Genomic DNA, 144,179 nt, shown 5'->3' with positions numbered 1-144,179 from the left:
CAAAATGAACTTTAATACAAAAGCTGTTAAGAGAGACAAAGAGGGGCACTATATAATGATTAAGGGATCAATTCAACAGGAAGATGTAACTATTATAAATATATATGCACCTAATTACAGAGCACTGGGCTATTTAAAAGATATGTTAAGGGACTTAAAGGGAGACTTAGACGCCAATACAATAGTATTGGGAGATTTCAATACTCTGCTTTCATCAATGGACAGATCAACCAGAAAGAAAATCAACAAGGAAGCAGCAGATTTATTTGACACTATAGCCCAAATGGATCTAACAGATATCTATAGAACTTTTCATCCTATACTTAAAGAATATGCATTCTTCTTACCAGTGCACGGAATTTTCTCTAGGATTGACCACATACTAGGCCATAAAGCAAGTCTCAGCAAATTCAAAAGAATCGAAATCATACCATGCATCTTCTCAGACCACAGTGGAATGAAGCTGGAAATTATCAACTCAGGAATTCCTAGAGCATATGCAAACATATGGAGACTAAACATATGAATGAACAGTGGGACATAGAAGAAATCAAAAAGTGAAATCAAAAACTTTCTGGAAGCAAATGAAGATAATAGCACAACATATCAAAACTTATGGGATACAGCAAAAGCAGTGTTAAGAGGAAAGTTTACAGCAATAGGTGCCTACATCAAGAAATTGGAAAGGTACCAAATAAATGAGCTTTCAATGCATCTCAAGGATCTAGAAAAACTACAGCAAACCAAAACTCAAAGCTAGTAGGAGAAGAAAAATAATTAAAATCAGAGAAGAAATCAACAGGATTGAATCCAAAAATAATTACAAAAAATCAGCCAAATGAAGAGCTGGTTTTTTGAAAAAATAAACAAAATTAACATACCATTGGACCAACTAACTAAAAAAAGAAGAGAGAAGACCCAAATCAACAAAATTAGAGATGAAAAGGGGAATGTAACAACAGACACCACAGAAATAAAAAGAGTCATCAGAAATTACTACAAAGAGTTGTATGCCAGCAAACTGGGAAATTTATCAGAAATGGATAGATTCCTAGACACATACAACCTACCTAAATGGAACCATGAAGACATATAAAACCTAAACAGACCCATAACCGAGTCAGAAATTGAATCATTAATAATAATAAAGGCCCTCCTGACAAAGAAAAGCCCAGGACCAGATGGATTCACTGCTGAATTCTACCAGACATTTAAGGAAGAACTAACTCTAATTCTTCTCAAACTATTCAGAAGAATCAAAAAAGAGGGAATCCTCCTAAATTCTTTCTATGAAGCCAGCATCACCTTAATTCCTAAACCTGAAAAAGATGCAGCACAGAAAGAGAATTACAGACCAATATCCCTGATGAACATAGATGCAAAAATCCTCAATAAAATTCTGGCCAATAGAATGCAACAACACTTCAGAAAGATCATCCACCCAGACCAAGTGGGATTTATCCCTGGTATGCAGGGATGGTTCAACGTTCGCAAATCAATCAATGTGATCTACCACATAAACAAACTTGCAGAATAAAAACCATATGATTATCTCAATATACACAGAGAAAGCATTTGATAAAATATAACACCCTTTCATGATGAAAACTCTAAATAAATTGGGTTTAGAAGGAACATTCCTCAATATAATCAAAGCAATTTATAAAAAACCCACAGCCAGCATCCTATTGAATGGAGAAAAGTTGGAAGCATTTCCACTGAGATCTGGTATCAGACAGGGATGCCCACTCTCACCATTGCTATTCAATATAGTACTGGAAGTTTTAGCCAGAGAGATTAGGCAAGAAAAAGAAATTAAAGGGATACAAATTGGGAAGGAAGAAGTCAAACTATCTCTCTTTGCAGATGATATGATTCTTTAGTTAGGGGATCCAAAGAACTCTACTAAGAGACTATTGCAACTCATAGAAGAGTTTGGCAAAGTAGCAGGATATAAAATCAATGCACAAAAATCAACAGCCTTTGTATTTATAGGTAATGCCATGGCTAGGAAAGAACTTCTAAGATCAATCCCATTCATGATAGCTACAAAAACAATCAAATACCTTGGAATAAACTTAACCAAGGATGTCAAAAATCTCTACAATGAGAATTACAAAACCTTAAAGAAAGAAATAGAAGAGGATACCAAAAAATGGAAAAATCTTCCATGTTCATGGATTGGAAGAATCAATATCATCAAAATGTCCATTCTCCCAAAAGCAATTTTTAGATTCAATGTGATACCAATCAAAATACCAAAGACATTCTTCTCAGACCTGGAAAAAATGAATCTGAAATTCAAATGGAGGCACAAGAGTCCTCAAATAGCTAAAGCAATCTTGTACAACAAAAACATAGCCAGAGGCATCACAATACCAGATTTCAAGACTTACTACAGGGCAGTTACAATCAAAACAGCATGGTACTGGTATAGAAACTGATGGATAGACCAATGGAACAGAATAGAAACACCAGAAATCAATCCAAACATCTACAGCCAACTTATATTTGATCAAGGATCTAAAATCAATTCCTGGAGCAAGGACAGTCTATTGAACAAATGGTGCTGGGAAAATTCGATTTCCACGTGCAGAAGCATGAAGCAAGACCCCTACCTTACACACCTTCACAAAAATCCACTCAACATGAATTAAAGATCTAAATATATGGCCTGACATCATCAAATTATTAGAGAACATTGGAGACACCCTGCAAATATAGGCACAGGCAAAGATTTCTTGGAAAAGGCCTCAGAGGCACAGGCAGTCAAAGCCAGAATTAACAATTGGGATTACATCAAATTGAGAAGTTTCTGTATTGCAAAAGAAACAGTCAGGAAGGTGAAGAGGCAACCGACAGAATAGGAGAAAATATTTGTAAATTATGCAATTGGTAAAGGTTTAATAACCAGAATCTACAAAGAGATCAAGAAACTCCACAACATCAAAACACACAACCCACTTAAGAGATGGACCAAGTACCTCAATAGACATTTTTCAAAAGAGGAAATCCAGATGGCAAATAGACACATGAAAAAATATTCAGGATCACTAGCCATCAGGGAAATGCAAATCAAAACCACAATGAGGTTCACCTCACCCTGGTTAGAATGGCTCACATATAGAAATCAACTAACAACAGATGCTAGTGAGGATGTGGGGGAAAAGGCACACCAATCCACTTTTGGTGGGAATGCAAATTGGTAAAGCCACTATGGAAGTCAGTCTGGAGATTCTTCAGAAACCTGAATATAACCCTACCATACAACCCAGCCATCCCACTCCTTGGAATTTACCCAAAGGAAATTAAATTGACAAATAAAAGAGCTGTCTGCACCTCAATGTTTATTGCAGCTCAATTCACAATAGCTAAGACATGGAATCAACCTAAATGCCCATTAACAGAAGACTGGATAAAGAAATTATGGGATATGTACTCTATAAAATACTATAGAGCAGTAAAAAAAATGAAATCTGGTCATGTGCAACAAAATGGAGGAATCTGGAAAACATCATGCTGAGTGAAATAAGCCAGTCCCAAAGGGACAAATATCATATGTTCTCCCTGATCTGTGAAAACTACCTGAGCATCTAAAAGGAAACCTGTTGAAGTACCTTTCTCTGAAGGGAGGAGAGAACTTCCACTTTGACTATGACCCTGTCGTAATAAGATCGAAGTCGGCGAACTCAAAAGGCTTCCATAGCCTTGGCAACTCATGACTAGAGCCTAGGGAGATTACTGACGCCATAAACAAGAGTGTCAAATTGTTAAGTCAACAACAGGAGTCACTGTGTACTTACTTCTCATGTGGGATCTGTCCTTAATGTGTTGTCCAATGTGACGTAATGCTATAACTAGTACTGAAACAGTATTTTACACATTGTGTTTCTGTGTGGGTACAAACTGATGAAATCTTTACTTAATATGTACTAAATACATCTTCTGTATATAAAGATAATTGAAAATGAATCTTGATGTGAATGGAATGGGAGAGGGAGTGGGAGATGGGAGGGGTGTGAGTGGGAGGGCAATTATGGGGGGGAGCCATTGTAATCCATAAACTGTACTTTGAAAATTTATATTTACTAAATAAAAGTTAAAAAAGGAAACCTGTTGAAGTGAAATGGACACTATGAGAAACAGTGACTTGATCAGCTCTTGTCCTGACTGTCGAGAAACAGCTTACTATTTTATTCCTTTTAGTATTTTTTTGTTCTACTTAATACCATGGGTTGAACTCTTTAACTAACACACAATTATTCTTAGGCACTTAAGCTTAACTGAAAATTGATCCCTGGTAAATAGAAGAGTGGGAATAAAAGAGGGAGGATATGTACAGTTTGGCACATGCTCACTCAGACTTATCCCTAATGGTAGAGCCATGGGATTCCAAATCAATCCCATTAAGGTGGCGTGTACCAATGCCATCTTACTAGTTGAAGTGATTGGTTTAAGCTCATAATCAATTATAAAGATAGGATTAAGTGTCAAAGGGATCACATAAACAAGACTAGTGTCTGCTAATAATAACTGATAGAATTAAAAACGAGAGAACGATCCAACATGTGAAGTGGGATACACAGCAGACTCATAGAATGGCAGATACCCTCAACAGCACTCTGGCCTCAGAATCAGCCCTTAGGCATTTGGATCTGGCTAAAAAGCCCATGAGAGTTTCTTAGGCATGGAAAGCCAAGACACTGTCGCAAAAAATGACCTAAATGGAAGATCTCTGTGAGTGAGATCCCAGCAGAAAGAATGGGCCATCAAAAAGGAGGTACCTTTCTCTGAAGCGAGGAGAATACTTCCACTTTGACTATGGCCTTGTCTAAATAAGGTCAGAGTTTGTGAACTCAAGAGGCTTCCATAAGCCTTGGCAGCTCATGTAAAGGGCCTTGGGTGATTACTGACGTCATAAATAGGAGTGTTGTTAAATCAACAATGGGAGTTACTGTGCACTTATTCCCTATGTAGAATCTCTGTCCTTAATGTGTTGTACTATGTGAATTAATGGTAAAACTAATCTTAAAACAATACTTTATACTTTGTGTATCTGTGTGGGTGTAATCTGTTGAAATCTTTACTTAGTAAATACTAAGTTGATCTTCTGTATATAAAGATAAGTAAAAATGAACCTTAATGAAGAATGGGATGAGAGAGGGAGTAGGAGGTGGGATGGCTGCAGGTGGGAGGGAGGTTATGGGCGGAAAAACTGTTACAATCCCAAAGTTGTACTTTCAAAATTTATATTCATTAAATAAAAGTTTAAAAAGATTAAGTTTATTTGGGTACAAAATGTTTTAAAAGCTGTGCATAGTTCTTTCATAACACACATTTTCTATGAACATTTTGAAGACCCCTTGTAACTTTCTGGAATGAATAAAAGCACAGTAAATGCATAGTGTCAGAAAGAATATTTTTCTCTTGCCTCAGCAGTTTTGTCCAGGGCTAAATGGAGTGGACTGAGTTGCTAGATGATGACTGTCTGGCACTGAGGAAATCCAAGTAGTCTTATTACAGGTAGGGATCAAAGAGTGGGCTTTCATTGTGGCTTGCTGTGGGGAGGGGTGTAAGAGGGCTCCACACTGGGGGTAGCATAAAGGAGAAAGCAGGACAAGTTGAATGATTGTCAGTGGTTCCTATAAACATGTCACCGCCAACCCCACTGAGTGTCTTCAGTGGTTCTGCTGATGACCACAGGAAGTCACACTTGGCTAAGCGTTCACTATGTCCAACTCTGGGCATGCAAATCCTCACGCTAACCTTTTGAGACACGTTTTGTAGACACGTAAGTTGAACTTCAGAAAATTTAAATACCTTTCCCTAATACCCCATAATATTTGGACCCAAGGCTGGCTGACCACAAAATTCAATGCTTCCACTTACCTCCAGGTGATGATTTCTCTCCTACTACAGCTATTCCCAGAGAATGTGTAGGTTCTGGTGGACTACGCTTTGGGTCCCCAATATGTTTGCCTATCTTCCTTGGATTTCATTAGGAAACTCTTTGTCTGTGACTCTTGAGGGCCATGATGAGGTGGTCAATTCTGATGCTTACCTAGAGTTTGAAAGTAACTGTATAATACAGGAGAGGAAAAAAGGAAAAATGCTCTCTCTCTCCTCTCTCTCGATGTAGATTGTAGATTGTAGGTTTGCTGGTAGCAAGCTTGCCTTCCACAAGGCTGGAACTCGCCCACATCAAGAAAAGGTCATGCCAGAAATGAAGAGCTACAGAGATAAGCAGAATCAGAGAAGGAGAGAGACCAAGGGAAAGTGAGACTGTGACATTGTTTGAGTCACTGAATCCTGATGTGGCTGAATTCCCTTGGAAGTCTCACTTCTAGGTGTTGGATAGTCCTTGTTTCTGCTTACATTGAGTTTCTGTTTCTTGCAATTGAGAAACTCAGGCTAGGTCGAATCTGAGATGTATGTGAGAAGCCCTCATGGTGCTTCAAGACACAACAACTTCTCTCACAGGAGCAAGGCAAGCATCCACAAAAATGGGGGCAAGCACAGCCACATTCTGGTTTGAGGCGGATGATTGACATTGCAAGCCCCCTCCCCAGCATCTTTGCCTGGAAGAGGGATGTTCCAAGCACAGCCTAGTCCATGTTGGTCCAGGCTGGGGTCTTTGGGGGATGCATAGAGCTTTTCCTTTTCATATCTGACACATCCTAATGTAGAGCTGAGGTCTCTTTCTCCCGTACCCGAGAACCGCACTTGGTACACAGGTGACTTACACACAACATTAGGCAGTAACAGTGTCTCCTCTACTGCAAATCAGATTCTGCTTGTGGGGGTGATTTGCTGGGCTGGCTTGACCACTGGTTGAATGAAGGAGGGCAGCTTATTGGAGTGGCCTTCTGGACAGCTGTAAGAATTGTGTCTTTTCTTCTAATTGGAACTATGTCCTAGCATTACTAGACCATGGAGTCTTTCCTTCTTTCTTTGTTCCCTTCTCTCCCTCCCTCCCTTGCTTTCTTTCCCTTTCTCTTTCTCCCCCTTCCTCCATCTCCTTCCCTCAGTTTTCCTCCCCCACCCCAGCTTTCTTTCATTGCTGCCTAAGACACAGAGTATATTTTATCCAGGTGGATGCTCAGCCCCCTGAGAAAGCTGTCACTTGCAACGTCTGCAACTCCACATCAGGGTGCCTAGGTTCAAGTTCTGGCTCTGCCATCTAGGCCAGCTTCCTGCTAATGCACACCCTGGGAGGCAGTACATGATGGCTCAAGGTGGCTGGTTCCCTGCCACTGATCTCCTGGCTTTAGCCTGGCCCAGCCCTGGCGATTGTAGGCATTTGGGGAGTAACCAGCACACGGAAGATATCTCTCTGTCTCTCTCTTTCTCTCTCTCCACCTCTCTACCTCTCTCTGTCACTCTGCCTTTAACATAAATAAATATTTTTAGAAAGTTTAAAAATTCTGCTGATAATATGCACTTGTTTCTCCTGGGCAGGAAGCCCTGATTTGTTTGTCCCCTTACAGCCATTCCCATGTGTGAATTCACATGTGAAAAGGTGGCTTTGTTTACTCCCAGTTATACCCAGACAGGAAGCTGATATATATATATTTTTCCACTCCCTTGGCTTATAACAGCTGAGTTGACTAAAAGATGCCTGCCTTTAAAATGGGGTGGGGGCAATGCATTTCAGATGGGGAGATAAAGCCACCAAAAAACTTCTGTAGGGGAAAAAGAAGAACCATGAGGTACCCACTGGGGAAGTTTGAAAGGAAACCGTTGTAATCTGAAAACTCAGAAGATTTGGAAGCTCAAGATAAGCAGAGCTGCCCGGGGCCACGTGGGGGCTTTTCCAAAGGTGTTTTAAAGGAAGAAACAGCAGAATTTAGTGAGGGCCCCTACAAGGGCACTGTTCTGTGCTGGTGACCTCCATGGGAGGCCTTACTCATGAATACTTTTACACCTTCCAATGTTCTAAGTGTCTTTATTGTAGTTTTCAAACAGATCACCAACTGTGTTTCTAAAGTATTTTGAGTTGAGACTAATAAAGTGGTTTTGCATCTAAGTTGTCAAATATAGGTAAAGCCCTGAATCTTGAAACTAGCCCGATAGAGAAGTTAGAACAGATTTCAACACAAGACAATAAAATATACACCATCTTCAGTCTAAGGCTGCGTTGCCCTCATCAAGGTTCTTTCCTTCATGTAACCGTCTTACAGTGCAGGGTGTGTGAAGAGGACAGGGCACAGGTCAGAGAGGACTTGCCGGAGAGCGTTGCTCCTGAACAGTCCAGGGGCAGGTGGAGATGGCAGGTAAAATGAGGGGCGCTTGGAGAGGGAAGAAGCACAAGGCCATGGGAAGCATTTGGAGCCCCACCAGCAGTTTAGTTTTCTTGGGTGCTGGTTCGAATCCCGGTTGCTCCACTTCTGATCCAGCTCCCTGCTTATGGCCTGAGAAAGCAGTAGAATATGACCCAAATACTTGGGCACCAGCACCCATGTGGGATACCCAGAAAAAGCTCTTGGCTTCAGATCAGCTTAGCTCCGGCCATTGTGACCATTTGGGGAGTGAACCAGCAGATGGAAGACCTCTCTCTTTGTCTGTCTCTCCTTCTTTATGTCTGTAACTCTAACTCTCAAACAAATAAATTAAAAGTCTAAAAAAAGAAAAAAAAAAGAAAGGTGGGCCTGGGGTTGGGAAGGGGTCAAGGAACGGGACAGGGAGGGGACCCATGGGAGCCTGGAACAGAGTAGGACACAGATGAAGGAAACTCCAGATTTTTGATATGTATTACATTTTGATGAACATTTGGTGAATATATATACATTTTATCAATATATTATCATGAAAGGTTTTCAAAAGCTCATGAAAATGTGTAGTGAAAAAATACATAAGGATTTAAAAAATTTTTGTACCAAAATCAATTTATTATATTTATTATTCCATTTCCTGTGAAATTTTTGAAGTACTTTTTATACATATTGAATTATATATTTAATACATTTTCTGACTATAAATAGTTTGGGTCGGCGCTGTGGCACGGTGGGTTAATGCCCTGGCCTGTGGTGCCAGTATCCCATATGGGCACTGGTTCAAGTCCCGGCTGCTCCTCTTCCAATCCAGCTCTCTGCTATGGCCTGGGAAAGCAGTAGAAGATGGCCCAAGTCCTTGGGCCCCTGCACCCATGTGGGAGACCCGGAAGAAGTTCCTGGCTCCTGTCTTCAGATTGGTACAGCTCCGGGCACTGCAGCCATTTGGGGAGTGAACCATCAGATGGGAGACCTCTCTCTCTCTCTCTCTCTCTCTGCCTCTCCTTCTCTCTCTGTATAACTCTGACTTTCAAATAAAATAATAAATCTTTAAAAAAATAGTTGACAAACATTTTGAATAAGCACAAAATAACAACACTTTGCTATCGATGTAAACAATATTTTATGCTCTATAATGTGCTTTAACATCTGGCAATCTAAACCACTGCTTATAATATTTTTTAAACACTTTTCTGATTCATTTTATTCATTAGTTTCTTATGTTTCAACAAATTTCCATTGATATTTTAATTTAAAAGTTTTCTGAATTTATGTTAATTTATAATATTTTACCTGTTTAAAAACATGTAATAACTTTTTTTAAGTTTTTATTTATATGAAAGGCAGAGTTAGAGAGAAAGAGAAACAGAGGGAGAAGTCCTCCATGGCTGATTCACTCCCCACATGACCACAATGACCAAGGCTGGGCCAGGCCGAAGCCTGGAACCAGGAGTTTCATCCAGGTCTCCTACATGGTTGCGGGGACCCAAGCCCTTGGGCCATCTTCTGCTGCCTTCCCAGTCACATTAGCAGGGAGCTAGATTGGAAGAGGAGTAGCCAAGCCATGAACCAGTGCCCATATGGGATGCTGGAGCCTTAGGCGGTGGCTTTACCTGATATACCTCAATGCTGGCTCCTAACATATTTTTAAATGTCTCAATACAATTTGATATTTTTTTTCTCCATATGGATCCTGGCCTAGGCTTCTTAAAGGAATTATTTTGCTGTTGTTATTGGGATTTCTATTTCCTGATTTTCCCTAGCACAATCAGGCATCACTTAATGAGAGGATGAGTGTGTGTGTCATGTGATTCCACAAGGTGCACTTTACATATGTGCACTTACATATGTGTACATATGTGTAGTTGGTAGAAGTTAATCGCTCTGCCTGTCTCTTGATGTCATCAAGAGACAGGGTAATCACGAGATACATGAGACTGCTGCCAGCAGAATATAGCATTGTTTATTCTTTTTTTTTTTTAGCCTTTCATTTGAAAGGCAGAGAGAGAGAGACAGAGAGAGAGACAGAGATCTTCCATCTGATGTTTCACTCTCCAAATGCCTGTCTCCAAAAGCTAACGTTAGGTCAGGCATAAATAGGAAGCCCTCCACAGTGGCTGGCAGGAACCCAGGGATGTGAGCCAGCACCTGCTGCCTCCCAGGGTGCGCATTAGCGGGAAGCTGAATCAGAAGTTGAGTAGCTGGGACTTGAACCAGGGACTCCACTAGGGGACAAAGGAGCCCCAAGCAGAGTCTTCCCTGCTGCGCCAAATACACACCCCTCTACATATGGTTTTATAGTCAGCCCCCTTTTTTTTTGAAGTAGGAATACATTCTAAAACAATGACAAAAAGTATAATATGATTAATACATACAGCAGTAACCTAGGCATTTGTCATTGAGGATTATGTGCTGTGTAGTTTTGTGTGCTCTAATGATGTGCAGTAGGAGTGTTGACACCAGCATCATCACACCATGATGGCACAATGGCTATGATGTTACCAAGTGAGAGGGTTTTTTTGGCTCCATTCTAATCTTATAGAACCACTGTCATATACCTGTTGTTGACCAAAATGTCACAATGTGGTACATGACTATATTTAATTCCTGGCTGATATGATACTGCTGACTTTTGTATTTTTATTTTACAATTAGCCAACTGGTATGTCTTATTTTTTTTCATATATTCAATTATTTTTTCTACATAGATCATCAAAACTGAAAATAAAAATAAATTTGTTTTTCTTTACTAGCTATTGTGATTTCTTCTTTTTGGTGTTTGTTAGAATTTCTATGAATTTCTTTAATAGATGTGAGAGTTGAGTTGAGTAGTCTCTGAGTTTCTACTCTTAGTTATGATGTTGGCTATTATCCATACAATTTTATTTTAAATTTAAATTGTTTAAAATTAAACTAACCTTTAGAGCTGGTTTACTAAAAGTTTTTATCAGAATAAACATTGAACTTTGTCAAGAGTCATCTATGATAATAATTACATACTTTTTGATGTGATAAAATATGGCAATGTAGTTTTGAAAACACATTAAAACATCTTTGTATTCTTGTGCTAATATTTGTAAATATATCTCATTTGTCTAATTTTACTTAGGATTTTATATTTACAAAGGAAACTCTTCTTTTTTTCCCTAGTTTTGTCCTGTAGAAATTATACTGGTCTTATAAGATGAATTATGAAGTTTTCTATCTTTTAATAGCTGAAACTCTTTCTTATAGATTTGAAGATTTTGCCCATGAACTGGTCTCAGTCAAGTACCATTTTGGGGGTGATTCTTAAATTACATTTGTTGTGTTTAATCACAGTTATTGATTCATTGCTTTCTTTTAAAAATTTCTTTCTTTAATCTAGGGGCTGGTGTTGTGGCAGCAGGTAAAGCCATAGTCTGCAACACTAACACCCACTATGGGCTCTGATTCTTGTCCTGGCTTCTCCAATTCTGATTTAGCTCCCTGCTAATGGCCTGGGTAAGCAGTGGAAATGATCCAAGTGTTAGGGCCCCGCAGAGCAGACCCTGATGAATCTCCTAGCTCCTGTCTTCAGCCTGGCCCAGCCCCAACTGTTGCAGCCATTTGGGGAGTGAACCAGCAGGTGGAAGATCTCTCTCTCTTTTTTTTTTTTTTTTTTTTTTGGCAGGCAGAGTGGACAGTGAGAGAGAGAGACAGAGAGAAAGGTCTTCCTTTGCCATTGGTTCACCCCTGAATAGCTGCTGCGGCCGGCGCACCGCGCTGATCCGATGGCAGGAGCCAGGTACTTCTCCTGGTCTCCCATGGGGTGCAGGGCCCAAGCACTTGGGCCATCCTCCACTGCACTCCCTGGCCATAGCAGAGAGCTGGCCTGGAAGAGGGGCAACTGGGACAGAATCTGGCGCCCCGACTGGGACTAGAACCCAGTGTGCCGGCGCCGCAAGGCGGAGGATTAGCCTAGTGAGCCGCGGCGCCGGCAGATCTCTCTCTTTAATTCTGACTTTTGAAAAAAATTAACAAATCTTCAAAAACAATAACATTAATCTAGTTTGGTAATTCATAATCATCCAGAATTGTGCATACACCATGATTTTTAAATTAATTACTGCAGACAGACTTAATGTTCCAAATGTACACACCATTATTTCCTGTTCACCTCTGTCTTTGTCTACTTTCACTTTCGCCTTTGCCTCCTGGGACTTAACTGGCTGGAGATGTCTGTTTCACCTTCCATTCTCTTGGCCACTTGGATTTCTTAATGCGGACATCTTCTAAACCAGTAATTTTTTTTTATCTTTAAGTCCTTTTGACTGATCTTTTTAAAATTTTTTTTGTAATTGTTTTCCTTCATCCCAATGATCAAGGTAAGTACTTAATAACTTCCTTCAAATAGTACTTTGGTTTTTAAAGAATTAGTAGAATTTTGCCCATTCCAAAATGAGTTAGAAGACGGTGCCTTGGGTTTCAAAAGCCAGTTCATCCTGGCTCTTCAGATCCTTTCTAATGTGAACCCATTGTGCCTTATCTTGCTCAAAATCCCACTGTGCATCTTTAGTTCTGTTGCTTGTCATGCAGTAGGAAGCGTATTGATGATCTGTGTTCAGATCCCAACTTGGTGACATAGTAACTGGTGGCCTTTAAAATACTGCTTCACCTTTGTTTCTTGATCTGTAAGATGTAGGAATGTCCTCTTGAAGATAAAAATAAGAGCCTGGGGCACGGTGGACTCTGCAGCTGCAGCTGTTCTGGCTGATCCCAGCCAACCTGGACCCCTTCTGGTGCTGCAGACAATACAGGATGCTCCCTCTCTGGTCTATTTCTTTGTTCATGCTGATGCATCATCTTTAACGCTTTTCTCACCCACCTGCGCACTCTCTCTTCCAGACCAGCCCCCTGTTCCAGAACAGTGGTTCTCAACTGGGGTTTCTAGGGTACACAGGGACCTCCGGCAAGGTCTGGAGGGCTTTTTCTTTATCATAGCTGGGGAGGAAGTGCCACTGGCCTCTGGAGGTTGGGATGGTGTTGAACATCCTCCGATGTCCACACTGAGGAAACTCCAGGTCCCGATGCCAATGGCATCCACAGTGAGGAAAGGAAGCAGTCTCAAAACCAGTAAGGGAGTTCCACCAGATGATACTGATGTGCCCTGGTTCAGGTTGAGCGTAACTGTCCCAGACCACTCACCTCCTGAATACAGGTGCTCTGGCTCCTCCACACAACTGGTCACGCTTTTCCTTGGGCCTGATGGTTGCACAGGCAGATCATTTGTCTTTGGTTGTCTCCTACGCAAACCCTGTCTGCCTGGGAGCCCTCTCTTGAGAAGATTATGGGACTTGAGAAGCTTATAAAGTGCTGGCCTCATCATATTTCCCTCTCTGTGTTCTAAGCTAGTGGGTGCAAGGCCAGTCTGCACAGCTCACAACAGTGCAGGTAGAGCCCATCTACAGAGTCAACCATCCATGGATGATACTGAAGAATTAACTCTTCATTGCAATGTTGCAAGTGGTTGGGTGGATTTAGTGACAGATGATCAAAACTCTCAAAACCACAAGTAGCATATCTCCTGAGAATAGAAAACAGTAAAGTGAAAATCTTTGCTTTCTGAGAAGAAAAAGGTGTGAAAATCACTTTTTCTTGTAAAGTGGTAACTGGAAGGCAGCACTTTTTTAAACTGCTAATTCAGCTGCTCTCTAAATGATATTTCATCTTAGACATGACTCTTCAGCATCTCCACCTCCTCCCCACCACACACACTCACACTCACACACATAATTGTTCAAGCACAAGCCAGTAGCAATGACACATCACACAAGTTTACACTTTTTCTTCCAACTGCAATGAGTGCAGCCTAAAATAAATACAAAACCCAATAGTGTTTTACTGTTGTTCACTGAAAACTCTTAGAGCCATGGAGTCAGAGCATTCTGTTGCTACTGGAAAATATTTTTTTAATTTTTTTATTTGACAGGTAGAGTTATAGGCAGTGTGAGAGAGAAACAGAGAGAAAGGTCTTCCTTCCATTGGTTCACTCCCCAAATGGCCACCACGGCCGGCGTTGCTCTGATTCGAAGCCAGGAGCCAGGTGCTTCCACCTGGTTTCCCATGCGGGGGCAGGTCCCAAGCACTTGGGCCATCCTCCACTGCCCTCCTGGGCCACAGCGGAGAGCTGGACTGGAAGAGGAGCAACTGGGACTAGAACCCCATAGGGGATTTGGGTGCCGCAGACGGAGGATTAACCAAGTGAGCCACAGTGCTGGCCCCTATAAAATATGTTAATTTACAATTGTACATTTTTCCCAATAATGAAACAGATTCTTGTACCATCAGGGTTGACTTTGTTTTGGAATAAGAAGGTTGGTACAGTGATTCTGAGGGCCAGTTTATTAATAGGTATCAAAAAAAAAAAAAAAAACCTTAAGTAAGAGCCTAGCCTTTGATTGATGAGTTCTATTTGTTGACATTTATTCTTTGGTGACAATTACAGTTAGCCCTCCCATCTATGAATTCAACCAATCATAGGTCAAAATAGTCAGGAAAAATATCACATCTGCTGAACTCATATGGACTTCTTTACTTGTCATCATTCCCTAACAATACAGCAAAATAATTATTTTATATAGCACTTTCATTGTATTACTTATTTAGGAACTATAAGTAATCTAGAGGTGATTTAAAGCACAGAAGTGGATGTGTCTGGGTTACATGCAAATACTTCGCCATTTTATATAAAGAACTGGAGCATCTGCAGATTTTAATATCCACAGGAGACCCTGGAACCAACCTCCCGTGGATACTGGATGCTAAAGGATAATTGTAATGTTGTCCAAAATACTTGGTTTCAATGATGTTGACTCCAGGATTCTATAAACTAGAGGAAAAAAAATGAAAATTGGGTACTGTTTCAACAAATTTTGGTGTAACCGTCTAATGCAATAATATGTGAAAACAAAATAATGATGCCATAGAAAAACAGTTTATACCATATTAAAATGCTTATTGTATATCAAGTGAAAAGTAGGTAATGAAATACTTTAATTTTTGATGAAAATCATGCATACAAGCATTTGTTGGGTTATAAAGCAAAATGATGACTCTGGTTATCTGCAAGTAGTAGAATTTGGAGTAATTTTAATTTCTTTTTGCTTATCTATATTCTTCTATGGCCATTGTGTATTACTGCATTTAATTGGGGTTATTTTAAAATTCTCTAACCTGGCTCCTTCCAGATATACATATTAACTCCTTAGACTCATCTCTTGGCTGTAACCCTTTGTTTACCAACTGCTTAGAGTGCTTAGCTACAAATATGGGTTTACCAGAAGTACTGAGTTCAAATCAACAAAAATGAGTGGGCTCCACTCTGTATCCTGCCCTCAGGTTAGTCTAAGTAAATGGAGAAGGCAGATTAAAATGGAGGAGATACAATTAAAACCAAAATAACCTGTGCTCAATAAACACGGAACCAGGATGTGGTGTTTAAGGGGAACTTCTGAGCTGAGGAGGGATGCACAGACCTGCCGAGCAAAGAACACTGAGAGGTGAGAGGGTTTTTCCCTGATGGAAAATGGGAGTTGTCTGCTGCAGAGACAATGGGGACATGAGCATTGAGTTATGAATGTATGTGGTATGTGTAAGGGAAAATAAATTGTAGTTGAGTGCCAAGTGTTGGGAATGATATGAATGTGTCAAAGAAGAAGCCTTAGCCCTGGGAAGTCTCACCCCTCCCTGTACCTTTCTGTGAAGTAGGGCAGACTCAGACTCTCCAAGGCCGTGGAACTGAGAGTGTTTGGAGGATGGGTTAGATTTGAACTTCCGCTTGCTCCATTGTCTTGGACACCTCTGTCCAACTGTTACCATGAAAGTACTGGGAGCCAAGGATCTAAGAGCTCAAGAAGGTAAACAACTTGTCCAAAGTCCCATTGCTCATTTGGAGCAGGGGTGTGCGAACAGAGTAAAAACTCCCTAGCAGTGATTTGGACCACATTCTATGGACTGAGTGATCCATCGCTAGTTTTTAAAGAGGGAACTCAATTCAGTGCACGGAGGCAAGCATAGTCAGTACCTAGAAAAGTACTGTTGTCATCCTGGTGAGAGATGATAGAGCCCTAGCTGGCGCTGAGTAATGAAAGGAGTGGATGGTACAACGGGTATGTGTAGGTCACCTGAGTGAATTTGCAAGTGGGGTGATGTGTGGAGGGGTCAGAAAAACAATTTTGATGTGGATTTCAAAGCCAACAGTGATGCTGGTTGAAGCTGGAGAATCCAAGAAAGCAAAGGCAGAGCTTTAGGAAACGTTTACATTTATGAGGAATCAGTGTAGCGCAGAGAAGCCCACAGAGGGAAATGAGAGTGACGGGAGGGAAACCAAGAATGGACCCGAGTGTTATGGAGGCCACTAGTGGTGTATTGAAGAGGAAGTGGTCACAGTCTCAAACAGTGCTGATGGAGAATTAATGAAAATAGAGAGGATTGCTTTAGCAAGTCCGTCAAAGGCGTTTGGTTAACTTCAGTGAGCAGTTCAGTAGTCCCATAGGACTTGGAACTTAAGGGTCCAAGGTGTAGGTTTGTGGTGGGGTGGTGAAGACTGGAGAAGAGCTCTTTTGTAAGAACATAGGAGAGGAGCCGGCGCTGTGGGCTAGTGGGTTAAACCTCTGCCTCTAGTGCTGGTTTGAGTCCAGCTGCTTCACTTCTGATCCAGCTCCATGCTACTGGCCTGGGAATGCACTGGAAGGTGGCCCACGTGTTTGGGCCCCTGCAACCATGTGGGAGACTTGAAGAAGCACCTGGATCCACCCAGTTCTGGCTGTTGCAGCCATTTGGGGAGTGAACCAGCAGATGGAAGCTCTTTCTCTTTTGTCTCTCCATCTCTCTGTCTGTAACTACTTCTCAAATAAATAAATAAATCTTTACAAGGAAAATATGGGTGAAGATCCTTGAAAATGTTGGATTGGGAAAAAAGAGCTAGTGATGGCACATTAGATAATCAGTTTCTCACGGCCAAGGGGTTGATGATGAGTTTTCTGATTGGAGCCAAGCAGAATATCTGAATATCAGAAAGGATGGGAAAGGACAGGAATTGAATTTTGGATAAGTGGGAGGGTGAGTCAGGAGTATGTAGGTCCTCCAACTGCGGTTGAAAGAGTCGAATTTGTTAGTTCATGAGAAGAGAGCCTGTTTATCTTGTTTTTCATTCCATTGCCATCGCATGACAGAGCTAGAACAGAGTGCCGGGCCAAAAGAGTATTTGCTCAATGAACACACTCTGTAATCATGCTGATGGGTAAAGCTAGCATTTATTTATGAGTCACTAGAGAAAACAGAGTTAGGGACAGGGAAAACACAGGGCCAAACAGGAACCTCACCCTGAGTCCTTCACCCAATGTCAGGCCCCTTTGTGATCATGCTGGTTAACTTCTCATTGTCTCTGAAGTGAGAGAAACAGACATACCTCATCCTGGGACCATAAACATTTTCCATAGCCTTAGTAACAACATCTTGAGACTCCTGTTTTGACCTCTCCCTCTACCTCTTAAGGACATTATCCATCTACTGGTCCAGCTGACAATGATCCCTGGTTCTAGAAGCTTGAGTGTTATCACCAGTCTTCCTGCTAATGTCAAGGAGACCAGCAGAATGCCTGAGGGGCTAGCAACTAAAGCACACATAAAGGACTGTTGTAAAACACGTTCCTATTCCACATACACACCGGATTTGTAAATTCCCTGTGTGCTGCCCTGGATGGAAAAAAAAAAAATCTTGCTGAAGCTTGCGACTGCATTGTCTGTCCATTCAAGTCTGGGGTCCTGTTTGCTAGTTGTGTAGATAAACTCTTTATTCTCCTATGGAGTTTTTTCTCCATCCGATGCTGTCAGGATTCCCTCAGTTTATGTGTATCAATGACTCTTAGGGACCATTTTTCCTTTTCATCAGTTTTTTATTCTCAAACCTATTTATTTAGCTTGCTGCAGGCCATCATATGACAGATGATGCCTGTACTCTGGAGGTGTGGGCTGGTGCATGACTAGAACTGGTCAACTCGGGCAGGGCTGGGTCCCGGACAGAAGACTTCCTATTAGTGCAGCACAAGTGTGAAGCCATCGGGAACCCCTATCCTGGGATTGGACTTCATGAGTGGCTGCAGACCCTTCCTCTTTGCTAATAAGATTTCCCCCTTTTAGCTTTTCCTTTGTCTTTCATTTCTATCCTATCATTCTATGCCAATCTGTTCTCTTTGCCTCCATCACTTCTCCTTACTGCATACTTCCTCCATTTATTTTCTGATCTTTGAAGCATGAGGATCTCTTCCCTCTCTGGGAATCTATGTCTTACTGTCTTTGGCTTCTGGATACAACTTGTGTTCCGGGGACTTGTGACATCATGAATCAGGCTCATGCTCCCCATGAACTCATTTTACATGAAAATTTGCAAATTGCGTTTCCAGTAAGGAGCGTTCTCACTGTTTCTCATGTTCCCGGTGCTGGGTCACACATTTCCAAGACCCCTTCTGGGGTGTGATCTTCCTAGTGGAGTGTCCTGGGAGGCTCCTCCCCTCTAAGACTTGTCGGGTTCTTTCAGTCGCTTTTCCAGCTGTGTCTGAATCACATTTCCATCCCCAGCCCTCTCCACCTTTGGAAGTCCTCGAAAGGCAGTCGGCTTCCTTGGCTCATCTTGGAGCCTGCATTTTTGAATGTGCCTTAGAGTAAAAAAATTGGAGAAATTTTTATAATTGTTTTTACTGAAAATCAAAAACTTCACTATTAATGATGGCACCAACAAGTGCCATTGTGAAACATGGAGAAATATAGCAGACTTTCCTTCTAGGGGTGGGAGCTTACTTTTCAGGCTGTGGCACCTCCTCTGGGGGCTTTGCTCCTCTCTGAGTGCTCCGAAGCAGCAGGCTGAAGGCAGACGGTTCACACATGCTGAGTTTCTGAGCAAGGTTGCAGAAGGTGGGAATGCCCCAGGAAACCCCTGCTGTGCAGGACACTGTAATGCTGTGCTCATGGAAACTCATACTTTGAAATGTCTTCCATTGCCCGTCCTCAGGGAGAGCTTACAACCCACATCCCTGTCTGCATGATACACAAAGGTAGACTTCAGCAACCCCCAGCCTCCAAAGCTGCAATTGGGAGAAGCCAGTGTGAGAGCTCAGTTCTTCCCTGGAGAGACGCGAGCAGCCCTGTCTATGTCAGCTGGCGAGGGCTGCTGAAACGAAAGACCACAGAGGGGTAGCTTTGCCCGCAGAAATTTATTTGCTTATGGTTCTGGAGACTGAAGTCCAAGATACAGGTGTGGGCAGAGTTGATTTGGTCTTGTAGATGGTCACCTTCTCACTGCATCCTCCCAGATTCTTTCCTCTATGTGTTCATATCCCCAGCATCCCTCTCTGTTAGAGGGACAGCTGTTCAAGGGCCAGCCATATGGCAGTAGGGCCCCCTTTTCCTGTGGGATACAACTCAAGACTCCAGTGGTTGTGTAAAACCATGGTTTGTACAACATCCTGTATACAGTACATTTTCTTTCCTGTACACCCACACCTAAGTTAACGGTTAGGAGAAGTTTCAGTGTGGGGAGATGAAAACCTTCAGGAGATGGGTGGTGGGGATGGTTGCATATCAGTGGGAGTGTTCTTAGTACTGTTGTCCACTTAAAAGTGGCTAAAGTGGTTAAAATGGTGCATTTTATGTTGCATGTATGTGTGTTACCATAAGAATAAAAAAAGAGAGTGTAGGCTGTGATGTCAGATCTGAGTTTAAGACTCTTGTCCTCCCCTACAACACACACACACAGCCTTATTTCAATGTACAAGTTGAGCACCCCTAATCCAAAAATCCTACACACTACAAAGTGTGAAATGTTTTAAGTGTCAAACTGAGGCCACAAATGGAAAATTCCACTCCTGCCCCCATGAGCTGAGTGGCAGTCAAAGTGTGGGCACACTGGAAATAATGTATAAAATTACCTCAAGTTGGAGCCCGCGCTGTGTGCGGTGGGTTAAAAGTCCTGGCCTGCAGCATCAGCGTCCCATATGAGCGCTGGTTCAAGTTCCAGCTACTGCACTTCCAATCCAGCTTCCTGCTATTGCACCAGGGAAAGCATCAGAGGATGACCCAAGTCCTTGGGCCCCTGGACCCACATGGGAGACTTAGAGGAAGCTCCTGGATCTTGGCTCCTGGCTTCAGATCAGCTCAGCTCTGGCTGTTGCAGCCAAAAGGGAGTGAACTAGCAGATGGAAGACCCCTCTCTTTCTCTGTCTCTAACTCTGCCTTTCAAATAAATAAAAGAAATTTTAATAAATGAATTTTTAAAAAATCAGCTGAAGTTATGTATATAAAACATAAATAAATTTTGTGTTGATAGATTCCCATCTCTGAAATAACTCATTGTGGATGTGAAAATAATCTCAAATCTGAAAACATTCAAAAATCCAAAATACTTCTGATCACCCCAAGACATTCAGAAAAGGGATATTCAGCTTGTTTCATTCTACAGGTTTTTTTTATTTTTTATTATTTTATATTTATTTGAGAGGTGTTGCAGGGGAGTGGAGGAGAGACAAAGAGAGCTCCCCAGATGGCTGCAACAGCTGGGGCTGGACCGCAGCTGCAGCCTGGAGTTGGGAATGCAACTCAAGATTCTCATGGGGGAGAGACCCAGGTGGGTTGAGTCATCACTGCTGCACATACTCTCATCATGAAACCATCTGCCATCCTATGACACAGCTTGAAGGCCCTGACCGGAAACTCAAGCTGGTGCCAAGCTCTTGAACCTCCAGAACTGTGAGCTACGCAAACCCCTTTTTTATGTCACCCAGTTTCAGGTAGTTTCATATAACAACACAAAACAGACCAAGAGGAGTTGTTTCTATGGCATAAACAATTCAATGACATAAAAATCTGCATTTGTGGTGCAGTTACTATGAGGGGTTTTTACGAAGATTTCCTCATGTATCATTGCGATAATTAAGTGAAGTTGTATAGTAGATCTCTGCTGTGGAGACAAGGAAACTGAAGTTCAGAGATGCTATCTAATTTACCCAGGGCTGATGCTTCTGGTAAGCAATGGGGTGGTTCCTGCACAGGTGGTCTGGCCTCTTAACCACTGTGCTCATCTGCGTTCAGGCTCCTGCTGAGGCTGACAAAAGCTGTGAACCCCTGAAGACTTTTGCTGCTAGATTCTGCAAGAAGTCTTTGGAGGTGACTCATGAAATAGGTCAGGGAGCTGACTGTACAGGACATGTGATGTAATAGAATTAGCATAGGTGATGGGCAGATTAAAAAAGAGAGAGAGAAAAGGGAAGAAAGAGAGTTCTCTGAAGAGCTTGCAGGAGAAGTCATGATCTGCATACGTCAAACAGCCACTTGGGTCCCTGAAACAACAGAAAATATCACTGTGTGTGCTTTGGGACTGCATCTAGTGTCTTGGTACCAAGGAGTCCTCTGAAGTTAAGAGCAATCCCAGATTATAAGAGGACATTTTAGAGGTAAGAGGGCTTTAATTCCTTTCTGGCATTCATTAATGGAGTGTAAATCACTCTCAGGTGAGATCAACCCCTCAACCCTTCCCCAGTAGGGATGGAAAAAAAGCCTTCCTTTTATTAAAAAAAAAATCATGGTCTTTATCTGCCTCATGTTAAATCAAATAGTCCCCGTGGGGTTGGAGGCTCTTGTTTTATTTTTGGAGTGCATGCATCATGGAATTTCTCTACTTAAAGGAACCAACAGTATAACCCAAGGAGTTTCAGGCTATGTGTGTTGTGTTTTTGATGAAAGTATTAGGCTAACACTTACTGCCTTCCTGGAATTACCTGTGGGTGCATCTTTCAGAGACAGCGGCCATCTGTGGGGTGTGCTCCGCTGGCTCCTTGGGATTCATCTTTTCATCCTGAGATCTTCACCAGAAGATTCCTACCCACAAATGTCTGGGCAGATCCCCCCAGAGCACCTGCCAGGAGATTTTGGTGGTCTCTGCTACCACTTCATAATATTTACAAGATTCTACTCTAGCCCTCTAGATCTGTCAAAATTGTCATAAACCGCCTCTTACATATTTCAGGGAGGATTCTCCAGACATACTGACCTCAGTATTGTATCTTTCCCATCTTGAGTTTAGGAGAGTACCACCTGTGGTTCTGGGCTCTGAGATCCCTCCAGGATGTTGATCATCCCATTCTACCCTTTAAACACACACAAATCTACACATACATTATTGTTAACTGACACATAAAATTGTACATATTTATGGGATAGCATATGATGCTTTGAGACATGTATCCATTGTTCAGTGTCCATTCGGGGTTAACCTAGCTATCTCCTCAAATGATTATCATTTCTTTAAGGTGAAAATATTCAATGTTTTCTTCTAATTTTTTCTTCTGAAAAATATACAGTATATTATCACTATCTATAGTCACACTGATATGGGCTAGGCAGGGAATTAGTGAGGGAAAAGGGAGCTGAGAAGTTTCCAACAGTCTTATGCCTTAGCCCTGCACAGTGAAAAAAATTCTATCCCCTTCCATGACAATTCAGTACACCCACTTTCCCACAATGCACCTGAACCTACTCTATCATGGAGGAAACTCCATGATCAACATGACTATTCTGAGCTCCACGTGGAGACGCCATAAAACCTTACCAGCAATCATTATGTGCACTGAACCATGCCAAACTCTGCTCCATCTGTATATTCAATTAGTGTTCCATGCCCTACATGATAAAGGGCATGGCCAAACCTGGGTGCTGGTGACTCTCCTCAGGGGGCTGCCCACAGTCACGTCTGAGTGTCTAGTATCTCTTTAATCTCTTGAAATGAATCCTTTATTACTTTATCCATGCCTCTGCCTTGAGTTCATCTCTCATGTTAAGAGAGTTCTGCCTTGAGTTCATCTCTCATGTTCTTATCTCAAGATAAGAACCTTGGGATAAATACACCTGGGGGACCCTCTTCCCACAACACTACTGTGTAATAGAACACCAGAACTCTTACTCCTATCTAATTATAATTCATTACCTGCTGAATACATTTCTCCATCCTTTCCTCCACCCCCTCCCCTACTCTGGTAACCACCATTATACTCTTAACTTTGATGAGAGCACCATTTTTACTTTATACACCTGAGTGAGGTCATGCAGTACTTTCTTTCTAAGCCTGGTTTATTTCACTTACCATCCACAGATCTACTTGAATTCCTGTTGTTGCAAGTACAAGATTCCATTCTTCTTTAGGGCTGAATAGTATTTCATTGTACACACACACATATATGTATATAGTGTATATATATTTATATATCACATTTTCTTATGTTCTTGGCCCATTTATTAGCTGAGGGACACTAGTTTGTTTTCTTAGCTGGGCAATTGTGAATAGTGCTTCAGTGAACATGGGAGTGAAGATGTCTCCTTGACAGACTGATTTCTTCTCTCTTGGGTGTATACCCTGTGGTGAGAGAGTTGAATTGCATAGCTCCATTTCAGCTTTTGGAGAATTTTCCTCAGTGGCTGTACTGCATATTATCTTCCATATTGCATTTTCCTCCTCTTCATTGTCTTTAGGAATAGTTGGGGCAATGCATCTTCATATCCCTTTTGTAAAGGTCTATGCTGTCTTCTGTGACCACCACCTTCTGTTCTAATATTGTCCCTCTCTTTCTCTAAATATGCATGTCTCCTTCATTTAAAAAGTAAAGTCCTAGCACTGCATCTGTTCTGATCCCAGAACTGACAATTCCTTTTCTCTGATTTGTTTTCTAGGAATACCATGTCTTTTTTTAATAATGATTTATTCATTTATTTGAAAGGCAGAGTTACAGAGAAGCAGAGGCAGAGAGAGAGAGAGAGAGAGAGAGAGAGAGAGAGAGATCTTCCACCTACTGGTTCACTCCCTAAATGGCTACAATGGCAGGAACTAGGTTGATCTAAAGCCAGAAGCCAGGAGCCAGGAGCTTCTTCCAGGTCTCCCACAGAGGTACAGGGGCCTGAGGGCTTGGGCCATCTTCTACTGCTTTCCCAGGCCATAGCAGAGAGCTGGATCAGAAGTGGAGCAGCCGGGGCTTGAACTGGCCCCCCTATGGGATGCTGGCACTGAAGGCGGCACCTTTACCCACTACGCCACAGTGCCGGCCCCATTATATCTTCTTTAGTGCCCAAGTAAACAGCATTCTTAGGAACAGTGCAAATTCTTGGACTCTTGTTTGGGTTTCTTTGATGAATTTTCTTGTTGTGCTTGTTTTTTTTTTTTTTAATCACCCTAAAAGATAGCTGACCTACCACATGATAGAGCCTTCCTTCCCCCTTATTTTTTGTGTGATAAAAATCAGCCACCATTGCTGGGTGAACCCACAGGTTGGGTTGTTATGCAATTAGTGATCCAGAGTTACCATAAAGCTTCGAAGCAGAGAAGGTGCCAATCTGCTCAAGGACTGTGTTCAGAAAACCTTAGCCCACCAGGTAAGCACTGCAATAATACAGTCTTCAGTGCAGCATAAGGAGCAACTGAACGTGGACAGCCCCACCTTTGATGGCCCCAGAGGAAATCTCATATACAGGAGCTCTGCAGGTTTTGCAATTATTTCTTGATGAGAAATAGAACGAAGGGCAGAAAAATAGATGATGGGGGCGGAGGTTCAGCCTAAAGTCTCACACATTAGAAGTGGCTTCCAGCTTTTGCTTCCTATGCCCCAAAAAGAGCAGTGGGCTACAGATTTGAAGGCACTTAAAGACTCCCTCCACACCATTCTCTTGTTCATGAATCCTGCAGACTCCCAGCTGAAGTTTAGAAGCAAGGTCTCTATGGGATGGATTCCCAATCATCTACTCACCCAGAGCCCAGAGCACACCCCGCTGAGAGTCTACGAGCCTGGGAGCTGCTGTTGTCACTGGCCTGGCAGTTTCCCCCAGCTAACACAGTAGGTGTTGGACAGTTGGGAGTGGTATCCCACAGCCCTCCATCTGGCTAGCTGGTCAGGTGATAGGATAACACTATAGACTTGGAGTATTTTAGAAAAATAGGGTGCACAAAGGACAGAACTGGATGAGATGAACTGTAGGAGACCTCTGGTGAAAGGAGTGAGCTGATGTTGACGGAAGCCAGGGCTCTTCTGGCTGAGAATCAGAATGAAAAAGTGGAGAGAAAGTCATGTAGACCTGTGACCTTTAATTCAAGGTGGGTGGCCTGGGAACTGTAATTTCTCCTTGAGATTTTGATGATGGAGGGCAATTTAATTAGGGGACATTTTTGTTATTGTAGCTGAAACTGGATTATCCCCTTATTGTTGTTTTTTCTAATTTAAAATTTTATTTGTTTATTTGAAAGGTACAGTGTAGGAGAAAGAGAAGAAGAGCAGAGTGAGATCTTCCACTTGCTTATTCACTGCCCAAATGCCTGCAACATGGTTCCACCAGGCTGAAGCCGGAAGCCAGGAGCCAGGGAAGCAGAGGTGCGACTCAGTCCCAGGGACTCTGCTACGGCATGTGGGCACCCAAAGTAGAGGCTTAACCTACTGCACCACAGCATTGCCCCCCTGGGAGATCCTATTTTCTTTAGTCACTTGGGTTTGCTGTTCAATTTCTGCTGCTTATTTGAATACTGTAGTTGTATATAATTTGAGATTAGAAGGAGATGAGCTCTTTGGTTGCAGAAATGCATTTAATATCCTGCTTTGATCCACTGCAGAATGATTTGAGAGCTCAAGCTGGGTCTCTGTCCCCTGGCCCAGAGCAGTGGGAAGGACCTCAAAGCATGGGCCAGGGCTCCCCTAGTCTTTTCTCCCAATGATGTAGGCATGGAGAGAAGACCTGGCTGTTAAGCTCCATGGGTGAAGCCAACCAGAAGCAGGAAAATGCTATACAGCATCTTCTTCCCTCTTCCTTGTGTGTCTCTGGGGGGGCCTTCTGTTATTGATGAGACTGTGTGAGGTCCACCATTCAAGCATCCTCTTGTTTTTTTATGTGAACATTGAATCAGGCCAAAATGAGGAGTTGGGAACTCAAATCAGGTCCCCCAGGTAGATGGCAGGAACCCAACTACTTGAGCCATGCCCTGCAGCTTTCCAGGGTGCACAGTAGCGGGAAGCTGGAATCAGGAGTTGGAGGCAGGAATGGCACCCAGGCACACCCATATGGGCCATGGAGGTCTCAAGCAGTGTCTTAACCTCTGCGTCAAGTGCCCCTTCTTCTCCACACCTCCCTGTCTCAACAGCACCTTACTGAGGGGGTTATGACCCTGGAATTCTGCCACAATAGGGCACACCCCTTCTCTCCCTCCTGTCCCACCCTCTTTTCCCCCAAGTCTCTCCAGGTTTTAATGTAACAGAGATAGGGCAACCTTGTGCCTATAATCAGAAAGGTAAATTGAGGTAAATGAAGGCTTGTGTTCAAGGAGCGAGCCAGGGCGCTCTGCTTCTGTCTCCAATCCAGCTTAACAGTAAACGCTGATTTTGTGTTTGATCCACAGCAGGTGTCCTGAGTGCATTCAATGGCCAGTACCCACAGAAAATTAGCACCCTGGCACTCGCGTGGAGATGGAACATGATGCTGCATTGGGCCAGAATGGTGACATCAGGGAAGGACTCTGAAGCTAGTCTGAGGAGACCAGGGTGAAGGGCAAACTCAAGTTCAGGCTTCACATGGTTTCAAGCACAAGGAATCTGATCGGAACAGGAAGCTTCAACATTTCTGAGCTGCTGCTGGAACTTCTTCACATGTACATCTGGTTGAGTGAGTGGTGGATATCTGAGAAATAAGACCCACCCCTGGAGAAAGGGGAAGACAGCCTGAGGTGTGGTCAGCACCCCACAGCCTCACGAGGGGGTTGAGCGGGGACCCCTGGAGGGGTGAAGCTGCGGTTTGGCAGGGCTCTGCTGGGGACTTAACTTGATGCTCACTTGCCTACCCGTGGAGCTGGTTGCATCTACAAGCTTACTATGCATGGAGACAGGAGGAATTTCTAGCTCTGCCTTTGTTAGAGAAGAGGGGGCTCTTCAAAAAACAAAGCCCTCACCGTCTCAGTTCCTCTTTGGTGCTGATCCTGTGCGTGACAGACCTCTGAGTGTTAGCAGAGGCTGAGCTGGGCCAGATACATCGATTTCACCTTCAAGCTGTTCTCATTGGCTGAAACAGGGCAGAATGACTGGGCATTTTTATTTCTTCTTTGCATTTTCCATCCCTTATCTTAAATTTACAGGGCCAGAAGTGCTTCAGATTTCATTTTTTTTTCTTTTTGGACTTTGGAATATTTACATGGACTTAAGTCTTAAATCCATAATCCAAAAACTCCAAATCGCAGGGCAGACATTTGGTGTAGCAGTTACACTGCCACTTGGGGATGCCCACATCCTATATTGGAGTGCCTGGGTTTGAGTCCTGGCTCTGCCTTTTGTTTCAGATTACTGCTAATGCCCACCCTGAGAGAAGCAGGTGACAGTCCAAGAAGTTGAGTCCCTGCTGGCCACGTGGGAGATATGAATGAAATTCCCTGCTCTCAATTTCAGATTGGCCCAGTGTAGGCCTTTGCAGGCATCTGGATAGTTAATCGGCCGATGGGAGATCTCTGTCTGTTGCTCTCTTTCTCTGTCTTTCAAATACATTAAAAAAATAAACAAATTTTAAAAAGGATTGAAAGAGCAGAAGTTAAGCCATATCACTTTCCAATAAATGTTAGTGAATTACACACTTCAAAACAGTCTACCAGAATGTGCATGCAGGCCTTTTCCTTGGGTTCAAACTACAGGCCTATTGATGTTCAACCTGATCCTATCACCAAGAATTGCATTGACCCAGTATTTGACTGACAGTTCTACCCTGTACCCTGCAGCCCTTGTGACTCTAGCACCAGATCTGGATGAACATTTGGAATGTTTCTTAACATGGCGCTCCAGGGCGCCATTGCCAAAGACCTGGAGTTGGAGACAAGTTGGAATCTATTAGTAATCCCTTATTTTCCTTAGAATTCCCCTTTCTGTATTAATCAACTGACCGCATTGTGGCATGGTCACATATTAAGAGACAGCTTTGATAAGCCTGGTGAGTGGTTCTGAGGGTCATACCTGGGTGACCCTGGCTCTGGGTCATTCCCATGACTCTAGAGCCCACTGGGGATCCAGGAGAATGCAGGAGGCTGGCCTGGGTGTGTGTGCTCAGGAGAGACAGGAAGAAAGGGTAAGTGCAGGAAGTAGGAAAGTGGCAACAAGTGGAAGATGACATCAGACTTTGAGCTTTAGAGAACAGAAACAGAGAAGAACAACAGCAAGGCAAGTGAATAGGAATGGTTTAATTTAACTTTGGCTTCAGTAAGAAACTCATCTGTATCCAGCCTTCAAAACATTCAGAAATAAAAGGCTGGGGAGAGGAAGGAGCACCTGTGATGCTGCTGTGCACCTGGGAGCCACCTCAAGTGCACTGTGCAGTCTCAAGGTGCGTGAGACTGTGGGAAGGAGAGGAGTGTGCTGACTGAGTCATTTGGATACCCACAGGTAAGTGGTGGCCGTAGGAAGCCAGGCAACAAAACCAAACAGGTGAGTTTTCTGAAGAGTATGTGGATACTAAGAAACATAAAATGTAGAAGTGGAGTTACTTCTTTGATTTGTCAAGGGAGATTAGGGAGGCAGAGTGACTCAAAGTGACCACAGCAGCAACATCAGAAGAGAGAGGTTGAATTTGGTGAAGTCCAGGCCATTGGTGACCACAGAATGGGCTCTTTCCACCTCCTACTCAGATAAGCTTCCTCCATTTTCCCAATTTCCATTATACACCTGTGAACTGTACAGAAACAACCTCAGGGTAGGTGGGAATCACCTCCTTGTCTCAGAATCCCAGATCTCCTCTCCTCTAGCCTTTCTCAGCATGTCATACCATGCATGCGCCTTTCTGGAACCTTTCTCTTTTTTTTGGTTTTGCACGTGGAAGCCACCCCATGACTTTCTGTTCCCTGACTACATTTCCAGGTACCTGTAGCCTCCTTTCCCTTGCCTTGACAGTTACATGTTAAAATTCTCCAAAGCTTTATTCTCATCTTCCTGTTCTTCCCACTTTGTATTCTCTCTCTGTCCCACCTGCATCTGCATTACCACTTAAGTACTAATAATTTCTATTTTTATGTCTCTACCTCCAAACTCAAAATTTTTTGAGTACATAGATTCAGCTACCCACTTGACTTGTTGTGTGAATGTCTCAAAGCATCTTCCTATTCTACACTTCAAAAGCCAAATTTAAGTTATCCTCCTCATTCAACCCATCAAGCAAATAAGGGTCCTCTCCTTCTGATCTGTAGCTCCGCACCATCCATTCAGAGGCAGAGAACCTGGAAGTAACCCTTAGTACTTCTGCTTTCCCCCGTATCTGTTTTATCAGAAAACCCTGCTAATTTCACCTCTTACATATCTTTCCTTTACCTCTACCACAGATTTGATAACCCTTATCTAAAATCCTTGGGACTAAAAGTGATACTGGAATTTAAAAAAAAAAAAATTTGGAGTATTTGCACATATGTAATAGGAAATTGTGGGGATGGGACCCCAGTCTAAATATGAAATTCACTTATCTTTCATATTCACCTAGACATATGACCTGAATATAATTTTGTACAATATTTTTAATAATTTTGTTCGTGAATGACTGAAGTAAAAAACAAATAACCATGCATTGTAAGATTTCAACATATACTAGGTTATTTCAAGTATTTTATAGAAAAATGAAATTAAAAGATAAGTTTATTTTGGTGCAAAAAGATTGAAATCCATTTATAGTTTTCTCACTACATGCATTTTCCCATGAACTTTTTGAGGAGTACTTGGAAGAGAGAACTTCCACTTTGGCTATGATCTTGTCTAAATAAGATTGGAGCTGGTGAACTCAAAAGGCTTTCATAGCCTTGGCAACTCATGACAAGAGCCTAGGGTGATTACTGATGCCATAAACAAGAGTGTCAATTTGTTAAGCCAACAACAGGAATCACTGTGCACTTGCTCCCCATGTAGGATCTCTGTCCTTAATGTGTTGTACAATGTGAATTAATGCTATAGCTAGTACTCTAACAGTACTTTACACTTTGTGTTTCTGTGTGGGTGCAAACTGTTGAAATCTTTACTTAATATACACTAAATTGATCTTCTGCATATAAAGATAATTGAAAATAAATCTTGATGTGAATGGAATGGGAGAGGGAGCGGGAGATGGGAGGGTTGCGGGTGGGAGGGAAGTTATGAGGGGGGGGGAAGCCACTATAATCCAAAAGCTGTACTTTGGAAATTTATATTTATAAATAAAAGTTAAAATAAAGAAATAACATGTATGATAGTAACAACACAAATGGAAGAGGGGTATAAATTATATTGTGCTAGTCTTTGTTCATCTTATTTATATGTACAATAATATTTGAAGGTAAAAAATGCATATTGTAAACCCTAGAAACCTGTGCAACAATAAAAATAAAAGGTTTAAATAATAAGAAAATAGAGAAGAAAATAATTAAATAAAAATTTTCCCAAAAGAAGTCATGAAATGATGAATAGAAAACAACGGGGCTGGTATAGTGGAATAGTGGGTAAAACCTCTACCAGAAATGCCAGAATTGGTGCCAGTTCACATCCAAGCTACTCTACTTCCTATCCAGCTTCCTGCTAATGGCCTGAGGAAAGTGGTGGAAGATGACCCAAGTGCTTGGGCCCCAGCCATCCAGGTGGGTGGCCTGGATGAAGCTTTTGGCACCTGTCTTTGGCTTGGTTCAGCCCTGGCAAGTACATCCATATGGGGAGTGAACCAGCAGATGGAAGATCTCTCTCTCTTTCTCTGTCTCTCCCTCTCTCTGGGTCTTTCCCTCTTGCTCTGTAACTCTGACCTTCAAATAAATATGTAAATATTTTTTAAATTAAACAACATCAATAAAAAGAAATAGGAGACAAACGGGGAAAAAAGCAAAATGGTAGACAAAAGCCAATAATATAGTTACATTAAAAATAAATGGACTAAAATATTCAGTTAAAGACAGAAATTATGATACTAGATAATTTGAGAAAATTGCAACTATATTCTGTTTATGAGACAAGCATTCAATAAAAAAAGGTTGAAAAAAATAGAATGGAAAAAATACACCACGTGTACAATGCAAATTCTATTTATTACCCTGGAGTTGTTATATGAATACATTTTTTAAAGCCTTGTTTATCTATTTGAAAGGCAGAGAGTTACAGAGTGGCAGAGGCAGAGAGAGAGAGAGATAAAGAGAGAGAGGTGCATTCCTTCTGCTGGTTCACTCCCCAAATATTCACAACAACTGGAGCTGGGCCAAGCTGAAGTCAATGAAAATGCTCTATATCATAATGGAGGCATCAGTTACACATACATCTGTGAATTTTGCAGTATGTAACTGTAACTAAAAACAAATTATGCTGTATGTAAAAAACATTTAAATTTGAAAGTTTCACCCAATGGAAGAGTACATGAAGAAATTACTATTGGTTTCTTAGGGACAAATTTGTGTAAAGTTTTCCATATTTCAGAATGTTCCAGAATGATGTATGAGTGGTTTCTCAAAAAATGCAGATGGGGTATTTGTGTGTAAGAATCCAACAGGCAACACTTGAGGGAAGTCCATAAAATGTGATTTTAAATGGACCAAAGAGGAAAAATCTTAGTAGGTGATTGATCCTCTAAGTGGCAGCTGTAATTGACTCCCATGTCTAGTGCTATACTCTGTAACGTGTGAGCAAATGCTTCAGTTCTATTTTCTAGCTGTTAGGTGGAGGAAAGAGAAATGTTTCTGAGATCCAGTAAACAATGTGAAAGCATAATTCTCAAACTGTGAAACTTCTAATTCTAATATAATAGCACATGTCAAAGTTTAATGAGGGGCCAGTGCAGTGGTGTAGTGGGTAAAGTTTGCTGCCTGCAGTGCTGGCATCCCATAGGGGTACTGGTTTGAGTCCCAGCTGCTCCACTTCTGATCAGCTCTCTGCTATGGCCTGGGAAGGCAGTGGAAGATGGCCCAAGTCCTTGGGCCCCTGCAGCCATGTGGGAGACCTGGAGGAAGCTCCTGGCTTTGGATCATCACAGCTACAGCCTTTGCGGCCACTTGGGGAGTGAACCAGCAGATGGAAGACCTCTCTCTGGCTCTACCTCTCCTTCTCTCTCTGTGTAACTCTGAATTTCAAATAAATAAATAAATCTTTAAAAAAAAGTTTAATGAAGGAAGTAATAGAGTGCCAGGACTGGTTCCATAAGAATATGAGAAACTGAGATTTATCTGGGATGGTGAAATAGTGCTTACATTGATAAGTTAGATACAAAATTTGCTTACTATCCTACAATGTAATAATGGTTAAGCCACTTCTGTACCACATAGGAATAAAACTTTATCTTATTTATCATTTTTCAGTACGATAACCTCTAACTTTACAGAATTCTAAAATAACCAGGCCTGCATCAATTATGAGTTAAAATTACATTTTTTGAGAGAAAATGTTGATCTTCAGATTGGTTAAGGAATGTTTTTGGAATTCATTTTTTGCCTTATTTTCAATATTTCCCAAGCATGGGTATACTTTATGCCTATTCAACATGGGAAATAATCTTACTCAAATTGACGATCCATAACTCACATTTGTCTGTGATGTTCCGTAGAATGAATTTGTTGGGGAAACTGAGTGCATTCCCTAGAGGGTGTACAGGAAGGGTGGGACCACTGACAGCACCTGCCAATGAGGATTAAGAGAAGCAGGCATACGAGGAAGATATGCATTGTTAAAATCAACAGGACTTGGCACTTGGTTGAATGTGAGGGTAAGGAAGAGGATTCCAGTGTGTTGAGTTAGGGAGTTGGGTTATATTAATGAAAGTAGAAACCTACATTTAGGGGCAGGGAGATGGAGTAGAATCAGAGTGGAGACATCAGTGAGGTACAAGGAGAGCCAGGAAAAGTTAGTAACATGACTTAGAGAGCCTTTGTCTAATGATTCAAAGCATGGGCTGTGCAGTCATAAAGATTGGGACTTGAAATCTCAGCTTAGCTGTGTTACATAATCTCTCCAAACTTCACTGTCCTCTCTTTAAAAGTGGGAAGCAATAGCTTTCATCCAGAATCATCAAGAATATTAAACTAAGATAGGACATGTCAATGTCCTAACATCACCTGCTACAGCAATAATGTAGATGTTACAGTGGCTGCAACTAGTATCTGAGTCCTGAGGACTGTAGCTGCTGTTACCAGGATCTGAGTAGCATGTACTGTTGCTATGGTGACAGCATCCTAAGTAAAACAGCACTGCTATGGTGACCGCATCTTGGAAATCTAAACATGGACAGGGTGGGCCAGAGGTAGAGATGGCAAAGACAGGTGAAGGAGGGGAGAGACTGACAAGAGCCCACTGCAGTTGTCACAATGTTCACTGAGAAGAATTTTCAGAGAGTGGCAGATGGGATAATCAGATTTCAGGGTCAAGAAAAATGGCAACAGTGAATAGGGAAGAGAACCAGGATCCAACTGGTTAGGGAAGGGGGTGGGCAGGTGGACGAACGTTTTTCATGGCTGCATTTCTGAAAGCAGCAGAGACTGCAGACTGAGAGAGGCTTGTAGACCGAGGAGAAGAGTGGCATGAGGGAAAACCTGAAGATGGTACAGCAGAGGGGCAGTGAAAGGGGAAATAAGATTCTGAGAAGATGACAGAAGGATGGATTTGGAGAAATTTACTTTTAATAGAAGACAGGAAGGAGAAAATGGAATAAGACACAGAGCTTCTGGGCTGAGGGAACATGCAGTGAAATGCGTATTTCTTTGATGGCACAGTAAAGTGGCGGCACTCTTGTCTGCAGAGACTGGTGGTGTGCATGCTGGCTCAGGGTACAAGCATGGAGGCATTGCACAGGGGACATTGTGGCAGGGAGGCCATTAGAGGTGAGTGGACAGACGGAGCAGCAGGCACAGTGGCTTGTCAGCAAGGAGAGGAGGTGAGTGACTTGTGGGAACAGGGACAGACTGAGGAAGGGATGGTCAGGATAAGCAGCAGCTGCAGGAAGAGTGCCACAAAGACAGGAGGGATAGAGTTGGGTCAGCAAGCCCAGCGGTTCGGTCCCTAACTCAGCAGAGAGGAGGCTGCTCACACTCCAGGTGGGAACCAGTAGCACAAGCGGCTACCTCACACCAAATCCTGCCTCCAATTCCACTTCTGAGGCTGCACACAGAACGGCTCCTTGAGGTCCGAGGAGGGCACAGGGCATGTTGGTCCCGGAGCCAGAAAAGACTGAGACTCCCTTCTGGGTTAGCTCCACTCAGGGTCAAGTTGCAGGGCAGCTAACACTGGCCAGAAAGAGATCTGTTGTGCCTGTAGCATCCCAGAACCTCCAAGCCCAGGGGGGAAGCACCACTCCTCCTTGAAGGTACCTTCCCATTATTCAACCTGGGTAGAGGACTGCCCATTGTTAAAGAGAGGAAGTCGATGTAGCCTCCGAGCTGTCTTCAAAACAGCGATGCAGTGCCAAGGTCACGAGTTTCCATTTGTATCTTGCAGGACTGCTTCCATCCTAGCAATGTGAGTATGCAACAAGCCTGAGAGCCTGCTAGGATGGAGAAGTGAGCCAGGAGTCTCCTTTTCACAGATGGACCCGGGGAGGGAGCTTTGGTTAATGTGGTCAGGGACTCACAGTGTGAAGAAATCCTGCTCTAGGAGCCCATTCTAGCTGATTCGTCGCTCACTTAAATATTAGGCAAGGAAATGAATGTGTCTGTATAGTAATTCATACTAGATCAGGAGTGACTAATAAGAAAAAATCGTGTTTAGCCTCTACTTTCCAGCTCCATTTTAGCAAGGACATATACTTCACCCAAAGTCATGATGGTGGCTGTGGGGCATCTTCCCATGTCCTTGCAAATTACGTTGCATGGTAGAGGCATGTGAAGGGGTGAGCATTTGGGACAGTGGGTTAAACATCCCATATTGGAGTACCTTGTTAAGGTCCTGGCTACTGTACTTTCTTACAATCAAACTTCCTGCGAATGTGCACCTAGGGAGGTGGCAAATGAGGGCTCAAGTATTTGAATTCCTTTCGCCTATTTGGGAAACTTGAATGGAGTATCAAGTTCCCGGCTTTGGACTTGCCTAACCTTGGCTGTTGTGGGGATTTGGGGAATTAACCAGCAGATGGAAGATGGATCTCCCTCTCTCTCTCCCTCTCTCTCTCTCTTTCTCTCTCTCTCACTCTCTCTCTCTCTCTGGAGCTCTGCCTTTCCAAAATAAATAAATAAAATAAATAAACATTATAAAAAAGGGCTTGTGAAGAACATGATGTGTTTTGTAAGAGAGGAATGAACAAATGTTCTCTTGAACATGAGGAGTTTCTATTTGTAAAAGCTTCTCTATTCTACCCATGCGTCACAATATTTTTGTTGGTTTAGGGCGCTTTAGGTCAATGAGATCGGATTACTTAACTCCCAAGGGTTAAAGTGCTCTTCCTACAGAATCTCACTCAGCCCATCCACAGGCCATTCGCAAATGGAGCTTCACAAAGCCCACTTTGCAGCCAAGACCCCAGGATCCGCCCTCACCAAGTCCTGGGGAACTCTGACTGGCACCTTCAGAACACAGGTGGGATCACACCCAGGCCCTGTCTGCAGAGCAATAGCCACGAGGAGCTCTGGTTCTCAGAGGAGACTGTGAGTCTATCGGGTTTACACAGGCTAAGTGATGGAGTCAGTACCCAAACTCAAGTTATCTCATTTCCCAGTTCTTCCTCCTGCCTCTGACTTCAGAGCTCACCTTGCAAAGCCACTGCAGACCCCAACTCCAGTAGCATGGCCTGAGGACAGCAGCTTGGTCCAGGCGCCAAGCACCAGGCATCAGGCACCAGCACTTCCTGCTCTGTGGGAGACAGCATTCCCCGAGCTTGTACATTGGTAGCAGATGTCTGGTTTCAAGGTGAGAAAGGATTTCTTTTTCCATTGGGAAAAATATTATTGTAACAGCAGTTTTTCCCATCTAGGAAAAGAGAGCGACACTTGAAGATGCAAAGCCAAACAGTGCCCTTGGCGAGTGGGCCGATGGATAGAAGGGATGTAGAGACAGGTCAAGAGGGAAGAGAGGCAACTGCTCAGAAAAAGGAGTGTGCGCAGAAGGGGTCAAAGGGGAAGGAAGAGAGGCTGGCAGGAAGAACGATTTCTTTCTGGATAAGAGAGTTAGGGCGGGGTACTGTAATCCTCAGATGGCGGGTGTCAAGTTTCTGATCTCAAGGACTCTGCAGAACTTAACCAGGGGGAAGTAGTGACATGGGGAGGGTAACATATTGCACCTTCCCAACTGTGATATGCACAGAGAGAGGCACTTCCTCACAAAGAGGTTTCAAACCCCTGTTTGTGAGGACCCAGAGAGAATCCATTATCTAGGCAGAGTAGAACATCAAGACCCTCTACTGAGAGTGCTGGTGGATGGGCTTCAAAAAGTACCTTTAAGGGCAGTTTTATGAGCAGAAAAGACTACTTAGGGATTTATTTTAGCTTTAAAATTAATATCAAATTTGTCACAGTTAGCAATTAAAAGATCACGGGGCCGGTGCTGTGGCATAGCGGGTAAAGACACCGACTGCAGTGCCAGCATCCCCTATGGGCACCAGTTTGAGTCCTGGATGCTCCACTTCTGATCCAGCTCTCTGCTATGGCCCGGGAAAGCAGTGGAATATGGCCAAGTCCTTGCACCCGTGTGGGAGACACGGAAGAAGCTCCTGGCTCCTGGCTTCAGATTGGTGCAGCTCCGGCCATTGTGGCCAATTGGGGAGTGAACCATCAGATGGAAGACCTCTCTCTCTCTCTCTCTCTCTCTCTCTCTCTCTCTGCCTCTCCTCTCTCTGTGTAACTCTAACTTTCAAATAAATGAATCTTAAAAAAAAAAGAAATTAAAGATCCCCTTCATTGTGGGTTGAAGGTAAAATCATATTATACCATTCAAATAAGCCAGTACAATTTAACAAACAGGTAAGCCCATTTACAAGTTGAGCAAACTAAATACATCCACATATTTTAAACTGCATTTGTAAGCCAATATATTTGATTTCTCTTCTTAAGTATTTTGACTGAAATCTTCCCAGGTAATGAATTAATTCTTAGAAATTAAGTTCTCTTAGGAATCCCAAATGCTACATATAAACTTAAATGCTGTATATTAACTCCATTTAAAACTGGAAGCCTAAATCAATGACTCAATTATAACTTTTCATAAAGAATTGAAGGACTGTTAGAAGTCAATGTTTTAGGCCCTCCAAGTACATAGTTTCAAAGATACAGATGCCTTAGGAAACACACAATATACATGTTAATTGTCTAAAGACTATTAATGGATATGAAAAGTGACCCAGTTTCTTACGGGAATCATTGATTTGCCTTGGTATTTGGTCACAGCTCCAAGGTGGCTCTCCCGGAAGATTGTATAAAAACATGCAAAATAAATGGAAGTACTTCTCATTTCAGCATATGTCCAGACTTTTTTAACAAATGTGTTTGAGGGCTGCAGCATCATCTGAGTTACAGAAGCCACGACCACTGTATAAAGAAACTGAGTTCATCATAGTCACGTATCTGCTGGATTCCTGTCTTCCAAGTGTCCCACAGTGATCACCAGGCTGGAACCCAGAGCACAAGGTGTTCCAAGCCAAAGAACCACTCATGCTTTTATAGTGAGGGTTCAGTGAGATAATCTGTCAAGATGTCTCACAGAGGTTCTGTTAAGTAACAGTTGTTTTTGAAAAAACTTAGCTGAAAAAGGGGAATGAGAAGTAATGGAGAAAGAGAAGAAAAAATGAAAAGATCAAAAACAGTTTCAATTCCCTGTATGATCATTTCCTTAATCTCTGTCCTTCCCTTTACTCTTGCAAGGCTTATAAACATTCCCTAGGCAAACCCTACTTCGTAGTGCTAGTCTTGTTGACATCTCTTAGTCCTGGGATGCACAGGATACCTTATGCATTGGTTAAGGTTGGACTAAAAATACAGCATCTCAGACAAGACCCGAGTTTATTCCTCCTTCACGTAATAGTGTGTGGGGTGGCAGGTACACAAGGATGGTGGTTGGATCTGCTTCACGACGGCACACAGGACCCCTGGTGCCTGTAGCTTGCTGCTCTGTCCTTCCCTGGGGTGTAGTGCTCATCCGCGTGGTGGTAGTGGGTTCACCACTGATTCATATGGTGGCTCACCTGGAGAAAAACACATATGGCAACCGAGATGCCAAACTTATGCTGCCGATACTGATGCTTGTATTAGATAGATTAGCCGAGAACCTTGGCATTTCTTTTGCAGGCCATATAATGCCTCTTTCTATAGAACTATGTAGTTTAAAATTGCACTGTGCCATAGTAAAAGCGTTAGGATAAAGGCTCAGCTTGCAGAAACAGAAATTCTCCTAAGCTTAGGCCAAGTGTGCTGCTCATACACCCTGACTGCAGAAGACACCAGGAAGCAATCCTTAATGATCCTCTCCATATAAATTTTGACCGCTATCCTTTCTCTTCCAATTTTTCTTATTTCTCTGATAGAGAGTGTACATATAAGTACTAGGTTAACCAGTATAATCTACATTCCTAGATGATTAGTGCACAGGAGCTGTGCATGAGGTCTCTGAGGTTGGAAAGGAAATGAGTAGTTATTAAGGAGCTGTTACTGTCACTATGCTAGCTTCTTTCATCTTATAATTAATACCACCCAACAACTTGACAATACGCAATTTTTCAAAAACAAATAACATCTGTGACTTATATAGAACACAGGTGATTTTTCTAAAGATTAACCAGTGGAAAGTCTTTTGGGTACAACAGAGATCCTAAGCCAGAAAAAAGTCTAAAGACAAATTGGCTCCTCTGGCTTAGCAACGGCTGTCCCTGACTTTGTCACAAATCAGCAGCGTGGGTTTGGCTTATCCTGCCCCGTGATCAGGACTCAGTGTCAGCATTGATAAAGGGAGGGAGTTGGATGTAGATAGCCTTTAAATTATCTTTTGTTCAGAGTTTCTGCTGCTCAGGCCTCTCAGTGCTGACTTCTGAAAATTTGGGGTAAATACTGACTGATACAATGCATTTTACCAAGAAGACTATCTTTAGCTGAGTTTCTAGAAGGACCAGGAAGCCTTTTTGAACCAGTGCACAATCTCCTGTTGCATTTCCCCAGCTGACTTTTGAGCATCAAGAGTCGAGGTAGCTGTTCTGAGAAGCTCCGAATCTCTTAGCTGTGTCCTGACTCGACCCTGCAACCAACTATTCATCCTGGAAAAACAGCTCATTTTTTTTTTTTCAGAAGCCATACATTAGGATTTTTACCAACCTGGTACATTTTCATTTTTCTTATGTAATCTGTTGGCTTTATCAATTTTTAAAAGATTTTTAACAAAATTTTGGTATGGTCCCTTAATGTATTAAAGATAATAAAGACTGACCGGCAATGTATCCTTTCTTTGTTTCCAGTTTCCATATGACTTTTAATCTGTTGAAGTATTTCTTACCTATTTTTTTCAGTACTTATTTATGTATTTGAAAGGCAGAACTATGGGGGCAGGGGAAGGGAGAGACATGAAGAGAGATCTTTCATCCACTGGTTCACTCCTCAGATGGCCTCAACATTCAGGGTGGGGCAGATTGAAGCCAGGAGCTCTGAACTCCTTCTTTTTGAGAGGGGCCCAAGTACACGCCATCTTCCCCTGCTCTCCCAAGTGCATTAGCAGGGATCTGAATCATAAGTGGAGCCATCAGGACTTGAACTGACACTCATATGGAATGCCAGCACTGCAGGTGGAGGCTTAACCCCCTGTGCCAAAATTTTGGCCCCAAATTGTTCTTTATTTAGGTTATACAATTTCATGTATTTCATATATACAGATTTACGAGTGTAGTGATGCTCCTGCCCAACCTCACTCCTGCCCACACTCCAACCCTTCCCCCTCCTCCCTCTCCATTCCCACTCTTAATTTTTACAAAGATCTATTTTCAGTTTACTTAATGATTCTATAGTTAACCCTGCACTAAGAGTTCAACAAATAGTATGTAGAAAAAAATCTCTTTTCCTCAACAGAAGAGACAAGGACTGTAAACAATCATCGAATCTCAAATTGTCCATTTCACTCCAATATATTACAATTTAGGTATTCTCTTAGTTACCTTGGATCAGGGAAAACATACGATATCTATAATTTTGGGACTGGCTTATTTCACTAAATATAATAGTTTCCAGTTGCATCCATCTTGTTGCAAAAGACAAGATTTCATTTTTTTCTTACAGCTGAGTGGTCCTACATAGTGTATATATACCACTCAATTGTTCTTTTGATTTAGACTGAAAGTGAGAAATAGATTTTTCATTCTTCCCAAATCTCAGATATCTAGTAGATATCTAGCAATCTACTATTGCTAAAGTTTTGATGGCATTGAAAGTTAAAAAAATTCCATATGACTAGAGATACATATTTCTTTGTGCTCTTGCATGTGTTGCCATGGTTATTAGTGTAAATAGCTGTCTGTTTCCATGATGATATATATTGTCTGTTATTCCATCTTATTCTAATACCTAACATATGATGTGAGATACAGAACCAGCATGGTAAACGTCTCTCAAATAAATAAATAAAAGCTGTGTGAGAAAGAAGTGTGCTGTTTGCAGGCTCCCTGGATCACCTTAGCACTGACTGAGTGATGAGCACATTTGTTCTTCCCTGCCCTTGGAGAAAGTAGCCTTGGGCAACTTGGTGTAGAGATAGCTGACAGTTGGGAATAAATTATAAATGATTATAATTGATTACAGTAGGTTGCTAGGGGAAGAATTCCCCACAACGAGAGACTGCAGACCTCACAAGCTCTCACGGAGCTAAATATCATGTCATTGCTGTGTTATTGATGTTTGTCCTTGACAGAGGTTGTGTGCTGGGTGACTGGTCGCTAGGGTGGTGGTATTGGGAGATGGTAGGGACCTTTAAGACGTGGGCCTTGCTGCAGAGCATTGAGGGATTAAAGCGGTTCTCACGGAATCCCTTGGTCGTGCTCCCAGGAGTGCTGTTACCTGGGCCCACTCTGTCTGTGACCACCCAGTGTGTCTCTGGCTTCCTGTTTCAGAATCCCATCTTCCCTCCCACACACGCCTCCACCATGGGGCCCTTACAAGAGCCTGGGCCGTGATGCTTGGACATTCAGCCTCCAAGACTATGAGTTAAATAAACCTCTTTTCTCTGTAAAGTTAACTTGCTCGGGCATTTCAGTACAGCGATGAAAAACTAATACAACCATAAATCCCTTTTCTTGCAACTTTAAAATAAAAGGATTCGGGGCCAGTGCCGCAGCTCAATAGGCTAATCCTCCGCCTTGCACCGCTGGCACACTGGGTTCTTGTCCTGGTTGGGGCGCAGGATTCTGTTCCAGTTGCCCCTCTTCCAGGCCAGCTCTCTGCTGTGGCCCGGGAGTGCAGTGGAGGATGGCCCAGGTGCTTGGGCCCTGCACCCCATGGGAGACCAGGAAAAGCACCTGGCTCCTGGCTCCTGCCATCGGATCAGCGCGGTGCGCCGGCCACAGCGCGCCGGCCGCGGCGGCCATTGGAGGGTGAACCAACGGCAAAGGAAGACCTTTCTCTCTGTCTCTCTCTCTCTCTCTCACTGTCCACTCTGCCTGTCAAAAAAAAAAAAAAAAAAAAAAGGAAAGAGGGAACACCGTGCAATAAACAGAGATATCTGAGGCTCATCTTTTGCCTCCCGGCATTTGTCTTGAACCACTTTTTAAGTCTGTGCTATCCTTGCAGGGCTGTATCTGACTTTTGAGCAGCCTAGACTTTTGAGTTTTTATGCTCTAGGTTCTTTCTTTGCAGGAATAGATATTTTTTCCCCACACTGGGGACTGGTGTGTTTATCATCACTATAATGTAGACCTAATACAGAAATATAAACCAATATAAAAGAAATATTGAACAATAAAAGAAAGAAACATGTTATATATGTTCACAAGTAGTACCTTCATTGTAGAAAATTCAGAAGAACCAAAAGAAAGAAAAAAGATTATTTGCAATCCTACTCAGGCAGAAAACTATTGATGCAAATTACTAATGGGGTTATTGTTTCTGGAACATTTTTCCTATGTCTCTGCGCATTGTGTATATGCATGTGAGTGTGTACATGTGCATTTGCAGGTGTGAATATTTGCCCTCATACATTCAGATCATAACACACACTTTAAATCTGCTGTTTCTTGTAGATTTATTAAGGAATAGTTGAAATATGAAACATTATAAATTATACATTGTACATTCTGGTAAGTGTTGACATAGTACATGTCTGTGAGTCTATAATCACAACCAGCATATATCCATAACCACCAAGAATTTCCAAATGCCTTTTTCAATGCCCTCCTCACTTCTTTTTTTTTCCCCAAAGAAACCGTTCATTTAACGAGTGCAAATATCATAAGTACAACTTTAGGAATATAGTGATTCTTCTCATCATACTTGCCCTCCCACCCCCACTCCCACTCACCTCCTCCTCCCTCTCCCATTCACCGTCCATTCTCCATTATGAAAAAAAAAAAAAAAACTGTTCCTTGACAGTCAAGACAAGGCCTCCTCACTTCTTCCAGCTGCTCCACAAGCTTCCACTGGTCTGCTTTGTGTCCCTGCAAATTAGTTTGCATTCTGCAGAACTCCATATAAATGGAATCATAAAGCATGTACTCTTTTCTGTCTGGCTTTTGTCACTTGACATGATTATTTTGAAATGTATCTGTGATTATGTGTGTCAAGAAATCATTTTTTATTGTTCATAATATTATTCTCTTTTTAGTATCTATAGAAACCTAGTGGTGTCAACTCCCTTATTCCTGCTGTTGGTAATTTGTGTCTTCTTTCTTGTTTTCCTTAGTCAATGTGGCTATTTATCTACTTGACTGATCATCTCAACAACCTGCTTTGGGTGTCAGTGAGTTTTTTTTTTATTGTTTTTCTGTGTTCTGTTTAACTGTTATCTGCATTGATTCATGTCATTTCCTTTCTTCTACTGCCACATTGTCTTTGCTTTTCTTTTCCTAGAATCTAAGGTGATAGCCAAAGAGCATTGATTTGTAACTTTTATTCTTTTTTAATACAGGAATTTAATGTTATTAATTTCTCTGTTTATAACGTCTCCCAAATTTTGATTTGTTGTGTTTTTGTTTTGATTCAATTCAACGCTTCCTTACTTTCCTTTTGATTTCTTCTACTTATTTAGAGATGTGCTCCTTAGTTTCCAAATATTTCTAAAGTTTCTAGATATCTTTCTGTTATTTATATTATAAGCTTAATCCCATTATTGTCTGATAACATCTTTTATTCACTGAGTCCATCTAAACTTACATCAACAACTTTGTTTTAGAGACTGGAATGTGGTCTACCACAGCAATGACCTTTGCAAGCTTGAGAATATTCTGGTACTGTTGTGTGAATTCTGAAAGTGTCAATTAGGTTGACAATGGTTTTCAAGTCTTCTGTATCCTCCATGATTTTCCATTATTCTTCCAGTTACTGAAAGAGGGATACTGACATCTTTGACAGTAATTTCAACTTTCTCTATTTCTACTTGTAATTTTATCAGTTTTCCCTTGTTGTTATCTTGAAACTCCCTTAGTAGAAGCATAAATATCTCCAGTGTTATAGTCTGTAGATCAATTGACCTTTTATTATATGGAAAGACTCTATTCTTGACAATATTTTTTGTTCTAAAATCTTTATCTAATATTAATATAAGCACTCTGTGCTTTGGTTAATTATATGGAATACCTTTTTGCTTCATTTTCTTTTAACTATTTGCATCTTTGTAAGGCTGTATTCTTGTTGACAGTATGTTGTTGGGCTTTGCTTCATAAATTCAATCTGAAAATACCTTTTAGTTGAAGTGTTCAGAGTCCATTTACAATTAACATGATTGTTGATATGGTAGGGATTAAACCATTAATCATTTGTTTCTATTTGACTCATCCTTTCTTTTTCCCCTCATTTCTCTTTTTGTGTCTTCTTTTCAATTCATCATATTTTTTACTATATATTTGATCTCCACTGTAAGCTCATTCATAGTAATTCTTTGTTGTGCTATTTTACTGATTCCTTTATGGCTCATAGTATATATCTATAAGTAGTGTAGTGTATCTTCAAGTGATATTTTAACAACTCATTTTATAAGAGCTAAACAGAAACTTCCATTTCTTCTCTACTGTCTTTTGTGCTATTGCTATACATTTTACTTTTATATATTAAAAATTTCCCATTACAGTCTCATTACTGCTTTAATCAATCATCTTTGAAGTGCTTTAATTGGTGAAACTAAACATTTTTATACTTTCCCACATAACTAGGCTCAGCCTTCCAGTGTTTGGCTTCAGTTTTGTATCTGGTATCCTTTCTTTCTGCTTGAAGGACTTTCTTTAAAATGCCTTTTAATCCTTGTCTGTTGCTACGTTCTTTTGGCTGTTGTAAATCTGTAAAAGTCTTTATTTTATCTTCATCCTTTTATGATATTTTATAGAGTAAATATAGACAAGACAGAAGATTTTGGTCTTTAAAATGTTTTTGTTTGTTTATTTTTATTTACTAGAGGGGGAGAAAGAGAGAGAGAGAGAATCTCATCCATGGTTCAGTCCCTAAATGCCTGAAATGGCAATGGCAGGGATGAAGCCAGATTTAATCCCAGAGCTTGAAACTCAATCTGAGTCTCCAACTTCATGGCAAGGACCCAAATACTGAGCTAGTATCTGCTTCTGCTAAGGGCATTTGGAAGCAGAGCTGAGACTCAGCCAGACAGTCCAGTCTGGGGTGACTATCTCAAGTGGTGTCTTAATTGCTGGGCCAATCACCTACCCCATTTATTCCCTCATCCTCTTCCTTGAGTTTTTTTTTTCTTCCATGAGAAATATGATGATGTCATTGAGATATTTGTTCCTCAAGTAGCGGTATGTCTTTTCTCTTCTGAGTGTTAAGAATATTTCGTTATGACTGTTCTTGAACAATTTGGGTAATTTCCTTTCTGTTTTCAGTGTTTGAGTTTCAGTTCCTTTCTTGGGCTGGTGAATTTTCACCAGATCTGTGACATTTTTGGTCATTGTTTCTTCTTCAGGAATTCCAATTACACTTATTTTGATCAATTGAAGTTTTCCAATTCACTGATGTTTTATTTCATTCCCTGGCCTTTTTTTTCTTTCTGTGTTTCATTTTGTATAGGTCCTATCCCTTACTAAGTGTTCTGCATTTGAAATATTGAAATGTTTGTCTGTTGTGTCTCTATTTGGGCCTTTTTTATACTACTGCCACTTTGTTTACTACAATTTTTTTTTTTTTTTGACAGCAGAGTGGACAGTGAGAGAGAGAGAGACAGAGAGAAAAGTCTTCCTTTTGCAGTTGGTTCACCCTCCAATGGCCATCGCGGCCGGCGCGCTGCAGCCAGCGCACCGCGCTGATCTGAAGCCAGGAGCCAGGTGCTTCTCCTGCACCATACGGGTGCAGGGCCCAAGGACCTGGGCCATCCTCCACTGCACTCCTGGGCCACAGCAGAGAGTTGGCCTGGAAGAGGGGCAACTGGAACAGAATCCGGCGCCCCGACCGGGACTAGAACCCGGTGTGCCAGAGCCGCAAGGCAGAGGATTAGCCTAGTGAGCCGTGGCGCCGGCCAACTTACCCCAATTTTTCATCTGGTTTTTTAACATATGGAATTCAGAAACAATAGCTGCTTTAATGTCCTTTCCCACTGGTTCCATCATCTGTGTCAGTTCTGGGTGGGATTTGGTTGACTGACTTCTCTCTTTATTAGGGGTAGCATAGGTTAGTAAGCCTGACAATGTGAATTTGAACTTGCTGAGTGCTGCATATGTTTGTATTTTTGTAAATACGCTTTGGTTTTGCTCTGAAACACTAATTCACCCTGAAATAATTTGATCTGTTGGGGTCTTCTAGTTTTCTTACATGTAAACACAGCAGCATTTAGTCTAAGGTTAACTCACACTCTTATTGAGACAAAGCGTTTCTAAGTATTGACACGGATCATGTCACTCTCCATTCTGGAGAGAGAAAATAGGTTCTATTCTGGCCTTGTGTGAACCGTGGTGGTCGATCTCTCCATCATATTTTGTGGGATGCTCCCTCCCTAATCTCAGATTTTCTCATAAGCCTGTGATGAGTCTCTCTCAGGTGAAGGAACTGAGGAAGACGGTCTGCAGATCTCTGCGCGCGCAGTGCTTTCCTCCTCGGTACTCTGCCCTGGGCTCCCAGCTCAGATTCCGCAACTCAGGGAGACTTCTATGATTCAAGTGTCCCCTCTCCCTTTCCCACACCCCAGAAGCTGTCTGGGCAGGAAGCTGGGACAGTTGCGAAGACTCTTCTTATTTGTGTCCCATCTCTCAGAGAACACATCGATGTCTCAAGTGCCATTGACTCCTCCATTTTTTCTAGTTTCTCACTGACGTGGGGACAGGATGGTAAATCCGGTTCCTGCACTCCAACTTGGTTGGAAGTGGAAATTGCAAAACTCACTCTTTAAACACTTAACGTGCATCACGAATGTTTCCTGTTTATTTAACTATTATTACTTTGCACTATTTGCTGCCACAGAATATTCTATTATTTGTAAGTGCGTAGACTAATCAGCTCTTTATTTTATATGTTTAATTTTTTCCCCGTAATTTTTGATGATATTGTCAATGAGCAGGTAAGTAATTTTGAACAGTTATAATTCCTTCAAATGTATTAGAAGAGGAATTGCTAAATTAAGAGATATTTTGACTCAGACTTTCAAATTATCCTTTAAAAAGGTTATATCAGATTATATATTAACATTCTCCCTGCATTTCAGGACAGTAGTGGATATCATAACTCAAAGAATTTTTTTTTCAAAAATTTTTTTCAAATTTTATGAATAAAAATTATATTTTACTCGTTTTAATTTGTATCCCTGGATTAGTTTGGACACATAGTATTTTCTGCTTGTTTACTGAAAATTTCTCTTCTTCCTTTTTGGAACCACATTTTCACTGCACACACACTTTCTACGCAAATATATAGGTGGTCCCCAGCTCAGGATGGTTTGACTTACAGCTTCTTGATTTTACAAGGAGGTCAAATTGAAATGCATTCAGCTGGAACTGTACTTTAAATACTAAGTGTGGGTCTGTCCTGGGCTAGCCCCATGCAGCATGGTCCCCTGTTGCGATGCTGGCCAGCAGCAGCTACACATCCATGTCCACCCACATTTGTTAGGGAGAACAACATTTGCCGCACAGTGTGCTGTGCTGCTAAGCTACAGAGGTGTTTTAAATGCATTTTTTTTTTTGACAGGCAGAGTGGACAGTGAGAGAGAGAGACAGAGAGAAATGTCTTCCTTTTTTGCAGTTGGTTCACCCTCCAATGGCTGCCGCGGCCGGCGTGCTACAGCCGGCGCACCGCGCTGATCCGAAGCCAGGAGCCAGGTACTTATCCTGGTCTCCCATGGGGTGCAGGGCCCAAGCACCTGGGCCATCCTCCACTGCACTCCCGGGCCACAGTAGAGAGCTGGCCTGGAAGAGGGGCAACCGGGACAGAATTCGGCGCCCTGACCGGGACTAGAACCCGGTGTGCTGGCCCCGCAAGGCAGAGGATTAGCCTAGTGAGCCGCGGCGCCGGCCGTAAATGCATTTTCAACTTAACTATGTCTTTAATTTATGCTGGATGGTTGGGATAAAATCTCATTGTCGGCCAAGCAACATCTGTGTGTTGTGTGTGTGTGTGTGTTGTAACATTTTCTCCAGCCTTTTGCTTACACTCTGTGTGGGGTATCTTCAGATGTCTTAATTTAAATTGTCTTAGTCTTTGCCTGTGTGAGTTGTACCTTTATCACTATGCTTAGAAAACCGAGATTATTTCCACTTTATTACAGTTATAGTCACACACACACACACTTAGAAATTGGGCTGGCAGAAAAATGTGTGATCATGTTAGAAAATGATTATCTCTAAGTATTTGAATATCTCAAAATATTAGGTAGCTATTAGGGCCTCTGTCTCTGATTAGAGGCAGACTGCAGATTGCAAGGGCAGCCTAACAAAAAGTGCTCTCTGGGAAAGCATGAAGTTATTTCCACCTGCTACATCTGTTGGGCATTTACTATGAAGAGTACGGTAAGAATTCCATGATATGAAATGAAAATGGGTAAACAAACAAGCAAAATGGACCTCATGCCGCACTTCCCATCATGCCTGGCTGTGGAAACGCCATGTTGCGTGACAGAGTGACTCAATAGAAAGTTGCCGGCCATGTAGCAAGTACTCAGTAAGCATTGGGTTCCCGTTTCCCATTGATTCTGGCTGCTGTTTAGATGCAGGGACATCTATTGAGTACTGACCCTAATGCTTAGAGTATGTTTACGATTTTGTATACATTTAAACTTCTCTTTTCACTAAACATTACTTATACAGTCAGAATACATGATGTTAAAATGACTGTGGTTCCTCAACATTCCGGTGCTTTGTGCGTCAGACCAGTCCTATTAGATATTATGTGCTGTGTATTACACAAGTTACGTTGACAAATAAACTGCTGTTTTTAAAAAGATGTGTCATCTGTTGGAAAACTTGATTTCAAGAGAACAGAACAGATCTTGAAACAAAACAATTTTAAGTGGATGACCACAATGGCTTCCCAAAATTTCAGCTGTCCGGGCTCTGTGGATTCCAAACCCTACCCCCTCCTTTTTTTAATTTCCTCTTTCCACAATAATTTTTTTTCTTTTTAAGTAAAAATTTTCTTAGAATGTGTCAAAATAGCTGGACTTAAACTCATGGGAAAATCTGTCATGCATATTTATAGGATTGGGTAATTTCAGTAAATTAATTACATCTTTAAATTTTATCAGTCCCAGATGGAAGTTTTAGGATCTCTAGGTTTTAGAAGACTTTGAACCATGATGGAAAATGTTGACATGTACTTAAATAGCAGGAAAGAATGAGAGAAAACACGATCCACAAACCAACCTTTTCTCTCCTGCTCTTACATTGTTAGAAGGCAGCAGAGAACAAAAGCCACCCCCCAGGGCAGATACGGGAAATATGACCTACAGATCACATTTTCCCCTTATGCCTTCGCTGTCTTATAAGGCAAAGGGTTTGAGATTTCAGGAAGCCAAGGTCGCTAAAACAGGAAGCTATCCATCACAGGAGCATTTCTGATGAAGTAGAAGAGCATTGTTCACCAAAGTCACAGCCCCTGCCCAAGGCCTAGCTCTGCCCTTGCCTCTGCCATCCCAAGCCCTTGCTTCTCCTACCCCAACCTCTGCTGCCTTCTCACTGCACTCCTGGCAGCCCTGGGGTTTCTTCACTACCTGCAAAGACCTGTCCCCTTGGAATCTTCCAGATACCACTGGTGACCACACTGAATGGGAGCACACCCATATTTCAGGGGCAGTCTGATAAGATGTGCTCTCCATGACAACATGACTTTGCTTCTTCTGATCGATGTATTGATCTAGAATACATACATAGAAGGCCATATGCTTTATCTGATTAGACTAGGGAAGAAGTGCTCTTAAGGGCTATGGGAACAGTCTGTAACACCAGAAGTTTCCTCTGATAATAGAAACCCCACAGTTATAGCAGCAATGGCTTCCCAATGACACAAACCCCAAAAGACCCACTGAGTAGAAGTTGAATTTTTGGCAGCCTTGTAAGAGAAATGTGAATATGATTCAATAACAATGATGAGCTCATCATTTCATACCAGGAACTACTCATGACTTCTACTTTCTTGGTGTTAGATCCAAAAGGAAAATAGTTATAGGCCTGTGTTTAGGTATCTGTTGTTGTGTAACAAATTACGCCTATTATATAGCAGTTTATACAAGGAACACCTGTTTCCTCACTCAGTCTCCAAAGGTCAGGAAACTGGGTGACTTTGTTGGGTGCTTCTGCCTCGGGGTCTCTCAGGAAGCTGTGGTCAAGTTGTTGACCATCACTGGTTATTTCTGAAGACTTGATTGAACCAGGAGGATTTCTTTCTAAACTCACTCATTTGGCTGTGGGCAGGAGGTATTTGTTGTTGTTGTTTTGTTTTAAGATTTTATTTATTTATTTGAGAAGTAGAGGTACAGACAGAGAGAAAGGTGTTCCACCAACTAGTTCACTCCCCAAGTGGCCACAACAGCTGGAGATGGGCCAATCTGAAGCCAGGAGCCAGGATTTCTTTCTGATCTTCCACATGGGTGCAGGGGCCCAAGCACTTGGGCCATCTTCTACTTCTTTCCCAGGCACATTAGCAGGGAGCTGGATAGGAAGAGAAGCAGCCGGGATATGAATCCACACTCATATGGGATGCTGGCACCACAGGTGGAGAACGGTTATTATGCCACAGCGCCGGCCCTCCCAGGAGGTTTTACTCCATAGGTTTGCTCATGATTGGTCTTCTATTGGGGTGGGTGATTCAAGAGAGGCAGACCTAGGTAGATACTGGGTGCCTTTTATAACCTAACTTGGAAATGGCATGCAATCTCTTAGTTTTACATTACATTGTATTAGGGTTTCAACAGGATTTGGCTCCCCCAGATCACATATTTAAATCCCAAAGTCTCTTGTTAGTGGTCATTGCACTAATGTTAGTGGAGTAAGAGTGGAGACCCAATCTAATTAGAGCATCTTAGAGGTGGGCCTAATAGATTTTCAGCTCACTGGGGGCCATGTCCTCAGAAAGTTGTTCTTTTATTAGACGGTGTGTTCTACCAGCCTCTTCCTGTCTCTCTGGTTCACCATGCAACCCTTTGTCAGCACCTTCTCTGCCAGCTGCCTCCACCAAATCCCAGACTAATGGGGCCACCTGACTTTAGACTTTGGACCTCCAAACTGCAGGCCAAAGCTCTTCCCTCTTAAGTGGCTCCTCTCTGGAATTTTAGTTAAGCTTCTGAAAAGTAAGCACACATACACTGCCATGGCACAGTGTCTGAGCAGACAACTCAAGGGTTTGAACACCAGCAGGTGGAGCTCACTGGGGCCCATCTTGGAGGCTGGCTGCCACACCTACTCAAGGTACCGTTTACTGAGAGCTCACAATTTCTAGCCACACAATTGCTCATTCTTTTGCTTAAACAACCCAAGGCTGACGGAAAACTTGTGGAGCTTGTGAAAATGTTGGGAGATGGAAATGTGTCTTATAGAAACCACTCTTTTCTTTTAGAGAAGGAAGAGATAAATGTGTTTGTGTGTGTGTGTGTGTGTGTGTGTGAATGAGAGAGAGAGAGAGAGAGAAGAAGAGAGAGAGAAAGAAAGAAAGAGAGAGAAGAAATCTGGCTTTTCAGGTCAAAATTATTTTTCTTCCAGGCTAACATATGGTCTGGACATAATTCTTATTTCCACAAATCCCAAATTCACTCTCAGGTGAATGAGAATCCTCCCTGAACTTGGGCATAGAAGTGAGAGTAAGACTGAAACACTAGCTTTTAGGCCTGGTTATAATTTTTCTTTTTTTTTTTTTTTAGTTTGCAAAGAAAGGGAGAGAAACCACTGTAATTATAAGCCAAAGGCTTTGATCTTTATAGATCATATCAAAGTGTGTAAGAGTCCATTATGAAGGCTTTAGCAAAACCAAGAACAGCCAAGTGAACTCCTGAATATGAGAAGAGTTTGTATCCAGTATGGAATCATGTAAGATCTGAATGAACTTATTATCATATAGCCATACATGTACTTTAGATAAATAAAAACAAATAACCTTAAAAAAACACTCTAGGCCTGAGGAGATACCTCAGAAGGGGCAAAGGCCTAGGCTCTCCTCGCTGGGTGGGTCTCTGAGAGTCTCTGCCATTGCACATTTTGGACAGCCCTTGCAGACGGAAGGATTATTCAGGAGAAATTCCATGAGACTACTCGTGACTGCTCAGGCCCCAGATGTGAGCTTCTTTGTTACTTTCTGAAGGACTGTGATGGATGCTGGCTTTAGATTTTACAAGTGTTGGTGAGAACATTCAAAATGTTGTTGTGATTCATTCTAACCTCAGTCAAGTACATAGGTGTCTTTGAAAGATCAGTGCACAGCAGAGATGGTTCAAGTTCTACTACTGCTGTCATTATACTCATGATGGTAAAGGATATCAAGAGACAGAGAACTAGGGCACAGTTACAGCTCAAGCATGCAAGACAGATGAAGTACTGTTCCACGCTTGCATAAAGACTACAGTCCCTCAAATAACTCACTCTAACTTTAAAATAGACTTACTCATTTAGTTGGAAGACAGAATGACAGAGACAGAGACAGAGACAGAGACAGAGACAGAGACAGAGGGAGAGGGAGAGGGAGAGGGAGAGGGAGAGGGAGAGGGAGAGAAATTTTCCATTCGTTGGTTCATTCCCCAAACATCTTCATCAGTCATGGATGGGTCAGGCCAAAACCAGGAATCTGAAATTCCACATGAGTGGCAGGGATTCTAGTACTTGAGCCATCATCTGTTGTTTTCTCAAGCTCATTAGCAGAGAGTTGGCTCAGAAGCGCAGTAATTGGGACTCCAATCAGGCACTCCAATGTGAGATGCTGTTATGCCTGCCCCAGCTCACCATAACTAAAACCAAGTAAATGAATGAACAAACTAGAACAAATGTGATTGTTGCAAATTTCTGTCTAATTACAGATTTGGCACTATGAAATCGCCATCTTTCTCCTCTTCTCTTTGCCCTCCCCCATTTTAAGCTCCTTGAGATCGGGAACAGGTCTCACCCTCTTCTGCATCTTTCTTAGTGTCCAACACAACGTTGGAAACATAAATAAGGACTTTTGGACTTATTGCTTAGGTGTATTTTCTCCAGTTCTCTAGCAGTGGAAGATAAATGATAGATGACATCATATTTCGAAATCATGGTCCCTAGAGATGGTCTACTGTGTAATTGTATTCCACCATTGTTTCTTTGCCGTGGGTTTTTATTTTTTATGTATGATGACTATATGTAAAGAGAAGAGGTTATTTGCTTCCCTTTGTGGCACTAAGGTCTTAATAAAAATACAAAAGAAAAGGACCAAGATTATTAAGGTCAAGTGCTACGCAAATTGTATTCTTGACTTGACATAGATGTGACATTTAGATATAGCACATGTTATCGCTAGTTCCATCTTTCGAAGTACGGTTTGAAGGTTTGTTTTCATGTTAAACACAGTTGTGCTGGGTGAAATAAGATGAGCATATGTGAAGGCAAAGCACTAGAATTCATTAACACAGAATACACATGACACCTCAACCATACCTTTTGCACAAGAGACTTAGAGAGGTAAGAGAATTTGCCACAGCCACACAGCTGGTGAAAGGAAACAGGCTGTGCCTAAACCAGGCTGTGCCTAAAGCTCATGGCTCTAGCTCCTTGATTTGGGAGGACTTTGGCAGATGGTACTTCCACATTATTTGAAAGCCATCAAAAATTTGAAAAAAATAATTTCATGTATAAAGTTGTTTTATCTGAAATTCCAACAATGCAACACGTGTCCTTGAATCTCTATTACAAGCATCTGCAAAAAAAAAAAAAAAGTGAGAGGTGGGACAGGTGTAGCATCATCTCCATAGATGACACAATAATTCTCCTACCAAATTCTGAGGCCAAACTATTCATACGCCATTGCCCCAGAAATCTCATTATGAATACTCTTAATTCAATTTCGCTACTACACATATAGGATTTGAGACAGAAACCTCTGGATTTCTGTAGACCTCCATTTAGTCCCTATTCTTTCTTGTATTTGCTGCAGCTTATCTAGCTTTTGTCACTAGGGGCTCGTGGAAAGAGTCCATGGATGGGGGGGGGGGTGTTGGAGTCTGGCTTTCCCTTGTACCAGCCGCTGCTTTGGGTTAGGTAATTAGCCTCTGTGGTGCTCCTGTCAGCCTCTGCAGATTGCGGGGCACAATGTGTGCAGAATCCATGCATGAGAGCTCAGTGGACACTCCCGCAGCCAGTTTTCAAAACACTGATGTTGAAACACGGACAGCAAAACTTGTTGCAAAATTGTGCACCTGCTGCTGTTAGGGAGCTGCAGCGAGAGGGAAGCTTGAGCTGCCCAGCTGCTCCTGTGCATCGAAGCAGCTGCCACCTAGATGACATGCCCTCCACGCCTGTCAAAGTCACCCTCGAGGAAGGCAAAGCACAGTGGAGATGAAATTCTGTCATTCTGGAGGCAGTGCCACAGTTGGAACCAGAATTTCGGCAAGGGTTTTTCTAACAGAGAACAATGTAGTGAAGGCTGCAATTGACATTTGTGAACTGCCCAATTTGTCAGTTCCAGTTTATCAGTAACTCAGTTCCTGTGTAACTGATAAGGAAAACTAGAGATTTTTTTAAGTGAGGGTGGCACTTAGAGTTAATAAACTCTGTTGGTAGGAAGCTGAGGAAGAAAAAGCTCCAGTTCCACTCGCTGGCTGGATCAGGGTAAGTGTCTCTGGGGTATCTTTCAAAAATACTTTTAACAAAGGAAAGAAAATTCTAAAATACAAGTTTAACTTAAAAATCATAATTTATATTACTTTTTGCTTGTAAGAAAACTAGTATTACCAATGGCTAAACCAAATTCCAGGTTGATGAAGGCCCTTGAATTTGTCTGTGGGTTATGGAATGTGAACTTTAATATATTGGAGAAAAGTCAGCTGAGGGTGAGAAAGAATGGGCGCTTATCCCTCAATTATGTTTTCTGGAACCCACTAAAATGCAGAAGTAGAATATACTCAGGTGATGGAGAGGGAAAGACAATGGAGCCAGGAGCTGCTGGCCAAGCAGGTTGACAGTGAAGATTTGTGTGGTAGAGAAACGGGATCAGAACCATCCCTCAGCAAGCACACACAAGGGGACATCAAAAAGTTTGTGGTAAGAATGAAAGTGAAAAATAATTTTGGGGGTCCAAAAAATTCAAAGCCCTAGCATCGTTTTTTCCCTGATACTCATTTTCCTTGAACAACTTGGAGACTCCCTGTAGCAGAGGGAGATGGGAGTGGTGGAGAGGAGGCATTGGATTAGCGCGGACAAGTCTGTTTGGAGGGTAGGGAGTGACAAGCTGGTCCAAGGTCACCTCCGTCTCTGTTGCCTGTTTTGAACCTCTGGTGTGTGGCTTCACTCTTTTTCTCTTGGAAAAGGCTGCCCAGTGGAGTGTGTCAAGCCAAAGGTGGCAGAACTGGACCCACAGGCTTTAGCCACTGAGTATCAGTTTTTCTTTCCAGCTTCTTTTGGGCCTAGAGAAATGGGAGTCATGTTTCTCTCTAGCTGCTGCAGCTCTCCTACTAGATTCAGAGGCTGGACCACTCTAAGCCATTCTCCCAAATCCTATTATGGATATAGTGATCACACTTGGTTTTCCGAGAAGGATTTGAGACGGAAAACTACAGACTTCTTTGCACCTGCAGTCAGTCCCTGCCCTTATCTTTACTTGTTGCGTGCCTCTAGAAAACTATCTAACTTCTTTAATTTATGGGTTATTTTTCTATAAAATGAGCATAGTAGCACTACCACTGTTGAGGTTGATTCGTTCTTAGAGGAGGAGCATGGTGGGGGCAAGAGGTGCGGCGTCACCACACAGACCCCAGGAGTCGGGTGAAAGCGACTAAAGATTAGTAGCGTGTAAAGTACTTACTGTGGTTCCTAGCTAACAGGGAACACAGTGACATTGGACTTCAACATTGTTATTTTTATTTTCTTTCCTGCAACAAGAACTTCTGTTTCTGTGCCCTACAGACAGGCTCCTGTGGCTGCTTATTTGAATGTTACAGGATCTCCAGTGGGACATAGGGTTCTTACTGTTCTTAGATAGGTTGTTTAGGTGAGGAGGTTAGAGATGTGGCCTCATAGCTCAAGCATATCTGGGATATCTTTGGCTTTCAGATGCCTGCATTTCCTGCAGGAGAACTCTCTTCATCTGCATCCATTTTTGGCCCCATGATTACCAGGGTCTGTATTTCTCTGCCCACACTTCTATGCATCTTGGTTTTCTGAGACTACAGAGGCAAACGACTGCAAAGGAAAGGACCTCCAAGGCTTTGGGTGACTTGGACCCTGGCTGACATCAATGAGTGAGATGCAATGCAGGTGCTTCCCAGCTGAAGTGATGCTAAAATTGTTCAAGTATCTGTGTGTGCAAGTAGGACCTGATGCAACATGGAGGGAAGGTTCCATCTGGACTGGAACAAAACTGTAGCAGCAATCAGGAGTCCAGTTTCCAGGAAGAGGAAGGGAAAGGACTTGGCAACTTGGCTGGATTCTGCATAGGAGCTGAGGACAGGACTCAGACACAGGGGCGAATGGAGAAATGGGGATATGATGGGAATCTGGGCACGGAGTGAAGAGGCTCCAACAGGTCTGGGACACATGTGTGCCCAGCAGACCTAATAGTGTAGCAGCAGCAACAGTGATAATCATTTATAGAGACTCTGCTGTTTGCCAGACCCTGAGCCAAGCATGTTCCTCATTACCACATCCTGCAACTCATATGTTAATTCTGTCAGTAAGGATGCAACCAAGACCCGAGTTGCCTGAAATCTTGGGCATTCAACTCATGAAGGTGAGGGTCTTGGACTCCCTTCAGCAAGACTGAACATGCATGGTGGCATCAAAGATGTGGGATTAGCTCTGGAGCCAGGTGTGACCGAGCCTCAGATGAAACTAGATGGTGCTTTGATGGAAAACCAGAATAAAGATGGTGTCTGCTAAAGTGCAGCAGAGATTTGGACACTAGTTTAAACTTGGTCTCAATGAAGAGGGATAGTTCCGAGTTTCAACTGCTACAGACCCTACCCAAGCCAGTTATGTCTTTTGAGAACGTCTGTAACTATTATTTCAGTGTGAGTGTTAGGTGCCCATTTTGAGACCATTTCAAGGTGAAACTAGATCCCCCCATGGCCCTTCTAGCAAAGCCTGGAGGGACTGAGGGCTGAGTCATGGCACAGGAGCCCCAGCTTCAAAGCCCAAGTGCATCCCGATGGAGGTTTATGACCAAGGACAAGGAATGGGGTCGTAAGGATGCATCGAGGGTTCCTGGTTGCTCTTGCTCTTGAACCTCAGAACACCCAGTTCTACTTGCTTGACATGCAGCAAGCTAATCACTGTCATCGGGGTCGTGGAAGAAACTGTTGATTTTATAATGCACAGAACAAGGTAGCTAGAGCTGAATTCCCAGACTCCCCAATGGATTCAGAGTGGTGGATCTTACTGAGTGATACAGATTGAGCAGTGCGTGATCAGCTCATGCATGGATCTCTGGTTTTGGTGCACAGAGCTCATGGCCTTCCTTTGGTCAGTGAAGGGATTCTTGAGTATTTTATGATAGCAAAATGGGCTCCCATCAGTCTAGGGTCCATGGGTAGATTTGTGTGATCTGGGCCTCAGGTTCTGGGGAATTGTTTTAGAATAGAGTAGCACTGAGATGTTAACTCTAGAGGTGATCATTGAATCTTTATGATTTGGGGTTTTGTGGGGCCTGCCTGACTCTTATGCACTCTGTTAATTTAGTGAGTTAGTCTTTATCAAAAGTTGATTTGCCAGTATCAAAGAGAAGACAGTGAACAACAAGCTGAGGGATAGACACTGGGGTCTGATGAATTCCACATTGGTGGCATTAGAGGTATGGACGCAGTTTCATTCTCCCCATACCACAGCCTTCCTGCCTGGGGCCAGTCACTACTTTCTAAAACTCCTATTTGTCCTGGATCCTTGGTTACTCAGAAAACACCACCCATCTTTGGGTGCATGATTGGCTAAAGGAACCCAGGCTGCATCAGAATAGTATCTGAATGTCTTGTATTCACCCTCTGAGTAGCCACCTCGAAAAACTAAAGAAAATCAAAGCTGCAACATCCGTGTTCAGGACAAGTTTCCTCAACAATGTGGGAATTGTGAGTGTGAGAGGTAAACTGAGCATTCAGTTGTGAATTTGTCTTTTTTCTCTCCTCAAGCAGAACATTGAGAGAATTGGGGTCGTGATGCTCAAAATTGCTATATCTTCATTTTGACTTCATGTTTTTCTTGAGAAATGGTTCTTGGACATTTGAGCTGTGTTTTCTCCAACAGACCTCTGTTAGATCACTTACATAGACAACAGTTCATAAAAGATACCAGGAAAATTACACATTAGAGGCATCCTGTAGCTAACTAGTCCCCATGCAAAGCCAATGATCTATTCAATATGTGAGTCACATTAAGATGTTTAAAACTGAGACAAATAAATGACTTTAGAGTGGGGTTGGCTCGTACTTTCATTAAGGAAGTGTTTTGGGCAAATGGTATGTTCAATGTAACCATGCTCCTTTTAGTTTTTCCATTTCTTTTGTCCCTCAGCTCCTTGTGTTTGTTGCCACCCTAAACCTCCTCTCCATTCAGTCTGCCAGCAATGCTTTGCCCCTCCAATCTCTGGTTCAAATCCAGAGCTAATTTACCCACTTCTTATTTCTATGCCCATCTCTGTAATGCAATCATTCTTGAATCTGACATTCACGTAAAAAAAAGGGTTCAATTCCAGTGAACAAATACCTAAAAGGATAATTAATCTTAGTGCTCATCCAAAAATAAACCCTCCATTCATTTTTTTCATTCAAAATGTATTTATTGAAGGCTGATTTGGATCAGAAGTGGAGCAACTGAGACCCAAACTACCACTCCAATGTAGAATGTTAGAGTTGCAGGCAGCGGCTTAGCCCACTGTGTCATGCAACCCCTTCATGAACTTTTAGAAGACCCTCTCACATAATATTTTTACTTGTACCTATAGATAAAAGTACAAAAATTTTTTAAAAAGTTTTTTAAAGATTTTATATATTTATTTGAGAGCTGGAATTACAGAGAGAGGGAGAGACAGAGAGAAAGGTCTTGCATGTACTGGTTCTCTCCCCAAATGGCCACAATGGCTGGAGCTGTGCCGATCTGAAGTTAGGAGTCAGGAGCTTCCCACCCCCTTGCCCCGGTCTCCCACATGGGTGCAGGGGCCCAAGCACTTGGGCCATCTTCCATTGCCTTTCCAGGCCATGGTAGAAAGCTGGATCTGAAGAGGAGCAGCTGGGACTAGAACCAGCGCCCAGATGGGATGCCAGTGCAGCAGGTGGAGGATTAACCTACTGCGCCATGGAACCAGCCCCAAAAATCTAAAATTTAATTTAGGAATTAGGCACAGTAAGACATTACAAACAATAGCTAAACAAATGGAACAATTGCAACACTGTACTGTGATAAAAGTTATGTGAATGCAATCTCCCTTCAGCTGAACAAACGGACAATTCAATGTCCAAGGCAGGACATGTCACTCAAAATTGTGCACAATTTAAAACTTATAAATTGTTTATTTCTAGAATTTTCCATTTTTAGGCCATGATTGAATATGGATAACTCAAATCATGGAAAGCAAAACTATGGATAAGGGGGAAACTAGTGTAAGGCAAAGTTCCCAAAGTGAGTTCAAACCTAAAGGCTACATGCAGACAGACAAGTAAAAAAAGAAAAATAAAGAAAACAATCTAAGACAAAATAATTGAAAGAAATAACAATTCAGGAAACTCAGCTTGATGTGTCTTCATGGTGATCAGAAGTATCAATGTATTAAAAGTTCTCAGAATTCCTTTGGAAACAGAACTTACTGCCATTCCTTTGGCTATATGTTTCTTTTTTTTTTTAATTTATTTACTCATTTGAAAGTCAGAGTTACACAGAGAGAGGAGAGGCAGAGAAAAGTCTTCCATCAGATGGTTCACTCCCCAACTGGCCGCAATGGCCAGAGCTGTGCCGATCCGAAGCCAGGAGCCAGGAGCTTCCTCCAGGTCTTCCACGTGGGTGCAGGGGCCCAAGGACTTGGACCACCCTCTGCTGCTCTCCCAGGCCACAGCAGAGAGCTGGATCAGAAGTGGAGCAGCTGGGCCTTGAACCGACGCACACATGGGATGCCAGCGCTTCAGGCCAAGGCATTAACCCGCTGCACCACAGCGCCGGCCTGGGCTGTATGTTTCTTAATATTTTTTAAAACTCGAGAGCCAACTGAAATCTCTTGAAATTGCTGTTCTGTAGAATTCACTTTGGAAACACAGAGGCCATATAATCAAAGGTGTCTCCTTTTCCTTTGCTACCGATGGAAACCCAATGCTTCAGCTAGCTGGACCACACCTTTTTCTTCTAACAAACATGCTTTGATAGAGCAAATTTTTAAACATGAATACTGTCAATGAGGACAGTTGCTGCTATACAATGCAGTCAAAGAAGAAAATCAGTTTAAAAGGAAAGGGAAATGCAACACAATGGAAGAGAATTTGTCAAACTTCAGCTTTTACATTTATTTGTTTATTTTTTAAAGACATAATTTCTCTTTGTTTTTGTTCTGTTATCTGTATTCTTATTAAATTTAAGAGGAAAGTTTTTCAAAAAAAAAAGTGCCTTATGAAGTGTCAGTTAACTGGGTATGATTCTACACTCATTTCTTTGGCCCCAGGGTCATCTTTAGGCTGCAGGAGACTGTGCAACCAGGATGGATCATAAGCCTGGATTGCTTTGTGTTAGATCCTCAGTACCTCTGCAGAAGTTTCTCTATTATGCCCTCACTGTTTACCCCTGAATCCTCCCCACCATCCAGAAACTATAGTGCTTATTATAGTTGAAGTTGCTCTTCTTCTCTACTGACTCTCCATCTTGTAACTTTTTTTAAAAAAAGACATTTATTTATTTATTTAAGAGGCTGAGTTACAGAAGGAGAGAGGGAAAAGACAGAGAGGTCTTCCATCCGCTGATTCACCCCCCAAATGGCAGCAATGGCCAGAGCTGGGTCGATCGGAAGCCAGGAGCGAGGGGCTTCAACCAGGTCTCCCAAGTGGGTGCGGGGGCCAAGCACTTGGGTCATTTCCACAGCTTCCCTAGGCCATAGCAAAGAGCTGGATTGGAAGAGGAGCAGCTGGACCTAGAACCGGTGCCCATAAGGGATGCCAGCACAGCAGACAGAATCTTAGGCTACAATGCCACAGTGCCAGCCCCCATCTTGCAACTTTTATTTGAGCCCATTTTAGCCCCAAGTTTGTGGAAGCATGTATATCAGTGCTCTTTTCCATTCAGTGTTGATCGGGGATACGGCAATGCACAATCTCTGGAGTTTTGGAAAGCAACAGTTTTGTACAATGTGTTTCTGTCTCAGGAAATGAGCCACTACTTTCTGGTCAAAATAATTACTTGATGATTGTGTTCTTGAGGCTATAAACAATATGAGTTAAGTTTTTGAAGCATGATTGTGGTGGATAATCCAGTCTCTCTCTCAAGCCAACTAAACCACCAAGGAATCGTGAATCTGCTTCTCTGTGCATTTTTCATACAAAGGAAATTTCCAGTAAGTGTATTCCACAGAAATATCAAGTATACATAGCAAATAAGATCCTCTGCTTTGAATGGACAAAGCTTGGACACAATAGAGATTAAGAGAAAAATTAAATCACTCTCATGTAGTCAAAGTAAAAATATTGTGTGGTTTATTGTAGGGACACTAATAACAGTCTTAATTCAGACAGCTCCATTCCAATTAATCTTGTCATTGATTCAAAGATACTTCAAAAATTTTTAGAAAATTGAGTTAAAAGATGACTTTATGGGGCCAGCACTGTGGCATAGAGGGTAAAGCCGCCACCTGCAGGGGCGGCATTCCACATGGGCACCGGTTCAAAACTGGCCTGCTCTACTTCCAATCCAGCTCTCTGCCAATGGCCTGAGAAAGTAGTAGAAGATGGTCCAAGTGTTTGGGCCCCTGTACCTGTGTGGGAGACCCGGAAGAAGCTCAAGGCTCCTGCTACAGATTGGCCCAGCTCCAGCTGTTGTGGCCCTTTGGGGAGTGAACCAGTGAATGGAAGACCTCTCTCTCTGCCTCTCTGTCACTCTTTCAAATAAATAAATATTTTTTAAAAAGATGAGTTTATTTGTATGTAAAACGATTTTGAAATCCATGCATATTGTTTTTCATAATATTAATTTTCCATGAACTTTTAAGAAATTTCTATATTTTATTTATTAAAGAAAGAAAAAGAGAGAGAGAGAGAGAGAGAGAGAGAGAGAGAGAGAGAGAGAGAGAAAGAAAGATATGTTCCATTGCTGACTCACTCCTTGAATGTCAGCAGCATCCGGAACTGGACCAGACTAAAGCCAGGAACCTGGAACTCAATCTGGGTCTCCTCTTGGATGACTAGGATTTAAATACTTAAGCCATCACCTCAGTGCTGTGCTCCCAGAGTGTGCTTTAGCTAGAAGCTGTAATCTGAAGTGGAGCTGGGACACAGGCTCCAATACTTCAATACAGGATGTGGGCATCCCAAGTGGGGTCTTAAGCACTGTGCCAAAAGCCCATTCCATCCATTAATTTTTTGAAGTAGCCTTGGATATTCTGATCAGCTAGGATTCTCCGGAGAATCAGAACCAGTTGGGTTTCTGTCTCTCAATCTCTCTCTCTCTCTCTCTCGCTTGCTCGCTCTATCATACCTCCCTTCATGTCTACTCATCAATCCATCAATAGAGTTGCTTTCTGTAATTTGCTCATGGGATTGCAAGTGATGGCAAGTTTGAACTACACTAGGCAGTCTGGCAGCCTGGAAATTCAGGTGGGAATGGATGTGCCGTGCTGAGTCAGAATTCCACAGGAGAGCAGTTTGGAAATTCAGACAGGGTTTCTGTGTTGCAGTCTTGGAGCACAGTTTCTTCTTTGGGAAGCCTCGATCTCTGCTGAAATGCTCAGCTGATTGAGGGCCATCCATATTATGTGGGTTGTCCTGGCTGCCCAGTGCCTATGTGCTGCCCCTGTCAAAATACTTTGAACACCATCTTTACTCTCACCCAAGAAACCAGAAATAAGCCTCGTTGATTGCCCTTAATTGTAAGTAGAAAAATGGAAGTAAACTCTAAGGCGGAACCTCTCTTAAAGTTATGAGTGGGAAAAACAACTACAGGGCTATTTGCAGGACAGCTTGTTCTTGGGATAATTTTCAAAAATGAATCAACCCTTCCCTCCACATATTACTTGTTATGAGAAGTTCGGTGGTAAAATATTGGTGAGGCCTCTAGAGGAGACTTTGCTTGGCAGATCCCAGCATGAATCTGTGTCACCTATTTTAGCACCGTGCTCTTCCGAGAACATGTGTGGAAGGATGTGACTTCTCTTCTCCTTTTTGTTGAGAAATACTTGGCACTCAATGAAATGTACTGATCTTAAATATTCAGCTGAGTGAGATTTGACAATCAATGTTATCTATCCACATGATCACCATCCCAAACAGCACAGAAAATAGGTAGTTTTCCGGAAATCGCACCCCCCCCCCCCCACTGACAAAATTTCTACTTACTTCCTGGTTTTCAGCACACATAGATTAAAATTTGCTTATTGTTAGATTTCATATAAGAGTAACATTTATACGTCCTATGCATGCTTCGGCTTTGGTTTATTTTATTTAGCAGAATTTGGGAGAAGGAACTATTCTTTATTTTTTTTTTTGACAGGCAGAGTGGACAGTGAGAGAGAGAGACAGAGAGAAAGGTCTTCCTTTGCCGTTGGTTCACCCTCCAATGGCCGCCGCGGCCGACAGCGCTGCGGCCGGCACACCATGCTGATCCAACAGCAGGAGCCAGGAGCCAGGTGCTTTTCCTGGTCTCCCATGGGGTGCAGGGCCCAAGCACCTGGGCCATCCTCCACTGCACTCCCTGGCCACAGCAGAGAGCTGGCCTGGAAGAGGGGCAACCGGGACAGAATCCGGCGCCCCGACCGGGACTAGAACCCGGTGTGCTGGTGCCACAAGATGGAGGATTAGCCTAGTGAGCCGCGGCGCCGGCTATGGAACTATTCTTTTTAAACAAACTCAAAGTCACAGAACTTTCTGGTTTAGAGATTCATTGTGTTGTTATGTCAGTAGTTCCCTTGTTCTGCTTGTTGAGTGGTTCCTACTCCTTTTTCTTTATCTGCTCCTCTGTTGGTAGACATTTGGATGATACTCAGGTCTTGGCAATATGAATGTGGCATTTCTGAACATTATTTTCTAAGTGTTTTGTGGAAATGTGTTTCTCATTCTCCTGAGTAGATGCTGGGACTGGCATTATTGTCATACGGTAGCTGTTCTTTAACTTTTAGTTTATTATCTTATCAATAGTTTTCTACATATAGTAAAATATACAAAATATAAAAGTTCCAGGGGAGGTGACAAATTTATATGCTATGAAATTGTCATCTCAATTAAGAAATCCTCCCACCACTTTCTCTCATGTTTCTTTGTAGTTGATTTCCCCACACCCTACCCCTCACACACATACCTTCCGTCCTAGGTAATTACTCCTTAGCTTTGCAGTTTGGGAATGTTATATAAATGGAATCATCTGTGGACTAATACAGTGTGCACTTTTTAAAACCTGGCCTCCTTAATTGAGCATACATATTCTATGCTCTGAAATTCATTCATATGGTGTGACTCAATTGTTTCTTTATATATATTTACATATATATATATTTACATATATATATGTAAATATATATATATATATATGTGAGTAGTGTTCCATTGTATGATTACAAAATAGTTTTCTTTCTATTTATGTGTTGTTGGACATAGGTATAGTTTTCAGTATTTGGCTACTTTGAATGAAGCTGCTGTTGTCATTTTTATATAAATCTTTTTATATACATTTAAAAAAATTTCTCTTAGATAAAATCCTGGGGGAATTCCTGGGTCACATGGTATGATCAGAAATTACCAATCTTGTCATTTTATCATTTGGCATTCCCATGTGAGAGTTCTGGTCATACTATATCCTTGCCAACTCTAGATATTTTCAGTATTCATCTTAGCCATGAAATCTCATTAAGGCTTCTTTAATCATTTTTTTAAATGATTATTTATTTGAAAGGGAGATGAAGTGGGGGAGAGAGAGAGAGAGAGAGAGGAATAGAAAGGGATCATTCCCATTTCCTGATGCACTCCTCAAATATCCAGTGGTTGGGATTGGGCTGGGTGGAAGCAAGCAGCCAGGAGCCAGCAGCTGGGAGAACTCAAACCAGGCCTCCCACATAGATGGCAGGAACTCAGTTACCTGAGGCTTCACCAGTGCCTTCCAGGGTCTGCCTTAGCAGGAAGCTGGAATCAAGAGCTAGAGCTGGATGTTAAACCCAGGTACCCTGACGTGGGGCACACACAACCTACCTGCCATCTTAACTCCAGGCCAAGTGCCTGACTCTCCCTGAGGTTTTAATTATTTACATTTATCTAATGATCAATGACTTTGAATATCCTTTTCATGTGTTTATTGGCCATTGATAAGTTTTTCTTTTGTGAAATCTTAGTTCAAGTCTTTTTCTCATTTTTAAAATTGGGTTATTTTGTCTTCTTCATGTTAAGTTATAAAAGCTACTTATGGATTATAGATGTAAGTCTTTCCTTAGATACATAAATTTGAAATATTTTCTGTGAATCTGTGAGTTATCTATTCAAATTTTAATGATGTCTTTTGAAGAATGAAAGTTCTTAATTTTGAAAGTCAAAGTTAATAATTTTTCTTTCATGGTTAGTGAGTTTTATAACCAGTTTGAAAAATATTGTTCTTATGCCAAGTTACAGAGATTTTCTGCAATGGAATTTTATTTTGTGTGCAGTATGAGGTAGAGATTTTTCCCTGTAGGTAGCCAGTTTCTCCATTATCATGTGTTGAAAACACGGTTTTCCCTATAGACTAATATATGTGTTTCTTTCAAACATCAATTTTCTGAATATGTTTGAGCCTATATCTGGACATTCTTTTTCTTTTGATAGCTAGGTCGATCTGTAGGCCAATGACACCCTATTTTCTTATTGTAGCTTTTTATTGTCTGAAAGTTAAGATGTGTAAATTTTCTAACTTTGTTTTTATTTTGTAAGAATATTTTGAACATTTTAAGTATTTTAATTTTCCTTGTAAAATTTTTAGATTTCCATAGAAAATACAGAAACTGAGTCTGATGTTGTGACAATAAAGGCCACAGTGATCTCAAGACAAACAAAGATGTATATGAGGGGCCAGAATTGTGGTGCAGTGGGTTAAGGTGCCACTTGTAATGCTGGCCTCCTATATCAGAGGGCTGGTTTGAGTCTCAGCTGCTCTGCTTCTGATCCAGCTCCTTGCTAATGTGCCTGGGAAAGTAACAGAAGATGGCCCAAGTATTTTTGTTCCTGAAACCCACGTTGAAGACCCAAATTCCTGGCTTTGGCCTAGACCAGCCCCAGGCGTTGCAGCCATTTGGGGTAGTAAACCAGCAGATAGAATTCTCTCTCTTGCTCTCACCCTCTTTATCTCTGTCACTTTCAAATACATAATAAAAAAAGGTATATATGAACTCCCAAAAAGATGACAAATGTACACTGCAGGAATAATATGATAGTATATGATAAATTGCATTATGGTCTAAAACATTAGTCTCAAAGGGACCTTAGTTATGGTTTAGTCATTTCTCATAAGCAAACACTGAAGCTTTCTGGTTGTTTTTCATATTGTCACCACCCCCATGTCCTGTCCTTGGTCCACAGACTTTCTTTTTGGTGACTTCTGCTTCACCTGGGATAAAGGAGAGAGTTTAGGGGAGAGGTGTCAAATCATGGTACAAGATCCATTACTCCTGTTCAGATTAATAAATAAATGCTTGATTTTTCTATGACCTAGTTGGCTCTATTGGCTCATTCAATGGAAATGTTTAGGTGCCTGCTTTGTTCTGGGCAGTGTCCAGGAACATGACCTGTACCAGTGGACAGAACCAGCAGGAGAAACAGGAAATAAACAATAAGCTGACCCAGTTGATGGAGCTGGGGTCAGAGAATTTTCTGGAGGCCACATCAGACAACCTTACTCCACATAGGTTCTGCCTTTATTCATTGAAAGTACTACATGCATTTTTGTCATTAAAAAAAAAAAGGAGGCCGGTGCCGCAGCTCACTAGGCTAATCCTCCGCCTGCGGCGCCGGCACACCAGGTTCTAGTCCCGGTCGGGGCGCCGGATTCTGTCCCGGTTGCCCCTCTTCCAGGCCAGCTCTCTGCTGTGGCCTGGGAGTGCAGTGGAGGATGGCCCAGGTACTTGGGCCCTGCACCCGATGGGAGACCAGGAGGAAGCACCTGGCTCCTGGCTTCAGATCAGCCCAGCGCACGTGCAGTGGCGGCCATTTGGGGGGTGAACCAATGGAAAAGGAAGACTTTTCTCTTTGTTTCTCTCTCACTGTCTAACTCTGCCTGAAAAAAAAAAAAAAGTCACCTAAAATGCTTCTAATGAAATGAGGCAAATGAAAAACAAACAACTGCTCTGTTTATTTTTGTGGCAATTCTTGTGAATTACTGAAAATCATGGAGTGAAGCCTGACTCAATTGCCTTCATGTAAGGCATGTAATGTGATAAAGGTTTCCCGGCTTCTGAGATGGATTTATAGTAAGACAAGACACAGATGGCCAGCTCTGTGGTGTGTGTTGCCATCTGTATCTTTCATTTAGCCACATTTGCCCAGTCAATGAATAAGCCTCACATGGTATCTCTTAAATGAGTGAAAATTTGAGTGCCCCATTCCAAAGCCAAGCAACTAGCTGTAACAGTAAATGCTTTAATTGCTTGTTTTTATTTGTGGAAATTTCAGAGAAGCAGATTGTGAATTGCTACATAAGAGATTTCAAAACTGTGATTCAAAATCAGGGTTAGAAAATGGTCAAATTTGATTCGATTTTATTAGATGAATTTTGAAAATGAGCAATAGTTATGACAAGTCTTAAAAATATTGTTTTCCGGAGAAACACTCCCCAAATGACCACAATGGCCATAGCTGAGCTGATCCAAAGCCAGGAGCCAGAGGCTTCTTCCGGGTCTCCCATGTGGGTGCAGGGGCCCAAGGAGTTGGGCCATCTTCTATGGCTTTCCCAGGCCACAGCAGAGAGCTGGATCAGAAGAGGGGCAGCTGGGACTAGAACTGGCACTCATATGGGATGCCAGCACTGCAGGCTGGGGCTTTAACTCTCTGAGGCACAGCGCCGGTCCCACTATTTTGTCTTAAATTGTTATAAACTACACGTGTCTTGTGCCCATGCAGAATGAGAACACAGACAATGAAGAGCAAGTAAAGTTTATTCAAACAAAGGCAAAGCTCTTAGAGCACAGCCAGAGGAGCCCCAGAACAGGAAGGCCAAGGACAGGAGGTAGGTCTGGGATCTTAAATCCTTCAGGGCTAAGGAGAAGTTTTGCACAGTCTTCAAAGCAAGTTATGTAGTGTCCAGGTAGTGTCCAGGCGTTCTCCCATCCCACAGCGATTCTCATCCTGTCTTATCTCTAATTCCTCCCACTTGTTAGTCTTCAGTCTTAGGTCCTTCTCTCCAGTTCTCTTATCTTGCTAACTTCCAGTCCCCCTGCCTCCTTGTCTTCCTCAGACAAGTCTTTTTGTATGTGGTCCCCTTTGTCCCTGGCTACCTACCTCCCAAATGAACAGTCTCCTGCCTCTATCACAATCTGAATAATAAGACTTGAAGATAGCATTGTTGTGGGCTAGCTTGGGCCCACATTCCTATTCCAGGCTCTTGCCTCTTACTTAGAGAAGCATTCTAAGTACAGGCACAGACACAACGTACAAAAGTGAGGAACACACACACACACACACATACACAAGGCATTGTTCAGGAAGAGTGGGCCAGGATGGGGAAAGAGAGAGAGATGTGCATATCCTGCTGACTCTGGATCCACGGTGAAGAGAGAGAGAGAAAGAGAGAGACCCACTCTTTTGCCAGGCTTCTTGTGAACTTAGAAAGGGGAGTGGTTACATGGTCTCCAGTAAGGGGAGGTACATCCCGGGGAAGGGGTCGTTTGATTGACAGGAGGGCAGATAGGATTACTTGGCCAGGGGCCCCGGGGAGGTGTGGCTTCCAGCTGGTGACCCTAATCTAGCTATCTGCCTTATCCCATATCAGAATGAGCAGACCTAATATCTAGAATTTATGCCAAACACCCCATAGTCTATCTGGTAGCAAAGGACTTTGTAGCTTTGTTGCGGGGTTGCGGGGTGCACCAAGCAAAGGACCACTCTAACGATTAAATCGAACTGCCACATCTTTATTAGCCAGCTGGTGACTCCCCTGCTCCCAGAACAAGTCTGGAGAAGACATCTCCGGGTTGCAGCTGTGGGGAGTTTTTGAAGACAGAAAACACTACTTGGTGGCCTTGGCCGTTATCAAGCATGCAAGCAAGCAGAAGTAGAAGTACAGAAGCCAGAAATATGCTGGTTAGAGCCGGAGGAGCAGACCAATATCTATAACTTCTTTATTTCAAAGGAACAGCTCCTGACTTGAAGCAAGCAAGCGAGTTAACCTATAACCATGCCTGGGTATTTTATATCCTGTGGGAAACTGTATGTTTCGAGTCATCCTGTTACAGCTTTACCTCTCAGAGCCATTCCCTGTGTCCCCTGGCAGGCAAAGACTTTGGGGCTGGCAACAGTCCTGCTGGAGACTATGGCCAGCCACAAAGGAGCAAAAGATGCTGCAGGAAACCAGCTCCAGATATCTATTCAGAACTCCTTGTTGGTAGCCCCTCCTTGCTCAGTCTTCCACATCTGGGGGTAGTATGAGCCAGCAGATTCTCGAGTCTTTGGAGCCAGCCTGCTTGGGTTTCAGGCTCTATCTCTTAGTGCTCTGTGATTTTGGCAGGTGGCTTAATTTCTGAGTGATTCAGTGTTCTTGTCTGTGAATGGAAACACAAACAATAGCCTCATTGGGTGATTGCAAGAATGAAGAAGTTAGGCCGGCGCCGCGGCTCACTAGGCTAATCCTCCGCCTAGCGGCGCCAGCACACCGGGTTCTAGTCCCGGTCGGGGTGCCGGATTCTGTCCCGGTTGCCCCTCTTCCAGGCCAGCTCTCTGCTGTGGCCAGGGAGTGCAGTGGAGGATGGCCCAGGTGCTTGGGCCCTGCACCCCATGGGAGACCAGGAAAAGCACCTGGCTCCTGGCTCCTGCCATTGGATCAGCGCGGTGCGCCGGCTGCAGCGTGCTGGCCGCAGCGGCCATTGGAGGGTGAACCAACTGCAAAAAGGAAGACCTTTCTCTCTGTCTCTCTCTCTCACTGTCCACTCTGCCTGTCAAAAAAAAAAAAATGAAGAAGTTAATCCACTTAAGTCACAAACTGATGTTGAGAAAGTGCTAGATAAAAGTAACCTGTTCTCATTCTATTTGTGCTGGTCTGCAGTCAATTCCTTAATTCTTCTAAGGTGAGGTGGCTTTTTTTTTTTTTTAAGATTTATTTGTTTATTTGCAATTCAGAGTTACAGAGAGAGAGGGAGAGACAGAGAGAAGGAGAGGGACACCACCCAGATGCTGATTCACTTCCCAAATGGCCACAATAGCCAAGGCTGGGCCAGGCCAAAGCCAAGAGTCAGGAGCTTCGTCTAGGTTTCTCCTATGGGTGGTAGGGACCCAAACACCTGGGCCATCATCCACTGCTTTTCCCAGGTGCATTAGCAGGGAGTTGGATTGGGAGTGGAGCAGCAGGGATATGAACTGGTGCCCATATGGGATGCTGGTGCTTCAGGCTGTGGCTTAACCTGCTTTGCCACAACGCTGGCTGCAAACTGACTTTTAAAAGTATGTTGAGGGGGCAGCACTGTGGCACAGCAGGTTAAAGCCCTGGCCTGAAACACTGGCATCCCATATGGGCACCAGTTTGAGTCCTGGCTGCTCCTCTTCTGACACAGCTCTCTGCTATGGCCTGGGAAACCAGTATAAGATGGCCCAAGTCCTTGGAACCCTGCACCCATGTGGGAGACCTGGAAGAAGCTCCTGGCTCCTGATTTTGGATTGGCCCAGCTCCAGCCATTGCTGCCATTTGGAGAGTGAACCAGCAGATGGAAAACCTCTCTCTCTCTCTCTCTCTCTCTCTCTCTCTGCTTCTGCCTCTCTGTAACTCTTTCAAATAAATAAATCTTAAAAAAAAAGAAAACAGTAAGTTGAGTTTATGCATAATAAAGTCACGACGAGTATGTGTTAGGTTTTAGGTTTTAGGATTTTAGGATTGGTAGAAGGAGAGGAGGTGGCTAAAGTAGGGAGTACTTTATCTTAAAGGGGGACAGCATGGGGGGCAGTGTAAAGAGAGTGGAGGCTGAGCTTGCCCAGACAGGGGGCAGGGGATTTGAAGCCAGGCTTCTTTCTGTTAGAGCAGCAGGCTAAGTTTCTTCTTACGCTGCTTGTTGGGAGAGGTGCAGAGTGTCGAATGGACCTTGATAAGCGTGCAGATAGGCTCTCACAGGGTCTTAGCAGTTTGCAATCTCCCCAGGTGCAGGGCTTTCTGAGCAGTAAACATTCCACTGGCCTTTCCATCACCTACCTGCACCCCGTTTCATCAGACCTGGGGGTTCAGGCCCAGTGTTCTCACACGATGATGCATCAGTAAACTCAAGTTTTGCTCAGTCTACACGGAATCCAAGAGCTGAGAGTTATGGTTTGCTTTGTCATCAGTCTTGAAGTACACTTAGTTACAGGCTCACTCTATTTCTCTGTGCTTCTTAGAACAATTTTGTTGTTGTTGTTGTTGTTGTTCATCCAAGCTGAGAGCCCTACTTTGACTTAATGGCTGAGGAACCTGAATCTGCTTTTGCACATGTTCTGCCCCCACCTTAGACAGAATATGTCATCATTACTTACTCCCCCTGTTTGCTTTTGAAACTCTATGCACCAAAGTCACTCGAACTGCCTGAGCCTTCCTTCTACCAAATGAGATGCCAAAGTACAATCGGGAAGGGTAGCCTCAAGGCCCTGTGATGTCCAGATCATTTAGAACCAACACTGGTAGAGTGTCAGGCAGATGAACAATAAGCACTGCTCATTATGTAGCTTGAGAAATGGATGCACAAACAGGGAAGTGAAATGATCACTTCCTCTGAAGGGATTATTCACTGTTGTTCTGAAGTTTATTTGTATACTGAAGTCAAGGATTATTAGTACAGGATACACTAAGATTTTTGACCAAGTCACGGATTTTGGCTAAAAATCAGATTTCAGGGTGGGTGGAGTGGCAAACTGAGTGCCTTCCCTTTCAAATAGAGCAGAGGATGTGTCCCAGTGAGTAATCCACACAGAAGGAAGCAGGAGGGCTGGAGACTCAACTCAGCCATCGTCTTGGAGCTCTTGTCTTCTCCCCTTCGGTTGGGTAGGTGTCCAGCACTTGTCTAAAGTTTGTCATTAGTATCAGCAACTGGTGCTTAAGTGGAATGTGCTTGCTTTCCCTGGGAATATATTATGTCTGTATCGGTTCTATCCTTCCTCTGACTTTTTTTTTTTTTTTAAGATAGCAAATGGATCTTTTGCTGACAGAACAAGAGGTAGTTAATTGTTTGCAGAAGTTCAACTTGTCTTACTGAAGTGTGGTAGCTCTTGGGAACCAGCTGAAGCAGGGAGAGTGTCTGAGGCTTAGGGATGGAGGCTGCAATGATTCCCTGGCTGATTCTCTAGCTCTCATGTTCCTTTATTCCTGGTGGCTCTGTGCTGAGGGTTTGCGTGTGTGCCTGAAATGAGCTATGCGTGTGCGCACAATGCCTCCAGACAGACAAGAGGTCTGTGGTTTTATGTAATATTGCATTTGTTAGAATCTGCTGAGTTTTGTGGTCTTATTTTTTTTTTCAAGAACTCTTTTTCTTTCCTGTTTATTTTGCTTCTTTCCAGGCATTTTCATGAGACTGGTAAAATACAACTGCAAAATAGCATGGTCCTTAAGAGGGTTATGTGGATGGCCCCAAGATTCAGTAGGAATCAATGCAAAGTTGCCTGGCTGGAACCAGCTGCGTCTGCTATTTGACCTTAATGAATATGTGCTAAGGTTCTCCATGATTGCTTTTCCCCAGGGACATTGACCACTCTTCCCAACTTGAAGTCATCCGGAGCGCCATCTGCTGCTTAGTGGGGACTTCACATCACGTGTACTGATTCCTCTCCAGTAATCTCAACATTGCTCTTAATTGATAAAAAATGACACCGTGGATCTTGGCATTTCTAACAGTTCCCATATATTTCACATCAGCTATAGATAGTAAGTATTGTTTTTCAACTAAAATTTAAATTCTTAAAAATTAAGTTATGGGCCCAGTGTTGAGGCCTTAACAGGTTAAACCGTCTCCTCCAAAGCAAGCATCCCATATGTTTGCCTGTTCCAGTCTGGATTGCTCCGGATCCCGCTCTCTGTTAATGTGCCTGGCAAAGCAGCAGAGGATGGCTCAAATGCTTGGGCCCCTGCACCTACACGGGAGACCTGGAAGAAGTTCCTGGCTCCCGGCTTTGGCCTGGCCCAGCCCTGGCCGTTGTGGCCATTTGGGGAGTGAACCAGTGGATGGAAGATCTCTCTATCTCTCCTTCTAACTCTCTATAACTCTGCCTTTCAGATAAATAAAGTAAATCTTTTAAAAAAGTTAAGACATTCCAAGAATGCTTGCCTTGTTTCCTGCTACTTGCTTCTCATTCATCCAACTGAATTGTGAACTGGAAAAATTGTTTTTCCCTTCAGACATTTTTGTCACAAATCTATCATAGCAAATATATCTAAATTTCACTTTTATATGTTCAGATACACCAGACTTTAACATGAGGCTTGTATGTAGAAGGTGTTGAAGGCATTTGTTAATTCAAGAGATGGCTGATTTTCCATTGGAGCAGCATGGGGAATTTAGGTCCAAATTAAAGCATTAATCTATAGAACCCAGAGATAATTTCATAAAAGATCTTAATCTTTACTTACTTCTTGTCAAAGTATCACAATGTATGACCCATTTGTAAATTTAACCCTTGAAGGAATTATTAAGAATATGGGAATTACAGTCTTCAGATGACTATTTCTGATTATTTATTTATTTGCAGGTGAACCATCTTGGGGCCTGGAAAATGAGGCTTTAATTGTGAAATGTCCAAATAACGTGCAATCTCATTACCCTGTGGAATGGTATCACTCAACAACAAACCAAAGAATTTCTACCCAGAAAGGAAATCGTGTATTTGCCTCAGGGGAACTTCTTAAGTTCCTACCAGCGAAAGTCAACGATTCTGGAATTTATGCTTGCATTATCAGAAGGTATCCTGGAAGCCACCATGATCTTCGAAACTGCTCCTCTTTCTCTAGTGGCTTATAGTCTGAGCTGCCTTCATTTTCCTTCCTGTTCTAGACCTTTATGGAATGGTTAAATTTCTAAATTGATTTGAAAAAAAAAAATACATCTAGGGACATTATAAGGTTAATGTTTATGTGATTATGAGCTAAATATTTTGATTTAGAATATAGGAATTAATGTATAGATTAATTAGAAAAAGGTTTAGCTTTCTTAGTGTCCAACAGAACAGAGAATAATTGCGATTGTTCACTTTTAATTGGAAGTAAAAACAAGCCAGCAAAAAATCCAGTAGCCTAGATGCTTCTGGTGGGTTAAAAGGGCAGTGACCAACCAGTGCCTTATAACTTAGTGTCAACCTGTAGAAGATGACATGGGATTATATGTCTACAGATTACTTATTCTGCATAGAAAGTATTAATGTCTTGATTTTCTGCTCGTATTTGGCCCATCCAAAATGATAGAAGAACTCCATTAACAGGAAGGGTGGTTACAGTGAAGTGCCTGGGTTCTGAGTCCATATAGCTCCTAATTCATGCTGTGCCACAAGTTAGCTGTGTAATGCCAGCAAACTACTCCTCTGTCCTGAAGTTTCTTCTGAAAAATACATACTAGAGCATTTCAAAAGTTCATGGAAAATGGAATTGAGATATTAGTTTATTTTGGTGCAAAATATTTCAAAATCAATGCATGTTTTTTTGTTTTGTTTTGTTTTTGTTTTTGTTTTACAATAGAAATTTTCTTGAAATTTTTGGAGATCCTTCATCTTATAGTATTATTTACCTCAAAGCACTCTGGTGGGAATAAAATGAAAAGTGCTTACTGGCATAACTGGTACACAGCAAATTCTCAATACCAATTCTCTTTATCATATAAGACAGTGATGCTATATTAGATATAGTATGTGAAGAAATGGCTTATGTAGTTGCATAAGAGTAACAAAACCTTATTTGAAACTCTAGGTCTCAATGGTTATTTTTAAATAATAAAGAAACACTATGTATCAAATATTTTAGGAGAAAAGTGATTTAAGAAAAGGTTGGATGAACCTATTTCAAAATGCTGAATTACTCTTTTTAATGGTTTTATTTATCTTAATAGTCCCACCCTCAGTAATATTAGATATGCTAATGTCACCATATATGAAAGACAACCAGATTGCAGGATTCCAGATGATTTCATATATTCAACAGTACATGGATCAGAAAAAAATGCCAAAATACATTGTCCTAAAGTTGAATTCTACAATTGGACAGCACCTCTTGTGTGGTTTAAGGTAAAGGGGAATTTGAAGGGGAACCAATGAAGATTACACAATGAAGGAGATGCCAGTGGAGAATTACTGAACAGGGACTGGATTTCTTTTTTTTTCATTTCAGGGTTGTAAGGCCCTGCAAGGACCAAGATACATGACACACAGGGCGTATTTGGCCATCGACAACGTGACAAGTGATGATGCAGGGGATTACACATGTAAATTAGTACACAGTGAAAATGGAGTCCATTACCCTGTGACAGCAACCAGATCTTTGATAGTCAAAGGTATGCATAAAGCCGGAATAGACGAATGAATCAAGATAAAGTGGGGGAGAGTTGTGCCCTCTGGTTGCATTTCCCTCCTTGAAACTTCTTCCTATGCCATCTTATCTTCCACATTCTCTATTCTGATGCAAAGAAATTTCGGTATGCAATGTCAAATTTTAAGAAATTTAAGGGACAGATTGCATGTCCAATCCAAAGATACATGTATTCTTCCTTTTGCAACTTAATCTTCTCAAGATATAGCAGTCTGAATACTAATTTTTTTTTAATGAAAATACAACAATTTGTGGTGGATTTGGCTCCAGGATCCTGCACGGATACCAAAATATGTGGATGCTCAATACCTTGCTTAAAAAATGGCATAATATTGGCATAAGACCCATGCACATCCTTTTTATACTTTAAATAATCTCTAGATTATTTATAATATCTAATACAATGCAAAAATGATATGTACTGTTTGAGAACAATAGGGAAGTGTCTGTACTTGTTCAGTAAACACACAACTTGTTTTTCCTGAATATTTTTGAACTGTGACTGGCTGAATCTGTGGATGCAGAACTGAGGGGACCGAGGGCTGACTGTAATGGGCTACAATGTGGGACATCGATGTTGAGTGGTTTGCAATCCTGGTATGCAACACTTTCAGCATTGTCAATAACCTCAAGTAGGTCATTAATTCTAAAACAAAGAAAACTTTTTTTTTTTAAGTCTATTTAAGGGAAAGACTTGACAACCATTGTTTAGCAAATCCACAAAGAGTTGGGTCTCCTTAATATACTTGACCTATAGATGTAAATAAAAAAGCACCTCCAATGTGGCAGTTGTCTTAGGGCAAAGTAACCTGGAGACCAATTTTTGTCCAGAGTTCTCCAGTGCTTGCTTACTGTAAGACAAGCCTCATAGGCAGCCAGTGTGTCAGTGCCCCTCATTGTTTGGTAGTTACTGCTGCAGTGGTCCCTAGTCACTCTTGTCCTGAGACACACTCATCAAGGGGAGAGGAATACAGCAGTGCTTTGAAAAATCCCTCACTTTTAAATCTCTTGGCCTCAGTGGGCCACAGTAAGAGACTGCTCTATGCAGGAGCCTGCTGACAGATGCATGAGTCATTTCCAGTAATATTTTGACATCTTTTTTTTGTACCTAGAGCATACATTTTGTGCTTATTCTGTGGAATTGTGGTTTTCTAACAATTAATAGATTCTGCAGTTACTTTAATGGCTTGGACTTGCATTTTTTTAGTGAAACAGAAAAGAATAAAACGTGTCCAAGGACATCACATTGGCTTTGAATAGCTCTTGTCTTGACTGTTGAGGAACAATATTTTTTTTTCATACAATTTGTGGAACTCTTTACTTAGCATGGAGTTAATCGTATGTGTATAAAGTTAATTGAAAATAGTTCTGAGTGGAAAACAAGAATGGGAATAAGAGAGGGAGGAGGAGGAGTGGTGGGAGTGCAGGTGGGAGAGTGGGTACAGTGGAAGAATCACTATATTCCTAAAGTTATATTTATGAAAAAAATGAATTGTTATACATCCAAAACAAAAAGAACATTACAGGTATAAGGGTTCATCACTAAGTTCATGGAAAAATTAGGTTATTTTGGTGCAAAGATTTTTAAACCCATCTATAGTTTTCCATAAAAGGTATTTCCCACAAACTTTTTTTGAAGATTCTTTGTTTATATAAATGTTGTTTAACTCATGTGTGTGCTTAATGACAAGGGTTATTGCCAGAGTAATTTGGGCACATTGCTATGAAATAGGATAGACATATGAAAATACAACTTTATAGGGAGGGCCATCCAATACACTCTTAATATTTATATTATCTTTTTGTCTTTAACTCCAGAGAAGCAAGGCTTTTCCATGTTCCCAGTAATTTTAGCTCCTCCACCAAATGAAACAAAAGAAGTCAAAATAGGTAAGGCATCTTTAAGAATGTTGTGTTACCTGGAAAGTCCTTCCACATGTCACTTGTCCTGAATTCCCCTGGTGTAGGGTCAGCCAAGTAACAGCACAGACCCTGAACCTTGAACAAGATGCCAGAGAGAAGCACCTGCCTCAGGCACTCCGTATTAACTAGGAAGCCCCATCAAGGCAACACACAGCCCTTCTATTTGCATAGCACTTTGGAACTCATGGGCCTTTCCTGTAAGCATCTCACTTCATTGTCACTTCTAACCAGTGGTTCTGCTTTGATGTTAAGAAAACGTAGGCTCAGAAAAGCCCAACGATACATCCAAAGTCATGGATTATAAATGACAGAACAAAGATGAGAACATAGACTTACTGGCTTTTTTGTGTCTGTGTTTCCTGGTTCTCACTAGAAGTTGGACACAATGCAAAGCTCTTAGCTTCTAGAACAAGTGACCCTATCATGGGGCCTTTCCTTCCCTCCTTGCCCATCTGTAGCCGTTAGCGCCACTCACTGACTTCCGGCCTCACTTTTTGTTCACTGATAAGCAATGTTAGTCACATTCTTCCCTATTTTTGCCCATGTTGTTTCTCCTTCTCTTTTCTTAAGACTAAGCTCAAATATCCCCACCTTGGAGCTGGCCCTCCATACCCTACTAGAGAGCATGATTCAAGCTACCCGTGATCAAACTCAGGGCACCATTTGCATGTGCAGTCTGACAGCTACACTCCCTGCCATTTCTCCTGTGGCCTCCTATGCCATTTGTCAATTTTTTTAAGATTTATTTTATTGATTTGAAATACAGAGTTACAGAGAGGGAGAGAGAGAGAGAGAGAAAGAGAGGTCTTCCATCCACTGGTTCACTCCCTAGATGGCTGCAAGGTCCAGAGCTGTGCCAATCTGAAGCTAGAAGCCAGGAGCTTCTTCCACGTCTCCCACATGGGTTTAGGGGCCCAAGGACTTGGGCCATCTTCTACTGCTTCCCCAGGCCATAGCAGAGAGCTGGATCAGAAGTGGAGCAGCTGGGACTAGAACCGGCGCCCATATGGGATGCCGGCACTTCAGGCCAGGGCTTTAACCTGCTGCGCCACAGCGCCAGCAGTTTTTATTAGAGCACCAGAGTACCTTGAGTTCCACTCTGCCTAAATCATTGCGAGCTCTCCAGAGACTCTGAGCTCATCATTCCTCTTGATATACCAAATTCTTAACACAGCTTCCAGCTTCTGAAGGGACCCAGGACCTTGAGAAGGGACAGTTAACTGTGTGTGTGTGGGAAAGCTGCCACTAGGCTTTCAGTTCTAGAAGGAGGAAGTCTCAGGTTCAAGAAGCTGGGATGGAATTCTGGATGCCGAAGTCCTGGGATGGGTTGGATAAACACGTTTTGTTGGGTAAAACACAATTGTGCCTCCATGGATAACTAGTGGAGAGATGAACACAACGCAGCAGGAGGAGAAAGCTACGGAAGTTCAAATGCATTCCAATTTCTAGTAAAGGGAAATCCTATATGATAATGTGAGGCTGGGGAACCAGTCCCCGCCTGTGTTTCCCCTCACCTGGTGGGAGGTGAGCTTCCAACTTAACAGTGAGTGAAACAGAGACACTACCGAAGGCAGGGGAGGCAGAATGAGGACACAGAGAGATGAAGGTGCCAGGGATGAGAAAGGGAAATGGAAATCTTTGCAAAGCACACACTGGGTGTTCATTAAACTCTTCTCACATTAAATCAATTAAGTACAACTTGTACAATGTGATTTTATTAGTGAATATCTTTCCTGCCCATCCAGGGGAAACAGCAAACCTAATGTGCTACGCTTGCTTTGGAAAAGGCCCTCAGTTCCTTGTTCACGTCCTGTGGAAAGTTAATGGAAGTAACGTAAGAGACTTTGGTGATGCAAGAATCCAAGAGGAGGAAGGACCCAATGAAAGGTGGGCTTCTCTTGAAGGTAAAACAATCTCTTCCCTACCCACGCATTGCACTTGCAAAGGTAACATTAAAATAACAAGTTGCCTTCTCAGTTCTAGCAATGAAATGACTTGTCGCCACAAACTCTTAAGGATAACTGACGTGAATGAGACGGATTTATCTCTGCAGTTCGACTGTGTGGCCCTGAATCATTATGTTATGAAAAGGCACACCACGAGACTAAGTCGGAAAAAGCCAAGTAAGAAATGTTTCTCAGGCGTGGGTCGCTGGAGCGTGCTGTGACAATTGTAAGCTGAAATCATTTTCTTAGATGACCCATGCTGGCGTTTAGTTCCAAGGGACCCATGAAGACAATGGAAGCGCACTTCTCTTCATGAGGACACCAATTATTTGCAGTGTGCTCTTCCCTGATTTTTTTGTTTGCTTCTCTACTACTTGACTTCCTTTTCTTCTCTCTCTCCCTCCTCTTCCTCTTGTCTCTCCTCCTCTTCCTCTATGGCTTTCTCTTCAACAATCCACTGCTTCCTGAGTCATTCTCCTACTTTCTAACCTCACTAGCTCCCTGTTCACTGTATGTGAAATAAAACATAACAGTAGGAAAATAAACATGTTCTTCTGTTCCCTTGTATAACTTCTAAGACAAGACACATTATAAGAATATTTCCTTTTATGTATTTATATATGTATATTTATATATATATATTGCTATAATGAAAACATACTTCCTTGGTGAAGACCGTAAAGTGGACAAAAAAGGGACATACTTAACCACTGCCCATTTCAGAACATCTTAGCTGCTTCCTTATAAGAAGACATGCACTGTCGCCGTTCACTGTTACAAATCATTCCACTTAGAGGGAACTCAGAAGTCTGGTAGCTCAGCCCGTTGCTGACAGTATGTTAGTCAACATTTCAGGATCCACCTTTTCTGGGGAGCCTTCTTTGAGCGCTAGTTTGGGGTAAATACAGCTGCAGCATCCTGTCTGTTAGGCCATCACATTGCCTTGCAAAATCCATCCAACAATCGGTCCAAAAAGGCTGCACACTCCTTGAGGGCAGGGATAGCAAATTACACACATTTGTGTCATCAGCGTGTACTTCAGTGCCTTTCCTAGCCTGTGCTCAATACTTGTTGAGTGAATAAATGAACACACCACAACGTTATTAATGAGAACTGTTTTGATCCACTTCTCCAAGTATAAGGCTTAATTATACTATTCAGTGCTTATGCTTCATAAATTTAATGCCTTTCCACATAAATTCAAAAGCTTCTATATGGTTTCATGTGAATTTAGCATGCTTTTAATGACATCATTAATTTGACACAATTCAATCAAAAAATATGAAACCGATACACTTCAATGAATCCATTTCGGATGTTCTGTGTGGTCTTTTAAAGTGTGCATTCTCTTTCACCAATAATCAAAAATATCACACACAAGAGAAACAGAGTGGAGCGAGTCATTCCTTTCCTGGTGTAGGCAATAATGGGATTTATTGTCTATACCGGGTTCAAAAACAACAATAAGACCGTCTGCCTGTCACTGTGATTTTTATTATCACCACACTTACACAAGGGTCCCTGCAAGGACAGTCTGTCTCTCCCCCATCCCTGGCTGTATCTCTGCAGACAGTGTTGTTGTGGAAAGCAGTTTTTCCAGTATTTTGTTCCTCAGTCCTTGTCCATTTCCTGGCTTGTTCTTTGCATTTCCAGGCAATGTCACCCTGTTTGGTATATGAAGCATGTGATCACATCTACAAGGGTGGAGAGGGATGGCATTTTTTGTTGTTGTTTCACACTCATTGCTCCTTTAGTGGCTGCACCACTCACCATTCTGTAGAAATTATTCCACATGCTTACCAAGCTGCCAAAAAGGATACTCTGAGTTCCTATCCATATGCGAGGCAGGGCCCAGCTTCATTTGCATGAACACAGTGAGGCACAGAATGGTGATCAAGGACTGAGAGGTTAAGAAAAGCAGATCCGCAGTTTGGTAGGGTCGGGGAAGATCTCTGCCTGAGGTGCTACTCGGCATTTTTCTTGTTTCAATTTCAACGTGAACCTCTGGTTTGTAATTTTGGTTTATAAAACACACAGAGTCATGACTCATGTGGATAACTTTAAGTGCCTCCAGCAGGTTTCTGGCAGTGCTAAATGAGTCACCCCAGATGGCCATGGATGTTGCATCAGGGCTACCTTTGGGGTGGTGGTGGGCATAGTGGATACGACAGGGAAGGGGAAGCCATTGTCCTTATTCATGGCCAGGAACCAATTTTGTGTCCTTATCCCAAAGTTTTATTTACGTTATCACTTATAAATGTTCCCTGGTTGCCTGCGTATTGGAATTAACTGTGTATTTCCATGTTACATGTATTTCGTGATATTGGTCCTTCCCATTTATTTGTGTTTCACCTCTTTTGTTGTTGTTGTTCAAGTTCAACCTGTTCACACTCTGTTAAAACAACTGTATAAATTAAACAATTACTGCTGTTGAATTGTCACAGTGAGTTCCTTCATTTCTAAAATTATAACTTTTCTTGAATTTAAGAAGCAGAATCTTAGAAAGCTATGTCCACATTTTATCAAGTAAATATTTGATGCTGACTTTACTAATAGTAAACGTTTATACATTGTTTCCTACATACCATGCCCTGTCTGATTATTTTCCACTTAATTACTCATTTCTCAATAATCCATGAAAGAGAGACTGTTATACTCATCTGATTTTATAAGTGAAGAAATGAAGTTAAAGAGAGTTGAATGACTGAAGTACTGTGTAGTTACAGAGCCAACATTTGAACGTTTTCTTGTTTGCAAACACATACAGGGTATGTTTAGTGTGTAGTCATCGCACACAAATAATACCAACACATTTATAAAATCAACAACACCTGGGAAGATATCGAAATTCAACTTCCTTTGACATCTTGGATCCACTTATTTTCTTCAGCTGAAAATGGCCGGCCACTAGCATAGCTACTTCCCAACAATCCCCGTAAGAAATGTATGTTCCAGTGTGGACCTACACAGGGCTTTATTTTAATTTATCTTACTTTTAAGATTTATTATTATTATTTTATGGCCGGCGCCGCGGCTCAATAGGCTAATCCTCTGCTTTGTGGCCCCGGCACACCAGGTTCTAGTCCCGGTCAGGGCGCCGGATTCTGTCCCGGTTGCCCCTCTGCCAGTCCAGCTCTCTGCTGTGGCCCGGGAGTGCAGTGGAGGATGGCCCAAGTGCTTGGGCCGTGCACCTGCATGGGAGACCAGGAGAAGCACCTGGCTCCTGCCTTCGGATCAGCACGACGCGCCAGCTGCAGCGCGCCAGCTGCGGTGGCCATTGGAGGGTGAACCAACAGCAAAAAGGAAGACCTTTCTCTCTGTCTCTCTCTCACTGTCCACTCTGCCTGTCAAAAATAAAATACAATAAAAGATTTATTGTTATTATTTTAAATATTTATTTATTTGAAAGTCAGAGTTACCCACAGAGAGAAGGAGAGGGGGAGAGAGAGAGAGAGAGAAGAGAGAAAGAGAGAGATGTGCCTTCTGTCCGCAGGTTCACTCCGTAGTTGGCTGCAATGACCAGAGCTGGGCCGATCTGAAGCCGGGAGCCAGGAGCTTCCTCTGGGTCTCCCTTGCCAGTGGAGGGGCCCCAGGACTTGGAGCATCTTCCACTGCTTTCCCAGGTCATAGCAGAGAGCTGGATGGGAAGTGGAGCAGCTGGGACTTGAACTGGTACCCATATGGTATGCTGGAACTGCTAGGCGGTGTCTTTATCTGCTACGCCACAGTGCCAGCCTATTATTATTATTTATTTGAAAAACAGAGAGACAGAAAGAGAGACAGGGACAGACAAACGGAAGAGTTCCCACTTGCTGATTCCCTCTCCAAGTGCCTGCACAGACTGAAGTTAGGAGACAGGCATCCCATCTGGTTCTCCCACAGAGACCCAACTACTTGACTCATCATGTGTTGCCTTCCAGTGTACTCATTAGTAGGAAGCTGGGATCCGGAATGGAGCCAGAGCTGAAACCCAGATGCTTTGAAGTGGAATGCAGGCATCCCAAGGGGTGTCTTAACCTCTGAACCAAATGATCACCCCAGATAAGACTTTTAGGATAATCTAGTAAAGAATTTTATTGAAATGCTTTATTTAGTTTTTATAATTTAAACTGATGATAGTATAGACAGTAAGTTCTTCATCAATTTTCGGATTTCCTCCCATCTTTGGATCACTTAATCGTTCTTGATCTCATAACGTAGGACACTCAGAGAACCAATGAACTACCAGAAATGCTGGAGGAATTCGCAAATATGAGCCTGTGATTTTCTGTGAAAACTGGGAGCCCAAGTATTAAGAATTAAGATGCAAATGAAAAAGAACCATGTAACTAATTCTCATTTGAGATTCTTCTCACATTTGTCTTTAATTGAGGCTATTTCTAAGACAAGACAGTTAATTCTAAAGAGGGATCTAAACCTGAAACACCTAAGACACCATAAAGAAGCACAGTTCAACTAGCACAAATCTGTTGCAAGTCCTTTAAGATGGGAACAGGTAGATGAGCATTTTGTGAAGCAAGGAGACCTGCAATAAAGTTCAGAGATGGCTAAACAATGGTCACTATAAGAAAAGCAAGAGACATATACAAGACCTAGAACCCAATCATTTGATTTTTTTCCCATCAAATATAGAGACTTCTGTGGCTCTTGCTCTTTCTTTGCTTCCTACATTATCACCCCTTCCGAAGCAATAAGTCCCTGGATCTGTTGAGTCAGTCCTTTTAATGACCCCAGCAAGAGCCTTGTCCATTCTTTCTCAGTATTACATGCATTAGAATCCTCCTTATCTCGCATCTCAGATACTGAACCCCATCCTAATATGCCTTGAGCTATGATCAAACTAACTAGGTGAAAACCACGTTTGTTGTTATTCCCTATTCTCCCATGGTTCTTTTTTTTTTTTTTTTAAGATTTATTTATTTATTTGAAAGGCAGAGTTACAGAGAGGCAGAGGCAGAGAGAAAGAGAGAGAGAGAGAGGGAGAGATATCTTCCATCCACCAGTTCACGCCCCCAAATTGCTTCAATGGCCAGAGCTGGGCTGACCTGAAGCCAGGAACCAGGAGCTTCTTCCAGGTCTCCCACGTGGGTGCAGGGACCCAAGGACTTGGATCGCCTTCCACTGCTTTCCCAGGCCTAGCAGAGCCCTGGATAGTAGAGCAGCCTGGACTTGAACTGGCGCCCACATGGGATGCCGGCATGGCAGGTGGTGGCTATACCTGCTATGCCACTGCACCAGCCCCCTCCCCCATGGCTCTCATAACCTTTAGAATAAGGCAAAATGCCTTAGCTGGAGTTCAAACCTTGGCTAGAGGCCAACCCTTACTCACACGTCTCTTCATACCTTGCCCAAACTGAGTTACTCCAGTTTCTTAGAAAACACACTCCTATCTCTGCACTTGGGTCCACAGTCAAGAGGAGGATGCACTTTTGTAAAACCCAGCCATACCTTAGGGACCTCTTCCTGCAGGAAGGCTTCTGTGCTCAGTCCAGCATGGAGTGAGTTCTCCTTTTAAACTTCTCTGTCAGCTGTAATTATGCTTTTATATCCCACCTTAGCTTAAATTCACATGTGTCTCTGTTGCGTTTGTCCCTGAGAATCCCCTATCATGCCTTGCCTGGTGCCTTGTACAGAGTAGGGGTTCAATAAATGTTAATTTACTGATTCTTAAAGAAACCACAAAAATTCCATGTGGGTATCTTTTGGATGAGTTTTTCCAATCCCAGTGTGGGGCTGATATCCTTGTATTTGTTCATTTTGTCTTGGTTTAGTAATAACAATGCTCATTTTTCTGCTCCTTCCCTTATCTTTTGAATAGTTAATTATCAGAGCACCTACCACCTAGTTGCTGGAGGTAGTATATTGTTAGTGTTAATCACTGTCTTGGTGATCATCCTAAAAGTGTTCTGGATTGAGGTGATTCTGCTCTGGAGAGACACAGTTCGACCTTACAAAACTAGGAATGGTAAGTGGCAAGATTCAAACTTTTCTTCTAAAGAAAAGGTCCCATTAATGAGTGTCAGTTACTCAACAGCATAACAGCTATGAGGTTAAATCTAGATTCCATTTTTTTTAAGATTATCTATTTACCTGAAAGTCAGAGTTATACAGAGAGAGAAGGAGAAGCAGAGAAAGAGAGGGAGGGAGGTCTTCCATCCACTGGTTCACTCCTCAGTTGGCAACAAAGGCTGGAGCCGTGCCGACCTGAAGCCAGAAGTTTCTTCCAGGTCTTCCACATGGGTGCAGGGGCCCAAGGACTTGGGCCATCTTCCACCGCTTTCCCAGGCTATAGCAGAGAGCTGGATTGTAAGCGGAGCAGCCGGGGCCTGAACTGGTGCCCATATGGGATATTGGCACTGCAGGCGGCAGCCTTACCCACTATGCCACAGCGCCGGCTCCACGATTGGTTTTTTGAGTCTATTTAGAGGTCATTTTCCACCCTGCTGTGTAGCTCCTCATGGTCTTGGGATTCATCTCAATAACTCAGATTTTCTTCCCATTGGGATATCATGCCATCTAAATCTTCAAGAAGATATTCTGCCCCAAGCCCAGAAAAGCTTAACTGTTTTGGAAAAACTTTATTAAATTAAGCACAGTAATAAAATTTCTCCTGCCTTCCAGATGTGAACAGATTAGACAGGTTCATCAGAATGCAGGTGCAATTTACCTGAAACCCAGGACCAGACCTTTGCATCTGTGCATACAAATTCATGAATTAAAACGTTAATTAAAACGTTAATTGCAAGGCAGTTGTATGTTAGATTTTTCCATATAGTTAATTTGTGACTGATGTGTGGAAAATAGAGACCCCTTAAGAAATTCTACCCCTTGACAGTTTCAACCTTTAGCATTGTCACTTTCTCAGGGGAAGTTCAGGGACCCTGCCTTACCCCTTACCCATAGATTTGCTTTTCAGTTTCAGTTGCCTGTGTTCATCTGCAGTCTCAAACTATTATATTTTTAAAGATTCAATTATTTGAAAGTCAGAGTTACACACAGAGAGAAGGAGAGGTAGAGAGAGAGGGAGAAAGAGAGAGAGAGAGATGAAGAGAGAGAGAGAGAGAGAGAGAGAGAGAGAGAGAGAGAGAGAGAGAGGTCTTCCATCTTCAGGTTCACTTCCCAATTGGCTGCAATGACCGGAGCTGTGTCTATCCGAAGCCAGGAGCCAAAAGCTTCTTCCAGGTCTCCCACGTGGGTGCAGGGGCCCAAGGACTCAGGCCATCTTCTACTGCTTCCCCAGGCCATAGCAGAGAGCTGGATTGGAAGACAAGAAGCTGGGACTCGAACCGGCTCCCATATGGGATGCTGGCACTACAGGTGGTGGCTCTACCTGCTTTGCCACAGTTCTGGCCCCCAATCTCAAATTATTAATGGAGAATTTCCAAAATAGTGCCTGCCTGTGAAGGGAATCACCCCTGTGTGTGGCATATCTGTGCTATGGACACTACAGTCACTTTGGTGCTGTCTCAGTTCTCAGACTGAATATGGTGATATTGCAATGCTTGCTGTGTTCATGTAACCTCTATTTTACTCAATAATGGTCCCCAAACATGTGAATAGTGATGATGGGAAGGTTATTGCCATCTATTTTTATAACTGTTCTACACTACTGTTATTGTTGTTAATCTCTTACTGTGCCTAATTTGTATGTATGGATAGGGAAAAAACATAATAAATACAGGGTTTGGAACAGTTTTGGGCATCCCTGAGGGTCTTGGAATGCATCCCCTACAGACAAGGGAGGAACTACTGTGTGGGGAAAGTGGAAGATGAAACTGACGCCTGTTGAGCCTAGAAGAAGGCCCCTGTCTACTGTAAACACAGACTGATAGAGGGGTAACCAAGCTGAACAATATAGCTGGAACTGTACTGGACAGGCTCTTGCTTACTATTGTTCAGCTTGACAGAACGAAAAGGAAGAAAACTTTGGGACTGAGAGTGTTACCTTCTGATCATGTTTTGTGGCAATGGATGGTTGTCATCATCCCTTGATTCTAGAATATTCTGGGAGATGAGATACCTTCACTTCAACCATAAAGCTTGACAAGGAATATCTATTAGGCCTCAAGTGAGAATTTTTAAAATCAAGTAATGGAGTTGTACATCTTGTTTTCATTTTCAGATGGAAAGCTCTATGATGCTTATGTTATATATCCACACGATTACCAACAGAGTTCAGAGGAGATCAGTTCTGTGGAATATTTTGTTCATCAGATTATGCCCAATGTCCTTGAAGATAAGTGTGGATATAAATTATGCATTTATGGGAGAGATCTGCTACCTGGAGAAGGTAAAGCTCCCAACATACCCCAGCGACAGAAATTCATGTCTAGGTGAACCGAGCCCTACAGCAGATAAGGAACTGCACTTACTACGAAAGGCCTTCAGACCAAAGATCTTAAAGCAGACACTTGTCCTTTGCTGTTCTCACGTCATCATTGTCCTTGGTCAGTGACATGCAGTCCTTCGCTCTACGCATTTAGCTACATTGCTGAATGGCCAACTTTATTTCCTGTGCTCTCCATCAAGATAATTGGCTGTCTTCTTAATTCCCTTGGGAAGGTCTGAAAGCAGACTTAAAAATGGAGAATTTTGCTCTGATATACAGAGGTATTGGCTGAAACATTTTAGAGGATTTTGTGTCTTTATTCATGTAAGTGAAACACTTGCCAATTCGTATTTGCAACAGAACAGGTGGACTTGTGGCTTCTATTTCTGTAATAGTCCTAGCCCATTTCATGTGTCTGGTCAGTTTGCTAGTAATTTCAGTAGTTGTTGTTCTCTTTCCTACATATATTTACATCAAATACTTTTGACTCCTTGTGAATTTTTCTCTAATTCCCCAGAGATCAGGAAGGTTTTGGCATGTGAATGGGGCCAGGACATCATGAGCATAAACCTAAAATTTACTTATTTGAGAGGAAGGGTGGAAAACATAGAGGTAGATGATAGATAGACAGACAAATGAGGGGGGGAAGGGGATGGAGTGGATCTAAGAATTCCCTAGAGACTTGGTCAGTTGAGAAGGGTAAGGCTTCCTGGATTAGTATTCTTTTGAGTAGCAAGGCCTTTTAATGTAAGAAAGCAAATATTCTACAAAGATAATATTCTAGGAAGATACATCCCTGTGAACTTGAATTCTAAGTCTTCCATGAAACGGTAGCCTAAATACCTCTACCCTCCTTTGAGCTGGAATGTCTGTCTTAGGACTGACCTATGTGGGGAAAAGAGGGTACTGAGGATGATATTCTCGTGATGAAGGGAGGAAAAACAAATCAAGTCCTTTCTCCATGTACATGTCTACCATTCTGAATCAGAGAATTGGTCAGTGTCAGAATCTCATAAAAGAGTTTACCAATATAACTTGCTTATATTATCTATAATCTATATGTATATATTCCTAGTATAACAATAGCACTTACGTTTAAACAAAGATTTATTTATGCATTTGAGAGGCAGAGTTACAGGGAAAGAGAGGAGGAGGAGAGAGAGAGAGAGAGAGAGAGAGAGAGAGAGAGAGAGAGAGAATCTTCCATCCACTAATTTATTCCCTGAATAACTGCAACTGCCGAAGCTGGGCCGATCCAAAGTCAGGAGCCTGGAGCTTCTTCTGGGTCTCCCACATGGGTACAGGGGCCCATACTTGGGTCATTCTCCACTGCTCTCCCAGGCACATTAGCAGGGAGCTGGATCAGAAGTAGAGCAGCCGGGAATCCAACTGGTGCCTGTATGGGATGCCAGCACTGCAGGCAGAGGCTTAACCTTCTATGCTACAGAGCCAACCCCAACAATAACACATGATCAAAGCATTAGACTTTAAAAAAAAACAATGACAGGAAATCTTTATCCATTTTCTTGAATGTCTAGATGCGGTCACCGCGGTGGAATCCAGCATATGCAAGAGCAGGCGGCACATTTTCATCCTGTCTCCTGTCATCGTGCACAGCAAAGAGTTTGCCTATGAGCAGGAGATCGCCCTGCACAGCACCCTCATCCAGAATGACTCCAAGGCGATCCTGATTGAGATGGAGGCTCTGAGCGAGCCAGACGCTCTGCAGGATTCTCTCAAGCACCTGATGGAAGTGCAGGGCACCATCAAGTGGAGGGAAGACAATGTTGCCAACAAATGGTCCCTGAAGTCCAAGTTCTGGAAGCACGTGAGATACCAAATGCCTGTGCCGCACAAACTGCCCAGATAGACTCCCAGTGTGGCTTCCTGGAGCGCCCAGGGCAACAGCGCTTGGTTTTATGGATGAATGCATCCGAGTTTGTATCTGTCTGTGTTGCTCTGCTTTTAAAGTAAATAAATAAACTTAAAACAATGAGAGATCTCCTGGTTCCTCCTTCTGAATTGTGCTCTGTATCACATTCAGGGACCTGAGGTCTGAGGAGTAGGAGCGTCAAGGGGACCCAAGGTTGAGTTAGGGTTTCATCACGTAAGTTTACTTTATTTGCCCCAATCTGGCTGGATGCACAAGGCCCAGAAATGTGTACCCTCAATCCTTCACCCTGCTCTTTCTCAACATGAAGCGAAATGGTTTTTTTTTCATTTCAATTATCTTTATATACAGAAGATCAATTTAGTATATACTGTAAAGATTTTAACAGTTTGCACCCGCACAGATACACAAAGTGTATAGTACTGTTTGAGTACTAGTTATACCGTTAATTCACATAGTACAACACATGAAGGACAGAGATCCTACATGGGGAGTAAGTGCACAGTGACTCCTGTTGTTGATTTAATAATTGACACTCTTCTTTATGATGTCAGTAATCGCCCAAGGCTCTTGTCATGAGCTGCCAAGGCTATGGAAGCCTCTTGAGTTCACCAACTCCGATCTTATTTAGACAGGGACATAGTCAAAGTGGAAGTTCTCTTCTCCCTTCAGAGAAAGATACCTCCTTCTTTGATGGTCCGTTGTTTCCGCTGGGATCTCACTCACAGAGATCTTTCATTTAGGTCTTTATTTTTTGCCACAGTGTCTTGGAAGCTAAATGTTTTACAGTTAGATTGTCATGTCATCTTGAAGAGCATTCTGGGGGCCGGGGTTGCAATACCCTAATATCCCATGGTTTGCGTCCTGGCTACTCCACTTCCCATTCAGCTCCCTGCTGAATGGCCTGGGAAAGCCAACAGAAAGTGGCCCAAGTATTTGGACCCCTGCCATCCAGGTGGGAGACCCAGAAGAAATTCCTGGCCCCTGGCTTCAGCCTGGCACAGTGCTAGCCTTTGTGGCCATCTGGGGAGTGAACCAGCAGATGGATCTCTCACTGTCTCTCCATCACTCTCTGTAACTCTGACTTTCAAAATAAATAAATATTGTTTTAAAGAGTATTCTGAGCCCATTGGGCAAATTATTGGTATAAATCTTGTTTCCAACATTTTATTTTATTTTGTATGATTGAATGCTCAGTTTTATCATCTCAATGCTGCTGACCTTATTTAACTATCTTATTTCAGTTGCCTTTATGAGTTTTTTCAAATTCTAGATTTTCTTTCATTGTTATTCACTTTAGTAATAGTATTCTCCCAGTATTAAAGTGACAGAAGCATATTATAGAAGACCTGAAAGTAAAAAAGCACAATTAAAAAAATCATTCAAATGCCCATGACCTTAAGATTAAGTTGGTAAATTTTCTTCTATTTCAAAACATTTTAATTTATAGTTACATATGCTGTTTGTATAAATGAGATTATACTGTATGAAATTTTTCATTTTTTTCTACCTAACATCATAATAGAAACATTTGGCATGTCATTGAAAAATTTCTGAACATTTAGAAAATACTTATGCTCCATCTCATGGCTGTGTTATGGAGGACACAATTTAAATCCTCTTAATTAGTATAATTCTCCAATGGCCTATCAGTATATATAACATCTCCCAAAAATGTACTTCGAGTTAACTTTGGTTGTTACTACTTTTCATGAAATGTTGGCAAGATAGAATTAATTTACACATCGGGGCTGATCCGGTCAGTCCCCTTGAAGGAGGCGACATAGCGGGACGCCAGGAGCCCAACAGTAGAACATGAGTGTCCCCAGAGAGTCCTGTTGGGACTTCACGCTTGCCAAGGGCGCGGAGCTGTTCCCCATAGCGTATGGCTGCTGCATTTAATGGGCAAGAGAACATGGAACTGCAGTCTTGACCCAACTGTCAGTGGATACCTTTCAGAATCCTGATTGAAACTACGTTTCTAGAAGGTTGTCCGCGGGATCCACAGGTGCCCTTCTTCTGGGTTAATCTGTGTCCCTAGATTGGCTTGCTCGTCCCACCCCAACCCCTTCCCAGGCCGGCGGGGCGCAGGTGTCACCCCCGGTCTCAGTGCTCGCGTTCCTGGCGCCCGCTGGCCTGAAGGGTGCGCGCTACAGCCTTCGCGCTCCCAAGCGCCACTTCCAGGTCCTGCAGGTCACACGGCCGCCGCCGGGGGTTCAGGGGGGCAGCGCCCCGTCTTGCAGCTGGGGCGGAAGGTCCCGACAGCGTAGGGACGAGGGGTGGGGTTTTCCAGCCGCGGCCCAGCGCCCCCGCGATCCTGCGACTCGGGGAGCGGGCGGGCGGGGCCTCGGGTGGAGGAACCGGTGCTCCGGCCGGGCTCGCGGGCAGGAGCGCACGGCGCACCTCGCACTCTCGAACACTCCCGACTGGGAGCACCCCGGTACCCCGCATCGCGAGACTCCATCCCCGGCGGGGAACAGCGCCCACCTGCAGCCTGCAGTAGCCAGATTCTTCTGTGCCTTGGCTTTTTGCAAACCCTCGCCTTATCGCTTTAATCGCACCCCTCTGCCCACTCCCCCGCCCTCGCGGCTCCCTTCCTTCCTGCCCTATTTCACAGCTGTCTGAGGCCGGGATCTCCCCTTATCACCTGCTTTCTCAGCTCTGCCTCCCCGTAGCCGCGACCTGGTGTGCAGCAAGGGACGACCATCCCTGCCCCAGCCTCGGGGACGCCCCTCGGAAGGTAAGGACAAGCTCTGCGACCATTCGAGCCCCCTACTCACTGCGAGCAGCCTGGGACCACGCAGCCTCAGGAGCAGGGATCGTGAAAAAAAAAAGATAAATATGTATACCTGTGTGTGTGTGTGTGTGTGCGCGTAAATACAGAGGAGCAATTGACAGGAAAGCATCATTAACTTTTCCCAGGTTTTTTTCTGGAAAGGTGGGAACAGCTGGGATAAATGACAATAGTGATCATTTATTAAGCGCTTACTGTGTGTCCCACACTATGTAGAAAGCTTATATTCTTTTAATCAAAGTAGGTACTTGATTCAAGCTTAATAAAAGGGAGAAGGACTAACTCACCTGTATCACCGATTTTTATTCACCCCAGGGCTTCTAGCTTGCGAGGACTAGATCCCAGATCGGCACCTGGATTTTCCCTAGCCCAAGGTCTTTGTCTTTGATCTGAGGTCTTCCATAAGTTAAAATGCCCCCCTGTATCACACATACCAGACACACCTACCAGAGATAGGGGTCTGAAGCTACTGTGGCAATGTCACATCTTTCTCCTGCTCCGGTCTCAGGGCATCCGGAAACACTTGCTGTGGCTTACGCAGCGCTGGGAACTGGGCAGGCCTCTCAACCCAAGGTCCTTGGATGAGCTGGGAAGGGTGCACTTGGGAACTGGGTCTGTACAAGTGCTGGGGACAGCATGCCTGGTGTCGCTGAGCACAGATAAAGGCAGAGTTTTCTGGTTTGGCAATGCGTGGTGCCGGGCTGGGAAGCTGGGGCTGGTTCTGGAGCGGTGGAGACACCTTGTGGTGCAGGCTCGCACAGTTCTGCCCTGCCTGGGCAGCAGCAGTTGAAGAGCAGAAACCAGGCAACCACATTGGAAGGACTGCAGGAGCCTGGGGCAGGGCCAGAGGGGAGGGTGTCGGGTGGCAGAATACGCACATGCAGGGTGGGATTCGGGAAAATCATGAGGATGACAGTGACAGATGCTTCTGTGACCAAGGCCATGAAGTAGCAGTGACTTTCCTGGTCTGGCAGTTGGAAAGCCAAATCCCACAGATTCTTTGATCCTTAATGTGGAAGTGTGTGTGCACGTGTGCACGTGCACGGGTGGGAGAGATAATTTTCTATCGTTTTATAGACTGCATGCGATGCTGTAAAGAATACATTTACATCACTCAAATTTGCTGCTGTTGTGATTTCCATCAAATCAGTTTATCTGAGGAGGTGCGCAATTGCATGTTTTGCTAATGGTACGATTTGTATCTAGGCAATTTACATTGATTTGTGGTGCCAGTTGATGACATCAGCTGTAATCTGGGCTGGACTATTTGACTGTGAAACTAGCTTGGGGCCGGTGCCACAGCTCACTAGGCTAATCCTCTGCCTGAGGTGCCGGCACCCCGGTTTCTAGTGCCGGTTGGGGCGCCGGATTCTGTCCCGGTTACTCCTCTTCCAGTCCAGCTCTCTGCTGTGGCCCAGGAAGGCAGTGGAGGATGGCCCAAGTGCTTGGGCCCTGCACCCACATGGGAGACCAGGAGGAAGCACCTGGCTCCTGGCTTCGGATCAGTGCAGCGCACCTGCGTAGCGTCCATTTTGGGGGTGAACCAATGGAAGGAAGAGCTTTCTCTCTGTATCTCTCTCTCTCACTATCTAACTCTGCCTCCCCCCACCAAAAAAAAAAAAAAAAAAGAAAGAAAGAAAGAAAGAAAGAAAGAAAGAAAGAAAGAAAGAAAGAAAGAAAGAAACTAGCTTGGCTGTTTCTCTTTCTTGAGTATCAGTTTCCAGCAAATAATAAACCAACAAGTAGATATGAAGTGGAAATATGTCAATTAGTTATAAGTGCTATGAACAGATGAATGAAGCTAGGTGAAGAGGAAAGGGGTGTGTGTGTGTGTGTGTATTTGCACTTGGGCTAGCAGCTCTGCTACATTTTCCATAGAGTGCTCAGGGAGGACCTGTACGTGAGGAATTGGTACCAACAAATTTTAAAGGAAAGACAAGACTATGTACTTAAGAGTAGAAAAGAATTTAGTAACTATTTGGGAAAAGTAAGTTTAATTAGATTCTATCTTCAGTCCAAACAAGTAAATAAATTGTTGGTGGGTGAAATAGTTAAATATTGGCCAGCGCCGTGGCTCAATAGGCTAATCCTCCACCTAGAGGCGCTGGCACACCGGGTTCTAGTCCCAGTCGGGGCTCCGGATTCTGTCCCGGTTGCCCCTCCTGGGAGACCAGGAGAAGCACCTGGCTTTGGATCAGCACGGTGTGCCTGCCACAGCGCGCCAGCCATGGTGGCCATTGGAGGGTGAACCAACGGCAAAAGGAAGACCTTTTTCTCTGTCTCTCTCTCTCACTGTCTACTCTGTTTGTCAAAAAATTTAAAAATAAAAAAATCCGAGAATTGGACAAAGATATTATTAAATGGTGTATAAACATGAAAATAAAGGCTGGCGCCGCGGCTCACTAGGCTAATCCTCCGCTTAGCGGCGCCAGCACACCGGGGCCTAGTCCTGGTCGGGGCTCCGGATTCTGTCCTGGTTGCCCCTCTTCCAGGCCAGCTCTCTGTTGTGGCCAGGGAGTGCAGTGGAGGATGGCCCAAGTGCTTGGGCCCTGCACCCCACGGGAGACCAGGAGAAGCACCTGGCTCCTGCCATTGGATCAGCGTGGTGTGCCGGCCGCAGCGCGCCAGCCGCCGTGGCCATTGGAGGGTGAACCAACAGCAACGGAAGACCTTTCTCTCTGTCTCTCTCCCTCACTGTCCACTCTGCCTGTCAAAAAAAAAAAAAAAAAAAAAAAAAAAAAAAACCATGAAAATAAAATGGTTACTAATAAATGATTAGTGTGTTCCTCATTTATACCAAAAGAGATGCAGATTCTGAAAATAATGAGGGGCAGGTGTTTGATCTAGTAGTTAAGGTGCTGGCTAAGATGCCCAAGTGCCAGATCAAAGTGTATCAGTTCCATTTCTAGCTTTGACGCCTGACTCCAGGTTCCTGTTGATGCAGATCCTAGTCCACAGCAGTGGTGGCTCAGGTAATTGGGTTCCTGCCACACATGTGAGAGACCTGGATGTAGTACCTGGCTCCAGTCTTCAGCAAGCCTTGCATTCTAGGCATTTGGGGGGAGTTAACCAACACATGGGAGTTACCTCTGCCTCTCTCTCTCTCTCTCTCTCTCTCACACACACACACACACACACACATATATTTGTATACAAATGTGTATATATAATTTAAAAATTTTTGCTTACCTGATTAGGCTTTGAAAATGAAAATGCTAATTTTCTGGGTGCAGTAGCAAGGTGCTATTCTGTACTACTGAGGGAGGGAGTATGAATTATTGCAGCACTTCTGGGATGTGATTTGGCAGTATTCATTTATCATGTTCCAAAGAAATATAAGCAAATAATAGTAATAGAAATGTAAGCATATTATAATAATAGCCAGCATTTATTCACCAGATACTTCACAAAAGTAACTTTCCCATCAGCTTTGGGAGTTTGTTCTCTTATAGCCTTCTGTGGAAAAAGAAATTGATGTTCAGAGGGTAAAGCTCAAAATCGTGCAGCTGGTAAAGGGTAGAATGAATAGTTCATCACTCAGCCAGGGTGACACCAGAGGTCATGGCCCCCAAACTGGGCCATTCCCTGCTACACATGAAAACGGTTGTTGGGGGAATTCATAATATAATTCATCTTGGAAATGCTAATAGAGCCACATGAAGGAGTGTTAGCTGGCAATTAAGATGGTGTTACAGAGAGTTTTGTGACACAGGAAAATATTCATCATTTACTATTAAGTGGAAAGGAGGGGCATGGAATTATTTAACTGCCATTTTAATTATATGAAAACATATAGAAAAAGTAAGAGAAAGCATACTAAAATACTATATATGTTGACATCATTTTCCTCTTTCCACTTTCATTTTATAAGTGTTCTACATTGGACATATATTGCTTTAGAAAACAGAAAAAGACTTTAAAAAGAAAGAAATGTAAAAGTTACAGAAAACAAAACCACAAAGTTATCAACATCACACATAACACTAAGAAATACACCCCCAAATTTCTACATGCAAGAAATTTAGTATATATGTTCTCTTACATCTGCTTCATTTGTTTTAATTGTTTTTTTTTTTTTTTTGACAGGCAGAGTGGACAGTGAGAGAGGGAGAGACAGAGAGAAAGGTCTTCCTTTTGCCGTTGGTTCACCCTCCAATGGCCGCCGCGGCCGGCGTGCTGCAGCTGGCACACTGCGCTGATCTGAAGGCAGGAGCCAGGTACTTCTCCTGGTCTCCCATTTGTACTTGTTAGGGTGATTATGAGATGACTCAGAAGAGTTCTCTTTCTTTTTTTTTGGAAATGAATTCATCATTTAATAAAATCTCAAATTCACTCATGATAATTAACAAATGCATTAAAATTTTTGTATACATAGAGACAAATATGAGGGTTTTTTGGTCTACTGGGATCTTATGTTTCATATTGAAACTCAGAGTTGACTTATCAGACTACTGAATAGTATCATCATCCTTAGATCTTGAAAATTAAAAAAAAAGATTATGCTCTTTTAAGGCTATGTAATCCAGAGAAATGATATAAAAAAAGGGTTTTCACTATAAGTAACAAAAGAATAGACAGCATTAATAACAAAATGTGTGTTGGGTTGTAGGGACGGGGGACATTTTACACCTTAACGCTGTTCTAATTTGATTATGTGCAGTTGGTACTTTCCGTACATATATCCTCATTGTCTTTACATTACGGATTATTATCTCCTGGAAATTCCATCAAATGTTTGATGATGTAATTCATAAGACTAGCGTAACCGATTTGGAAGCTGAGTCACTGAACTTTTTCTAGGATTCAGGCATGAGTAATCTCTTTTCAAGGATGGGAGATGAGTGGCAGTTGGTGAGAGTGGAATTATCCTGGCTGGGGAGGTTATCATGTACCCAGAAATTTTCATAAATATCCGATGGTTTTATCACTCAGTGACTTGGGCAGTAGGCCTTGTTTTCATCTTTGTGTTGGTAATGAGCAAGTGGGCTCTGAGACTTTTAAGTAACTTGCCCAAGGTTGCACAGCTTCTGAGGGCTCAGATTGCCAGCTCCAGTGTGCATATCCCTGAAACCAAGCTCTTTCCATCCTTCTGTGTGCCCTCCGTCCAGAGACAGCGAGGTGTGCGGTAAACAAGGAAGGTAGGATTGTTTGTAAAATGTTCTGTCCTGGGGTGGCAGCAGTGAGCAACATCTCCATTTTGAGTGGATCCTGTGCCAAGAAGGAGCTATACTTGTGCAGGACACTGAGTATGGTGCAAACCAAAGTGCTGTGTGCTGAGAATGAACCACCTCCCCCCCACCCAATGAAAAGCCCTGCCCAGTTTTCCTCATGAGACAGTCCATAGAACTTCTTCCGGCCATGCTGTCTCTCTTGAGCTTCAGCACAAGCCCCCAATAAACCTTGTCTGGGTTGCACCTTGGCCTCCTGTTAATTTCTGTTTGCAAGTGAGCCAAACAACGTGGGGTTGGTAACATCCTGAGCAGAATCCTTCCTCCATTCTACTCCCTGAAATTGTAATTACGAAGATAAAGTTTGGGTTGAAATGGGATAAAATTTCAATGCAGATCTCTGTTCCCCAAGGTCATGGTCAATGTGGAGGATGGTGCTGAAGTGCAGGAAACTGGCACTTGTCTCTCCATTTCCCCAAAATAAACACACGTGGTGGCTGTGCATCATGGCTCAGCTGGAAGCGACCTCTTGGGACATTGCATTCCAAATGAGAGTTCCACTTTAATTTCTGGGTCCTCTGCATTTTTTAAAAAAAGATTTATTTATTTGAAAGGCAGAGTTAGAGAGAAAGAGAGAGAAAGACAGAGAGAGCGAGAGAGAATCTTCCACCCACTGGTTTACTCCCCAAATGGCCACAATAACCAGGGTGGGGCCAAGCTAATGTCAGGAACCAGAAGCTTCTCCTGGGTCTTCTTGGGTGGCAGGAGCCCATGTACTTGGGCCATCTTCCACTGCTCTCCCAGGCATGTTATCAGGGGTTAGATTGGAAGTGGAGCATCCAGGACTCAAATGGGCACCCATAAGGGATTCCGGCACTGCAGGCAGTAGCTTATCCCAGCCCCCACCCCTCCTTCGCTTTTAATTCAGCTTCCGGTACTGCACATCCTCAGAGGCAGCAGATGCTGGTTCAAGTTCTTGGATTCCTATGTGGGTACACAGGAAACCTGGGTGTAATTCCTGGCTCCTGCCTTCAGTCTGGCGCAGTCCTTGCTATTGCAAACATTTGAGGAGTGAGGCAGCAGTTGGAAGAGCTCTTTCCTTCTCTCTTCTTCTCTCTCTGCCTTTCAAATAATTCATAAATAAAACTAAGAAAAACACATATGAACATGTGAGTGCACACCTACACAAATGTATACAACTGTTTTTCATTGACAAAATCATAGTGCTTGCTACGTGCAAGGCGTTGTGCTGGATTTTGGTGTTATACTCATGAGCAAAATAGACTTACTTCCTAGACTTATAAAACTCCTTCTCTGCAGAAAGAACATGGATTTCTAAAAATTCAACTAAAAATGAAGATCTAATTACAAATCATGATGAGCATGTGCACACACACACACACACACACACACTCCTACATGGGCAGAACTGTTGTGCATATCTTGGTGTATCACAGGCTTTTATAGATAGAATAAGAGATTTTCTAGAATTATCATGGCCCTCGACTTTGACCTCGGAGACACAATTTAATAGGCCAGGCCTAAAACTTATCAGGCTCCACTGTATTAGGAAATCACATTATTAGAAATTTCCTCTGGAAGGTGAAATTTACTGTTGTATCAATTTTATCAATTCTTTTATTTATTTATTTATTTTTTGACAGGCAGAGTGGACAGTGAGAGAAAGATACAGAGAGAAAGGTCTTCCTTTGCCGTTGGTTCACCCTCCAATGGCTGCTGCGGCCGGCGTGCTGCCCCGGTGCGCTGTAGCTGGTGCACCGTGCTGATCCGGAGCCAGGAGCCAGGTGCTTCTCCTGGTCTCCCATGAGGTGCAGGGCCCAAGCACTTGGGCCATCCTCCACTGCACTCCCTGGCCATAGCAGAGGGCTGGCCTGGAAGAGGGGCAACCGGGACAGAATCCTGCACCCTGACCGGGACTAGAACCCAGTGTGCCGGCGCCGCAAGGCAGAGGATTAGCCTAGTGAGCCGTGGCACTGGCCCAATTTTATCAATTCTTTATGGCTGAAAGTTTTAACAATTGATGCCAGTATAAGGAATAGGAGAATCCTGTGGGCTGGCTTTTAAAGTCTGTATTCCAGAAGCTTGTTTAAGTTGGGTATGCTTTTGTGAGAAAGCTCTGCCTGTACTAGTGTTATTCTGTTTTCCAGAGACATCATTTGAAGCTAAATCCTACCCAAGCATGCGTCAGAGAGAATTACCCCTGACAATTTTGGTGCTTGTACTTGTACACACAGCAGGTAAGTGATAATAATTATTCACCAACATTTTCCATTAGGAATCTAGCAGGAAAATCAGGCTTTGGTTTTTCTTTGGAGGAAGCTACTTGGTGCTGAATTTATTAAAGTTGGTGATTTAAAGTTTTACTTTATAGAGTTGAGGCACAGGAAGTTGAGCTGCCACTTGCAACGCTGGCATTCCACATGGGTGTGCCAGTTCAAGTCTCAGCTGCTCCACTTGCTATCCAGTTCCCTGCTAATCTACCTGGGAAGGCAGTGAAAGATGGTCCTAGGTCGTGGGACCCTGCCACCCATGTGGGAGACCAGGGCGGAGTTCTTGGCTCCTGGCTTCAGCCTGGCCCAGACCCAGCTGTTGTGGTCAGTTTAGGAGTGAACCAGAAGAGGGAAGCTATCTCTCTCTTTCCTTCTCTGCCTCTCCTTCTCTTTTTTAATTCTGCCTTTCATATAAATGATATATATCTTAATCACGTGATGAATGAATCTTTCACATGAGTGGGATTAAATAGAGAAGACATGTATGGTACAACTGGAAAAGATTTAGCTCTCTGAGTTTATGTAGAGAGAGCAAGATATAAACACCTGTGCCAGGAAATAAATCACATTTGTCTGAAATGAAAATTTGCTTTGTGTTATATGAAATTGAGGAGCAAACAGACACCTTCACTGTTGGTTTTTAGAAAGTTTTGTGCAAATTCTCCTTCCTGAAGGAGAAGGCAAAGCTTCATCTCATTATTTAGGTTATAATAAGAACAGAGAGTGGGAAAGTCCCTTACAGATCTTCAACACATGTTAGTGTTATCAATGATACACCAGAAAGACTGGTTAGACTGGGGAGCTCAGGTAGACTTCACAGCAGGTGTCAGATACCAGTTTTAATGTATTGACAATGACTGCCTTGATGCCTTTTCCCCCTAAATTGGAAGGAGTCTGAATGCTCATTGTTTGCAGAAGAGTTCCATAATAGGATAGGAAGATTTTTCATTAACTTTGGAAGAGAACAGGGGAGCACAGATGTAATTTTTGTTGATTTATAGAGAGAAACACATGGGCCCATCACCACTATTTAGAGAATTACTGCTGAAGAGAAAGCAGAATTAACTTTGTGTTGTCTTCAAATAGTACAACTCCAATCTAGGGGTGTAGTTACTTAAATGGTTTGTGTATTGTGCGGATTCATATGATGCTGTACTGCCCACATGTTAGAGAGGTGAGGTTGACCCTCTCTTCTTGATGTGGGATGATCTGTTCAAAACTACTAAGTGAAAAGCAAGGTGCAGGAAAATGTGTCATGAGCCCGGGGCTCTGTGGACACACACTGATAACCTCACTCCCAGGTAACACCAGGACAAGTTTCAGATGCAGAAAGCAATTCTACAGCCTGTGGTATATGATCACTGAGATCCCAGCTCCTTGTCCTTTTAGATGCTTGGAGCACACCTTTCGTGAATAGACTACACTTAGGATAAGGCTCATTTAATCCATTTGAAATTAGGTGATGGCATCCTATCATTTTCCAAAGTCAAGACAATTCCAAACACAGGCTTCATTCTAAAGGATGCAGGTTCTGGGCCCTGCTGGGTTCATGGAAGAGAGGAAGTGCCTATTGTGGCACTTTGGACTCCACACAAATTGAATTTCACTCATTCTTTATTCTATAACTCTGCAGCGTATAAATTCTTCATTCTACAAATCTACAATTGTTGTACTACCATTTCCAACAAACATTATGTTAATTAACAAAGCCTCCAGTGTTAAAAATGTAAAATTAGATGTCGAACACCATTTGCTGCTCTTTCTTTCTTTTTTTTTTTTATTTTTTGACAGGCAGAGTGGACAGTGAGAGAGAGGCAGAGAGAAAGGTCTTCCTTTACCGTTAGTTCACCCTCCAATGGCCGCTGCGGCCGGTGCACTGCCCCCGGTGCGCTGCGGCCGGTGCACCGTGCTGATCCGAAGCCAGGAGCCAGGTGCTTCTCCTGGTCTCCCATGGGGTGCAGGGCCCAAGGACTTGGGCCATCCTCCACTGCCTTCCGGGGCCACAGCAGAGAGCTGGCCTGGAAGAGGGGCAACCAGGACAGAATCCGGCACCCTGGCTGGGACTAGAACCCGGTGTGCCGGCACCGCAGGTGGAGAATTAGCCTAGTGAGCCACAGCGCCAGCAGTTTGCTGCTCTTTCAACTGCCAGCCACCCACCCCTGCAGAATATGTATTTCATGCTAGGTTCTTTAAATGATAATTACCTCCAAAGACAAATGAGTGTCTAAGTCCCTCAAAATACACAGTATATGCTTATGGAAACTTTTTTATATATTACCAAAACATGGAAATCTGGAAATAACTTAAATATCTACCAGATACTTGCCCAATAACCCAAATGCCCAAAATTCATTAATTAATAGAATGGATAAGTTGTCAGATACTCAAAGGAACACATTTGGATATTACATAACAATGAGAGAAGAACACATGACTGCTGTATGCAGCAGCATGGTTGCCTGTCAAAGACATGATGACACACAAAATATTCCAGACACAAAAGATCAGATGGCCGTGATTCATGCACTTTATTATATTATCTCTAAAAGCCAAAAATAATTTGCTAATGACTTGCCATAGTTTTGAATGTCAGTTAAAACTAATATCCACAACTTCTCTGCTGAAGTATTGAAAGGTAGACTAGAGATTGTTTAGCACCAACTAAGCGTTAGCTCTTGTACCTATGATGGACTCGACATTCATGGTTTCAAAGAGCGACTGTCATTTGAGCCACTTCCTCCTTTTGTTGTGGTTAAGAACACTGAGTTAAAACCAGACTGTTGCTTTGTGAAAGAAGCCCTAACTCTAAGGAGGGCATTTTGTTTATGTCCTCAGGGAAATGTTTCATCCAAATAAAAGATTCCTATTCTCCAGATACAGGTAAAACACATCCTTCAGCCACAGGAGGACGGGCTATGAGAAAAACCCACTGAGGATGCCTTTGAACTCACAGAAGTGTGAAAGGAGGAGACTCAGCGCCTACTCTGTGTAGATGAAAGGATCTGATAAAATTTCAAAGCTACAGAAACTGGGTTAATTGAGAAAGAGGGAGGGAGGAGGAGGAGGAGAGAGAGTTCAAAGAAGGGAAGTGAGATTATATGAATCAGTTCTGGATTATCCCTTACAGTAATGACAAATATACAAAGACCATAAGCTACTCATGCATACTTTAGCTAGCTGCACTCCTGCCTGGGAAATGGTTAGGTCGACTGCCTGGACACAAGCTGGAAGGGACATCTGATGACACAGATGAAAAACACCGAGGTCTCTAGGTTATTGTCTTCTGTTTCATGCAGACGCAGCCTTAGTTGGGGGTGTGTGGAGTAAACAATACTTGCATGACAATACTTCTCTAGTTTTCTTTCTTCCAGTTGTGATGTGTAATATTTCCTTTTAAAGGATGACACAATGCTTACCAAACATCTAGCTATGCTGGGTCAAGTTTTGACACCTTCCTATTCGGGAAAAGCTGTTGGGAGTTTTGCCTTCACCAATGTTCTGAAAGTGTCTTATCCTTTCTAGTTTTGGAAAAAAAATGATGCTTAGATAACAGAATGTACAGGAACGTGTTGCTGAGATTTTGCAGGGATTTCTTAACTAACCTTGCTTCTTCACATAATGCATTATGTGAAGAAAAAGAATTACCTGTACATTTTTATTTTTTCCTTTTTCCTTTGCTTATCTTTTGAAGAAACTTGCACTTCACGACCTCACATTACTGCAGTGGAAGGGGAACCCTTCTATTTGAAATTTTGCTTATCTTCATCTGAGCAAAAGAGCAAACCAAGCACTATAAGATGGTACAAAAGTGGCGAGTCACATGGACGTGTTGGGCTAAACCCAAGCAGTTCACCCAGAATTTCTGTGCATGATTTTTCTTTGGAGTTTTGGCCAATTGAGTTGGATGACAGAGGAACTTATATTTTCCAGATGGGGTGAGTGTACTTTTTTCTTTGTTTTATGTCATTGTACTCTTTGTCCTTTGTTCAGCAACTCAAGTCTATAGTAAGCTGAGAGGATAGATCTTCTCTTATTTGCCCTACTACGTGAAAGAAATACTTCATTATTGAAAAAATAAATGAAATAATCTTTGATGTTTATTTTCTTAGCAACCCTAGTGAAAGTTGAATACCCTCACAGGATTTCCACTTGGGGATTCTTGTCAATGATAAGCAAAGATCAAATGAAAGTTGGATTTTAATTTTTTTTTCCTGTATTTTTTTTAAACTTTTATTTAATGCATATAAATTTCCAAAGTACAACTTATGGATTACAATGGCTTCCCCCCCATACCGTCCCTCCCACCCACAACCCTCCCCTTTCCCACTCCCTCTCCCCTTCCATTCACATCAAGATTCATTTTTGATTATCTTAATATACAGAAGATCAGCTTAGTATACATCAAGTATGGATTTCAACAGTTTGCTCCCACACAGAAACATAAAGTGAAAAATAATAGATGATTTTTTTTTAAATAATGATGAAATCAGAGCAGACCTATTGTCATGTTTAATCCCAGTGAGAGTCAAGTTGGGAATTGATAATTTCTTTTTTTTTTTTTTTTTTTTTTACAGAGGATCAGTTTAGTATGCATTAAGTAAGGATTTCAACAGTTTGCACCCCCATAGAAACACAAAGTGAAATATATTGTTTGAGTACTCGTTATAGCATTAAATCTCAATGTACAGCACATTAAGGATAGAGATCCTACATGAGGAGTAAGTGCACAGTGACTCCTGTTGTTGACTTTACCAATTGACACTCCTGTCTATGGCATCAGTAATCTCCCTATGCTCCAGTCATGAGTTTCCAAGGCTATGGAAGCCCTCTGAGTTCTCCGACTCTTATCTTGTTTAGACAAGGTCATAGTCAAAGTGGAGGTTCTCTCCTCCCTTCAGAGAAAGGTACCTCCTTCTTTGATGACCTGTTCTTTCCACTGGGATCTCACTCGCAGAGATCTTTTGCCAGAGTGTCTTGGCTTTCCATGCCTGAAATACTCTCATGAGCTTTTCAGCCAGCTCCGAATGCCTTTAGGGCTGATTCTGAGGCCAGAGTGCTATTTAGGACATCTGCCATTCTATGAGTCTGCTGAGTATCTCACTTCCCATGTTGGATCACTCTCCCCTTTATTTACTCCATCGGTTAGCGTTAGCAGGTACTAGACTTGTCTATGTGCTCCCTTTGACTCCCAGTCCCTCCACCATGACCAACTGTGAACTGAAACTGATCACCTGGAACAGTGAGATGGCATTGGTACATGCCACCTCGATGGGATTGAATTGGAATCCCCTGGTATGCTTCCAACTCCACCACTTGCTGCTCCTATTGTTTAAGATGTCCCCGTTGAATGAAATCAACAGCTGGTACCTCACACTGATATTAACATGTAGAGAGAGGGGCACAGGGTCTGCTTCCTGGGTGGTATCTTCAGTCTAGAGGGGGCAATTGGGTTTGGTGTAGACACATACTTGTCTACATCAGCAGGAGTCAGGTCACCATGGTAGTGAAGGAGCTCTTTTTTTTGGTAGCCACTCACAAACTCATAGCCAGGGGCAGCAAATGAAGAGGGCATTGGAGGTGTTTGGCCAGCTGTTCATGGCATGGTCCTAGATCCTGCCAGGGTCCTCATCATGGAGGAGCATAACATCTATGAGATGGGAGTAGCCAACCAAATGCATCAGCCACTATCACTGAACTTGCTTCTCTTTGTGGGTATATACTAGGGTACTTTAAAAGTTTTTTGAAAAAAGTGGAATTAAATGCTACATTTATTTTAGTGCAAATGCTTTGAAGTCCTTGCATTTTTTTCACCGTTAACATTTTCAGTGAAACTTTGAATAGCCCTCATATGTAATTTTATAGAGTTGAGACTGGCCTGTAGACAGTAGCTCAGGGTCAGCTGAGTGGTGGTGGTGAGTTGTAGATGTCGCAGATTTCTTGCAGGAGTGCCTCTAGAATGAGTCCCGATCTCTATCAACCAAAGTGAGATGTCACACTGAAACCTTGATAGCACCCTTGTGGTTTTGCACAAAGTGAGGTCATTTTTGTTTGTATATGTAGGATCTCTGAGGAGTCAGAAAGAAATTAAAGAGCTCAAAAAATTCACCTATTTCATATGAACTTTAAAGGGAGATTACAGAAATGAGTTACAACGAGCTAACACGTTAGGAAGTTAAGGAAGCCAAGGGAGAATCAATTTTCATAATTGGGGTAGATAAAAAAACATGAATATCCCCACTTCCAAATCATGGTTAAATAAAAACGTGATTTAAAAGAGTGGATCATTCTGTACAGAGCATCCAAGGGAAGATTCCATCAGCTCGAACCATCTCTTGGAGATGATAGAGGCGGGAAACATTCATCATCTCTCTGATATGAAATGGGGAGTCCACTGCCTGGGTTAGGGAGAGAAAGTGGAATCATCAGACAGAAGTTGGGAGTCAGTAAGGCATGGAGGGATGGGATGACAGAGAGGAGAGGTGGCTAAGACTGGCCTTTGTGATAAATCCTTAAAAGTGTTGGAGACTGATGAGTAATAGGAGAGTTAAGCAATGATAGGAGAAGCAGCTTTGACCTTGGCTGTGACAATACATGGGATTCTACATGGGAGTTGTTTGTTGTGGATGTCTGAGAGCACAGAGGATACAAACATCTTCAAATATAATATATGTCTGAAGGCAGCAATGTTAATAACTTCATCTGATCAATACTTCTTGTATACATATTTTGAACTATCACATCATACCCCAGAAATATGTACCATTATTGTGTGTTAATCAGACATTATTTAGAAGTTGTGTAAAGAGATGGAAATGTTTACTAAAATAATCAATCATCACACATTGTATACATGCAACATTGTACTGTCCTCCACTAAAAGGACAAATAAACTAAAATTATATAGTGTGTGTGATTGCTAAGTGGTGTTCTGTTTACTGAAGATCTGTACATGTGTGTTTATGTGCATATGTGTGTATGACTATATGCATGAATGTGTGTGTGTAAGTACATGCATGCATGTATGTGTGCTTGTGTGTATGCCCAGGGTGGATTTGCTGGTCACAGGGAATTGGTGCTTGCAGCTTTGGGTCAGTTGCCTCTGCTTCATGCCAGCCTTTTAACTCTTTGACAGTTGGTGTAGGCTGTTAATTGTTCAGCACTCCCAGTGCAGTGATGAGTACCGGGGGCGGGGTGGGATACTCAGGCTCTCAGTATCTGTTGACCATGAAAGATTGAGAAGTTCAAGGTAGAGAACAAAGAAATCTGACACAATGGAAACAGGCATGCACCTTATGGCTTGTAAGCAACAAGACCAGAGAGATACAGAAATCTCTCCCTCTCTGGCTCAGTGAGGCTGAACTTGGGAAATCTTCACAATAGAGGAGAGGATGCTGCCGGTGGAATTCCGAGTCCTTACCACATTCAGGTAGCTCTCATGTTCCGTGGCCTCTGGCCCACTGCTTTTAGTAATGGAGACGGCTCAACACCCTCTCCAGGAGTGGCTGATCTTGCATAAATTCATGTCCAAGGTGAAAAGACCACTCACATGCATTGTGAAGACAAAGGATCAAACAAAAGTGTGCTTGCATTCTGGCCCTCATCCTGAGACAGGTGTGTGAACCTGGGCAAGCTGTTTAATGTCTCTTGAGATTTAGTTTTCTCATTTGAACACAAGGAAAATAGTCATCTCCCTTGCACACGAGTGCTATCATACCTGAACCTCAGCAAGTGCTGATCTTGTCTTCACCCTATTGCATACTAAAAAGGGAATTGGAAGAGCCAAAATGGGTGAAAATTTGTGAGATACATGGGACAACTTAGCAGCCCCTGTTACTGTCTTTAGCAGTGTGAAGAAATATCAGATTGCAAATATTTTCCCTTTTAAGAGCTCCTTTTAAAATTACTTTTAATTATTTTGTTTTTCTAGATAACTAATTTCTGTTCAGAAAGAGCAATAACTGTAAACTCTGTTCAAACTCACTTTTGTTCAGTAAGGCATTTACAGTGCCAATACAACAGGACTTCAATTTACTCAACAGTAATAGGAGGGGGTTGCAAACTGCCCTGAGAAATATAAAACCTGATGCAGATATGAGGGCACTTCAGAGAGTTCATAGAAAATGACATTAAAAAGATGTTAAGGGTCCAGGGGCCAGCATCGCGGCATAGCGGGTTGAGCTGCCACCTCTGATACCTGTATCCCATATGGGCACCAGCTCAAGATCCAGCTGCTCCGCTTCTGATCCAGCTCCTGCTAATGTACCTGGGAAGGCAGCAGAAGATGGCCCAAGTGCTTGGGACCCTGTCACTCATGTGGGAGACCCAGAAGTTGTTCATGGCTTCTAGAAACTTCCAGCACTGGTTGTTGAGGACATTTGGGGAGTGAACCAGCAAGTGGATGTTCTTTCTCTTTTTCTCTCTCCCTCTGTAACTTTGACTTTCAAGTAAATAAATAAATCTTTAAAAAGAGATTAAGTTTATTTGGGTTTAAATTATTGTGAAATCCATATATAGTTTTTATAAAATGAATTTTCATGAACTTTTTGAAGATGTCTTCTTGTGAAACCAAGGCTACTCTCTCATCCTGGGTGACGAATCTCTGAACTTGTCAATCCTCGAATGTCATTAACAGCCCAAACACTAGCTGCTGTGACAGCTATAATGCATGTCTTGCAGCAGGATGTCAGTGAGTGTGTATACTTGCATGTGTGTGTACCTAGATGTCTGTGTACCTATATGAATGTATTCCTGCATGCATGTGTATACTTGCATGTGTGTATTCTTGCATGTGAGTATACCTGCATATGGATATGCCTATGTGTGTGTACATGCACGTCTGTATACCTGTATGTGTGTACCTACATGTGTGTACCTAAATATGTGTATGCCTGCTTGTGTACTCGCATCTGTATGTGTACCTGCGTGTGTGTATGTATTATCCTCATGTTTGTGTGTACCTGCATGTGTATACCTGCATGTGTGTATACCTGCATGTGTGTATATATACTTGCATGTGTGTGTGTGTACCTGCATGTGTGTGTACCACATGTGCACATGTAGTGCACTTAGACTTATCTTTTAACCTCATCCCACCCCATGAACAGTTGCTAAATTTTTTATTGCTCTGAACCATGGGAAGGTGGGGCAGGGTTTGAATACCAATAAGTCTCTTTAAACAAAAAGAAGGAAAAGCAATTGGATGGGTTGGTCACTAAAAGGAAGAGAAATGACACTTGTGAAGTCTCTGGTAATTACAAAATACCTTTACACCTTTGTTTTATAGAAATGATACTCGGCAATGGACATTAAACGTCATCAGAAGAAATAAGAACAGCTGCTTTACTGAAAAACAAGTAACTAGTAAAAGTATAGAAGTTCAAAAGGTTTTGACTATACCCTGTACAAACAGTTACTATCAAAGACTCATCAACAGAACAACACTGTATAAGGTAATGCAGAATATTTTAACTTAAGACTTAGTAGAAAAGATGAAACTCCAAAACGAGGATCTGATGGCTGTGGACAGCTAGTGGTCTCCTAATAAACTGAGCCTATGCAGTTGATGTGGCCTGAGTAAAGTGTCCTCATGAGATTGTTGCAAAGAGCTGACAGCCACAATGTGTGTGTGTGTGTGTGTGTGTGTCGCCCAGAAGCGTCCCTGTGTTGGGTGTTCAATCTTTTTCCTTCAATCAACTTTTAGGAACGCTAGATTAAGATTTTTCATTTCCTTCTGTCTCATATACTTAGAAATTTAAAACTCTATTGTATAAATTTTCTGTGACTATGTGAGTTCATTTTATAAAATTGGAATATTGAAAAAGAGATAATGAAGAAAGCAAAAATTACTCAGGACTCCCACCAACCAGACTTTCGGTATTTGTCTGGGTGAAAAACTCCTTTGAAAAAGTGGTAGGCCAGCGCCGCGGCTCACTAGGCTAATCTTCCACCTGCAGCGCCGGTACTCTGGGTTCTAGTCCTGGTTAGGGTGCCGGTTCTGTCCCTGTTGCTCCTATTCCAGTCCAGTTCTCTGCTGTGGCCCGGGAAGGCAGTGGAGGATGGCCCAAGTGCTTGGGCCCTGCACCCGCATGGGAGACCAGGAAGAAGCACCTGGCTCCTGGCTCGGATTGGCGCAGCGCACCGGCCGTAGCGGCCATTTGGGGGGTGAACCAACGGAAGGAAGACCTTTCTCTTTCTCTCTCTCTCTCTCTCACTGTCTTATTCTGACTGTGAAAGAAAGAAAGAAAGAAAGGTTTCTCTATTGTGATCATTCTTCCACATCTTTAAGTATTCTTCCAAACATGGGGTTCTATTTTGCATATGACATGTTACATCTAAATAATTCCCTTGTTATTGTACATTTGTGAGTTTCCTTCTTTTCAGTAGCAAATAACACTTCCATAGCTCTTTGGGTGTATATATGATTTGCCCTTCAACCAAATCCCTGAAAGTAGAATGAGTAGATCCAAGGCTATGAGCATGACTGATGACCCCCATTACCAAATAGTCTCCAGAGAACTCTTGTCAGTTTTAAATTTCATCCCTGGTAAAACAAGCTCACATCTCCACATAGTGGGAAGCAATATTTTTAAAAGGTTTAAAAATCTGACATGGGAAATTGTTGAAACTCTTAGTGTTTTCCTTTTCCTTTACTTTTGGCCACCCCCCCCAATGGCCACTGCAGCCAGCGCACTGCGCTGATCCGAAGCCAGGAGCCAGGTGCTTCCTCCTGGTCTCCCATGGGATGCAGGGCCCAAGCACTTAGGCCATCCTCCACTGCACTCCCGGGCCACAGCAGAGAGCTGGACTGGAAGAGGGGCAACTAGGACAGAATCCGGCGCCCCAACCGGGACTAGAACCCAGTGTGCCGGTGCTTCAAGGCAGAGGATTAGCCTAGTGAGCTGCGGCGCTGGCCGTAAATTAAGCTTTTAAAGTTACTTATGGCTTCTTACTGTTACTGCTTTTGTGGACTGCCTGATTATTTTCTTCAGTATGTGTGCCTTCTGCTTGCTGAATTGCAGGAGCTCTTTTAGACTGCTCTGGAGCATATATGAGAATACTTAAAAAGTTTAAGGTGGGGCAGGCCTTTTTCTTAGTGTTTAAGATGCCTTCATCCTTCAATGGAGTGCCTGGGTTTGCTACTTGGCTCCAGCTCCTGTGTCGATCTTCCTGCTAATGCAGACCCTGACAGGAAGTGGTGATTGCACAAGTAATTGAATTTCTACTACCTATCTGGGAGACTGAATTGCATTCCTGGTTCCAGACTTGGATACCCTTTGCAACTCTGGACACTTGGAGAGTGAACCAGCAGATGTGAGCCCTCTCTGTCTGTCTATGTCTGCACCTCTCCACTAAATAAATAAATAATTTAAAATAAAATTTAAAATTTTCTGTAAAATGTAATTAAAAGAGAATGTATATTTTCATGACCCTCCCCCCAACACACTTTTGCAATTTTGTAACTTTAATCAGCAGTTATTTCTCATCCACATTGACTATCTGTAGATTTTTGAAAGTGGTGACAGGATACATAGGTAACTGAAGTGTAGAGCTTGTTTGGCGAATCTTCATTAGATTTTCTTGACAATTCCAGGTGGATGAGATATGGGACTATCCTTATTCCTTCGATCCAGATGGCTTTGTTGAGCCTGGTATCAGTATGCTCATCCGGAGTCCCCATCTCCTTCATGGAGTTTGATTTTCCCAAAGAGCACACTTCTTGAAGCCTGCACCAAGGCCACACTTGTCAATGTTGACGGTGTACCTCTGGTCACCACTGTGTTGATCTGAGAAGGGCCCTTCTTCTTGCCACCCTTCTTTGTGGGAGCCATTCTGCAAGGCCCAAGTTGGAAAGGAAACTTCATGAACCTTTTAAAGACCACTTGTGCTTGTATACACACCTACAAAGGGCCTTCAAGATGACCTTGAAAATTTTGTTTGTATCATTTGCTCAAATACGTTTTACTTGTGTCTTTTCAAGGAGAGCTCTTATCTGAAATGTCTTCTAAACATTTGCATCAGTCCTGAGTTGATTTGGCTCTCTTTCTTGTCAGAGGTTTGACTATTTTATAGTACCTGGACATTAGTGAGATTCTATATGCTGGGTTTTAAAAAATCTCAATATGAAGATGTTTAAATTTAGAAAACAGATACACTGAGAGTTTTGTTTTTGTTTTCTTTTTTTAAAGGTTTATTTTATTTATTTGAAAGACATAGTTACAGAGAGAGGTAGAAACAGAGAGAGAGAGAGAGGGAGAGAGAGAGAGAGAGAGAGAGGGAGAGAGAGAGAGAGAGAGAAAGAGATTGATTTTCCATCCACTAATTCATTCCCCAAATGGCTGCTAAGGCGGGAGCTGAGCTGTTTCAATGCCAGGAGCTAGGAGCTTCTTCCAGGTCTCTCACATGGGCGCAGGTGCCCAAGGACTTGGGCCATTTTCTGCTGCTTTCCCAGGCACATTAGTGGGAAGCCGGATCAGAAGTGGAGCAGCTGGGATTCAGCTGACACCCATATGAGATGCCAGTGCTGTAAACCAGGGCTTTTAACTTACTGCACCATAGTTGTAGGCCTCTGTTTTTGTTTTCTTATGGGCAGGGCAGGGGGGGAGGGAGATGGGAAGGGGGAGGAGGAGGGGAAGGGAGAGGGGGAAGGGGGAGGGAGAGGGAGAGGGAGAGGGAAAGGGAGAGTTCCCATCTACTAGTTTGCTTCCCAAAATGCCAGGTCTGAGCCAATAGCTGAGAACTCAATCCAGGTCTCCGCTATGGGTGGTAGGAGATCCATTACTTGAGTCATCACTGGTAACTCCCAAGGTCTGCAGGAAGATAGAGTCAGGAGCTAGAGGCTAAACTCAAACTCAGGTACTGATAGGGCATACGAGTGTCTTAACAGCATCTCAACACCAAGGTCTAATGTTCTCCCACCAAGGATATTTTAGGCTAAACAACTGGTCATACACCTAAGTATTTCAAATCTGTTCACTGGGTCAGAGTGCCAGAAAGAGTCTCTTATGTTTTACATATTTTGAGAAAAAAAAATTTGAGTTTATAAAAATTTGACTTACACAGATACAGTTTATTGATGGGAGGTGCACACATGGGTACCGCACAAACCCATGGTGCCATTTCTCTCTGGTTCTACCTCCAATGTGCACACCCAGGCCAACTTTGAGGGAGAAGTCTGTGGGCAATAGGTTCTCATGGTTTGGTATTTGTAGAAACAGTGTTGAATAGTCAAGGTCAACCATGCAGTTTCCATTCTCTCCATCTGTTCCTGGGTTATTTCAGGAACTACCTATGGGTGACTGACAACTACATTGAAGAAGGTGGCTTTTTAATTATTGCTTCCTATAACACATATGGGAATTATAATAGATAGGTGGATGTGTGAATGTGCCTATGGGGTTGACTATTCCTGATGCATTTCTAGTCCTCCTCTGTCTTCTAGTGGGAAGCATCAAAGTGGCTTCTAGGTACTCAGTTCTCTGACTAATTCTGCACCAACCTCCACTAGCCATTTCCAGGATGAGTAGTCCTGAGCACATAAAATTGGATTTAAAAATGTTGTAGAGTTGTGCAGAAAGTTTTGACTCTAGCAAAAATTTTCGTTGTTGTTGTAGCATATCTCTCTCTCTCTTTCTCTCTCTCTCTCTCTCCCAGATTAAAAGAAAATGATGAGAAAAGCTACAATGCCTTTATGTTGCATACCCCAACATGTATTAATAATGATAATGACCATAACAGCCATCGGACTTGGTTCCAATAGAAGCAATGCCAAGTCATAGAACATTCACTCAGCAGTTGTGTGTTTCATTCTGTCTCCTTTCCTCTAAAGATCTTTAATTTTAACAACTTTGAACTGTTGTTATTTCAATACTTCTCTCACTAACAAAGTATTTCAACTTGCTCTTTAAAAACAGGACTGTGAAAAGATAGCTGAGGGAGATACAAACCCATTGCTACAGAAGAATGCTGAGTTTAAAGATCAGGGTTATTACTCCTGTGTGTTTTCCATTCATCATAACGGAAAAGAATTTAACATCATCAAGACCTTCAATATAACAATAGTTGGAGGTAAGAGAAATCTTAGAATTGGCACAACCATATGTTGGTCAAGTGAATTTTTTTCCCCTTTCTTCTATGACCACCTAGGAATTGAGGTACCACTTAATTAGGCGTGTGAACACACCACTATTTAAAATATGAGGTTCAAACCTTCTACTTGGAGTTCATCCACCTGGCAGAAAAAAAAATATTTTGACAGCAAACGAATGTACATTTGGGTGAACCTCACATGAGTCAGCTCTCTCTTTCTCTTTGGAATTTAAGTAAGTTGTAGAATCTTTGTTGTTAAACATATGTTTTCACTCAACAAATATTTGTTGGAGATGCCTATACACTATAAACTGTAATTAGTGCTAGGAGGCAAAGGAAGCAGGAGAACATGGGATAAAGTGAGGAGTGCATTATTCTCAAGGGATTTGATTCTATCAGGAGAGGCAGTGAGCCAGAGGGTGCCATCATTTTGAGAAAGTGTCAGCTCTGAGGCTGCAAGAGAGCAGTGGAGTGAAGGAGGCTCCATTTGATCTGGGTCTTGGAGGGACAGGCTCAGGAATGAGCAGTGAGACATGAGGGGAAAGGACTCCAGGGCAGAGAACACGTGTGGGGAGGGAGGGAGGACAGCACCAAGTCTAGTTCCTTGTGAAGCTAGATAGTGTATAATGGAAAAACAGAAGCCTGGAATTTTATATCTATTTATTGGGGAGGGAAAGGGAGAGAGAGAGAGAGAGAGAGAGAGGAGAGAGAGAAGGAAGAGCTTGCTCCCATCTGCTGATTTGCTGGGCTAGGAGCTGAGGACTCAGTCTAGGTCTCTCCATGTGGGTGGCAGGGACCCAGCTACTTGAACCATCACCACTGCCTCCCAGGGTCTATAGTAGCAGGAAACTAGAGCCAAGTATTAATTCCAGGTACTCCAAAGTGGGACACAGGCATCTTAACTGGGGTATTATCACTGCTCCAAACACCTACCTAGAAGCCTGGAAATTGAGAGAGCAGGGACCCTACCAGAAATGTAATTAAACCTTACCCAGTGAAGAAATCCTTCACATGGCCCAACAAATAATCGAACGTGTTGTTTTTTGGAAATTATTCTTGCTTAATGAATCTGCCTAAATTTTCCAGGAATATATTGAATATCAAAAGGTGAAAGCAGGCACCCTTGTCTAGTTTTGGATCTTAGTGGAAATACTTCCAACTTTTACCCATTCAGTATGATGCTGGCTGTGGGTTTGTCACATATTGCCTTGATTGTGATGAGAAATGTTCCTTTTATACCCAGTTTGTTTAAGGATTTTATCATGAAAGTCTGTTGTATTTTATCAAGTGTTTTCTGTACATCTATTGAGATAATCGTATGGTTTTTATTCTATAATTTGTTAATGTGATATATTATATTTATTGATTTGTGTATGTTGAATCATCCCTTCATACCAGAGATAAATCCCACTTAGGCCAGGTGAATGACCATTCTAATGGATCATTGGATTTGATTAGGTAGTATTTTGTTGAGGATTTTTGTGTCTATGTGCATCAGTGATATTGCTCTATAGTTTTCTTTCTTTATGGTATCTTTTCCTTGCTTTGGAATTAAGGTGATTCTGGTCTCATAGAAGGGATTTGGGAAGATTCCCTCCCTTTCAGTGGTTTTGAATAATTTGAGAAGAACTGGAATTAGTTCTTTAAAAGTCTGTTAGAGGGGCTGGCACTGTGGTGTAGCAGGTAGAGCCCCCGCTTGTGTTGCTGGCATCCCATATGGGTGCTGGTTTGAGTCCCGGCTGCTGCACTTCCATTACAGCTCTCTGCTGTGGCCTGAGAAACCAGTGGAGGATGACCCAAGTCCTTGGGCTCCTGCACCTGTGTGGGAGACCCAAAGGAGGCTCCTGCCTCTCGGCTTCGGATTGGCACAGATTTGGCCATCTGGGGAGTGGACCAGCAGATGGAAGACTTCTCTCTCTCTCTCTCTTTGTCGCTGCCTCTCTGTGACTTTGCCTTTCAAATAAATAAATAAATAAATCTTGGAAAAAAAAAGTCTGTTAGAATTCAGAAGTGGAGTCATCCAGTCCTGGGCTTTGCTTTGTTGAGAGGTTCTTTATTAATTTCATCTTGGTCTTGGATATTGATCTGTTTAGGTTTAGGTTTTCTATATCTTCATGGCTCAATTTTGGTAATTTGTATATGTCCAGGAATTTATCCATTTCTTCTGGATTTTCTAATTTGTTGACATACATACAGCTCTTTGTAGTAATTTCTGATAACTTTTTTTTTTATTTCTGTGGTGTCCAATTTTACATCTCCTTTTTCATCTCTGATTTTATTGATTTGTGTCTCCTCCCTCTTTGTTTTAGTTAGTTGGACCAATGGTGTATCAATTTTGTTTATTTTTTCAAAAGAGGATATGTGTTTCTTGTAGGCAGCAAATAGATGGGTCTTGTTTTTTAATTCATTCGGCTAGTCTATATTTTTTAATGGGAGAATTTAGGCCAATTACATTCAAGGTTGCTATTGATAAGTAATAACGTTGTCTTGTGATTTTTCCGTAAGTATTCCTATTGTTTGCTTTGGATTTCCTTTATATTTTTACTAGTAGATTTTCTGCCTTTACATTCTTTCCTAATTATGGCTGTCTTTCTGTATTTCTGTGTATAACACATCCTTAAGCATCAATTGTAAGGCTGGATGAGTGGTGACAAATTCTTTCAATTTCTGTTTGTTGTGGAAGGTCTTCATTTCACCTTCATTCATAAATGTACAGTATTCCAGGTTGATAGATTTTTTTCTGTTAAGACTTGGTTAGCCCACAGGGGTATAACCCCACTAAGTGCTGACACATGAACCACACAAAAGATCTGTATTGTCTTCAGCGTGAGCAAGGAACTCTGCAACGGCCCACCCTAGGCTGTCGGGGAGCTCTCAGCCTCTGATGCCAGACACAGTAATTGACCATAGACACAGCTACACCCCACACCCTGTCATGCAGTCACAGAATTCCCACAGTCACAGTGCACAAGGCCGCCACAGTCATGGGGTGCAGAAGATCTGCTCAGCCCCATGAGCATGTCCCATCCACAGAGAGAGCAGGGACGTTTCCAGAGCCAGCTGCCTGTGGGTGCTCCACCTTGGCAGTTTGAACCCCAGAGCCTGTGCTAGGTTGAGGGGATGGGGGCACCCCACAATGCTACATGGGTTCCTAGCCCCCTGTCAGATTCAAAGTCAGCAGGAAACATTTTTCCTCTGGTAAAATCCCCAGTCTACACATGCACACAAGAGCTACCATAGCTTCTACTGTGTCAAGATGGTGCCTTCTGTCCTCCAGCCGCCAGTTTCTGGGCACCCTAGTCAGGGGACAGGGAGAAAAAAATGAGCATTGTTTTTGCTGGATTAGTTGGCTACGTTTCCCTCTGCTTGAGCTCCAGGCTGGTCTCAAAGTAAATGTGAGGCCGGCGCCGCGGCTCAATAGGCTAATCCTCCACCTAGAGGTGCCGGCACACCAGGTTCTAGTCCCGGTCAGGGCGCCGGATTCTTTCCCGGTTGCCCCTCTTCCAGTCCAGCTCTCTGCTGTGGCCTGGGAAGGCAGTGGAGGATGGCCCAAGTGCTTGGGCCCTGCACCCCATGGGAGACCAGGAGAAGCACCTGGCTCCTGCCTTCGGATCAGCTCAGTGCGCCGGCCGCAGCACACCAGCCGTGGCGGCCATTGGAGGGTGAACCAACGGCAAAAGGAAGACCTTTCTCTCTGTCTCTCTCTCTCACTATCCACTCTACCTGTCCAAAAAAAAAGTCAATAAAAAAAAAAAAGTAAGTGTGTTCCTTCAGGCAATATCACCAGTTGCATGGGCTGCCATGCTCCATTCTGCTCTCACCTCTGTCTCGGATGGTGTCATGTGTGGTGTCCCCGTTTGCTGCTGTGTGTCTGGACCTTCCATGCTGCTCCATGAGGTCCCTCTTCTTTCTGTAGAATTTTTCACTGCAAGCTTCTCTCCAACTCTCCTCTGGGGATGCACTTACTCTGCTTTTTCTTCTATTTTTCCCTAGTTAAAAGCAGTGTGTGGTTTCCCTATTCAACCATCTTGGAACTATGTAGCAATTAAATTTCAACATGAGTTTTGAGGAACATTCGAACCATAGCACCATGTAGCACAACATAGTCACGGGATCTAGGAAGTAGGATATGGAAATTTTGGAGAGAGGCTATTATTCTGCCACTTCTGATCCATCCATGGCCCAGAAATCTAATACCTGAAACCTTAAACTTAAAAATCTTAAATTCTATGTAAAATCATATGCCCTAAATTCTTCAAGTTTATGTATATGTATATATAATCTCGTAGAAATCTCCTGTCTTTGATGTTCCACCCTTTCCCTCCATGCATCTCTGCTTTTCAGGCCCTGGGCATACTTGTCCTTATTTGATGAAGCAGTAATCATGCTTTATCCAAGAAGCAGTTACTGTGGGCCAAGGATGGTGCTACATGCTTTAGTTGAGTCATCTTGTACAGTCCTCACAGCTCTGTGAGGTTATGACCTTGAATGAGTTAAATATTATAGCTTATCTCTGCCTCAAATTACTCATCAGTAAAGTGTGACAGCAAGGGTTCTCAGAATTCGGCTGTTATCAACTGCCTTAAGCTGTATCCTAACATTGAATAGGAAGCTGCCAAGTGGTGATTTACTTCCCAAACGTCACTAGATGGGGGAGGGGGGGTGTTGGGGAGAATATTATACACTTTCAGTTGGGGTCAAAAGTCATTCAGGAACAGAAGTAGAATTTGACCTACAAGTGTGGATACCACTGCAGAGCCTGGACTGAGCTGAACCAAGTGAGGCAGCCGGAGCATGGCATTAAATGGATAATTCTCTCAATGTTCTGAAAGGAAAGGATTGGTACCTCAAAGTGAGTTCCTTGTTTGTCAAAAAATCAGAGCTACAACCTTGAATTAATCAAAATATAACTCAAGATGTTGTAAAGGGAAGATGACAGCAGTTTGCCTTGGTCTGTGGGGGAGGTGATAGCTGAAATCATGGATAATGCTGAACTCCACACACAAGCACATTGCTATCAACATCCCCACATCCATCTCATATCAGAGACAGCTACTGAGTAACTAATAGGTGGGTAGTGCATATAGTGTGAAAACACTGGACAAAGGTAGGGTCTGTGTCTCAGGTGGGATGGGGCAGGATATTGTCAGATTTCATCAAGCTACTCTGAATGACATACAATTTAAAACGGGTGAACTGTCTGTTTCTGGAATTTCTAATTTAATATTTTTGGGCCACAGCTGACCATGGGTAATGAAAATGCAGAAAATGAAATTTCAGATGCGGGGTAGGGGGACTACTGTATTGAAATCTTTGCTGCATGAAAGGAAATGAACCTACAATAAAAGATGCTTTTCTCAAAGAAACTCAAGGCAATACTGACCCATTTTCTTTTCCTTTTTCACTTTTAGATAACAATAATATAATTCCAGCTCTTCTTGGACCAAAGCTTAACCATGTTGAAGTGGAATTAGGTATGTTTTGACATAAATATATTGTGCATTTTTAAATAGAGGTCACAATTGAGTATTCCAAGGGTAAATTTGATTCATTATTGATCAACATTGTGTGCACAACACATTCTATATTTAGTGAAGAACATTACAAACCCAGAAGAAGCTAATTACTGTTAGTTACTATTCTACTGGTGCCATGTGATCAAAGGGTGGAGCTGCCTGTGGCTTGGAGACTGGGTTTTTTCCTCGAATTGCCTCCAAAGTAATTTCTAAGTAAAAATTCAGTGAGACCACTCTGAAGCAATGACTCAAAGTAACTTTATGATTTGAATATTGATTAAGTAATTCACTTTTAGTCAATGGATTGAATTGACTACACATTTAGGATTCCTCTAGCCAAGTCTTATGAATCAATATGACCAATTGAATAATTCCTTTCAAAAGGGAAGGGAAAGAAGAAAGAAATTCACACATGCTAAATATGCTAAACCAGGTATTGTGCTAGGTGTTTGGAATATACTCTTGAACTAAATCCTCCAAACAACCCTGAGGGTTTTACCCCATGTTATAGATGAAATAACTGAAGTGAAGGATGGCCACGTAACTTGGCTACAGTTACACTGTTGAAAATGGCAGTTTGGCATTGAGTCTGTCGACTGCCCCCAAAGTCCACACCCCCTGTCTACCTCTGAAGTCACAGTGGTTTACACAACGGCACATGCTCAGCGCTGCTCAGATAGCAGACTCTCTGTATTTGTGTTTTGCTTGCTTTTTAACTTTTATTGTTTTCTGTCCTTATGTCTATTATTTATTCTCTTCTACTCATTTTGGATTCAATCTGCACTTTTTTTTTCTGGTTTCTTGATGTGGAGAGTTAGAGAAGCTCCAATATTCCTTCCTAAGCAGTGTTTAAGGTATTTCCAACATATATTAGTATACCATGTTTTTGTATTATTCAGTTCAAAGTTTTTTTTTTAAAGTCCTTATTATTTCTGCTTTCACTCATGGATTACTTGTATTCCTTGATTTCAAAATATTTGGAGAGTATTCTAGTGGTTTTTGTTATTGTTTTTTAGATTAACTTCATTTTGTTCCAAGGTTACACGCTGTTATCAAAGCATATTTTGAAATTTGTTGTGAGTTGATTCAGGCCCAGAATATGGTAGAGCATGTTAATGTTCCAAATGTATTTGAGGTAACACTGAATTCTGAAGGTTTTGGTTTTATCATTCTTTGTATGTCAACCAGCTTAAGCTGACTAATAGTATTCCTCAAATCATTTATAAACTTACTAATCTTTTTTTTTTTTTTTGACAGGCAGAGTAGACAGTGAGAGAGAGAGACAGAGAGAAAGAGAGAGAAGTCTTCCTTTTTGCCATTGGTTCACCCTCCAATGCCCGCCGCGGCTGGCACACCGCGCTGATCAGATGGCAGGAGCCAGGTACTTCTCCTGGTCTCCCATGGGGTGCAGGGCCCAAGCACTTGGGCCATCCGCCACTGCACTCCCTGGCCACAGCAGAGAGCTGGCCTGGAAGAGGGGCAACCGGGACAGAATCCGGTGCCCCGACCGGGACTAGAACCCAGTGTGCCGGCGCTGCAAGGTGGAGGATTAGCCTAGTGAGCTGCGGCACCGGCCTAGTCATTATCTGTTAAATCTAGAACAATCTCTGGTTCTGCTTATATTGTGTATTTTTCTATTGATTATTGTCCACATTTTCTGCGTATATCTTAAGTTTTTAATTTTATTGATATTTTTTGACTTATCCATTTTGTTTTTCTGGAAATTGTAGTAAGAATATTGGCCTGACACTACCTGTTAGTTGTATACTAAAAAGGAAATAAACCCTGAGTTTTAATAATGGATATAAAAATTAACATTTAAAGAGAAATAAAATAGCTCCTAATTCTTCCATTTTATTATTATTTTTAAATAAAATTAAGGCCTTCCTCTTCTCTTTATGGGATGCAACCCTATGTTTTATATTAGGTTAACATGGAATGATTATATTAATTTAAGCCTTTTGGGAAATCTGGATTTCTATAAAGTCACAACTTTGGTTGTCAACTTTTACCCAGGAAAAGATGTACAGCTCAACTGCTCCGCTCTGCTGAATGAAAAGGATCAGCTTTATTGGAACTTCTGGAGAGAAAATGGATCAGACCCCAATGTACATGAAGAGGAAGGAATGAGAACTAGGTATGCCTATGCGCAATATGGTATATATCATGGAATGGTTTTCATAACATGTATACATGGTTTTCATATCCAATCATATGTGGTAATGTGTATGGGGTTGTGAGTCACTGATGTGGTGTTTTAGTTTTTTTTTTTAATTATGATTATAATCTATGTATTTTATCAGCATAATTGCCATACCCTAGGTTGATGCAGAAAACTTTGCCAGGATCTGAGTTAGAGATAGAGGACCCATGAGAAAATCAATGAGAGTTCATCTTGCAAAAGTAGCTTCTGGCCAGTAAGGATCTGAGGTGATGGGGGATTTTATTTTGCTTCTTATATATGAGAAATCACTTAAGCCATATTTTTGGGGGGAGTTTTTTTTTTTTTTTCTTGAGAGGCAAGAGACGGACAGAGCTCCCATCATCTGCTTACTCCTCAAATGTTGTATAATGTCTGGGACTGGGCTGCCTGGGCTGAAACCAGGAGCTGGGGAAGCAGTCTTTATCTGCCACATTAGTGGCATAACCTCACTTAGCTGAGTCATTATCGCTGCCTCCCAAGGTGCACATTAGCAGGAAACTGGAGTCAGGAGCCAGACCTGGGACTGGAACCCATGCACTCTGATATGGAATGTGTCCATCCCAATTGGTGTCTTAGCCATTACACTAATTGCCTATTCTAGTATTTTGGATTTTTATAAATGTTGTGGATTTTTTCCCCGCTAAGGGCCAAAAGAAGTTCCAAATGACACATGTGTATTTACATTTTGATAGCTTGTATTCTTCTATTAAGGAATGACCAGACTTCTTAAAGCAAAACATACAAAACAAATGGCCATTCAAACTTCTCTGAATGATATTGGATCATACTGTAATTATTAATAATTATCCAATAACACTACTCATGGTCTAGTGAGTATATATCATTTTAGCTTCACTGTTGAGGTTTTCTTCCTACTTTCCACATATTTTGGGTACATTCTTTGTCACCAACATGCTGGAATGTCTCAGTTCTTGCAGGCATTTGTCTATAAGCTCTTTACACTGTTAGGTCTGCTCCTTGGGAAGGAGCAAACATGTGATTCATGCCCAGTAAATGTTGAATTCAGGGCATTGTGTGGCTCTCCTGGAAGTGTATCTCATTCCCAAGAACTGTCCTCCATTGAAGTTTTTCATTTCCCCTTCCAGGGGTCTATTTATAATATTTGGAGAGATAGAAGACAAACTCACCAAAATTGTTTATTTGTTTGTAGAGAGAGAAAGAGAGAGGGCGCCCCCTTCCTCTGGCTCACTCCCCAAATGCCCACAATGGCTGGCCATGGGTGTAACTGAAGCCAGGAGCCCTGAGTTTAATACAATCACCCAAGTCAAACTTCTTAGAAAAGAATGAAAGCTATGGGAGTAGGGAGATAGGTCTTTGGAGTTGGGTATGTAAGGTCTATATGCCATCAGTTTTAGCTTCTCGGTAGCTTTTGTGTCTTATTCTGGATTTTCATTTGTGCTAGATGGCATTTTTGGATGTCTATTTCTGATACATGAACAGAATTACGTTCTATGATATATTTGAGACTTTGAGTGCTACCGTGTGGTTTCATGTCCCAGGCACTGGAGAAACCTATTGTTAGGAGATATATATGTAAGCAGGCATATGGGAACCAGAGCTGGCTGTGCTGATAACCACAGACTCTCAGACTCTGTCACTCACAGGCTAAGTGGACACCATGAGCGTTGCCTCCTACAAATGATTGGATGGCTCAGATCCTTTGAGAAGAGAGCTTGATGTAGTGGTTATATCAAGTCCATTTCTCACTCTCCTGAATAGCCTAACCGGTATTTCCCATGTGCTGGAGGTGTCAATTTTTATTTATTTATTTATTTATTTATTTATTTTTTTACAAGCAGAGTGGACAGTGAGAGAGAGAGACAGAGAGAAAGGTCTTCCTTTGCCGTTGGTTCACCCTCCAATGGCCGCCGCGGCCAGCGTGCTGTGGCTGGCGCACCGCACTGATCCGATAGCAGGAGCCAGGAGCCAGGTACTTATCCTGGTGTCCCATGGGGTGCAGGGCCCAAGCACTTGGGCCATCCTCCACTGCACTCCCTGGCCACAGCAGAGAGCTGGCCTGGAAGAGGGGCAACCAGGACAGAATCCGGTGCCCCTACCGGGACTAGAACCCGGTGCGCCAGCGCCGCAAGGCAGAGGATTAGTCTGGTGAGCCGTGGCGCTGGCCCAATTATGTTTTCTTTTTAAGGCTTAACAAAATAAGAGTGATATTTAGAATTGCGTGGACAGAATTGTTGTGAATCTGTATCTACGCTTAACAATTTACAGTTTTGTCACAGTTAGTGAAAATTGCATTCTGGGAAGAACTTCAAGGAGTGAGATGGGAAGTATTGTGAAAAAAAAAAATTTTTCAAGAAGGACCAGCATTCTGTTGCAGGCACTCCCATATTGGAGTGAACCAGTGGATGGACATCTCTGTCTCTCTTTCTCTCACTCTCTGTGACTCTGCCTTTCAAATAAATAAAATAAATCTTTTAAAAACAGAAACATAATTAGGGGAAGGATATTTTCTTTCATCTAGCATCATTCTCCTCCTTGGTCATTGATAGCCCTGTCCTCCAGGTAGTCTCAGGAGGACTGTTTCTGTCTATTCTGTTGTCTCAGAGATGCACGAATCTCACTGAAGACTGCACTTTGAAAATTCCCACAGAAAGGGAATACCTGATGTGGTCAACATGGTAGAAGCCTTTGAGTATTTAAACACACGATTGCCCTTTTGTGAGTACCTTTGCTGGCAATGAACACAGCCTGTTGCTAAATTATTTTCCTCTCTTATAGGACTTCAGAAGGCAAATGGTATGCTTCAAAGATATTGAGAATTGAGAATGTCAACGAAAACAATCTAAATTTCTCATATAATTGCACTGCGGTCAGCGAAGGAGGCATAGACACAAACAGCTACATCTTGTTGAAAAAAGGTGCACAAGTTTTATTTGTAGGCAATTGTGGAAACTTAGCATGTTGCTGCTGTGGGGTCCCATGAAATCATTGTTTCCTCCTCTCCTACACCAAGACCAAGCTCTGCAGAGGTGAAGCAGTGCGCCTTGTGCCACAGCATTCAGTGGCAGAGCTGGTGTTCAGCCTTTGCTGGACTCCTGTGTCATGATCCCTGGCAGAGAATGAAAGCACAGAGTTGATGCATTTGCTGTCACAGTCATGATCCAATCCCAGATAGAGACCAGAATATCCGAGCATGAGGCAGGCTAGGCTCAGGGATGCAGCTGACTGTGGGTGACGGCTGTGGGGAGGCACTCAGAGCATTCCTTGCATACTCAACCTTTCACACCCAGAACACATTGGAGAAAGTCTGCAGGCCAGGATAGGATTGGGTTTAATTGAACTTCCAGCCTATCTTAGCAGGGCCCTGGGGTCAAGGGACCTTTTGGTGTGGCCATTGATTCAACAAAGATTACTGAGGGCTCCAGCCCTGGGCAGCCCCTGTATAGTGCAGATACACAACTAATGGTTCTGACCCATAGGTTCTTGATGTTTTTCAGTGCACAATTAATGGGGGTGTTCCAAGTATACCCAACCCATCCTCTACCAAAAAACAATGCAGTTCATAGCTGTTGACTTTTGTGGCTTTGTCTGGAGCCAAAAAACTCTTTTTTCCCATTGTCACTGCTCATTACCAGGCTTGGATATCAATTCCCTGGATATAGAAGGAAAGGTTAGGATCTAAGAGATGGAAAGGAAGGGAGATAGATAAACACACTTGGAAACAGAGAAAAACACATACATAGGATAGAGACATATGTACATAGAGACAGAGACAGAAAAAGAGACAGAAATAAAGAGAGAAAGGGAGAGACACAAACACACCTGGAGACAGATATAGAAACACAGAGAGAAAAGAGAGACATGTATATGCAGAGAAAGGCAGAGAACAAGAGACTGAAATAGAAATAGACTGAGAGAGAAAATGAGAGCGAGAGAGAGAGAGAAGAGACAGAAGGAGAAATGTATAGAGACAGGCAAAGACACAAAGCAATGCGGACAGAGAGGGCTGATAAAGACTGGATGGAGATAGACACAGAGAGACAGAGACACACACTGACCTACAAAGGGACACACAGAGATGACGGTGTCTTAACTTTGGTTGAGAAATAAAGAGAGAGAGGCCAAGGAATTAGAACCAGGTGCCTCCTACGTGCTGTCCTGGTGTCCATTTGCAGTTCACCCAGAACACCTGGTTTAATGTCTTCGGACTCCTGCAACTTTAATAACCACAAATTAGCCGGCGCCGCAGCTCACTAGGCTAATCCTCCGCCTTGCGGCGCCAGCACACCGGGTTCTAGTCCCGGTCGGGGCGCCGGACTCTGTCCTGGTTGCCCCTCTTCCAGGCCAGCTCTCTGCTGTGGCCAGGGAGTGCAGTGGAGGATTGCCCAAGTGCTTGGGCCCTGCACCCGCATGGGAGACCAGGAGAAGCACCTGGCTCCTGGCTTCGGATCAGCGTGATGCGCCAGCCGTAGCGCGCCGGCCGCGGCGGCCATTGGAGGGTGAACCAACAGCAAAAAGGAAGACCTTTCTCTCTCTGTCTCTCTCTCTCACTGTCCACTCTGCCTGTCAAAAAAACAAACAAACAAACAAACAAAAAAAAAACACCACAAATCACACTCATGACATATGGATTATGAGTGAGTATATGATAGGCTCGGTGCTAAGCTCTTTTCCTGACTTCTTCATCAGCCTTATCAAGCAGCTTTCACAGTGAAGAAAAATGCCCAAGCTCACACTTGCATCCTAAGCGCTAATTTTGCTGGAAAAATCATTGCTAAACCTTGTGCTAGCTAAGCTGGCAAAGACTTATTTTTAAAAAAAAAAAAGATTTATTCATTTATTTGAAAGTCAGAGTTACACAGAGAGAGGAGAGGCCGAGACAGAGAGAGGTCTTCCATCTACTCGCTCATTCACTCCCCAGATGGCCCCAATGGCCGGAGCTGGGCAGATCCAAAGCCAGGAGCCAAGAGCTTCCTCTGGGTCTCCCATGTGGGTGCAGGGGCCCAAGGACTTGGGCCATCCTCTACTGCTTTCCCAGGCCAGAGCAGAGAGCTGGATTGGAAGTGGAGCAGCTGGGTCTCGAACCAGTGCCCATATGGGATGCCAGCGCTTCAGGCCAGGGTGTTAAACCACTATGCCACAGCGCTGGCCCGAGCAAGGGCTTTAAACTTGTCTGCTTTGACTTAGAAATATTTCTATCCTCAAATCTATTCAGAAGTATGGATAAATGTGTATGCATATTTTTATTGCAATACAATGTGTATATCAAAAAATCATTCAATTTAAATACTGGGATATTATGAATTCTAATTTAATGACGTGGTGAAGTGCTCATAATATAATGTGAAAAGACAAAGAGTGATTCCCACGTGATCTCAGTTAAGCAAAAACTTGCAGGGACAAAATGCAAACCCAGAAGGAAATGTACTACTTCATCAGCATTGCTGTTACCACATCATGGAACGGTTGTGAAAAATAACTATCTCTTGACACTCCTTTGTATTATTTCATGTTGTTGGAAATATGCATAAAAAGAATCAGTCTAGGAAGTAACTTTTTTTCCCAAGGACACTTTTCTACAAAGTTTTGCTGAACTGAGAGCTGTGTGCCAGGCACTTTGTTCATGACTTTATATGGAACCTCTTTTACTCAATCCCCCAAGTAGAAACTGTGTAAGTGAAGCAGGGATTCTCTCTCTCTTTTTAAGATTTATTTATTTGAGAGGTAGAGTTACAGGCAGAGAGAGGGAGAGACAGAGAGGTCTTCCATCTGTTGGTTCACTCCCAAGGTGGCTCCAATGGCTGGAGTTGTACCAATCCAAAGCCATGAGTTTCTTCTGGGTCTCCCACATGGGTGCAGGGGCCAAGCACTTGGGCCATCTTCTACTGCTTTTCCTGGGCCACAGCAGAGAGCTGGATCAGAAGAGGAGCAGCCGGGACTCGAACCAGCACTCACATGGGATGCCAGCACTGCAGGCGGAGGCTTAGCCTACTTTGCCACAGAGCCAGCCCTGAAGTCCCTGAAGCAGGGACTCTTCCGGTCTTCATTTGACAGATGAAGATATCAAGGTTCAAGGACATCCATGGTTTTCACTTTGATAGAAAATAATAGATGAAGCTGGCTGCAAGCCTAGGCAATCTCAATCAGTCAAAGCTCCTGTTTCTGTTCTTAACCCAGTACCTGAGATGGATGTTTGGGTCCTCCGTGCTACACACTAGTATCTTATCTCCCTAGAAATCTGATTTCCCGCGGGTGCTGATGGAACACAATACAGTGTTTGCCCTGCAGGTCTCAGACATTCCCTGGGTACATGTTTATTCTTTAAAAGTTGGGGGAGAAAGATCACGGCTCCAGACTAAAGGCAGGAAGGCCAAGTAACGCTGTGCAAGGTAGAAGCAGCTGGAGTGACAGCTGCATTGGTGTGAAGGAGGGAAACTGACTATTGCAACATGACCATGGGAGACACTGGGACCATTTCTTTGATTCATCGCTTTCTTTTCCTTTTTCTCTTTCTTTGCTAGCACCTGGGGCAGATATCCCGGGCCATGTCTTCACTGGAGGAATGATCATAGCCGTTTCAATCTCAGTAGTAGTCGTGTGCCTTGTGATCGTGGGTGTCATTTATAGAGTGGACTTGGTTCTGCTTTATAGACGTTTCATGGGAAGAGATGAAACATTAACAGGTAACAGTTACCGAAATGCTGGGACTTCTTATTTTATGCTCTCGTTAAGAAACACAATAAAGAAGTGTTAATCTTCCTCTTAGTTTGATCACAGGAATGTTACTGCTTAATCTAGGGGAGAGGTTTTCCATGGAAAAATTGCTCTATGTGTAGCATCCATTATGAACATTGTTTGTGAAACCTCTCCTTGTGCTTACCTCTGTGTTGTGGAAAGTTACTCTCTAGCTGTTTCGGTTTTGTTTGTCCTGTCCTCCTAAGTGCCTGTGGAATGGTTGAGCCCAGTGACTGTCCATGTGGTTGTCCTTGTATGTACTTTATCTAGGTGTTGAATATGATGCATACACTCAATAAAGTCTGTCTAAATGGAACTGAATTGTTTTATGACTCATTATTTTGGCCTAGGAAGCTGAATGATATGCCAGAAAGAACCTTAAGCTACAAGACTTAGCTACATTAGACTAGGTTCTGGTCTCCTAGGCCTCCTAGTTTTTATCTACTACTATGTCTTTCTGGTGACTCTGTGCCTCAGTTTCCCTATATTTAAAGGGGACTGGAAGCCCTCAAGTTTCAAGAAAATTACTGAAACAAACAAATAAATTTAATTCATTGCTCTTGCTTTGTTTTTCTCTATGTGTGTGCATATGTCTGTGTTTATATGTGCACGCATGTGTGTAGGAAAAAATTTTCACACGGTTCAAAACCCAAATGTCTAGGAAATTATAGAGTAGGAAGTCACCCTGCCAGTCTTGTCTCACGTCTGAAATTCTCACTGTACCCCCTTGTTGATAGCATGTCTGCCTAAATAATGTAGAGTCCTTTTCCACCCCTCCTTTTTAAAAAGCAAATTTTACCTTATTATGTAGACAATTTCAACTTTACTATACTTTAGACAGCCTTCCGCATTACTTTATAAAGAATTCCTTTAATTTTTAGGGTTCAACATTCTATTTCTGTCAAAGTAGTGTTTTTTATTTAGCCTCATGTCCGTGGATGTCAGGTTTCTTTCCAATATGTTGTTATCATAGAAATGCTGTGGTATATATCTTTATACATTCATTGTTTCATGTGTGCACAATATATCCCCAAAGTAGAATGTCCAGAAATACAAAGAGCATACCCAGCTATTATTTTGATAGACGCTGTTGATTTTCCCACCTCACAACCATACTGACTACTGCCCTCGAGGAATGGGAGTCAGTCTTGTTCTCCAGTCTCACCCACAGCCTTTTGGATAATTGCCAGTCTGATAAGTGAAAGTTGTTATCTCAAAGTAGTTTTAATTTGCATTTTTCTTATTGTATAAGAACACGGGTAACTTTTCATTTGCTTAAGATTTGCTTGAATTTCTTTTCTCCACCTACTTCTTCATGCCAGTCACCCATTATTCCATTGGGCTGATGGGTTTTAGTTTTTTTTTTTTACTTACTTGTTTCTAGGGGCTATTTACATTTTAAGGCAGTAAATATATTGTTTATAATATGAAATGCCAATATTGCCAGATTGTGGCTGTCTTTTAGCATTGCTTCTAGTGTTATACTGTGTGGAAGACTTTTTAAAAATCTACTCAAATATATCTTTGCTTTTATGCTTTTTGGATTTGGAGTCATAAATACTTACAAAGGCTCTCTGATCATCAAGTTATAAAGGAATTATTCTATAGATCCTCTGGTATTTTTATAGATGCATATTTTACACTTAAAACTTTCTATCTAATAATATAAAATTAACAAAGCTAATGAATTTAGTTTTGAGCCAGTGTGTGTGTGTGTGTGTGTGTGTGTGTGTGTGACTGACTCTCTATGGAGAGATGCTCCACAAACCAGGACATCTATAACTGAAGTTTTCTGAATGATCTCTGTTTGCAAAGATCAACATTTGTCTTAAAATGGACGTTGACTAATCATTTTCCTTCTGATTTTCAGCTAAGGTACTTTTCCTCTCCGGCAGTGTTTGACCTGATTCACAGATAATTTTTGCAGCTCATATTTCCTAATTCTCAGCAGGGCAAGTGCACAGGTGTTTAAAGACACGCTGTAAATCATTTCCATTAGAAGCATGCTCCATGAGCATGTGCAGCCCATGTAAAGGACAGGAGTAAGCTATATAGACAAAACTGAACACTTACTCAGCAATTCAACCTTGCTGCAATATCCAAGGGTGTGTTCACTTTTGCTTTGTGAAAGACTGGAAATGAAATAATAAAAAAATTTAAATTTCAATTTAAGTAGTTTAATTTAAAAAATTAAAAGCAGATCATGGTCAACACACATAGTGGAAGCATTGGTCTGATGGACTCTTTCTTTTCCCAAATATACACCCCTGTGGTGGCTTCACTTCTGCACAACCAGAAGAATAAATATCATTTGATTTCAGATTCCTTGAACACTTTATGTTGTCAGTTTTCAAAGTCACTAAGCCTTTCATGGTCTACATTTAAAATAAATGGTGATTCAAAATGAGCAGATTTCTGGTGCAGCAGGTTAAGCTGTCTCTTGGGACCCCTACGTCCCGTATTGGAGTGTGGCTTTGAGTCCCAGCTTCTCCATACTCCCCATCCAGCTTCCTGCTGATGTACCTGAGAGGCAGTAGATGCTGGTCTAGTGCATAGGCCCCTGAGACCCATGTGGGAGACCCAGATGGAGTTCCTGGCTTCAGCCTTGGCTAGCCCTGGCTGTTGTGGGCATTTGGGGAGTAAACCAGCAAATGGAAGACCCCTCTCTGTCTCTCTGCTTCTCTCCCTCTCTGTAATTCTGCCTCTCAGCAGACAAATAAATCTTTAAAAAATAAACAGATTTGCACCACAAGAAGAGAATTGAGGGAAATAAAGTATTTGAAAGCAATTAATCAAATTTTTCATGGCTAAGATCAAAGTTATTTCATATATAGTATAAATTAATATTTGAACTGTCTTGCTCATTTATTGCAATTGGTTTTATGCTGATTATGAGAAAAATGTGTCTTTTTAAAAAGTTTGCCTATACATTTGCCATACATCTTGGTGTCTGAGTTCATCATGGTCACAAAGACCATACTAATCGAAGCACTAGCTTTTACTGTAACTAGTAGATAGCTATAGTTCACAGAAATCTAACAGGATTATCCAACAGACCTACTTACTGGTCTAACTGGTCTTACTTTTTACTAACTTTCACTATCTCCAATATGCAAATAATTAGCCCATTTTTACCAAAATGCCCTTTCCTTGTTGTGCATGCAATTCTGAAGAGTAATTGCTATACATAACAGTAGGTTCTGACTTGACCTGCTGAACCAGCAAACTGTAGATAGAACTGAAGAAGTTTGGTTATCTTGTGAGCCTGAATGCTGTTGAGGATGTTGAGTTTGGCAGTTGGGCATAAATGATGTGGCTAGTACAAAGGACATAAATTTAGAATGGTTTCATGCCACTCGATATTAATAAAGGCTCCAAAAACACCCAGTAGCAAATTCATCAACTCCAATAATATACTCGAGCATGAAGCTAACTCCTTTGCTGTCTGACCAATTGTCACAGGATAAAGAGAGATCATTCCTCTAACTTTCCTTTTTCTTCTACAGACCCCAATGCTCCTAGCATCACTTTTATATTTAGGACCCGACTCAAAATTTCCTTCTTTCAGAAAGCATGGAATAACTCACTGTCCTCTGGCCAAGATTTTTTGTTTGCTAGTTTTGTTATTTCTGCTTGTATTATGCTGTTTTTGTCTGTAAATGTGGTACTACTTTTCTCAAGTTGTTGCATTTATTTGTATTGTTTTCTCAAACATTTCCAATGAAGGTAGAAGGCAGAATTTTGGGAGCTGGTACTGTGGTGTAGTGGGTTAAGCCTCCCTCTGTGGTCCCATATGGGTGCCAGGTCATGTCCCGCTGGCTGCTCCGGTTTGGATCCAGCTCTCTGCTATGGTCTGGGAAGGCACTGGAAGATGGACCAAGTGCTTGGGTCACTGCACCCGTGTGGGAGACCTGGAGGAAGCTCCTGGCTCCTGGATTCAGATTGGCCCAGCTCAGGCCATTGCGGCCATTTGGGAGTGAACCAGAGGAAGGAAGACCTCTCTCTCTCTTTCTCCCTCTCTCTCTCTAACTCTTCCTCTTGATAAATAAATAAATAAAGACATAATTTTCTTAGTTACCCAATAAAATGATCTTTATTATTTAGCTAACATTTCAATATTGCTTAATTTTTAGGAATTAAGTTGGAGCAATGATAATCAGTGAAAATTTCCTTTTGACATACAATAGTCTATAAAATGTAAAGGTATCATAGCAGGGGTTCTAACAGCACAGAGGTTTCCATCACCTCTACTGCTTCTTCTTGCTCTTGAGTGGAAACATTCAATTTTGTGTCTGCCTTCACTTGCTAGAGGGTTCTTTTAGGGGCAGTAATTGGAATGGTGGCAGAATTGAGTGATGAGTAAACCAAGGTGAGATTTGCTCCCCACTCCTGGAGTGAGGGCCTGATTGTGCTCCTTCGGCTTTTATTTTCTTTAAATTCCATTACCTGATTTTTTTTTACCCCTTTGCAGTGTCAAACAAAGGGAGTCTTAAAGAAGATGCTCAAAAAGACATTTGGCTAACTAGTCCTTTTGCTTAGCATCTGAGGTTTAACAATGCTGTATCTAACCTTTCTTTTTCAAAGATTCTAAACTCACTGTTTATGACTTTCACTGACATTTTCACCTAAACTGTTATTTACACACTAGTTAAAACAGTCAACCTTATCTCCTAGATGGAAAAACATACGATGCTTTTGTGTCTTACCTAAAAGAATGTCGACCCGAAGATGGAGAGGAATACACATTTGCTGTGGAGATTTTGCCCAGGGTGTTGGAGAAACATTTTGGGTATAAGTTATGTATATTTGAAAGGGATGTCATGCCTGGAGGAGGTAAGTAAAGGAGTACCAGGGTAAAACCAGGGGAGATGTTTTGCTTTTAACAAAGGAATTGGTTAACCATTTAGATGGCTATCCTTAAAAATAAACAAACCTTAAACCAGCAGTAACCAGGCAAGGCAACAAATTCAGTAGTGAGAAAATACATTTAGAATGGTGCTTCAAATAATCTCTTCTCTTGGTCTACTTCAAGGTTCTCTGAAATTTTGGGAAAGGGAGAGGGTATTTCTTTTTTTTTTTAAGATTTATTTATTTATTTGAAAGAGTAACACAGAGAGAGGAGAGGCAGAGAGAGAGAAAGAGAGAGAGAGAGAGAGAGGTCTTCCGTCCGATGGCTCACTCCCCAATTGGCCACAATGGCCGGAGCTGCGCCAATCCGAAGCCAGGAGCCAGGAGCTTCCTCTGGGTCTCCCATGTGGGTGCAGGGGCCCAAGGACTCGGGCCATCCTCTACTGTTCTCCCAGGCCATAGCAGAGAGTTAGATCCGAAGTGGAGCATCCAGGTTTTGAACCGGTGCCCACATGGGATGCTGGCACTGCAGACCAGGACATTAACCCACTGCGCTACAGCACTGGCCCAAACAGGGTATTTCTATTCAAGAACCTGTTGCAATAATCTGCAGCATTTATCTAGAAATGACTGCAGTAAGCAGAATTGTACTGTGGATTTAAAATGTGATGTTCACACTATAAATACAGGATAATTCCAAGTAGAAAGTGCTTCTTTATTGTATGATTACAGGTGAGAAGATTAAGTAGAAAATAGGAGAATTACGGGCCAGTGTTACCACATGGCTGTTTGAGCCGCCACCTGCATCACCAGCATCACATCTGAGTGCTTGTTTGAGTGTTAGGCTGTTCCATTTCTCACCAAGCTCTTTGCTAATGTGCCTGGGAAAGAAGCAGAAGGTGGCTCAAGTTCCTGGGTCCCTGCCACCCACATGGGAAGCCCAGATAGATTCCAGGCTCCTGGCTTCCGACTGGCCCAGCCCTGGCTGTTGTGGCCATCTGGGGAGGGACAGCAGATGGAAGCTTTCTCTCTCTCTCTCTCTCTCTCTCTCTCTCTCCCTTTCTCTCTCTTCCTCTCTCTCTGTAACTCTGCCTTTCAGATAAATAAATAAATCTTTAACAAATAGGGAAATTAGAAAGAATAAATAAGAGGAAGTTGGTGATTCTTACCAAATTATACTTGTATAATTCAGTGGTTTCTGTTAATACTTACATATGAGTATAAACAACTATGATACACAAATTGAAGTAAATTACAGTTGCAATCAAATTTAGTGATATTTCTGTGTTTTCTCTGATGTCTTCCAGAGAAAACATTTGAAATCTGATTCCAAGCTAAGTTTTGGACACTGATGCTAACGAAAAATACAAATAGTGTCATTGTTACATCACTCATTCATTCAATATTTATTAAATTCCATTTATGTGTCAATTTCTGAAGATACAGCAATAAATAAGTAGTTGTACATTCTTTCCTATATTATAAATCGGAAGGGGAAAATATTACTAATTAGACAAAATATACTACAGTCTATTAATGAATGGTGTTTCATAGGGAATAATGTGCTAGATTGTCAAATGCATGCAATGATCAATTTTTATGCTATCTCAGATTGCATGTTGTTATGTGCAAAGCATTTGTGTTTGACTCTACATCAATTGAACTGTTTTCGCCTTATTTTGTAGGAGTGATTTTGAAAGTATATATCATTGTAGTTATCACACAAACAGAAAGAGTGTATGTATGGTTGTAGTTAGGTTTGACTGATAGCTCTCTCTGTGAAGGCCCAGAGCTTTAGAACAGGGGCTGGTGAGCAGTCATCCAGAGGTGCGACCTGGGCCCCTGACAGCAACACACCACCGGCATTTGTTTGCATGTCCTCTATGGCTGCTTTTGAGCAACAATGTAAGAGTGAAGTATCAGTGACAAACACTGTATGGCCCAGAAAGCAAAACTAGTTTTTACCTGATATTTTGAAGAAAAATGTTATTTTGTGTGTTAATTTTTGCATGCTCTTCCATGCAGATGGAGAGCAGGACTGTATACTGGTTAGGACAATGTACTCTGTTTGGGCTCAGGTGCTGGTGCTGCCATGTGTTAGCTGTGCAACTCTGAGGACATTCCTTAACCACTCTGTACTTCAGCTTCCTTGTCTGCATATTGGGAGCGATAATAGGGTCTTTATGATGATTAAGTGAATTAAACAAAAAGTATTCAGGAGGAGGTGTGATATGCATAAGTGCTAAGATCATTATTATTGTTATGTAGGAAAGTGTCTTTAGTAGGTATATAAAATTGAGAGTAAATAGTTTATCTTGATAAGAAACTTATCAGTGAGGTCAAGAGTTAAATAATATAAAATAGGAGACTACAGAATGACTTATCTCCCATGCTTAGCCTTTCAATTCTCTTAAAGTAATGACATGTCTTGCATTTTCAGCTGTTGTTGATGAAATCCACTCATTGATAGAAAAGAGCCGAAGACTCATCATTGTCTTAAGTAAAAGATACATGTGTAATAGAGTGAGATATGAACTTGAAAGTGGACTCCACGAAGCATTGGTGGAAAGGAAAATTAAAATAATCTTAATCGAATTTACACCTGTTAGTGACTTGACATTCTTGCCTCAGTCACTAACGCTTTTGAAATCTCACAGATTTCTGAAGTGGAAGGCTGATAAGTCTCTTTCTTATAACTCAAGATTCTGGAAAAATCTTCTTTACTTAATGCCTGCAAAAACGGTCAAGCCAGCTGCAGGTGACTCAGAAATCACGCCTGTTCTCTCAGCACCTTGACCTTCAGAAAAGCTGCAAGTCAGAAAGAACTCTGTTTTAGGAATTGAATGTGTCATCCAATTGATCACAAAGGCCATTGTTCAAAATATTGAACTCTGTGAAAATCCTGCTCATGGTTTGGAAGAAGAAATTGCGATTAGGTTATCAGGATTAAGACTATGTGTTGAACTGTGGGCATGTGCTCCCTGAAGACTCTGAAATTCAAACAACATGGAGGTGCTCTTTCTTCCACTTCCACAGTTGGATGCAGCTGCTTATAGCTGCTCTCGTATACAATGCAAGTATGAGGCCAGGCTTGATGCACAAGAACTTATACCTTAAAAAAGGACACAGCTTTAAGATTTGTTGATGCTCATGGTTAATTTGAGTTAGAAGATGTTAAGTGCATGAAGAGGCATTTTCCTTGAACCAGTAGGAAACAGAGTAATGGGCAATGCTGCGTTTATCCTTCAACTAGAACCCAAACACTGTGGAATCTGCAGGGGGCGTGGATGGAAAGAACCGTACACCTGCAGGGCTGTCTGTCAATCAGGAGGGTGGGGCGGGAATGTGATGCCAGTAGGGTCTGGGCTTTGAGTGCATTGATGTACACTGCTGCATAGTTGCAAGACAATCGTTCTTGGAATCCTAGCAAGATACCGCAGAGGGCGTGCGTATTTAGACCATTTACCAGGGGTGGGCAGACAATTTATGACAAGGGCCATTTGGATATTTATAGCATCATTCACCAGCCATACACAATTATTAGCTTAAAAATTAGCCTGCTATAGTTTTATTGAGTTTAGAGTTCACCTCCATGTGCCTTGCCAGGGCCAGATCAAATAATTTAATGGGCCTTACATAGCCCCGGCCTGGAAGCTCCCCACCATACCTCAAACACCTTTTATCTTTCATGAGAATCACACATGTTCAGATAATTCTCTGGATCGTTCACTTTTAATGATCTAAACTACAGCCTTGATGTAAATGCTTTTCTCCAGGATGGGTGTCAGAATACATTAGTTATTAAACTGGAAAACAAAAGCTATTTGCTTGAATTTTTAAAGTTACATATTGAAATTGCCTGGAGCATGGAGGTAACAAGGCGTGGTGGTTGAGAGTGTGGGCTGTGCAGCCAATCCATAGCTCTAATCCTGTGTTTGCTCATGTCTGTCATCTCTGGAATCGTGTCTAGTCTCTCTGTGCCTCAGTCTCCCCATATGTAAAATAACAGACCTACCTCACCGGGGAACTGAAGAAATAAATGCGAGGAAAGTACTTAGAGCCATTCTTCCTAGAGGCTTAACATTACAGAAGGATTGGTATTGCTATTGCTAAGTGGAATTAAGATAAAGTTATTTTGGTATAAAATAGTTTGACTTCCATTTACGTGAGGGATCTTCAAAGAGTTCATGGGAAATATGCATGATTCAAGACTCCACACAGTTTTAAAATTTTTTGCATCAAAATAAACTTGTCTTTTAATTTCATTTTCTACAAAATTCTAAGTTTCCTGGCACATCCATCTCCCTAAAGGAGCACAGCACAATGAGCCTTTCTGATGGTCTCAGAAATAATGGCTGTCCACGAAATCAAGGACTGGTGCATTTCAGCCTTAAAGAGAAAGGAAAGAGTCGGACAAGTGAAACCATTAGCTTGGGAGGCTGATTTGAACATGTGTACACAGAAAAGTTTAAAACAATGACTTCAAAATAGATGTGGTAGATATTGCTGAAAAACAAAGGAGAATGATATTTTCTGTGTAAGAAAGTTATTTTTGTAGTGCTTATAATTTTTATTGCTAATTGGATGGCAAAAAAGGTAAAATAACTTAATTTATGCATTGTATATGAAAATACATAATCCATAGAAATTCTATTGCTATAATCAGTCTCTAAAACAGAGATTTTGCTTTTAAATGGATTTCATATTCAATAGATTACATATATACATTATATTTGTGCTTTAACAGTTGTAAAATACACTGAGATATATTAATGAATCATTGGGCTCCTGCCTCTATTTTTCAAATGACTTTTGATGTCTGTTTCAATTGTGTTCAGATTCCTACATTTCTCAAAAGAACCAAAAGCCAGTAAGTACATAAAAAATTGCTCAGCAGCCTTCTCATCAGGAAAATGCAAATCAAAAACCACAGTGAAATATCATCTTACCATCTCACCTCAGAATTGTTGTTATCAAGAAGACAAAAATAAATGCTGTGAAAGGATGTAGAGAAAGAGGAAGTCTTATATACTATGGGAATGTAAATTAGTACAGTTATTATGGAAACAGTATGGGAGTGCATCAAAAAACTACAAAAAAGAATACCATACAACCAAGCAAATCCCACTGCTGGGTATATACTCAAAGGAAATGAAATTAACATGTTGAAAAGACATTTGCACTCTCATGTCTATTGCAGCACTATTCACAATAACTGAGCTATGAACTCAATCTAAATGTTCATCAATGGATGGATAGAGAAAATGTGGGGTATATACTCAAAGGAATTCTATATGGCCATGAAATTTTGAAATCCTGTTATTTCCAACAACATGGAGGACATTATGTTAAGTGAAAGAAGTAAGGCATATAAAGACAACCATCTCATGATTTCACTCATAGATATGAGTTGATCTCTTAGAAGCTGGGAGTAGAAAAGTGGGGAGAGTAGGGGGGGGAGTGCATAAGGAAAGAGGTTGACCAGTTGATTCAGTTAGAAGCACCAAGTTCTGGGTGTTTTGTGGTACAGAAGGTGAATATAATTAACAATAATGCATTAAATACCTCCAAACACAGAGAGGATTTTGACTGCAGTCATGTTAATGAAATGATTAAAGATTAAGATGATAGAATGCTAATTACTTCACTTAACTGCTCAAAGTAGACACGAATCATTGTGTCTCATAATATGTATAAATATCATGTCAATAAAAAATCAGAAAGACCCCAATCTGTTTTATTAAGATATGAGCCATTCAGAGTGAATGTCAGCATCTTTTTAAATGTCAGACGACTTTGTAACTACCTTCTTGTCTTACCTTCCACCCAGGCGGGGAGCACTTCCCTTTCTTTTCTCACAAAGTCACTCAATATTAAATACAGGGACTTCTTGGACATGGAAGGCCAGCACATGCAAGTTCATTAATGTACATGTATATTTTAAAAAATTTATTCTAGAGGCAGAGAGAGAGAGAGAGAAAGAGAGAGAGAAGTAGAAAGAGGGGGAGAGAGAGAGAGAGAGAGAGAACTGATTAATTCCCTTCAATATCTGCAACAGCTGGAGCTGGATCAGGCCAAAGCAGGAAGCTGGGAATACAATCTAAGTCTTCCTTTTAGGGGGCAGGAACACAATTATTTAAGTCATTCCCACTGCTTCCTGGGTTTGCCTTAGCACAAAGCTGGAATCAGAAACCAGAGTTGGATTTTTTTTCTTTCTTTTTTTTTTTTGACAGGCAGAGTGGACAGTGAGAGAGAGAGAGAGAGACAGAGAGAAAGGTCTTCCTTTGCAGTTGGTTCACCCTCCAATGGCCACCTCGGCTGGCGCGCTGCGGCCTGCGCACCGCGCTGGTCTGAAGCCAGGAGCCAGGTGCTTCTCCTGGTCTCCCATGCAGGTGCAGAGCCCAAGCACTTGGGCCATCCTCCACTGCACTCCTGGGCCATAGCAGAGAGCTGGCCTGGAAGAGGGGCATTCAGGACAGAATCCGGTGCCCTGACTGGGACTAGAACCCTGTGTGCTGGCACCGCAGGCGGAGGATTAGCCTATTGAGCTGCGGTGCCAGCCCAGAATTGGATTTTAACCCAGGCACTCGGATGTTGGATGTGGGCCTGCTAACAGGCAGTTTAACCGTTAGATCAAATGTCTGGCCCTAATAGGCACATTTTAAAATTTAGGTTCAAACATGCTCACCCAGGGCCCAATAAATAACTTTCTACATATAGGGACATCCTTCTCTCCCATGATTTCACATGCTCTTAAACAATAGAGGTCATTGCAGAGAATCAGAACAACCAAATATCTACAAGGTGTGAGGAAATGCCTCACATCTATTATGTCCCAGGTGAACTTACAGAGTTAGAATCTCAAAGCAGAGGATACAGGATGATCCACATATTCCATTCCCAGAAACCTGATACCTGGTAAGTCTCAATGAGGTCTGCTATTAAGCGGGGGCCACCATCTCCTCTTTAGAATCTGCCCGTTGGGTAGAGACACGGCAGGAAGTATTTGGAAATTGCGGGCTTTTATTTATTTATTTTTCTGGGAAGGCAACTTACATGGAGAAAGCATCGGGCAGGCCCTGCAGAGAGGAAACAGGCTGCTTTGGTCTGGCTCAGAGGAGGAAAAGGAGTGAGAGGAATCTTTAGGGTGCCTTCTAAGCCACTCCAAGCAAAGTAGGGGGACCCAGAAAGACAAACACCGCATTCAAGTTCTGTGCAGGATGAAAGTGCACACCTGGCTGGAGCGTGCCCCCGAGGTGTCTGTGCGGATCCGTGCAGGAGTATGTGGCCCCAGCAGGTACCAGCTGTGCCGCCTGCGTTCATCCTGAGTGGAAGGACAGGTGGGCTGCTGTGATTTATAGCTTTAAGTGCTCCGAGAAAAAAACCTGTCACCATCCTAACGTGCTGGCCTGAGGCGGGGGCCCCTAGTCAGGGGAAGCCATTTTTCTGAGCAGATGGGAACCTGAGTGAGGGAGGCTCTTTAAAGATTGGCCAAGCCACAAATCTAAAGGAAATGGCATGTGTGAATGCTGTGCGCAGGACGTAGACCTCTTGTAGCCACCCCGGCACGCCAGCCACACTGATAATGATCATGGTCCGGGCTGGGAGCTTTGAGGCCAGTACCTATATTTGATGTGAGGCTTCTGAAAACCAATTTCTCTCCCCGTTTCCCCCTTGCGTATTTTGCAGGTACACACCCATACCCCAGGTACTTTGCACTTTCCACACAGTTGCTACAACTCGATGCACATGTTAATCTGACATTCATGAAAAATGCATATTATGTCAAACAATGCATGGATTATTTGGCCCAAAATAATTGTGCCTTTTAATTCTCTGTGAGCTGGGCCCAGGCCCCTCCCCTGTACCTCACCACTTGCATCCACTCCCCGGTACTGCATCCAGAGACACACTGTGTTTGCCCGTGTGTTGAGATTCTCACATAACATCTTATTTAACAAAACCAAACCCCCCTAAAGAGGTCAGGCTTTACATGCCATGAACGTTATTCTCTGTAGTTACTCTAAGCAGTCATGGTTATTTTTTTTATAGGCAGAGTGGGCAGTGAGAGATTGAGAGACAGAGAGAAAGGTCTTCCTTTGCCATTGGTTCACCCTCCATTGGCCGCTGTGGCCGGCGCACCGCGCTGATCCGAAGCCAGGAGCCAGGTGCTTCTCCTGGTCTCCCATGGGGTGCAGGGCCCAAGGACTTGGGCCATCCTCCACTGCACTCCCTGGCCACAGCAGAGAGCTGGACTGGAAGAGGGGCAACCGGGACAGAATCTGGAGCCCCGACCGGGACTAGAACCCGGTGTGCTGGCGCCGCAAGGTGGAGGATTAGCCTAGTGAGCCGCAGCGCTGGCCAGCAGTCATGGTTATAAAGAAACAGACCAGAGACTAGTCTTTCAGGGATATCTTCCAAAGCCACATGAAAAGCCTGGTCTGCTGGCAGAGCTGCTGATCTTGCCACAGCCAAGAAGAAAGCTGTTCAGTCTGGAAGCTCTGGCTATGACTGCGAGCTCCAGGGCCAAGCAGCTTGCACTTGAAGATGACCGGGAATCCCTGAACGTGGACTTGTTGAGGGCTGAAAAAACCAATTGCTTCTAGGCAACAACTTTGAGTGACAGTCATAGCAGGTGGCTACACTGGGCACTGCCATTCCAATGCTGGCAAAGATGACATTGAAGGGGCTGGCCTTCCTGTATCTGCAGATATAATTTGGGTCCATTTGCTTAATAGTATAGATTAGCTCTGTTGTTTTTGTTGATTTTTTGTGTAACTGATCTGTCCATTGATGAGAATGTGTTTTGAAGTCCCCCATTATTATTGTATTACAGCCTATGTCTCCCTTTAGATCAATTAACATTTGTTTTAAATAGCCAAGTGCCCTTGTAATGGGTGCATATACATATAGTCATGTCTCCTGTTGAACTGATCCTGTAATCATTACATGATGACCTTCTTTGTCTCCTTTAATACTTTCTGTGTTTAAGTCTATTTTGTCTGGTATTAGGATGTCTGGTTCTGCTTTTCATTTGCTTTCTGTTAGAATGGAATGTCTTTTCCCATTTTTTCACTTTCAGTATGTGTGTATCTTTGTTGGTAAGGTGTGTTTTCTTGCAGGCAGCAAATAGATCTGTCTCGTTTTTTAATCAATTCAGCCTGCCTGTATTATTTATTTATTTGAAAGTCAGTTACACACAGAGAGAAGAGAGGCATAAAGAGAGAGAGAGAGAGAGAGAGAGGTCTTCCATCCGCTGGTTCACTCCCCAATTTGCTGCAATGGCTAGAGCTGCACCAATCCAAAGCCAGGAGCCAGGAGCTTCTTCCAGGCCTCCCATTTTGGTGCCAGGGCCGTAGGACTTGGGCTATCTTCTCCTGCTTTCTGAGGCCATAGCAGAGAGCTGGATCAGAAGTGGAACAGCTGGGACTTGAACCAGTGCCCATATGGGATTCTGGCATTACAGGTGATGGCTTTACCCACAGCGCCGGCCACAAGCCTATAGCTTTTAAATGGATAATTTAGGCCATTTATATTCAAGGTTATTATTGATAAGTATTGATTTTGTCCTACCATTTTCGCATAAATGTTCCTATTGCTTGTTTTGGATTTCCTTTATGTGTGTGTGTGTGTGTGTGTATGTATAAGATTATCTGCCTTCATAGTCTTTCATGATGCTATCTGTGTTTCTGTGTGTAGCACATATTTAAGCATGATTTATAAAACTGAGTGGTGACAAATTCTTTAAATTTCTATTTGTTATGGAAGGTCTGTATTTCACCTTCATTTATAAATGAGAGTTTGCTGGGTACAATTTTCTGGATTGACATTTGTTTTCTTTTAGGACTTGGACTATGTCTTTCCTTTCTTTCCTACCTTATAGGGTTTCTGTTGAGAAATCAGCTGTCAGTCTAATTGGAGATCCTTTGAAGGTAATCTGGCATTTCACTCATGCACATTTTAGGACTTTTTCTTTATGTTTTACTTTCGAAAGTTTGGCTATAATGTGTCATGATGAGGACATTTTCTGAACATGTCTATTAGGAGTTCTGTATGCTTCCTGTATTTGGTTACCCATATCTTTCACCAGTTAGGAGTTTTGTGCTCTTATGTCACCGAATAGGTCTTCTAACCCATTCTGTCTTTCCACACCTTCACGAAATCCTAAGACACATAAGTTTGATAGTATCCCATAAATCTTGAACACTGTTTTCAGTTTTTCTGATTATTTCACCTCCTCCTCCTCCTTCTTCATCTGAGTCATTTCTAACAATTTGTCTTCTAGCTTAGATATTCCTCCTTCTGCCTTACCACGCTTGTTGTTAAGGTTTCCCACTTTTATTTGATATATTGAATTATTCATTTCTAATATTTCAGTTTGATTTCAAAATTTCTATCTCATAGGAAAATTTTCTATCCATATCACATGTGGATTTCTTTAAGCCATGAATTTGCTTCTCATTGCTTCTGGGTAATACTATGATCATTCTTTTGATTTTCTTTTCAGGTATTTCATCAATCTTTTAATCTTCACATTCTAATGTTGAACGTTGTTTTCCTTTTAGGGAGTCATATTGTGTACCTTGTTCATGTTTCTTCTATTTCTACAGTTATT

The 144,179-nt window shown here is 42.4% G+C and overlaps 2 protein-coding genes, 1 long non-coding RNA gene and 1 pseudogene across 8 annotated transcripts; 3 read left to right on the top strand and 1 right to left on the bottom strand.

Moving 5' to 3' along the window:
• The first annotated feature begins 20,951 nt into the window (after nt 1-20,951).
• Nucleotides 20,952-30,397, top strand: LOC149127993 (uncharacterized). Of its 2 annotated transcripts, none has more exons than XR_016230184.1 (3): nt 20,952-21,735; nt 25,566-25,689; nt 26,709-30,397. It is a non-coding gene; the product is annotated as an uncharacterized LOC149127993 (long non-coding RNA). The 2 variants fall into 2 exon arrangements; XR_016230183.1 differs by having other exon boundaries at nt 26,706-30,397.
• A 24,014-nt stretch (nt 30,398-54,411) lies between these two features.
• IL33R (interleukin 33 receptor) lies at nt 54,412-90,050 on the top strand. Of its 4 annotated transcripts, none has more exons than XM_070069680.2 (11): nt 54,479-54,616; nt 73,029-73,213; nt 74,035-74,245; nt 75,381-75,555; nt 75,659-75,821; nt 77,675-77,746; nt 79,525-79,666; nt 79,757-79,902; nt 85,544-85,690; nt 87,848-88,015; nt 89,593-90,050. In XM_070069680.2, the coding sequence occupies exons 2-11, from the start codon at nt 73,153-73,155 to the stop codon at nt 89,922-89,924; spliced, it is 1,617 nt and encodes a 538-aa protein (XP_069925781.1). In that variant the 5' UTR covers nt 54,479-54,616; nt 73,029-73,152; the 3' UTR covers nt 89,925-90,050. The 4 variants fall into 4 exon arrangements, with proteins under 4 accessions (XP_069925783.1, XP_069925781.1, XP_051691047.1 ...); XM_051835087.3 differs by lacking the exon at nt 54,479-54,616 and adding an exon at nt 72,231-72,337; XM_070069682.2 differs by lacking the exon at nt 85,544-85,690 and having other exon boundaries at nt 54,412-54,616.
• A 2,251-nt stretch (nt 90,051-92,301) lies between these two features.
• Nucleotides 92,302-138,341, top strand: IL18R1 (interleukin 18 receptor 1). Of its 2 annotated transcripts, XM_008252716.5 has the most exons (11): nt 92,302-92,685; nt 100,076-100,165; nt 103,890-104,133; nt 109,482-109,647; nt 114,109-114,262; nt 119,695-119,757; nt 121,816-121,936; nt 124,760-124,899; nt 128,503-128,664; nt 133,391-133,549; nt 136,005-138,341. In XM_008252716.5, exons 2-11 carry the CDS (start codon nt 100,108-100,110, stop codon nt 136,358-136,360), a joined length of 1,623 nt encoding a protein of 540 aa, XP_008250938.3. In that variant the 5' UTR covers nt 92,302-92,685; nt 100,076-100,107; the 3' UTR covers nt 136,361-138,341.
• Nucleotides 111,671-112,026, bottom strand: LOC149127992 (large ribosomal subunit protein eL31 pseudogene; annotated as a pseudogene).
• Nucleotides 138,342-144,179: the final 5,838 nt, after the last annotated feature.

The sequence above is a fragment of the Oryctolagus cuniculus genome, chromosome 2 (assembly GCF_051225735.1).
Source record: "Oryctolagus cuniculus isolate XC-2025 breed Fujian yellow rabbit chromosome 2, ASM5122573v1, whole genome shotgun sequence".
Classification (NCBI taxonomy): Eukaryota; Metazoa; Chordata; class Mammalia; order Lagomorpha; family Leporidae; genus Oryctolagus; species Oryctolagus cuniculus.
This window is presented reverse-complemented; position numbering and strand designations above follow the sequence as displayed.

Excerpts from the sequence above, each read along its gene's own strand:
- IL33R (XM_070069680.2), top strand. The coding sequence starts at position 73,153 with ATGACACCGTGGATCTTGGCATTTCTAACAGTTCCCATATATTTCACA. Across the intron at positions 75,556-75,658 it reads CACCTCTTGTGTGGTTTAAG|GGTTGTAAGGCCCTGCAAGG; the intron begins GTAAAGGGGAAT and ends TTTTCATTTCAG. Across the intron at positions 85,691-87,847 it reads ACCTTACAAAACTAGGAATG|ATGGAAAGCTCTATGATGCT; the intron begins GTAAGTGGCAAG and ends TTTCATTTTCAG.
- IL18R1 (XM_008252716.5), top strand. The coding sequence starts at position 100,108 with ATGCGTCAGAGAGAATTACCCCTGACAATTTTGGTGCTTGTACTTGTA. Across the intron at positions 119,758-121,815 it reads CCATGTTGAAGTGGAATTAG|GAAAAGATGTACAGCTCAAC; the intron begins GTATGTTTTGAC and ends ACTTTTACCCAG. Across the intron at positions 121,937-124,759 it reads GAGGAAGGAATGAGAACTAG|GACTTCAGAAGGCAAATGGT; the intron begins GTATGCCTATGC and ends CCTCTCTTATAG.